This window comes from Phyllostomus hastatus, unplaced genomic scaffold, assembly GCF_019186645.2.
Source record: "Phyllostomus hastatus isolate PE091 unplaced genomic scaffold, TTU_PhHast_1.1 phas_contig_1162, whole genome shotgun sequence".
NCBI classification, from domain to species: Eukaryota; Metazoa; Chordata; class Mammalia; order Chiroptera; family Phyllostomidae; genus Phyllostomus; species Phyllostomus hastatus.
The window spans coordinates 1,711,497-1,835,027 of NW_025333537.1; the positions used below are offsets into that span (position 1 = coordinate 1,711,497).

The 123,531-nt window shown below is 55.0% G+C and overlaps 1 protein-coding gene across 2 annotated transcripts; it reads left to right on the forward strand.

Moving 5' to 3' along the window:
- The first annotated feature begins 7,248 nt into the window (after nucleotides 1–7,248).
- Nucleotides 7,249–102,505, forward strand: WSCD2 (WSC domain containing 2). Of its 2 annotated transcripts, none has more exons than XM_045846256.1 (9): nucleotides 7,249–7,864; nucleotides 58,431–59,364; nucleotides 66,898–67,012; nucleotides 69,546–69,730; nucleotides 78,613–78,734; nucleotides 81,800–81,974; nucleotides 87,383–87,547; nucleotides 93,004–93,204; nucleotides 100,463–102,505. In XM_045846256.1, the coding sequence occupies exons 2-9, from the start codon at nucleotides 58,980–58,982 to the stop codon at nucleotides 100,813–100,815; spliced, it is 1,701 nt and encodes a 566-aa protein (XP_045702212.1). In that variant the 5' UTR covers nucleotides 7,249–7,864; nucleotides 58,431–58,979; the 3' UTR covers nucleotides 100,816–102,505. The 2 variants fall into 2 exon arrangements, with proteins under 2 accessions (XP_045702212.1, XP_045702221.1); XM_045846265.1 differs by lacking the exon at nucleotides 7,249–7,864 and adding an exon at nucleotides 56,427–56,543.
- Nucleotides 102,506–123,531: the final 21,026 nt, after the last annotated feature.

Consider the following 123,531-nt stretch of genomic DNA (forward strand, 5'->3'; position numbering starts at 1 on the left):
CCTAGTCTCTCCCCCACACCCTCACAGCGACGTGTGAGTCAGGGTTTCGTGCCTGGAACCCTGTCGGTGGGCAACCCACGCGTGCTGGAATTCTGGGTGTGCGTAACACACCACACGTGCAGCAGGCACTGCGGTGAACTGTCGCTGTGTGTCTGTCATCTACTCTTCTCTATCTTTCTAAAGATGAGGCCCAGAGAGGTTAAATGATTCACCCAAGGCCACTCAGGTAGGAGGTGGCCGAGCCGGGGCCCCACCCCAGGTCCTGCTGACTCCAGAGTCCGCATCTCAGCCCCCTGACCCCTGCCAGGGTTCGCCCGACACGTCTACAGGCAAGTCCCCAGCTTCCCACCTCGGGCACACGTCATCAGAAGGGAGTTACTTACCACCCCACACGGCCCACTCACTACCCCACCATCGGGTACTCAAGGAAATGAAAGCAAATCCTATTTTTAGACGCTTTGGCTCGAATGGCAGTGATGTATCGGTCAGTGACTTGTGTTATGAATGTGGCTCAGAGGTGTTACTTGATCTTATGCTTGGAAACTCTCTTACATCACCCTGCTTTAATCTCTATGATTTATTTCAAAGATCGCTGTGTCTCTCCTCTCTCCTCTGTGAGTCCTGCAATAGACTTTGGCTAGAAATAACAAAACTCTGAGCTGAAATGGAAGGCGTGGAGAGGAGTTGAGGTTCCTCTCAGACTCCGGAAACACAAATCACGCCTGGGAGTAGCAGAGAGCAGCGCAAACCTTTAGCCAAAGTTACGACTGTATCCAGTGGTTGGGTCCGGGGGAAGGTGACCTCATCCCTTCCTGCCAAAGTTGACTCTGCGTGTGTGTGTGTGTTAGACAAAAATCCCACAACTTCACTACTTAATTTTTTATAGCTAATCACAACCTCTTCTTTGCAAAGGCCAGCCACGGAACTAAACAGTGTTTGTGGGGAGCTCTGGTGACCCCAAGACATAGGCAAGGAAAGAGAAAAGAACAGAAGAGGAGGGAGGGAGACAATGGGAAGTGAAAGGCACAAATACAGAAATGCCCATCTACTTCAACCCGTTTCATTCTCTTGTCAACACTGATTATAGGCAACCAAGGTCAGAGAGGTTGTGCCACTCACCCCAGGACACACAGCTGGCAACTGTGAGGTTAGAGTGGCAAGATTTAACAAATGAAAACACAGGACCCCCACTTACATGTGAATTCCAGATAAACAATGAGAAAACATTTAGTACAAGCAGATCCCATGTAAAATAATAGGCTTCTACTACAAATGTAACAGAGCATCTTCTGTTTGACCCGGCAATGCTTGCTGAGGCTCACACTCAGTTTTTTCCATTATTTCTAAGACACGCCTTTGCCAGGGGATAGGTGTGATGCTGTCGAACATGGTCTGCGATCATCGCCAGCCGGTGTTATTGGCGGGCAGGCCCCACGCTTGTGCGTCTGCTGTTTCTCTCAAAGCCCTTTCATCCTCACTCCACCCCATCAAGTAGGTACTGCTATTGTTCCCATGTTATGGATGGGGAAACCGAGGCTCAGTGAGATGCCGTAACCGGACCATGGTCCCACAGCCAGAGAGTAACCAAGCTCATGTTTGAACCCGGTTCTATTTTGCTCAAGAATTCTCACCGAAAACACAGCTTTTTCGAAAGTTAAGATTTCACGCGTGCACAGAAAAGTGCTCGATAGGTAAACGCACGGATCGACCACTTTTCACAAACACTGGTGCAGTTACCAGGCAAGCCGGGGAAGAAAAGACGCCCGGAGGGGCCAGAAGCCGCACATGCTCCCCCCAGCTACCGCTCACGTCCGCCTCAGGGGTCCCGCCATCCTGGCTTCTGACGCTGAAGTCCAGCTCTGCCTCAGCCTCACGCTGCCTCGAACGTTATATAAGTGAAAACATGCAGCGGAGACGACGTGGCTCGCCTCTTCGCACAACTGCATCAAAACTACAACTAAAATAGAGAACAACCACCACTCAGAACCGTCAGGACTCGAGTCGAATGCGAGTCTGACAACCACGAAACTGAAGGAACCACATCCATCCAGACCGGTGGGAGGGATGGAGACTTGGAACGGGCTGGCCCCACACCCACGTGTGGTGAATAAAGATTCAGGACGGATACCTCGGGGGTGAGGAGTTCCAGCCCCACACCAGGGCCCCCAACCCAAGGTTCCCGTGCCGGGAAGATCAGTCCCCACAACTTCTAGCGGCAAAAACCAGTGGGGATTGAGTCCATGGAAGAAACTGCTGGAGCCCCAAGAAGTTCCTCTTAAAGAACCCACACACGGACTCACCTACTCAGACTCACTCCCTCTGGGCTCCTGCGACGAGGTGGTGACTTGTGGGGTACTGGTGGCACACAGGTGAAACTGAAGTGTCTGGCGTCAAGGCGAGCAGAGGCCATTGTCCCTTTTCTAAACTCTCCCCCGCAGAGCCCGCAGACTGGTGCCAGGTCTGAGACTCCCTCAACCTGGCTAACACTGTTTGACCTGCCTTGGAGATCCCCAGAGACTCCGCCCCTCCCAAATCGCGGGCCCACCCCAGCTGCTTTTCCATATGAATGTCTGGTGTTGGCTTATGCTACACAACTTGCTAAATCCTCTCAAACAAGCTGGCTAGATTCACTGCTTGGCTTCACCTGGGAATCTCCAAGCCCAGCACAAGTAGCAGCCATCTCAGACTGTGTTATAGTGCAGGCAGGCAGGCCCTGGACAAAACACAGGTCGGGGCTGACCTTGACCTGCACCACCCAGGAAACCCCAGAGCCTGTGCACCCAGGGGACAGCTGCAGACCATGTTGGAGCACCAGCACCCTGCCCCTGCACAGCTGACCCTCCACGGAGGGCAGAGTTTGGTGCCCTCCACAACTAATCCTTGCAGCTGACTGGTCTGGGTAAATGCTTCCCATTGACCTGCCGACAGCAACCAAGGCTCAACTACAGGAGGAGGGTGTACTCAGAGCACTCCTTGAGTACCCAGCTTGGGTGAGAGGGGAGGCTGTGCCACTGAACCCTTCAGGACCTCTACTCCATTAGGACACACTACCAAGACACAAAGTCAAAGCAGCTCTACCTAATATATAGAAACAAACACGCGGGTGCTGAGAGTGGATGAAACTGAGAATCAAATCAATGATTTGGAATTTAAGGAAGCAAAAAAACAACTAACCAGAACGACAAGAAGAAAAAAGAATAAAAAAAAAATGAGGATAGTGTAAGTAGCCTCTGGGACAACTTCAAGAGGTCCAACATTTGCATCATATGGGTACCAGAAGAAGAAGAGAAAGAGCAAGAGATGGGAAATAGATCTGAAAAAATAATGAAGAAAAACCTCCCTAATTTGGTGAAAGAAATAGACATGCAAGTCCAGGAAACACAGGTGAAAGCAAGGTGAACACAAAGAGGCCCACTCCAAGACACATCATAATTAAAATGCCAAAGGTTTCCTGGCTGGTGTGGCTCAGTGGACTGAGCACCGGACTGCAAAGCAAAGGGTCACCGATTCAATTCCCAGTCAGGACACGTGCCTGGGTTGCAGGCCAGATCCCCAGTAGGGGGTGCTAAAGAGGCAACCACACATTGAAAAAAGCGGGGGGGGGGTGGATCTTAAAATTCCAAAGGTTAGTGATAAAGAGAGAATCTTAAAAGCAGCAAGAGAAAAACAGTTAGTTACCTATAGGGAAGTTCCCATAAGACTATTAGCTGATTTCTCAAAAACAAAACAAAACAAAAAAACTTTGAGGCTAGAAGGGATTAGCAAGAAATATTCAAAGTCATGAAAAGCAGGAACCTAAAGCCAAGATGGCTCTACCCAGCAAAGCTGTCATTTAAAATAAAAGGGCAGATAAAGAACTTCCCAGACAAGAAAAAAATAAAGCAGTTCATCATCACCAAATCATTATTATACAAAATGTTAAAGGGACTTATTCAAGAAAAAGAAAATCAAAAGTATGAGCAATAAAATGACAAAAAAACACCCTGTATCTATCAACAATTGAATCTACAAAACAAACTAAGCAAACAGGAACAGACAGAATCATGGATATGGAGAGTGTTTTGATGGTGGCCAGATGGGAGGGAGGTGTGGGGGACCGGGTGAGGCAGTGAGGGGATTACGAAGTATAAATAGGTAGTTACAGAATAGACATGGGGACATACAGGAAATGGAGTAGCCAAAGAACTAACATGCATAACCCGTGGACATGAACAATGGTGGGGGTATTGCCTGAGGGAGTGGGGGTGCTAGGTGGAGGGGGCAAAGGGGGAAAAATCAGGTCAACTGTAATAGCAAAATCAATAAAATATAATTTAAAAGAGTAAACATACAGCGAATACTCTTTGGTGTCATTCCTATCACTCAACATTATGCTCGTCAGACTCACCTGTGTAGTTGTGTGTGGCTGGGAGGTGGTCATGTTCATTGCTGTATAGTATTCATCACATGACCACACACACACACACACACACACACACACACACACATACTTAGCCTAGTCTACTGCTGGCACACATTTCAGTTGTTGGGAGCTGGGGAAATTGCTGCTGCGAACAGCCCTGTACTGGTGTTTGGATGGACATAGCACTCGTTTCTGTCAGCTGCATCCTGGGAGTGGAAATGCTGGACGTAGGGACAGTGTCTCTCGTAGGTAACACCACTTGGTTTTTCAGGGCATTTGTTCCAGGTCACACGCCTGCCAGCAGCACACTCCATTTCCAGTTGTCCCACATTCTCACCCGCGCTTGGGGTCGCCCATCTTCGCAGTTTTAATGTAGTTGTGTCTCCTTACCGTTTTAACAGGTGCGCCCTGGATTTGTAGGTAGGTCGAGCACCTTGTAGGGGCTTTATTAGCTCTTTGAACATCCGCTTTGGTGAAATGTCTGTCCTGGCGTCCTGACATTTGGTTGGTTGGGTTTTCTGCCTTTTACTTACCGATTTATAGAAATTATTTTCAAATTCTGGATTGGAGCCCCTGTTGAGTTATGCATGTTGAAATATCTGTTTTTCTGTGGTTTGACCTTTTATGCTCTTTTTAACGGTGTTTTTTCAGAAAGAGAGGGTCTTCTGATTTTAATGGAATGACATATATCAGTGTGTTTCTTTATGGAGAGTGCTTTTTGCTTCATTCGGGAAATCATTTTTTACCCCGAGGGTATAAAGATTGTCCCATGTATAAGGTTCTGGAAGCTTTGTTGTTCTGCCTTTGACATTTAGATGCACATCCCCACCGGGATCGATTTGTGTGTGTGGTGTGAGGTAGGGGATGGGAAAACTCAGTCTTAGTAAGATGGCAAGTTCCTCACCCTGACCCGTGGGCTCCATGCCGTCCCAACCCAAACCTAGCAGGTCCTTTGTTGCCGTCGCCATGGCGTGAAGGATCTGACCCACGGATTCTCAGAGGCATATAGGCAAGTGCAAAAGGCCAGGAGTAACCTTGCAGGCAAAAAAAAAAAAAGAAAGAACATGTTTTATTGATAGCAAGACTCTTATAAAACTGTAGTGATTGAGACCGTGTGATAAAGATGACCAAATAGGGCACAAAGATAACCAGACTGACCAGGGGAACTGGCCTGGCCCCTCCACACACAGGGAGGGACATGGGCTTTATGACAACGCTGGCCTCACGGAGCGGTGACAGAGAGACGGGTCTTGCAGGAAATTGTAGCGGGGCAAGTGGCCATCCATATGGGGGAAAACGACCTGTCTTCAGAGCGCCTACTTCTAACCTCCACCAAATGCCACGGCGTTCTGTTCTTTTATATTTTTATGGTGATGATGGCGATGATTATAATATCACCATTGTACTTTTACAGCTTTTGCCATTCTCAAGGCGTCTTAGAATCTATCGTTTCCCCCAACAATCCCATCAAGCGAGTGGGGAAGATGTTGTTCGTCCTTGCATAGGTGCTGAAGCATAAGCTGGTGATCACGTGGGTCACACGTGACCAGCCCTGGGACACTTGTCCAGCGCTGGAGCCCCACCTGCTCTAGTCCAACCCTGGGGCTCTTTTACTTCATGGGGAGCCCCATTCCCATCCCCAGGGGGCTATCAGGGAGATTCTCTTTGTGTCGACAGATTTTACGTGCAGGTATAAAAAAGACTGAACGGAAATATATCAAGATGTTAATAACCATGATCTCTGGTGGTGAGAATAGACTTGACTAATGTTTCTTCATACTTTTCAGCATTTTTGAATTATCTACATGAAAGAAGAATTCGTTAGAAAAACAATACGCTTTCATAAACTAAGTGCAGGTGCCAATTCTTATCGCTAGTCCCAACAAAGAACAGTCTGCTCATGGCCACTTGAGAGCCTCTCCTTGAGTCCCAAGCTTAGCAGACCCTGGTTTGGAGTCAGTGAGGCCAGGGTTCAAACCCCAGCTCTGCTACTTTCTAGCTCTGCCCACCAAAGGTGAGCCGCTTGATGTCTGTGGGCCTCAGTTCTGCCGTCTGAGAAACAGAGAGGGAACTAGCTGCCTCCTGGGTTGTTTAGAGGATTTAATGAGACAGCGTGCTTAAAACCGCCTAACTAGGTGTCTAGCACCTAGGGAGCGCTGTCAAAGGTGGGCCTTGTCGCGTGCCACATCAGAAGACGGGTTCCTTTCCCAGAGCTTTGCTGTGGGTCCTTTGCAGATCTGAGTATCTATCCTTCTTTATTGTTTCCACTTGACCGATGCAGATACGGAGGTTCAGAGTGGGTGCTGAGACATACCCACAGCCCCAGAGCTCGGAAAGAGTCTTCTGAAACCGGCTCAGAGAGGGTAAGTGATCGGCCTGAGGTCACACAGCCTAAACCTACTGCCTCCGAAAACAACAAACCCAAGACCAAAAGCCAAACTGCCCTCTGTTGGGTGGTTGCCATCTGTGAGGTGCCCTGTTAAGTCTCGTGAACAACAGCAGCGGCAGCGGCAGCAACGAAAACTCTGCCATTTACCGAGCGGTTGCTCAATGCCAGGCAGCTTGGCACTTGGCGTAATAGTCTCAGTTAATTCCCCAGACGCTCCTAGGACGGGGTCTCTCCAGCCCGTTTTTCCAGCCGAGTACACTGAGGCTGGGAGGCAGAGGCCCCGGCCCGAGCTCCGCAGCAGGCCTGGCACCGGGTCTGCCCAGCTCCCCGGGAGGCTGCGGGAGGGCCAGGTGGCATGCAAGGAGTTAAGCGGTAGGCAGTGCTGTGGTTCCGTGTGAGGAGCGCGCCGGGCCGAGGCTCTGCTGGCGGCAGCGGCGGCAGCGGCAGCGGCAGCGGCGCGGGGAGCTGGGGCTGGAGACATTAAGTCCAAGGTAGCGACGATCGCGGCAGGGAGGAGGCAAACGAGCGAGAGGCGAGGCGGCGGGGGCTCGAGTCCAGTCGCAGCCCGCGCCCCGCGCGCCCCGGGCCCGGGCATCCCCGGGACGGGTGTGCGCGCGGGGCCTCGCCGTGGAGCGGGGGCCTCGCGGTGGCGCGGGGTCCCCGCAGTGCCGCCCGCCCGAGCGCCAGGCTCGCAGGAGCCCGGCTTTCACTTCCTCTGCCTCCGCCCGTCTCCCCTGCTCGCCGGCTGGCGTCGCCACCGCCTCCTCGTCCCCGGCCACCGCTGTCGCCGCTGCTGCAATCCAGGACGCACACTTCCACTTTCCCGCTGGAGGCGGAGGATGCCCCTTGCACCAGACCCGGAGAAGTAACGCCCGGGCCCGGCCGGAGGAGCCTCGGTGGCCAGAAAGGAAACCCAGCTCCGCTTCCCTTAATACCACTGCAGCGGCTGCCAGCCGGGAAGGCGCCCGCGGAGTGGCTCGCCGAGCGAGCGGGGCGAGGGAGTCTCAGAGAGGAATCCCGGACGCCCGCGGGGCTCCGCGGGAGGAGTTTGCAAGTGGCTGAGACCCTCTCAGGTAAGGTTGGCGCGGGCTGAGCCGGGTAAGAGGGTTCCCTACGGGAGTGGGGCGCCGAGCTGCTACTGCGAAACGATTCTTCTTGCCCCCCGCCCGGGCTTCCAGTTCTAGCCACTTCTCCGCAGGCTGGGGGTTCAGCGTCCAGAGCCCGGTGAGTAAAGAACCTACAGTGGTGACAGCCGGGCTCTGGGTAAATGACAAACTTTCCTCTGGCAGAGGATGGGACGTTCTGGCTCATCCAGGGCATCCTTCTCCTGGACATCCTGCTGGGTCCCCAAAGGCAGGCGCTCACAGGCTTCTCGGGCTGAGCTGGCCAGGGGCAAGGCGGGGGACCCTTTTAATTTGACTGATGTATCACCCCTTTGTTGGTGAGTTCAGAGTTCTGAGGGAGAAGCGCGTCCTGTTTTCAAGTTGGTTTTGCAAGGGATTTGCTGGGGGTGATCCTTTGCTAGACGAGGTTCCCTGTTGTCTGCAACCAGCACCCAGGGCTGCCCAGGTGATGGGCGTTGTGTCCAGTGCTTTGCAGGCTTGCTTATGCTCATCCCGGAGTGTGTGTGTGTGTGTGTGTGTGTGTGTGTGTGTGTGTGTAAGGAGAGGGAGAGAACTGAGGGGCAGGGGGACCCATTCAGCTGGACCACCTCCATCCAAGCCCTTCCAGCAGCCCCAAGTGCCATAGCAGGAGAGGACTCGCCTCCCTGGCGGTGACCCCAGGAGAGGTGGGGGACCACCTTCCGTTCCTTGCAGCTCCCGAGAGGACCCCAAGATTGGGGGAAGTTTCCTGGGCCACTCAATGAGACCATTCAGGTCGGAGCTCGGGAGGTGCGAAGGTTTTGCAGAGAAGGAGCTGGACTGGACCGTTGGATGGGGGCCTCTGGCGTTCTCGCCCCCAGCTCCGAGGACGTGGGTGGTCCCCCACACCGCAGGCCCCGAGAGGCTCTGAGGAGGCCAGCACACAGCTCATGAGTTTGGCCGGATTATTCTTCCTCCTAATGAAAAGCATGATTCAAAGAGGCCACCTTGTCTCCAAGGCTCATTTTGGAGCTACCCCTGTGGCCACAGCCCTCTGGAAGGCATTGTGCTTCCTCGCTGGGGGTTCGGCCTGGGGCTGGGGTCATCTGAATGGAGGGGCTGGTCTGTGAGGCAGGCAGGGGAGGCACTTCCAGCCACAGCCCGAAGGGGGGACGTATTTCCCTGGCCCTGTAATTGCCTGCTGGGGCTGGAGGCTGCCTCTGGGCAAGAGCATTGCTGTGTGGGTCTCAGACAGCACTTGAGGCATGAGGTGGGGGTCCGAGGTCCTCTTGCTGTTCTTTGGGAGCCTGACCTGAAGCCAGGCTAGGAGTCTCTTCCTTAGGCTGCCGAGACCCACACATTTCTCCAGGGCATCAGAGACCCACTCTTGTTGCCCTGGGGGGACCCCATCTTTGGGGCAGGAGGTTCAGTTTCAAGTCTGCCTTTAGTTTGCTGTGTGACTTTGGGAAAATCATTAGACCTCTCTGGTCCCAGCTTGTATAAAAGGAAGAGATTTCATGTATCCTCAGAGGTCCCAGTTCAGACACTCTATGACCCTGAGCAATGATCACAGAAGAGATTTTTTCTAAATCCCAGGAGTAGGGGTAATTTCGTGTTTCAGGGGCTTGGGACTGAGGCACATCTGAGTTTGACCACCCGTCACCCTCCAAACTGTGTTCCCTCCACCACACAACGGGGAGCTCCTAGTTGCGACTTCAGAAGGCTGTCAGGAGGGCCGAGATGGTGCATGAAAGCACTTAGCAGATCCCGTGGAGACGGGAGTGGAGCTCCGCAGACACAGCAGCAGAGCTGTCTGTTTTCGGGTGTTGTGCGTGGACATCTGGCTGCCGTCTTCCCCAAGGAGGCTGGCCCTGTCCCACGTGAGCACCAGGTGATCCTTGGCTGGGGGGCAGGGCCCCCGTTCTCTGCAATCACCTGGCACCTGCAGTCCCTGCCCCTTCGCCGCTTCTGCCTAAAAGCAGGGCTGGACCAGCAGCTTCTAGTGGGGAGCCCGGGGCCATCTGGGGAGGCATGGAGGCATCCAGCTGTTATGTCACCATGACAACAGGAGGTGGAGGAAGTGGAGGTGAGCTGTGTGCACTGCTTCAACTCTGCAGCTTTCTGGGGACCCAGGGCAGAGAAGTTCCGTGTGTCCGGGTGTCGGCACTCGGACTGCAGAGAGGCTGTCTGAGCCGGCGAGGCTCCTGTGGCCGGCAGGAACGGCCACGCTTGGGAAAGTGCCTTGCGTGTGCACGTGTGTGTGGAGGTGGGGGGCACGGGGTGTTGCTGAGATCGTGGGGGAAGGCAGTAGGTTGGTCAGTCTTATGTGTCTCTGAGTGGTTCCGAGGCTTGGGACAGCGACGTCCCCCTCCACACCGGGGCTGTCCGGGCTCCACGCTGAAACCGCCATGGGGAAGGCAGACCTCACCTCTGCTGACGCGGAGTGAGTTAACGGGTGCTCAGAGGGACGGGGGCAGGGTCGGGGGCGGGGGCTGGGCCGCCGCGGGCTGGCTCGGTCCGAGCAACTGGCTGAGGAAGCGAACAGTTTGCCCTCCTGGTGGAGTAAGATGGGGATGTGTGTGGACGTATGTGTGTGAGTGTATGTATTCTCTCGGAGGCTTGGGCTCGTGTGCGGTGAGAGTGCGTCCGCATGGGTTTATGTGTACGTGTGCGTGTACGTGGCCCACGAGAGAACGTGTGCTGGTGTGAGTCAGTGTGAGTGCGGGGACTGAATGCACTTGTGAGCTCACGCACTTGTTTGCACGTGAGTTGGGTACACCTCTGTGACTGGCCTGTGCACCACCGCACAGGTGCGTGTGTGCACTCTGAGGGGCTGTGCGGCGAGGGGCTGGTGCTCGGCGGGCTGCCCGCACTGTCTGCACACGTCTGTGTGGGCGTCTGTGAGTGTACACGTGAGTGCAGTGATGATGCGAGTGCGAACTTGTGTCTCTGTGTGTACCTATGAGTGTTAGACACGCTTTTGATTGCATCTCTGTGTGTACATGTGCTTCTGTGGGTGTGCACATATGTGTATTCTGGGCAAACTTTTTGTGCACTGGTGTGTACATGTATGCTGCTGAGTGTGTGTGTCTGTGTGCCATGTTACATGCATGGTTGTAACTCTGAGTGTTTGTGTTTCCTAGTGCCGGTATCTGGGTGTATTGGTTACAATGTGCCTTTGAGTGTGTCTCTGTGTGTCTGTGAGTGTCTGTAAATGTGTGTGCTGGGGCATTGCAGTGTGACTTCGGAGCATGTTGCATGTGTACGTGTGAGTGTCAGCGTGTGTGCCTGGGATGTTGCACTGCTCTTCCCCGCACATCTCTAGGTGTGCATTGTGTGTTTCTGAGTGTGTGTGCTCATCTGTGGGGCCAGGTCACTTTTGTGTGAGTTTCCTGCGCTGTGTGTGTTTCCGAGATGTGCATCTCCGAGGGTCTGAGTGTCCGTAGGGGTGTACAGGTGTGTGTGTGAGCATGTAAACACTGCTGAGAGGCTCCAAACAGAAAACACTTCCAAACCTTTAGAACTTCTCTCCTGCCTGCTCTTCAGGTTTGAACGGGCTCTCGCTGTGCACCTGCCGGGGGTTGGTGCCACGATCAGGGCAGCTCTGGGCTGCGTGCTGGGGGGTGTTGCGTGTTTGTTTCCCGTGTGCCTTAGATCAAAGCCCGTGCATTCCCCTCCCCCCAGCTCCCTCAACCCCCAGAACAGCCTAAGTCCCTGTCTCCAGAAGCCTGCGCTTTCGGACGGTTGCTAAACAAACACTCACAGATGTTAGGAGCGCAGGTATCATTCCAGGCAGGAGGTTGCGCACCAGCAGCCTGGGATGAGGCACGGAGCATCTTCGCGGCACTGTTTCTAATTAGGAACAACTTGTTTTCCTTAAATAAACAAACCAAGTGAGGAAAGAAATTGCCCAAGATTAATGGTTCCCTGGAGCAGGTCCGGATGTTGGGAAGATGGGGGTGGAGTCTACACATGTTACTGCTAAGGGTGTCTTCCACATTTTGACCAAGAGCTGAGGAGGAAGCTTGTGAGGCAGGGAAGCCTGGGCAATGTGAGGCCCCTTTGCGGGGTTCGGCTGGTGTTTGGTTATTGGGGTACACGCATCAACGGCTCCAGCTCCTCCTTTCTCCCTGGGCCCACTCCTTCAGCCAGGCAACTTCGCCATTCTTCCCACTGAAGGGACAGGCAGGGTTTATGTCCCTGGCCCTTCACCTTGGGTTTGGCCACGTGGCCAGCTTTGGCCACGAGGGTCAGGTGGAGGTTACAGTGTGCTCATTCTAAGGCTAGGGCTCAGAAAACCTTGCGTGCTTCCGCCATGGCTGGGAGGAGAGCTCCTCCAAGGTGGTCATCGCCCCCCTCAGCCCGGCCCAGAATGACCCTGAGCCCAAACTTCAGCACAGAGCCCAGCTCAGCCACAGTCAGGTTCGCTAAATACGCCCCTCTCACTGCACGTCACCGGGGTGTGGTGGTTGTTTGTTACACACCCTTATCGTGGTTACAGCTGACCGATGCAGTCAAAGGCACTCTGCGTCTTCTCGTCCTCTGAGAGGTGCTCACTCAGAACCGTACAATGACCACCTGTACTGTCCTGCCGTGGCTGTCCCTACCTTGCTTTCTGCTCATCCTGACATTAGCGGTGATAATAATAATAATAATAATAATAATAATAATAATAATAATAATAGATGTTTGTGGAGTGTTTACCAGATACCACCCCCTATGCCTGAGGCTTTATAGATCTCCCATTGCTTACTCATAGCAACCCTTTGAGGTCGTTTCTCTTACAACCTTCTGTTATCACCCGCAAGGCTCAGAGAGGTACACGTGCTTGCACAGGTCACACAGCCCAGAAGACGCATACCTGGGATTTGTACCCAGATCACAGCCCGTCGGAGACCATGTTTTTAACCGCGATGCCACATTGTACACCCCCCGTCCCCGTGCCGGCAGGCATGCCTGACACACTGACACCCTAGCACGCATTCCGCATTTCCCCCTTTACTGGCCTGGAGGTTAGGTCGGCAGGAATGACTCTTCCACAGAAACGGGAAGGGTCTCTTTGGGGAGGCTGCGTGGTGAGGCGTGTGCTCATTCATTCGTGTGTTCACTCACGGAGCATCCGTATTTGCTGACACTTGGTATTTGCTCAGAATCTTCTAAGGGCTCTGAAAATATAGAGATGAGAGACCCCAGTTCTGTGCTGGGCTCTGAAAATACAGAGATGAGAGACCCCAGTTCTCTCTTCAAGGGGCTTACAGTCTGGAGAGGAGGCCGGAGAACCTGGGCTCTGGGGGCAAATGAGACTGGGAGCCATGACCGCCTCTCCTCCGGCCCCCCCCCGCCCGCCCGCCCAGCCACCGCCGGGAACATCTCCTCCACCCACCCCAACCAGGTCGCCGGGAGGATCCAATGAGAGCGTGTTGACCGGGCCCTTCACACAGTGCCCGGCAGGTCAGAAGCAGTAGCCCTCCTTCCTCCTATTCTTTCTCTTCCTTTTCCTTCTTACGGAGGAAACGCTGGAATGTCACAGCCAGAGCAACACTGACGTGGAAGGAACCAGAGGCCGCGGCATCTCTGACGGGGCTTCCGACCGTCCTCTGGCTTTGTCTGAAGCTGAGAGGTTCTCCGGAATGCGCGTTTCCGTGCTGACACCAGCTGGGTCCTGTGCAAACCAGTGAAAGTGGTTGCCCGAGGCCCCGGGGAGGTGTCGGACCCAGCTTGGAATGACTGAATGACAGAGGACAGGGCTCGACAGACTGGGGCTCACAGGCCAAACCCGGCTCCCTTCCTGGGTTTGTAAGTGCAGCTTTATTGGGACACAGCTACACCCGCTTGTTCATAGATTGTCCGCTTCTCAGCTGCAACTGCAGAGTTGGGCAGTTGTGACAGAGACCACGTGGCCAGCCAAGCCTAAAATGGCTACTACCTGGCCCTTTGCAGAAAGCATTTGCTAACCTCTGACCTAAAAAAGCCCAGCCGGGGTCCTGGGCCTTGGCCAAGAGGGACAAGGCCAGCATTCGATGTCCCCGGGTCAATCACTGATGAGGCTCACATCCGTCCCCAGGTGGGGCGTCTAGGGGGTCAGGAAAAGCGCAGCAACTCCAGAGACTTTGTGAGCTGGGAGAATTATTAGACGGGGAGATGTAGACCCAGAGAAGGAAAGAGACATCCCAAGGCTGCCCCTCCAGTGGGGGACAGGTGACGCTGGTCTGAATACCCGGAGCTCTAGGAGGACCGCTGTGGCCCCCTCCCAGCCCCACCTCCAGCAAGTGCATCCTGGAAACCCAGCACACTTCTCGCGTCCTGACGTGCGAGTTTTCTAGCTCAGCTTCCAAATATGGCATTTGCCGGTGCCTTGAAATTCTCCGCGTTGTCCTGAGTGCAGGGTGAAGAGAAGAGCCCCTGGGTGGGATGCGAAGGGTCCTCACTCTGCTACCCATCGACCGACGGAGTGGTCTTGAGCGAGTTTCTGTCCCTCTTGGGTCCTCAGTGTTCCCACCTGTAGAACGGGAGAGGAGTTATGTATAATCGCTAAGGACATTTCCAGTCTGCCCTTTTACGGTCCCATTTCTTTTCTAATTGGAGTCACCCCCAAACCTTCATAATACATGTTGGCCTCTGCAGCAAGGTCCTCCTGATGATGACAATCGCCATCACCCTTGTGGCCTCCGTCTGTGGGTGTTCCAGTGCCAGGCACAGTCACCAGAGCTTCCCTTCCATTCTCTCGCCGAGTCCCTATGAGTTAGGAGACCTCTGTCTCCACTTTACCCATCAGGACACAGAGGCTCATGGAGGTTCAGTCACGTGTCCAGGGTCACACCGTCTGTAAGTGGCAGGGCTAGGCTTTGAACCCAGGTCTGTCTGACCCCAGAGGCTCTGCGCTCAGCCCCTCCTCCCTTCTGCCCCTCTGCCCCCCGTGGTGTCGCCACTGTCTCTCCCAGGTGGAGGCGATGAGCTGTTTTCGGGACCCCTCGGAGAGGAACCCATTCCTCTCTGCCTCATTTGTTAACATGGAAGTGACATGAACCCAGCCAGGGTCCCTTGTCACAGGCCTGGTGACAGCGTTCGTGGGTGTATGGGCGCGGCTGCAGCCTGGGTGGGCACGAGGGACTGCAGGTGGCTGAGGGGTCCCCTCCAGGACAGCAAACAGCCGATGACTCAAGAGGTGAGGGGGGCACCAGGCTCTGGCTTCGCAGTTTCACAGACAATCCCTGGACTTCCAGGAAGCTGGAGCCACACACTGTTTGCCGTGATGAACTGTGTGGAGGTTTCTGGAGAGACCAGATCACTCCTGTTTCCCTGTCTCTTGGGTTGTCCCCAAGGTGTGATGCCCACCTTGTGGGGCGAGGAGAAGATTCAGAGTCGGAAGCAATCATACTGGCTTTCGTTTCCACAAAGTTCTTAGGTATATCGCCGTGCGGCGGACAGTTTGTTTGTCCCAGAGACCCAGCTACACGTAAGGCAGGAACAGTCGTCCCACTGAATCATCCCAGCGCCCGCGTCAGAAAAGGGCCAACGTGCCTTCACGCAGAGGCTGCTTACCCTTACTTCGCGCCCCGTTCCAGTCAGCGCGGTGACCTGATTTCCCAGCCGTGTAGCCCGGAGAAGGACCACATCAGGAGTGTGCGGGATGGAGGGGAAAGCACAGGGAGCAGCCAGAAGCAGCAGCCGGCAGCTTGAGAACAGGAGCAGAGGTGAAGAGATGGTAAAAGTAAGCATGAAAATGAGGAATCACAGTGCGAGGAGGGCAGGGATTTAATGCAGGGGTCAAATGGCCCCCTCATCTCAGTAGCTGGCTTTCATTTCAGGGTTACCCAACAACGTAACCAATCAGAGAACAATGTACAGTAGCCCCCCCCCCCTTCTCCGTGGGGGATGCTTCCCAAGATCTCCGGTGCATGCCTGCAACCAGGAACCCTATATATTCTGTTTTTCCGGTAATACATATCTATGATAAAGTTTAATTTATAAATTAGGCAATTTCACCGATAGAAGATTCATTCTTCACTGTAGATCTTAGCAACCTTGGTGTTCGATTTTCTTTCCTACATTATTAAGTCGAGAACGTTCACCTTTCAACTTAAAGGAAACACTTTACGACTTCTCTTGGGCATATCGGAATGGCCGGCGTCACTACTCTTGTCCTTTCGGGGGCACAGACACGTCAAACAGGGTGCCCTGAGCGCAAGCGCTGCCGATCCGATAAGCCGACAGCTACCACGTGACTCACGGGGCAAGGCGCGGGTAGAGCCTGGAGCCGCTGGACAGAGGGGCGGTTCACGTCCTGGGCTGGGAGGAGCAGGGGGCGTGAGATTTCATCCCGCTACTCAGGTGGTGTGCCACTGAAAACTTCGGAATGGCGTACTTCTGAAACGAGCGGTCTAAATGCACCGCCGTTGACCGCGGGCACCTGAAAGCATGGCAAGTGAAGCCGCGGATGAGGCGGGGCCACTGCCACGCAGTGCGCTGAGTTGCGGAGCAGCTTCCGGGATGGCCCAGCCTGGGAAGACACAGTCACTCCCCATTCAATAGGTGGGGGGAAGGGCAAAGAATAATTCATCGTACGAAACATTTTGATCCCACGGTTAACTGAGTGTTTCTGCGCATGATGCCCTGGGTGCCTGGAAAATCCACTTACACGGAGCCCCTCATTTTGCAGTGTTGTGTAAGCAACATCTTTCTGCACCGAGAAAAGGATCCGGCAGGCGCCCGAGAAGGAAACATTCTTGGCATTCAGACCAGGGGTTCAGACGCGGGCCACTGACCCACAGCCCATGAAGCGACCGCGGGCCTCAGTGTTCCCATCTGTAAAGTGAGGACAGCTTCAGGTGGTGAGCTGGCACTGCTGCTGGGAACCAAACCATCTGTCTGTGCCTGGCCTTGGGTTTCCGGCTCGTGATGTTTGCTTCCATAATTCAGGCGTAGGCGGGTCACTGCAGAAACCAGTCTAGAGGGGACTCTGAGATGCATCATATAATTACATCTCCAAATAACTGCCAGGAGGGAAAGAATCTGCAACTGGGGTGAAGGAGGCACGAATTAGGGCATTGAAAAGGAAGGCTTCCCCAAGAAAGGGAAAAATGAGCTGGAACCTGAAGGATGATGGGACTAACCAGGGGAGAGGAGTGGGGAGATAGACGAAACAGCACGTGCAAAGGTCCTGAGGTGGGAGGAAGCGTGGCAGGAACCAAGAACACAGACACCAGAGCTTTGGGGTGGGGACGAGCTGGTACGTGATGAAACGGGCAACTCTCAGGGCCTTGCGGGCCCCGTAAGTGTTCTGCTCTGTACCCTTCCAGCAGTGGGGAGCCTTATAAAGATTTTAAGTACAAGGAGTGAAACGGTTCCATTAAACCCTGGCCAGAGCAACTAGAAGAAACCTTGCGCTCACATGAGGTGGGAGCCCATTGAAACCCCAACAAAGAGGGAGCAGAGGGGCATCGACAATTTCAGGTTTTTGGCCTCATTATGCAAAACACACAGCCCTCCGAGGGAGAGGTGAGCTTTGGGAAAAGGAGCCGACCAGTGAGTTATTTAATGTGCTTGAGGTTGCTGACACGCCCCTCTCTTACTTCCATTGTCACCTGATGGCCTATGTGCTATTTTTAAGTTTTATTGGAGATTTTTTTTTTAATTAAAGGAGTTTATTTTTTTTTCTGAAAAATGCCAGCTGGGTTCGATAAAACAGAATTTAACAATCATGCTGGGGAAATGCCACAGGAAGCTTCGATCTCTCTCCTTCTGGCATCACCATGCCGCCTCCCCTTCTCCCTTCCTGGCCTCCCCTGACACACCACACCACACCACACCGCACCACACCACAACACACCGGCAGCTCTGAACACGTGCTGTTTCTAAACCCCCCACCCCTCAGCTCCTGGAGAAAGGACAGCCCTATACGACACCAGGATTGCTGACCTAACCGCTTTAGGTTTAGGGCAAATCTTGCTCAAATCCAGGTGCTACCAGCTCACAGCTGTGTGACCTTGGTATTCACTTCAATCTCCTTAGCCTCCAGTTACTCATGTAAAATGGAAATCATGGTAGTCTTTACAGTCACCAGGAGTCTTTTGGTTCTAAGAGACAGAAAATCCAAGGTAGATATCAAGACACTCTTAGTCTGAGACATAAAAGGGAATAGATTGGCTCATGTAACTAGCAAGACCTTCAGGCTTGGCTGGATCCAGGAGCTTGACAATGCTATAGCTGTCTCTCTCTTTTCCCCCTGCCTGCCCTCCCTGCCTCCCTCTGAATTTTTTGGACTCTCCTTTTCTCTGTGGGCTTCCTTCTCAGATTGGCTCTGGCTCTCTTCTTCTGGGCTCAGATGCCCATCAGCAGCTCCATGCCTACACCGTGCCAGCTGCAAGCTCCGTTCCAGCAGGTCCTGGAATTGAGCCCCGGGGCCCCCTGGAACCAATCACCATAGCCAGGGAATGGGCCATGTTGTCGGGCCAGATTGAGGTAATGTGACCAACCCTGGAGCCTCATGGGGGGTGAATGGCCTTTGCTGCTTCCTGAGTCACAAAGACCAATAGTGGGAGAGGGCTGGGCTTGCGAAGGAAAACCAGGACGCAGAGAACAGAAGGAGGGAAGGTGAATGCTGGTCACACTAAAGTGATGAATCAGCAGGCTGTCTAGTCCTCACTCAGAGGGTGGTTACGGAGATGCAATGAGCAGAGGCATGCAAGGTTTTTAGCACCGACCCCAGCATGCAACGTACTCAGTAAGTGCTACCTATTATTACTGCTCCGCTGAGGACTATTATCGGCGTGGTGATCATAGAGGCCAGGCAGGGGCCCTGCGAGTATTCAGGGCAATGGGGGACACTTGCAACCAGAAGTCTTGGCCGAGACGTCACACAGATGGATGCTTGCGAGCCTTGGACCTGTCCCTTCCCCTCCAGCTTTGGCTGCCGAGAGCCACTGTGCCCCTACCTCAAGGGCCACTTCACCAGCTAAAAGCCATGGTGGCTGCAAGGAAGCAGAGAGGGTTGCACATCCAGACGCTTCCAGTGACAAGCAGGTCCCAGAGGAGGGAGGCAGAGCAGAGGGACAGGAGTGAACCAGAGACCAAGTGCCTCGTTTGGGGGAACAGAGGGGGATCCCTGCTCCAGTCCCCGGCCCTCTGTCACTCCATGAAAACGCAAGCCCAGGGCGACCATGTCTCTTGATAGTTTTTTCCAAGAGAATTCCACGTCTTGTTGCAGAGTCCCCTTGATTGTAAGTGTTGACCACCAACCAGGCCCTTATAAAACTGCAGGACAGACCGAACAAGCGTGTCTGTGGGCACAGTGGACCAGCACTGTAAGGGCAGGTCTCACCAGCGTAAGGGGCACAGAGCCTGTCTGTCTGAACCCCGGAGAACTCGCACTGCCCACAACCTCGGAAGACACCCCGGTCCATTGTTCTAGAAGCCTCCGTTGCGTGCTGTATGTTGTCCTATGTTGTCAGCATCCTCTTGGACGGCCCCAGGCAGACCTTTTAACTCTGAGCTGCACCGTGTTTAACAGGCTCCGTGGCCGGAATTCAGCGAGAACGGTTGCTTCAGAGCAGTTCATTTTGCTGCCTGAGACCATTAGTGTTCTCCCTGACTTCCTGCTTCGCACTGTTGGTTTCTGGGATAGAACTTCTGCCAAGGCTGAGAAGGTGACTCAGCTCCCATCCTCCCTGGCGAGGGGGGCTTGACCCCGGCTCTGCCAATCTCTGTTGCACGACCGAGGGCAAGTCACTTCGCCTCTCCGAGCCTCGGTTTTCTTACCTGCACCATGGGATCCTCGTTGCTCTTGTGTCCTGAGGAGCCGTTGGGCACATAGTAGGAACTCGATAAAGCTTTAGCTCCCTTAAAACTCCAGTGCCAGCAGCCTGGGCAGAGGGGGAGTGATGACCATACTCCACGTATGTACTGAGCGCTCACTTGGTGCCAAGCCCTTTCTGAGCACGGCCCCCTCTTCTCCACACGTAGGCCCGGAGGGTAGTGGCTTTACTATCGCTGCCTTCATTTTTGATACACTGAGGCTCTCCTCAGTGAAGGCATCTGCTGAGGTCACACAGCTAGATGAGGCAGAGCTGAGGTTTGCACCCCAGCATGCCTGAACCCGGGGGTCCTGCCTCTCGTGAAGGGCCCCGTCTTCTAAAGGAATCAGTTGCAGCCACACAAACCTATGGTTGCCAAGGGCCCCATAGCAGTGGAGTCTCAGACTCAGCTCTGCTACCGACTTGCTGTGTCGCCTCGGGAGGCTTTCTTGACCTCTCTGGGCCTTCCTCCCCCCTCCCCCCCAGCTCCTTAAACCAACCTTGCTTCCTCCCACCTCAGGGCCTTTGCCCATGCTGTGCCATCTGCCCAGAACACTTTCCTCTCCATCTTCCTTCGGCCAATCACAGCTCCTTTCCGTCCGGGGTGGAGCATTACTTCTGAGATTCCTCTGCAGCTTCCCTGGACCAGGTCAGAGCTCCCTGCTGTGCACTCTCCACACTCCACACCATTCCACAGGGGTTTGTGATTACAGCACTGTCGCGCTGATTTAACTAACCTGTGTCTCTTCTACCAGTCCGTCACGTCGAGGGGATCGAGGAGCCGTTTAGCTCCCTTCCTGTGCTCACACGCTAAGCCTGCCACATGCAAACAACACGAGGAGGTGGTTATTAACTGGAAATTAGAAGGAGGCTTGAGGACGCTCACACACTGCTGGCAGGAGTGGGAGTCAGTGCAGCTGCTCTGGAGAACCACCTTGCAATATTTACTAAAGCAGCACGACACTCTTCCACTTGGAGACGGAGCCTCAAGAGAGAGGCTATATATACAATAGTCACAACAGTGAAAAACTTTGAGGTGGGGCAGCTGAGTGCCGAATACCTGCGGTGGTGTAACACACAAGCGACTCGAGGCTCCTTCATGCCGTGATAGCACAAGGCCAGGAGGACGAGCAACCCGCAGCTCCGTGCTGCGAAAGGATCAGTCGTGCAAAAGCAATGCCAGATGCAAAAGAGCATGCGCTATACAGAATGTTAATGACACGCAGCTCAAAGTAGAAGCTAAACTGGAGTGTTTGGGGATGCATGCATGCTTAGGTGGGGGCGTCACAGAGGGGAACAAGGAGGAAATGACCGTGGCAGTCACGGGGGTGGTTACCTCAGGCGGGAAGGAACAGAGGAGGGGCTTTGGCGAGCTGACCTTATTCCGTTTCTTGCCCTGGAAGGTGGTTGCTTGAGTGTGTGTTACTGAATTCATCAAATTATACACTTTACTTTGTGTTTTCTTTTGTATGTGTGTCATGGGTCCCATGAAATGACCCCTGTGTCCCCCCAGATACTTACCCCTGGGGGGGACCCCCCTGGACCATATCACTCAGCCTTATGCTCAGAGGACATCCCAGGCCATCCTGTCTTAAGCCAAGTTACTGTCTCCTTAGCAGAGAGGGGCCGTGGCCCTCTCTGTCCTGCAAGCCCTCGGGGACCCAGACTCACAGGTGTACAAACAACCCAGGCTACTTTTGTCTCGGCCACCTAGTCAGAGGACACAATTAGCTTCTTTTTCAGAACGTGATAGAGATGGAGGGTTGATTGCCCGAGGAGAAAATAAAGAAGAAAGAGAAAAATAAAACCCGAGAAACATTTTCAAGTTTCTAGTTTTGCATGCTTTTTTTTTTTTGCAAGTTTCCAGAAGCCGGAGAGATAAGATGTCCCGGATGGAGAGTCAGATAGCAGGGCTGGCGCGGGGATCCGCATGGGGACATGGGCTCCAGAGGGGGGCAGCCTAGGGTCCAGGACAATTAGGTCATTGGGCTCAGTGCCACAGTCATTCTCCCGCAGCCCGACCTCCCTTTCTGTGCAGGCAGAAGGGTGGGCCTGGACCCTGCCATGCAAACCACGCCCTCCACCTGGAGCACAAAACCGCCGCGACTTGACTAGGTCCATGGTGCCTAAGTCAGGATGGGCGGGGACTGGGGGCTTCCAGGGGCTTCCAGAAGTGCAGTTAATGGTTTTGGATTATTAACTGCTTCATGAGGAACTTTATTCATCCATCTTTTTAAAAAAAATTGGTAAATCTCCCACCCACCTTCCACGCAACAAATGTGTTAGGCTCAGCTTACACTGGACTCTGCTAGGCATCAGGGATGCAGCAGAGGGACCAGTCGGTTTGGGTTTTCCTGAAATTTTCCCAGCTGTAGCACGGAAAGTCAAGGCAGCCTGGGAGCCCCTCAGTCCCAGGCAAACCTGGACAGTTGGACCTTGGTGCACAAGACTCTTCTGATGCTCACCCAGTGGAAAAGGCAGGAAATACAAACCAGCCCATCAGTGCTTTGATGAAGGAAGGGCAGGGCGCCGTGGAAGCCCAGAGGAGGCCCCTCACCCAGTGGAGGGTATCTAAGAAGGCGTCCTGGAGGAGGCGGTATCTAGAGGACCCAAGCCCTCCTAGAGGAGAAGGGTCAGGCAGGAGTGAAGGGTGGGTGGGAGAGGTGAGAGCCTGCTGGGTTTGAGGACGTGAATGGGGTGCACTGTGATTGGGAAGAGGGTGAGGAGGGGTCAGTCATGGTAGACCTTTCGGCTCAGGGTGGGCACCCACTGGGCTTTTGGTAGCCCTAGGGATTCAAGAAGGGAGGCACCAAATTTCTATATGAAGATGGCTGTGGCTGCTCTATAGAGTCGAGGAGGGATTGGCGGGGGAGGGAGAGTTAAGCGTGGACATGAAGAGACCATTGGGTCAGGCCGCTCATGAATCCTTCTAGCTGCTCTGACCAGAAGCCCCGGAGCCGTCTTTGAATCCCGCCTTCCTCTGCGACCCCCATAAGCTCTTCAGTCACTCCAGCCCCGGATCACACCTCCAGCCCCACCCCGGCCCCATGCAGGTCATTCCCCCTTCTCTGCTCTCGTCCCCAGCACTTATCACTTCTAACCCACACGCAGCTGACCCACTTCGTTCACTCTCTGCTTCCTCCCTCCGAACAGGGCTTCTCAGCCTTGGCACCCTTGGCGTTTCGGACCGGATCGTTCCGTGTGGTGGGGCAGCACTAGGCGTGTAGGACGGCGAGCAGCGTCTGATTCCAGGAGCACTTCCCCCTCCACTGCGACAAGCAGAACCGTCGCCAGACGTGGCCACATGCCCGCTGGGGTCGGGGGAGGGCGGCAAAATTGCCACCTGGACCAGTCATGACTCGTTCCCTGGGAATGAGCAAACTGCCACCCCCTCCCAAAGACACGGGTCCTGTGAGCTAAGCAGAGGGAAGTGGGTACATAGGGTCCGTGACAAACAGTGCATGCCGGACACTGCCACACCAAGTCCTTTCCTGCCTTCTTTCCTTCCCTCCCTCCTCCCTCCCCCCTCCCTCCCTTCCCCTCCTTCCGAGAAAACTTTATTTACGTTGTGTACAAACACGGGCAGCCTGATCTGGGATTTGGCCCTTTGGGTGTAGTTTCAGACTCTTGGGGGAGGAAAAAAAAACAACCAAACAACCAACCTCTTCTTCCTGAGATAAAACGTTTCCTTTAAAGCAGGAGCTGCCCAGTCCGTCCGCCACCTTCTCTGTGTGTTGTTAGCCACATAATAGACAATAACTCCATTCTTTTAAACCTCTCTGCCCTTATTTTTTCTCTTGGTAAAACACACATAAAACTTGCCACCGTAACAGTTTTTAAGTGGACAGTTCAGTAGTATTAAAGACACTCGTATTTTGTGCCACTGTGACCGCCATCCACCCCCAGAAGTCTTTTCGTTAGGGCTTCTTCATCGAAGGTGGGGCAGCTGAGATCGTCCGGACCCACGCTCGCAGTTTCGACCCGGGGAAACTGATGCCCAGAGGGAAAGGGACCCGCTGAGGTCCACAGCCAGTTAGAATCAAAGTCAAGATGAGAATCCTGGCCTCACGCTGCCCAGCTGCCCCCAGCCAAGTGGCCCTCCCAGGCATTTCCCAGAATTCCTCGCACACAAAAGTACCACATAAAGATTGAGTGACTGCTGGGGACTGGGGACTCCACTGAGGTGCTCCTGGGGACCAACCCAGTTCTCTCTCTAATCTCTGGGAGTACTGGAGAGGAAACCCTACTCCACAGGCTAATGGCCAATTAATGGCTCTCTTCGGCCAGATAGCGTTTCTCCTTCTTTTCTTCCAGAAATTGTGTTGGCTTCCCCTGAGATCCAGCCAGCTCTTTCTAGTAGTTCCCTCCGTCCTCTCCACGCCCTCCCCTGCCCACGCCCAGGCCAGACGGGAGCGCTGCTCCGAGATAAGAGGGCTATCGATCCCCTTTCACGGTCATCACCGCCCCGCCGGACCCATCTCTGGCGTCTGAGATGCTTCAGTTACCCTCACAATGAGGGCATTTAGCCCAGCTCTCCTCCCCCGGGGTGCTCAGTGGCAGAAACCGGAGGAAGAGCAGAGAGGAGAGAGAGAGGCCCCAGAGCCCAGCAAAACCACCCATTGCGAAGGCGACGGGGCTGGGAGAAGGAGGCCCAGGCGGCTCTGATTTCAGAGATGCTTTAGAAAGCGCCTCTGCGTGGCTCATTTCCCCCGTTGGTGGGCTGACCGGGGACCGTGCCCGAGGAAGGACAGAGTTAGAGGCTCCATTCAGGCAAAGCGAGGCGAGGGTCCAGCGGGAGCGGGGCGGGGCGGGGGCCGGGAGAACAAGGGCTCTGTGTGCTCGCGGGCACAGAGATGTGAGCCCCGGGCTCCCCGCGGCCCGGCCCGGCGTGCGATCAGAAATCTGCAGCGTGGCCGGGGGACTGGGGATCAGGACTGCACCGACGCCGTGTAACTGAGCCACGAGCTGCAATGGGGAGGATGGCGAATTCCCCTCTCGGAGGCCAAGCCTGCTGCTATGGGGTGAAGACGGCTCTCAGGAATGAGCCGGGCCTGTCTCAGGACCCCAAGGGGAGGGCTTGGGGTTTCTTCCACTGGAGACAGAGAAGAGCTCGGGGGAGGGGCTGCAAACTCCCGTGGCCTTGGGAGCCAGGCAGGTGACTGAAGGCAGGTGTGTCACAGACCGTGGCAAGTGGGGGAGCCCCCGCCATATTCGAGGGCTCCGTTCCCCAACATTAATTGATAAGCTAGGCCAGAGTCCAGCTCCTCCACCCGCTAGCTGAGTCACCTCACACAAGCCGGTGTAGCTCCGTGCCTCGGTTTCCCCATATTGAACATCCAGTTAGTGCTGTTACTTACCCTGTGGGGTTAGTAGGAGGATTCAAGGAGTTAACTCACAAAAGCTCATAGACCAGCGCTGGTTCACTTTTATCTCTGAAGAGAAGCGGGAACTCTGGGTTTGTAATCAGAGGCTCCAAATCATTCACTGTTGGCCATGAACCCAAATAGAAAAGTGAGTAAATGCAAGCTTGGCCTGGGCTCGCTGCAGACCACAGCCCGCGGGCAGGGCTGGCAACCTCTGGCCAAGGGTTTTGGGGAGACACAGGCTTAACATGTGACCTGACCTGTCTGTGTCGTGTTTGCGTCTCGAGGCGTCAGTTGGGGGCCTGGAAGGAGGCGATGACTCACTGAAATCGGGCGGCGGGGGCGGGGGGAGAGTTTAATAATGGTGGGGGCGTGATGTGGGGAAATCGCAAGGGACTGTGCAACACTCAAGCTTCGTTACGGAGGGGAGCTGTTACCGCCCCTCGCCCTGGAAAGACAAAGGGCAGGAGCAGTGACAGGAAGCAGGAGGAGGGACCTGTGTGGAGAGGGCCGCCTGGAGGAATGGTGGTCTTCAGTCGAGGGGCCTTGCCAGCCCTGGTGGCCCCACAGAGAGAGACGGGCTCGGGGGAGGAGGCTCTGACTGTTTCCTACCCACCTTCCCGTCTCCTGCACAATGGGGTGGCCTCCCATTGGCCGAATTCAAGCAGAAGCCAGAGAACCAGAGAGCCTGTTGCTGTGGCCCATGCAGACCACCCCCAGACGGATGGGGTCCATGCAGACCACCCCCAGACGGATGGGGTCCATGCAGACTGCCCCACAACAGGGAACACCATGGAGAAGAGTAGCAGTAGGTGTTCAGGGGCAAGTGGAAGACCCGTGATGCTACCACCTGCCTGGATTCAGAAGGCTACCTCAGTCTGGCTGAAGTGTGATGCTCTTAGCACACAGCCGTGGCGCTGGGTTGAAGGCATTCTCGTTGTTGTTACTGAAGGGAAGGCAGAGGCAGTGCGAGGGAGCCCCCCCCACCCCACATGTCCTCAGAGTGCCTAACTGGCCCCCGAGAGGCGTTGAAGAGTACACCAGTTTCCCACGGCTGCTGCAACAAATTACTGCCAACCTGATGGCTTAAAACAGCACACGTTTATTCTCTTACCGTTCCAATCATCGAAGTCCAAAACCGGCCTCCCTGGGCAAATATCAAGGTGTCCGCCGAGCGGAGGTCCTTCGGGAGACCCTCGAATCATTTCATTGCCTTTTGTGGCTTCTAGAGGCTGCCCGCCTTCCTGGGCTCCGGGCCCCCTTCCAAGTTCAAAGCCAGCATCTAGGGCCCTCTGGCCTGCACTCCTCTTGTCTCACCTGCTTCTCACTCGGACCCTCCTACCTTCCTCTCACCCAGGATGCTTGTGAGACATTGTGCCTGCAGGATAATCTGGGACTACCTCCCTCTCCCCACCCCCCGTCACACCCTAAACTTCGCCCATCTGCAAAGTCTCTTTTGTAGGGAAGAGGACAGATTTGCCGGTTCTGAGGATTAGGACGGAGACATCTCTGGGGCGATGTCCTTGGGCTCGCCACAGAGGAATTCTGGGAAGCTTCTCCAAGGAAAAGTAACCTCCTGCTACCGTGCCCAAGAATCCAGAGTGCCCTCCCCGAGTTTATGCCTCTTTCTTTGAATTAATGATGTTCCCAGACTCCCGCCCGTCTTCGTCTCCCTCCCAGGATTTTCCCAGAGCTGCATTCTTGTCTTTAAATGGATCCTCCATCAACTCACTGTCTTACTCGCTTCACCCTAAGTGGGAACATATGTAACATCAAGATCTGGTGTTCACTTATAATCTTTCTAACTCTTCCCGTCAAAATAATTACGTAACTGTTGACGTTTGAAGACAAGTTGACACAGGAACCCCCTGAAAGTGCCTCGTGGAGCACCATGCCTGCGCATGCGGCCATGTGGCGGGGAGCTCTGTGTCGCCGTGTGGAAAGGCACACAGTTGCCTGGATGTCGCGTAGATGTCCCGGCCTGCTGCCTGCGCAGCGGCCGCACGAGTCAGGGCTCCCCGGAGGATCAGAACCCACAGAAGATACACAGAGAGACAGAGATTTACAACCGGCTCACACAGTTACACAGACAGCAAGCTGGAGACCCAGGCGGAGCTGACGGTCTAAGCTCCGGTTCGAACCCAAGTGCAAAGGCGGAAGAAGACCGAGGTCTTGAATACAGTGAGGCAGACAGCAAGTTCTTCCTCGCTCCACCGTTTTGTTCTGTCCAGGCCCCCTCCAAAGGATTGGACCAGCCCCACCCACACCCTGGGGAGCAGTGTTGGCTTTCCTCAGCCCTCCCATTTAAACGTTCATTCATTTCACCCAGAAACCTCCAGAGAGTAATGTTGGACCAAATGTCCGTGGCCCTGTCGAGTGGACACACAAAATAGGGTATTGCGGAAAGAGCTCTGAGAGGGGAGTGATGAGACCCGGGTTTAGGTTCTGGGCCTGCTCTGGGACACTGGCCAAGTTTCCCTGTCTCCCGGGGCCTCAGTGTCCTCGATAAGGACAGTTCCTCTGGTTCTCCCGAGCGCAGACACGCTGTGCCTCTGCTGCTGGCTCACTGGCGCTTTGGTGACGAGAGGCTGGACCATGGGACAGGCAGGTGCTGACCTGGACAGCTGGAGTGCAGGGTGCTACTAGAGGTATCGGAGGGGTCTGCCTGCCCAGGGACCAGCATGGCCTGATCTGGTTGGGCCTCACCCTGTGCACGCATCGACCATGGCCCTGGAGGGAGACCGGGGGTTCCTGAGCCTTGTAGCCACCACGCCAGGTCTAGAGGAAGGACTGAGTATATTATCTGGTTGTTGAATGACCAGTTGACTGACAGAAGAAAATTGCACTGGCAGTGCAATGTACCTGGTAGGCCCAAGAGATCAGTGCTTACTGAAAGGCCCCTCAAAGGACTGGACACCTCAGAAGACTTAGTAGTGAGCAAGCATGTGAGCCCTGAGTCCAATGTGGGTTCAAATCCCAGAACCGCCACTTAGGAGCTGCCTGACCTTGGGCAAGTTATTTTGCCTGCCTGAGCCTCAGTGGTTTCATCTGTGCAATGGGGATAATAATAGAACCAACTTTGTAAGTCCGTGCTGAGATTTAAATGAGATCATCTATGCAAAGTTCACAGCCCAGTGGGTGACACATAGTTAGTGCTTCATGAGTGTTAACAGCCCCCCATGGCTGTTATTATTGTTATCCTCTTGCCCCCCGGTTGTCTGGCGAAGATGGAAACATCCAATAACACCCCATGCCTCTCCGGGGCCGTGCAGAGGAGCTAGGTGACTGCTGGAGATGCCCCCACATCTGAGGGTGCATTTGGGCTTCTTTGAAATACACCTTGACCTTCCCCTCCACGAGATCGACCCTCCCCCCCACGAGATCAACCCTCCCCCAACAAGCCGTGTGGTGCAGTTCGAAACATTGTTCAAATGGAATATTTTGAAACTGATTTTTAGATAGTTCTGACATGCTTGCCAAAACTATCAAAATCCCACAAAAAATATATAACTGTTCATTGGCTTTGCACTGTGTGGATAGATTGTCGGATGGAGAGAAAATAGAGGCGTTAGAGTCAATGTGTCACGAGCAGCGGGGGAGGGGGCCTGTGGAGGAAGGGCGCACACTCTGCTCTGCCCCTTGCAGCCCAGTGACCTCAGAGACAGCCTTTTAGCATCTCTGGGCTGTTTCGTCCTCTGGGCCACGAACCAGTCACGCACAGGCTAACCAATCGGGTTAACGCAGCACCTGCTAAGCCCCACCGATAGTAGCTGTTAAAACTGTTTCAGACAAAACCTGGGAAGTGGCTGGCACATAGCAGGAGCTTTGTAGATGTTTCCCCGAACCTGGGAAGGGGGATCTGTGGGTGAATTTCGGTTGGGTCTGAGCAGAGCCTTTCTAAGAATGGGGTGACGTTCAGCTCACTCGGCCTATTTTAAGAGCCGGCGCACCTGAGATTCTGGTTTGACAGATCGCCGAGTTCCGCTGAGGCGGACAGGTGTGGGTGCCGGGTGTCAAGGAACCTTACTGAAGCCCACAAATTCTGGTGTGCCCAAAATAGCAACTTTATTGAATACCTTTCAATGAACTCAAATTAGTCTATATTGGGTTGCAAGAAACTTAATGTCTGCCATTGCCGGGGCTCGCTCACGCCAGGATGGATGGACACCCCTCCTGCCCGCCGTCCTGGTCACTGTCAAACCCCGTTCGCTTATGCTGCCTGTTTCTTCCAAGTCTGGAAACGCTGCCACCTCTGGCCAGCTTGGAGCGCAGGAACCTGTGCCCGGGGTGCCGTTTCTGGCACCAGGGACCCCATCGCTCCCCTCGGGCACGGCCAGGACTTGCTTCCAACCTCTAGCCAGGTCCTCACTGCAGAGAAATCACTTCCTCGCCGCCAACGTCCTTCCCAAGACCGCCCAGCAGGCTCATTGATGACCTTTCAGCAGAGTTTGTGAATGAACGGTTGTGAGACTGAAGGAGGCTGCCTCCCCAGCCCCCCACCCCGCCCCCGCACGCCCAATGTTTCCCTTTGCCTGCTGGGTTGGTTTGTTTGATAGACTTCATTGGGGAGGGGCCGGCGTGTCAGGCTTACAGAAACAAGGAGGACAGCCCACGGAGAATTTCCATAACCCCTTTCAAGCTTACTCCCTGCCCCTCCCCCGGCTCTTCTATGATAGATGTTTTCTATTAGCGTGGTTATTCATTACGACTAATAAGCCAATATTGACCTGAAGTCCACAGTTTGCCTGAGAGTCCACTCTGGGATGTACATTCTGTGGGTTGTGACAAATGTGTAGTGACATGTGTCCACCATCACTATACTCCACGGGCATAGTTTTCATTCCCTAAAAGTCCTCTGGGCCCCCTTCCTGCCTCCCCTCCAACCCCTGGCAGCCACGGATCTTTATACTGACTCCATACTTTTCTCTTTCCCATGTTTTTTAAATTCATCAATTTATCTTCCACACTTTAAAAAGTGGGATATTTTCTATAAAAACCCAGTTGTCCAACATCTGTTGAAAAATTGGCGTCTCTCAGGTAAGGCTAGAACCAGGTGCTGCCCTCTCCAAGGGGCGTGGCCTCTGCCCTCCTGTCTTCCTGGTCGAGGTACCTCTGACCCTGCCCCTCCCCTCATAGGCACTGGAGTTTTCAATCCTGCTCTGGTGTCCTACAATGACCAGAGCAGCCTTTGGTGGATTGCTTCTCCTCCCTGCTCTGCAGGAATTATATCCCTGAGGCCGTGTGCCACAGCAAGCCTGGCCACCCGCTACAAATGGGGACGAGAGACGCATATAAGGAAATCACACACACACATTGGTTCCTCTGAAAATTACCCCGCATCCCCTGGGAGGCTCCTCTGAGGCCATGCCAGCCCCCAGCGGCAGGCCCGTCTGAGGCTGGAACAAGATCGGCCGGTACCCCACATTCGCCCATTTCTTCTGGGTTTTCTGCACAGCCCAAACCAACCAGGGGTCCGAGGCTGTGGGCCCAGCATGGGCTGCACACCAAGCCCTTCCATGGCTGCCGCAGCTCCGGGTCAATAATTGATGCTAATGCTGCCATTCACCCTGTTGACCTCCTTCCTGGAACGTGTCAGGCAACTGGACACCCAGAGATTAAATTGCCCCTGGAGTGGCAGGTGTACAGGGACACTGTGGGGAGTTCAAGGCCAGAGCGTCGCCCATCCAGGCACAGCCAGAAATGAAGACAGTCCCTTAATTAGGTGGCAAGGTTTCACTCCGGAGAAAAACCTGAGTCCCTAAGCAGTGAAACGCTACCTGGCATGATGTGAGTATATACCCCCCATCCTTCTGCCTAACAGGCCCCCTGTGGACTCAGGACATCCGGGACAGGCTGGAGGCGGTCAAAATAGCACCAGGCGCAAGTCCAGTATCTTCCTCTTCTGTGCCGTGTGGTCTTGGCAAGTCGCTTGGTCTCTCTGGGTCTCCATGTCCATCTCTGGAATGGAGACCCAGAGAGACAAGAAGGAGAAGGAGAAGAATAAGGGAGGGGGAGGAGGAGAAGGAGAAGAAGGGGGAGGAGAAGAAGGAGAAAGAGAAGGAGAAGGAGAAGGCGGCAATCATGTTTTTCTCACAGGTGAATAAATGGGGTTGTCATTTATTCACCTGAATAAATGGGGACCCCCGGGGGGTCCCTCTGTATCTCCTGTCCCAGTCTGGTGTCCTTCCCCACAGCACCAGCATCCTGCCGACGGCCCCAAGTCATCACCCTCAAGTCCCCCCTCTTCCTCACCATATTCATTCAGTCCATAAATATTCACTGAGCAGCTATGATGTGCTGGGCACGGTTCTGGGCACTGGGGACACAGCAGGGAGCAGGGCAGACCCCGTCTCTGCCCTGGTCTGATCAACATCCCATCAATCACCGTCCCCGTGTCTCTCATGCCTGCAGCCTCGCCTCCCACACCCCCGAGCCAGGCCACCTCTGCCTGCTGCCTAGATTCCAGGAACACCCTCCACTCCACGCTGCAGCCAGCACGCGTCCTGAAACACACATCTGATCATGAGACACCGTCTGTGGCTTCCCGTTGCCCCTAGAATAAAATCGAAACTCACCATGCACCGGCCAGTCTTTTCTGCCCCTGCAGCTGAGGGGGCCCTTTCCTGTCTCCAAATGTCTGCCCTGGCTGTTCCTGCCACCTGGGTTCCTTTTCTTAACACGGCGTCATCTTCTCAGGCATCACTCTCGCTGCCCCATTCTCCGCCAGCCCTCCTTAGCCCTCTCTGTCTCCCAACCAAGCCCTGCTGATAACAGCCGACATGCATACGATGCTTTCTGCATGTCGGGCTCTGTCCTAAGCCTCTCACTCATATTACCACCTTTGGTCCTCACTGCTTTGTGCCCATTTCACAGATGAGAGAACCAAGGCACCAAGAGGACAGTGGCTAGGCTGGAATTCCATAATATACTACAGTTGCCCCTGGCCACTCCAGCCTGAGTCCCATGGAGCAGGGACTCTCTCTTACTTGTCTCTGCATCTGTAACACACAGGCACATAGTAGGTGCTCAACAAACTCACTGACTGATCAATAGCTGTCTTTCTGAAAAAGGATCAATGATAGTGAAAGCCTACTCACGTTGCAAACTGCCTGAACGTAAAGGATTCTCGTTATTCCTCTTGGGCTCTACGTTGGCTCAGCCAAGGGAGGAAGCCGTCCCCTGGCTCCAGAGAGCCCCTGGCGCCCACAGAAGCGTCAGCTGCCAGGGAACGTGGGCGTGGAGGGAAGGTCCTTGCCATCATTTGTTTTTCTCGGTGTGGACCGCCTTCCAACACGAGCTGCCCTGGCAGGCAGGGGAAGCCAGGGAGTCCGTACTATGGAGGCAGTTCTGGCTGTGAGGACTCCTGAGGTTTCCCTCCGCACGGAGACACAGGGCACTCGCTTGGCTGGGGCTCTGTAGCGGGGGACTTACCGGAGGTAGGAGACATGGGCGTGGCCACGTGAGAGCTAAGGCTCCTTACAGCCTGCTAGTTACTACTTCAGGGGCTTGGCCGGGCAGTGGGGAGGGCTGCTGGGCGTTTGGAGGCCCCCAAGTGTTAGCTTCTTTCGAGACTCCAAGTGACGGTGAACCACTCTGGTTCTGCAGGAGGATTACGGGTGGGAAGGGGCGGGCTATTCTAAAGACGAGTTTAGAGCCTGAGGTCTGGGGTGGACAGAGCTTGCCTTACATCCCTTCCTGGTTACTCTGTAGTGAGAGAGGATGATGTGACGTGACATGATATGACATAGGAGTTGAGATGATATGACATACAATGCAACATGCAATATCACACTACCCAATCAGCAGCAGAGTGGTGAAACGCCCAAGAGCACACACTTAAGAGGCAGACGGATGCCTAGATTCGAATCCCAGCTCTGCCACCGATGAGCTGTGCGACCCTTGGCTTCGCTGCCTTACCTCCCCGGGCCTCGGTTTCCTCATCCGTGAAGCGCTGATGGTAACCGAGCCCGCCTCCCTGGGGTGTTACTCGGAAGCCCGAATGCCGGCACAGGGAGGCAGCGGGGCGTGCGGTACAGGGGCAGGGTCTGTGGCGGTGCCCCTCACCACACACCTGCGACTCCGGGTGAGTCTTCACCTGCAAAATGAAATACGGATTCTAATCAACCTTGTAGAGCTGTTATAAGACAATGTCACACATAATGCACTTAGGCACTGTTAGGGGTTGCATCGTGTTCATATGTTGAAGTCCTAACCCCACCCCCCCCCAAGTACCGCAGGATGCGACCTTATTTGGAACTGGGGTCGCTGCGGATGTCATTCATGCAGTGAGAGGAGGTCATGCTGGCGTTGGGTGGGCCTCCCTCTCCTTCCTCCCCTCTAGCTTCTGCTGGGCTGCTGGCAGGTTCCTAGGCTTCTGGAAGCAGCACCTTGATCTCTGCCTTCATCTTCAGATGCCATTCTCCCCATGTGCATGTCGTGTCCAAATTTCCCCTTTTTATAAGGACACCAGTCACAGGGCAGCCCCCACCTCCTGGCCCAGGAGAGCATCATCCGAGCTGGTGGTTTGGGGTGCAGGACAAGAGCCAGGACGGAGAGGAAAGGGGGCGCACTCTTCTTTTTGCTTGGGCCCCGTTCTCTTCACACTGGACCCTCCCATCTGCTGAGTGGACAAGGCAGGAGTTTGGGGTTCAGTTCGGAGCGTGGTGGAGACATCTCCCCAACGGAACTCATCAGCCCTCCACCTCCATGGTTTTTGTTGGGTTGCTTATTTTTCTTAGAATTGACTTTTTTTTTTTTTACTGAAGATCGTTTATTTAAGAAGCTAATTTACCTGCAAATATGAAATCAATATGACTTTTCCTAAAGAGAGGTTAATCACTACAAGCACTACAAAAAACAGAACCGGGTCGATCACTGGTAGCCAATCACTGTGACTGGCCTGGGGCCAGGAGCGGAAGCCTCTCTCTGTCACCAAGGAGGATTGGGAGAAGGTGTTAAAGAGCTATTTGCACCAAAGTGAGACTTTTCATTGATGTCATCAGAGGACTGAAAGACAATCGAAAAGGAATCATCATTTCGTCACTGTGTATTTGAATGCTATTTAATGCTGGAATCTTCTCTGGAGCCAAGGCTGGTCTGACACTTCGGCAAATACTTGGATATTGAAAAGTCTCCAGGTCTGGGGGTGAGATCTCTGAGTCCTGTATTCGCTCTGTAATGTTGGATCCGCGACCTCCCCTCTCTGGGCCTCCGCTGTCTCGCTGGTACAATGGGATCCTCAGAGCACCTGCCTTGAGGACCTGTGAGGTGCCCGTTCAACGACCCTGGTCTTGGTGTTGGTAATGACCGTGATGGGAGCGAACACCCACCTCCGCACTGCGGTTCTGCCAGGGCTCCTACTCCTGAGCGGAGTCATCCGTTAGTTTCAGCACCGTTCTCGGCCATTACCGGGGAATGTTTATGCCCCTGGGATCCTGCCAAGGTTAAGTGGAGAAAATGGTCCTGGTGCAATTCACATACTTTGTCATTCGCTTGCAGGCGCAGACATTAAATCCCAGCCACTGGAGTGTCGGCAGGATCCCCCCAGCGCACCTGCTATCAGGTGGGCGGTGATAGGTTAGGGGTGGTGGTTCCCCAGTCAGACCCACGGGGGCTCCAAGCCCAGGTCCGCTGTCCAGTCCCCGTGTCCTTGGTTGTGTGCCTCTCTCTGTCTCTGTTTACTTGTCTGTCAATGGGAATATTCAGCCCCGCCTCCTCGGGTGGTAAGGAGGAATGGATGACATAACACACAAAGCACTGGCCAGATAGTTAATAGACAAGGACCATTATCATAGTTATCCTTTTCTTGAAGGAGCCAGGGGCTGCATTTTAATTCTATTCAGAGCTGATTCTGCCTCTTGAACTCACAATCATCCCAGGTCTTTGTCTCAGAGAGCCCCCCACATCCAAATTCAACTCCCCTCCAGGCTTCTGCCCCCTGTCCCCCCAGCCCAGACCACGGGTGTTCCCAAACCTGGGTGAGACTCCTCCAGACAGCTCTGAGGCGTGTAAAACTGTTTTTATGTGGAACATGGCACAAACACAATTCAAGTGGACTTTCTAAAAAGAGAATCACTTATTCTGGCTCACAGACACCAAATTCATCAAATCTGTGGCTTGATCCAGGTTCCGACAAAGCCCATCAGGTCTTAGTTGCTCTGCCCTGCTACCTCGCCCCAGTCTTTGGCTGCCCTGATAGAAGCCAGATACTCCCAGGAACTCAGGCCCACTTCTTCTAGTTGCCTCAATCCCTAAGAAACCAGCACCTCTCTCTCTTGGCCAATCTGTTGGTTCTAATAAGATTATCTGTCTGTTCCTGGACCAGTCACCACGTGGGAGAGGGAGATGGGCTATGCTGATTGGCTGAGGCCAGTGAGGACCCTCTTCTGGAGCTGAATGTTGTGTTAACGCTACTCGACCCACATTGGCTGGAGCAGATAGAGATGCCGCAGGGTGCTTGGTGCTGGAGGCAGGGGTGGGGGCGCAGGGCTGCTGGGGCTGCAGTCACCCCACGTGCTGACACCTTTCTCAAGGAAATGACAGGCTTTCCTTTAGAAACCCAGGGATGCTGCAAGATTGAAGGAGCATCTCCCCCGCCCCCTTCCCTTCTTCCCACTGCCCTGTTGCCCGAAAATAACAAGGTTGGAGACAGAGTGATGAATGGGGCAAGATTGACTCGGCACTAATTTTGCCTGGAAGCCGTAGCTATTTTGGGCTCCTGCTGAGTCCTGGTTTGGCTTAGCTGGCTGGAGAGCAAGGCTCATGGGTCAAGGGTATGAAGAAAAGGGAGCAGAAACATGGGCTCGGAGGCAGAAGGCCTGGGCTGATCACGCTCTGCCACCTCGGACCTGGAGCCCTCAAGGGGGACTTACCCTGCCCCAGTGCCCTTACCTCCTCCACTAGGCACCCCCTGCCCATCTCTGGGGTCACAGCCTGACTTCTCACCCCAGGACTGGGTTGGATGCCCCTCCATGTTCCTCTGTAGTTTTAAGTTCCCCAGTTTAATTCTCCCGGTTTCTCAGTGAGTGACTTGGGACAAATTTACCAACCTCACTGTGCCTCAGTTTTCTCATCTGTCAAATGGGGGTAATGTAAGCAGTACCTGTCTCGCAGGGTTGTTGCATTGGATAATTTATGCAATCACACTGGGTAAACTGTGTAAGCACTTAACACAGGGCTGATGGTTCTGAGGTCTGGGTGGAACATCAAGCGAGTGAAATGAGGCTTCTACCCCCCCATTGTAAAAATACATATACCTGGGATTTCCCATCATTCTCTTCTCTCCCTCATTATCTAGAACTGTGCCCGGCACGTAGCAGATGCTAAATGAAATATGTTGATTAAATGTCTCAGTTCAGCGTGTTCTAGGGAATTCCCCTAGCTCTGTTGAGAGCCCAGAATCGCACAATTGGGTTGTCCACAGCTCTCGCCAGAAATGTCAAGCTTGCAAAGCCATTGTGAACTGGGGTGGGAGGCTCCCTAGACTGAACGGCGCTCACATTGCTTCCCTTCTTTGAAATGACATTTTCCAGTTTCTCCAGCCCCCCGCCCCTGCCACAGCCCCACCCCAGAGCCTTGAGGTTCAGGAAAACCCTGCTAACGTGCAAATATCTGCATCCAGATCCACGAGCACCCTCTCACTGGTGGGGGAGGGTTCCTTCGGCTGGTAAGGTTGGCAGGGTCAGGGATGAAGGAATGAAGATGCATAGAGAGAAATCTCCCCGGGTGAGAGGAAAGGTAGCCAGGACGTGTCTTTGGTTCTGCCCAGGGCTTGACCCGCGGCAACTCTCTATAAACATGGTTGGCATTAGTGCTAACAATAAATAAACAGAATGCCCCGAACAAGGTCCCCTCTGTTGGAGCAGCCCAGTCAGACCTGAGGGAGGTTATTTCACTTGGCAACTTCCTCCCGGGCAGCCGAGAAGCCCAGGGTGGACACAACGCTCCCTGAGCCTTCTCGTACCGGGAAGGAGAAAGTCAACTTCGCAGGACCTGTGGCCCATGACTTCTTTTTCTGTCCCTCAAGGCATTCTCCAAGCTGTGTGCTGGCAGTGTTATGTGGCCAAGGAAAATGTCCTCTGTGTGTGTGTGTGTGTGTTCCAAACAAGAACCACTTTTCAGCCTTGCCTTTACATGCTTGTGTCGTTAGCTGAACTGCACACAATTCATTCCTGGGCCTGGCTGAGAAGCCCGCCCAAGGTGAGCTCGGGAACTCTGTGCCCAGCACTGCGCTCGGCATTCACAAAACGCACAGGGGGGCAGCTGATGATGATGATGGTGACGGTGATGAAGATGGTGACGATAGCATCAGTGATGACGATGACAAAAACAATGACGGGGACAACCATGATGAGAATGTCCGTGCTGAGCACGGTGGTGGTGATGGCAACAGTGATGGTGGCAGTGACAACAACGATGATGCAGATGTAAAGGTCGATGACGAAGACCGTGAGGATGATGGTGAGGAGGATGGGAGCAAAAATCCACTGAGCACACGCTATGTGCCCAGCAGTCTTCTAAGTGTTTTTATTTAATTTACTGATTTTTCCTATCCTTACACCCACCCTGAGGGAAAGGGTCTATTGCAGTTAAGTCCATCATTTGCTAGTTGTGTGATACTGGATTCAATTATTTCATGTCTCAGAGCCTCAGTTTACCTATCCATAAAATAGGGGTAAAAATAGCACTTCTCTGTAACATACTTAATAGTTGGATACGTGTTGAAGAGAGAAAAGTGACTCTTACAGTTCCTCATTTGATCCTCTCGCCAGCCCTGTGAAGGAGGAAGTAGTATTTTGACCCTGATTCTACAGAACGGTGGGCAGGTTCTCCCCACTAGCAATGGCTGAGCTGGGGTTGGTTCAAAGCCAGGCATGGCCTCTGTCCCGTTGGCTTGCAGGAACTGTCTGAGCTGTCCCTGCAGGGCTGTTTCTGATCCCTGGGGTCCCCAGGCTAAGGAAGGGCTCAGAGGTCTGCACAAGAACCAACAGGTCCCAAAGCAAGATGGGCTCGGTCGCCCCCAGCAGGACCCTTGGTCAGGGTGGCCTGGGGCTGCCCACAGAGTGGGGGGCGGGGCTAAGGCAGAAGGGGGCTGGAGCTCCTGGGCACAAGGAACAAGCCACCTCAGACCGGATCTAGTCTGGACGCCAAAGATACAAGTGGTTCAGGCCCTTCACCTCCCTCGGAAGGAGGCCATGGAATGGCAGGAATGATGCTTCTTGGGTGAGAGTCAGAAGGAGCTAGATGCTCTTTCCAACTCTGCAAATCCACAGACTCACATCCGGGTCTTCTCAGCCACAACCTCCACTGGCCCCACGTGGCTATGTGTACTTCACATGTCCGTGGATCACGGATAGGTAATCCAAACTGAGGTGCGCTCCAAGTTTCAAATACATGCTAGATTTAAGTCCTGGTGTAAAAAGAGACTACAAAGTATCTCATGAATAACAATGTTTTCTATTTTATGTTGAAACAATATTTTACGTATACCAGGTTAAATTAAATATATTATTAAAGCCAATTTCACCTGTTTTTACTTTTTTAATGTGGCCATTAGTATATTTTAAGTTCTACCTGTGACTCACATTCTAATTCTCAGCTCTAGAACTTATGGTCAACTGAGTCCAGTCAACAACAGCTTGCTTAAGAGTTTCAGGCTTAGTGTCAGATAGACCTGAATTCAAATCCCCACTTACTCACTAACCAGCTGTGTGACCTTGGGCAAGTCACTCCCCCTCTCTGGGCCTCGGCTTCCTCGATTGTAAAATAACGGTAATAAGAGTACCCGGAGGGCTGTTTTGTGGGTAAATGAAAGAAGACGCAGACAGTGGTAAACACCCGTGCTGGGCAGGAGGTTTGCACTCCATGACTGAGAGCTGTGATCATTATTTATTTCAGCTGAGACCAGCTCACCTCAAGATCCCAAGCCTCCCCAGCCCCAAGAACTGTCTTATTATTCATTCTTTCTACGTTCAGAAAGATGTTCGTCTCTCAAACAAATTGCAAAACAAACTGCATGGTTTTAAATAAGAATTCTTTCCCCCTCCCCCTGACTAAATTACAAAGAAAACTCTCATGGACACTGGTGATTGTTAATGAGGAATTCCGCCCGTCTTGAGAAAAGGCGCTCTCTAGCACTGAGCCAACACCATTCCGGCCACAAAGCACAGAGTCGCGCTATTGTTGAGGGTTGATGGCCAACTTCTCGGGTATTGGAAACCCTGAGAGGCCCCATGGGCCCCTATGGTGCCTTCGGGGACCTTTCAGAACCTGGGACCATGGGAAGGGGAGGAGGTCCATGATCTCCTGCTGCCTTCTCTTCTTATGGATGGGAGAACAGATGACCAGAGCAGTTAGGCAGCCTGGTCAAGGTCACACGGCAAGGAGGTGGCAGGTCACCTGGCCGGGGGTCTGTGCCCAGGGCCACTTGCTCTCCTGTATCATCACCGCCAACCATCACCATGACCTTTATTTAAAAACGAGGAAACAGGGTCAGACAGGCTAAATCACTTGCACCATCGCCCAGCTGCCAATAGCAGAAGCTGGATTCAATACCAGGGAGTGTCCCCCCTAAAAAAAATTTGTGTCCACCCTGAACCTCAGATTTGAACCTTATTTGGAAATAAATGTGATGAGTTAAGAGGAGGATGCGCTGGATTCCAGTGGGACCTAATCCGATGACTGGTGCCCTGCAAGAAGAGAAAACGGATACACAGAGGCGAAGAGAGAACAGCATGTGGAGACAGAGGCTGAGATGGGAGGGCAGCATTTACAAGCCGACAAATCACTACCAGCAGTGGCTGCCGCCACCAGGAGCTGGGAGCGAGGCCTGGGGCAGACCCTCCCTCCGAGACTGCAGCAGGAGCCGGCCCCACACACACCTCGATTTGGGGCTTCTGACCTCCGGACTATGAGAGGGTATATTTCTGTTGTTTTGAAATTTGGCAGCTCTGGAAAGCCAATAGGCAGGACACGCTTGCTGTCTGTTCGCTGTAAAAGCCCAGCTGGTGCCAGGGAGCTGCGGAGAGGTGCCCCCCTCCCGTCCCCAGACCCTCCTATCAGCCAGTAGCCGCCACCGAGCCTCCAAGTGGCCCCGTGGGCTCTGGGCTGTGAGAAAGGCCTACTGTGGTTCGACCGTGCCATCCTGCCTGTTCCCAGCATTGTGAGTTCTTGCAAATTACCGTTTTCAGTTGAAAAGAGGCTCCAGAGGGCTCTTCAGCTGCTCAGCAGGAGACGTGGATGCTCTTGAATTAACATGGAGAAGTGGAACCTTCTATGGCTGATGGCCGAGGCCCCCCTCTGTCTTGTCCCTCAGTCAGGCCTGGCAGGGACAGCGGGGGCCCCTCGGCCGTCCTCACAAGGGCAGTTCTCAGCCGAGGCCAGGTCAAAGTCACCTGTGTTCCGCATGGCTGTTGAGAAGGGCTCAAGGGACGCTGAATGGGGCTTTGCAGTTTCGAAGGGGCCAGCAGCCTTCTGACACTACAGCAGAGGGGCCCGAGTGGGTGAGAGACCCAACCCGAAGGCCTGTCATTGGTCAGCATGCACAGTGGGCCTTTACTGGGTCCAATCAGAGAGCAGGAGGCCATTGAGGAAGAACCAGCTCCAGCTCTCGATGTGTGTGTGTAGTGAGGACCCTCTGGGAGTCCAGCAGCCCAGCCTTGCTGGGTAATTTCATGTAAACACACCTCTACCTCTGGCTCCCACCTCAGTGGGGGCCATTCTGCCCAGAGCGTATTGCCTGCACCCATCCAGCCAGCGTCTACTGAGCGGGGCTATTCCCCGCCTGCAGTAACACTGGACAGCATTATCTCATTTCATCTCTACAAAAATCCTCTGCCGTATTATCGGCCAGTGTCCCCACTTCACAGATGGCAAAATAAAGGCCCAGGCTCTTGCCCCAGTTCACAGCGCTGGTAAGTGGCCAAGCAGTATTTCGATGCTGGCCTGTCTTGCCCCAAAGTCCACACCCCTTACCACATTGAACTTGACAGGGTCCCTGCTTGTGGAGCAGAGTCCCTCCCCACGTGTGTGGATACAGGGGTCTGGATCTGTTGTTAAAGACAAATCAAAGCTGGACAGTGGTTACAGTGATAAAAAAAAACACAGATTTTATTCAGGACTGTTGCGATAGGGGAAAGGAGACCTCAGGACAGGACCAGCTCTACTCTGAGTCCAGCAGGGGCATTTGTAGCCATGGAGCAGGGTGCAGCAGGGGAGGGAGTTATGTGAGTAGAAAATCAGGAAGAGAAACATCAAGGACAAGGTAGGGTTCTGGCTAACCTGACCTAACGGGATCCTCGCTGAAGGCAGGCCAGGAGATCCGACGTCACCTGGAGGGCGGTGGAGGACGAGAAACCCAGTTAGGTGCCGAGGGCGATCAAGTAGGGAGTATGGGGATTCTCGCTAAACTGGCCAAGGCAGGGACTCCTCTGTAAAGAAGGGTTCAGAGGCACCTGGGCCGAGTTTCGTTGGGGAGAGAATCTTTGTCGCTATTCATTCCCATCTTGCCCTTAAAAAAGGCGGCCGTCTGAAGTCCAGTGTGATCATCAAGAAACTGAGCTATAGCGTCAGAGGTGTCCAGGCTCAAACCCCACCTCTGCCACGCACGGGTAGGGTGCCTCCGTTTCCTCACCTGTATAACTTGGGGATAATCGTGGACCTTGACCTGGGCCCTGGGTGAGGGGATATGGGGACAGCCCGAAATACGATACAAATCCACACATAACGGTGGCCAGCGCCGGATCACTAGACAGTGTCCCCCAAACCAGGGCAGCTGGCGACCATCGGCGTTCCTTTGCTGCCGATGGTCTGCAAGTCTGTGGAGAAGGGGGCAGGGAACGCTGAACTGGGCTTTGCAGTTTCGAAGGGGCCAGCAGCCTTGTGGTCTGCTCATTGCACACAACGTCTTGGACCTCTGCTCCGTGCGTGTGCCAGGCAGAGAGGTGAGGATGACAGAGTCAGCTGTCTCCTTTGGGGGCTCTGGGATGGCAGAGGGGGGCCACGCTGAGCCTGCGTGAGTGCATGTTTGTGTCCGTGCCAGTGGTTCTTACAAAGGCACACGTTTGCCCCCTGGAGACATTGGTGATCGTTACAGTTGGTGGGCAGGTGCCGGTGGGTGGGTGCTGGAAGGCAGAAGCTAGGGAGGCTTCTAAACTACCTGCAACGCCCTGGACCACCCCCCTCAACAACGAATCCTCCAGCCCAACATGTCGGTGGTGCCGAGGTTGAGAGAGGAGTGCAGTGATGACTTTCAGAGACCCCAGGGTTCCACAGGACTGGGAGGGGCCATGCGCCCACACCACCTTCCTTAGCCTGCCCCCTCCCGCAGCTGCTCCCCACCAGAGAGTCAGGCCTCCTCAGATTTAATGGCATCCAGGCAGCTGAGGCAAATGAGAAAACAAAACGCAGTGCAAACGTGTTTTTATGTAAACACGGCAGGGGATGGCAGCTGCCTGTGGAGCAAGTACCCTGTGGCTGGCGCTTCTCAGAGCAAAAATAACCCCATGTTCCTGCTCCTGGAACAGAGCAGGCAAGGAGACGCAGGTCACGTGGGAACCCAGGTGCTCATGGGAGCTGTCCCTGCCTGGGACAAGCCGCCCCCTCCGTCCAGGTGAGCACCCTAGGGGTCCGGGGCACCAGAAGGGAGCAGGTGCTGATTCTTCTGGAAGCATCCCTGCCTTCGGGGCTCAGCCAGCGCAGCAAGAAAAAACACAGTGGGTTTAAAAAACATTTTTTAGCATTATTTACCCATAGTAAAATTCACCCATTGTCATTTATAGTTCTGCTATCCTTAACAAATGTGTTCAGCCACGTAACCCCCCCCCCCACCAGAATGGAGACACATAACATTTACGCCAGCCCCCAAGGTCCCCCTTTGCAGGGAATCGCTCCCCCACCCCGTCCTAGCCCCTGGGCCCCGGGCGACCACTGGTCTGGTTTCCCTTGGCTTTGTCCTGAAAGCCATAAAAATGGCTTCGACCACAGAAAGTTGTTGTCTCACAGTTCTGGAGGCAGGAAATCCAAAACCAAGGTGTTGGGAGGGCTGGTTCCTTCTGGGGGCTGCGAGGGAAGGATCCGTTTCGGTCTCTCTCCTTGGCTTGCCGCTGGCCACCTTCTCCTTGCGTCTTCACGGCGTCTTCCCTCTGCGCCTGTCTGCATAGGAAGTGCCCCTTCCATCAGGTCACCGGTCCTGTTGGACAACGGCACACCCTCATTACCTTGTTTTAACTGGACCACCTCTGCCGGACACCTCCAAGTCAGATCACATTCCCAGGCCCTGGGGGTTAGGACTTGAACATCAGTTTGGGGGAGACACAGCTCAACCTGTAAGAGCACCCAGAAGTCCACTCTGGGTATTAGTTTATTATTAGTATTATAAGGATCACTCACATAATCCCTACCACAACCTACGAGGGGGTTGCCGTCCACTTAACGGGTGGACACTGAGGCTCAGAAAGGCTCCTGGAGGCACCCAGTGCCCCTTGGGATTTAAATCAAGGTCCGTTCCCTTCGAGGGGATGCTGTCCCACTTCTCCCAGCCTGTGGCAGTCACTTCCCTGTGGGAGTTTCCAAAGTCTGGGTCCCTGTCCCAGGAGCAGCAGCTCACCTGAGAGCTGGTTAGAAATGTGCACAGTCGGGCCCACCCCGGACCTGCAGACTCAGGACTCTGGGGCGGGGCCCAGCCACTTCCGGCGGATTCCACGCAGGCTGCAGTCTGTAAACGCCCGCTGCGCACCCTCCGGAAGATCACAGGGAAGCACTGAGTTGCGTGACAGGATCCAGATCAAAAGGCCACCTCAGATCTCAGCCGGAACCTAAAGCTTCAAACTCAAGTGGCTCATGGCCAGCGGCTTTCTCTGGCCTCGAATGTTTCCTCTGAATGCTTCCTCTCTCTGACTCGGGAGACTCCAGGGACCAGCTTGCTGTGGGAGGAGCACAGGAAAGGCCGCCCCTTTGTCTGATGGGGCTGGCACTTGCACTCGGATTCCTTCAGGAACGGTGTGCTCCAGGCACTACAACGGGACTCGCTCGAAGACCCCAAGTCCAAGCTGTAGGGAGCTACGGAGATGGGGCCAACACTCAGAGTGGAACCTCCCACCCCCTGCCCCGGGAGCACACGCTGCCTTCAGGGAGATACACTTCTGTGCCGAGAGGGAGAGCTGTCACCAGAGGGCCGGTCGGAGCCACACGGCCCTGGGTTGGAATCTTGACCTTGACAGTGAGTCCTTGGCTTGCCTGAGCTTCAGGTTCTCACCTGTATAGTGGGGAGAACAGGACCCACCTTATGAAGGTCATGGCCAACATGAAACAAGATGCATTTCTAGGTCTGGAAGCTCAGCAAGTGGAACTGTTACTGTTCACGCTTAAGACCAACACAGCTCCCGAGATCTTAAGAGTCACAAAATAAGGCTGTCATTTTCCTGCTGCCATAGGTCACATCTCCTGTGTAGCCACAGCACCTGGCATACAGTAGGCACTCAATAAATGTTTGTTGAATGAAGAGATAAAAAACAGGCTGCTGCCCCAGGCTGGGGTTGAGGGGAGAATACTGGGCTCCTGGGGATGGGAGCAGAGGAATTTCACCCAGAGATGACGCACTGGTGAGGTCTGTGCCAGATAAACTCTCCCGTGGATAGATCCCCGGGTTCAGGCCAGGCTCGGTGGGCGGCCGACACCGCGTGAATGTTTGATGAATGAATGAATGAATGAATGAACGAACAAAATGTAGTCTGAATGGTGGGGGCCAGTTCGTGGGAGCCAGGAGACATTTTGAAGTACTTTTTGTGTTTGTATTTTACAAGAGAAACTGGAGATGCATCAAGGGTCATCCGCCCGCCTCGGGCACAGTCATGAAACTCACTTGAAAAGCTGGGCAGGACGAGGAAGGGCGTGAGAGACCCGGCTAGCGTCTCCATAGGGTGCCCCGCCGGGTGCTGGGCCTTTCACAACCAGGAGCCCCCTTCAGCCCTCCCAACCCCGCAGGACCCACGACATAATTTGCAGAGCCCAGTGCAAAATGAAAACACTCCTTGTGCCAAGGTTATTAAGACAGTCAACCTGGGCACAGCAGAGCATTACATTAAGGGCAGCCATGACAGGGGTCCCACAACCTATTTACAGATGAGGGAACCCCCACTCAGAGAGTCTGCAGATTTCACCCAGGACACCAAACCCATCCTTAGGGGCATCGGATTCGAACCTGTGAACCCTAGCTGTCCTTCAGTCCACCCCTCTATGGTACTAGCCTTGCCGGCGAGGCCGCCCCGTCACTCACACCAGCTGAGTATGCAAGGGCTCTGACTCCTGGTCCCGTGCCCTGGGCGTGGAGTGTCCTGCACAGACCCGGAGCAGCGCCCCTGTCCCCAGGCATCTGGCTGCCGCAGCCTGCAGCACCGAGCCAGCTCCCATCTCCCTCTCCCTCCCGCCCACCCTGCCGGGTTTATTCCTGGGCATGTGTGGGTGGACGTGTGTTTGTGAGTGGGGGGTGTTCATCTAAATTTAAAGACACCGTGACAGCAGCAACCTATTAATGTTGGGGCTGGCGAGGCCTCCTTCGAGAAGCATCACAAAGAAGTGGCGAGGTAAAGGCCCGCCTCCGGTTCTAACTTCTGCCCGGTCCCCGCCTGCCAGCCCTCTCGCGTGGGGTAATAATAGTACGGCACGCCCGTGGGTGCCAGACGCCTGTGGGGGACCTTGGGAAGTGGCAGCTCTGGGCCCATTTCACGAGTCAGGGAAACGGAGGCCCAGAGAGGAGGGGACACGTGTCTTCGGCCAGGCCGCGGCTACTCGGGCTGACTCACCCAGGAAGGTACTGACCGTGTCGAGGCCCACAAGGGTGCCGGCCCTGTGCTCAGCACTGCACACACGTTACTTGTGCCCACCTCTCACCAGCCCGCCCGTGCAGTGGGTGCCGTCATTCTCATCTCATTTTCCGGGTGAGGCACCCACAGCTCCAAGAGGGCAAGCGGCTTCCTCGCGTCTCTGTTAGCAAGCGGCGGGGCCAAGGCTCCAACTCGAGCCTGTCTGACGTCAAAACTCAGGCTCTCTGCCTCTCTCTCTCTTTACACACAGACACTGTGGACAAGGAAAATACAGATATGCAAAATGAAAAAAAAACCCACTCCTAACCCTCCCCCACAAGAGGAAACGTGTCGTGTGCCCCGGCCTGTTTCCACCCCACTGTCTTTCCTCCTGAAGGGAGGCTCTTGCTCCCGGCCACTGACCCTTGGTGTTCTGTAATTGCCGAGCAATTTAGAGATGACTTGAAATATATAATTCATGGGCGCATCTTTGATCCTGGTCCCTGGGAGGCAGCGAGGCGTGGCCGTCTCCCGGGGAGAAGTTCAACCTTGACCCGGGAGGAGATGGCGCTCAGGGGCTTGGAACAGAAATTCAGGGTCAGAGAACTCGCCAGTGAGTTGAGGCTAGCCCTCGGGCCCCGCACAGAATGCTGGGAGTCGGGGACCCCCGCGAGGGACCTCACAGTGGAACCTTGTCAGAGGGCACTGGGGTCAAATCTAGAACTGAGCTATGGAATCAGAGGCGAAGATGTAAATCTGGACTCAGATGGGTCCCAGGGTGGTGTTGCGACCCACTCTTCTGCGTATTCACAAAAGCAAGGTCTAGAGCGAAGTCTAGAGACGTTTTTCATTGCCACGACTGGGGAGACCGTAGTGGCATCTGCCGGGCAGAAGCCAGGGATGCTGCTTCGACATCCGGCGATGCTCAGTGTGTCACCCCACCCCTTGGCCGACCCACTGCGGACAGAGGATTACCCAGTTCAGAGTGTCAGGGCTGCCGAGGCTGAGACACCCTGGTCTAGACGATCGAAGACATGTGCTGCTTTATCCTTTTGACGATCGCAACCACGTTTGCTCAGAGCAGAAAGCGCAGCTCTCGTTTTACCGGCCACACTGAACCTGTGTGTGTGTGTGGTCCCCAGCCACCTTCTCCACGGTGTCCAGGTAGTGAGCCAAGAGGCAGTGTTTGCTGTCGTGAGAGGGGACCCCTCTGTCGGATGCCGGCGGAACTCCTTGGGCCACTGAAGGACATGGTGGAGACACTACAGGGCACTGGGGACCCCTGTGCCTTCTAGAAGGGGTTCATTACCCCCCGTCCCAGCTGAGGGGCCTCAAGAGGGGCCCTGGCTTGCTGAACAGTCTCCCTGGGAGATGCTCTTGGGTGTGGAGGACCTCGGAGCACCCTGCTCACCCTGCAGAGGTCAGCACGAGGCGATGTCACAGGTTATAATCAAGGTTCTGGAGGCAGACGGGCCCGGGTTCGAGTTCTACTGTGCCACTCACCACCCCCACCCTCCAGCAAGTTGGCACCCACCCCCACCCCTTCCTGCCTCATCTGTAAAGTGAGAGTAAAGCCAGCCTGCCGGGCAAAGCCACTGGGGAGAGTCACTGACATGGTGTAAGTGGAGGGCCTGGCACACAGTAGGTGTGCAAAAGATAGTAGTGTGTCTGTTTTCCTTCCTTCCCAGGGAGGGCACCAAGGTTTCAGGCTGGAGTTCAGGAGGCCCGGGTCTGGGTAGAATCCCCGCTTGGCCAGGGGGGGTCTCTCCTCCTTCCCTTTGGGCCTCAGTTTCCCCCTCTGGGGAAACCGCCTGAGGACGCTGGCCTGGGGATGGCGAAGGGACCATGGCTGTCTGTCTGAGGACACCGGGTGCCCCATGAGGGAAGAGAACTTGAACTGGTGCAGAGACCACATGTACACACAATAAATAAATAAGGTGCAAACACACACACGGGCACGGACAGGAAGGCGGGGCTTGGGTGAGCTGGAAATGGGGACAGCGGCTCTCGCTGGGGAAACTCCTGGTGGAAAATTCCTCTCTGGGAAGAGCTGCTAACGGGAGCTGTCGCTGTGCCTACGTGAGAGCCCAGTCTGCCAGCGAGAAGCCCGCGGGGGGTAACCTGGTTGTGGCTGGGCCCGGGAGCGATGGGGGCTGCCAGGGACAGGCGTGTGTCCCGGGAAGAAGAAACCTGCAGGGCAGCAGGCTGGTCCCGGACCGAGCTCAGCCCTGGTCTGGCCACGGGACCTGGGGCCACGTGTTCAGCCTCTCTGAGCCCCCGGCACCCCATCTATCTGTAAGGTAACACACTTGTCCTGGCTGGTTTCCGAGGGCTGTGTGGACCCTTCCGTTCTATGGGGTAATAACAGTGAAAACCACAGCAATGGCTAAAACCTGCTGACCCCTTACTGGAATCCTGGGTCATGCAAGGCATTCCACATGGATGGTGGGTGTTACGCTTGAGGGTCCCTGTGCCTCAGTTTCCCCTTTTGTAGAAGGAGGCTGTTTCGCTAGGCAGTGGCTCTCCAGGCTTCCTTCTGGCTCTTTTGCCACATGCAAGGAAGTTGCAGAGGGACCAGGGGGTGGTCTTTGAGGGAAAACATCCCCTGTGACCTCCACCCTCAGCCTCCACTGCTGGTAAAGATCACGGTGGCAAACCCTTCTGTAAAGGGCCAGGTAGTAAATATTTCAGGCTTTGAGGGCCACGTGCAGGCTGCTGCTGGGCTGCTACACCTTATCTTTCTTCTTCTTCTTCATTGCTTTGAAAAAATATAAAAACCACTCTTAGCTCCAGGGCGGCGAACGCAGGCTGCAGGCCGGCTTGGCCGAGCTCACGGCCCACCAGCCTCTGGTAGCGATGAGTGGTCTCGCCTCATGTCAGTGCCCGGCATCCTTTGCAGCATCAGGCTGAGCCCCGAGCCTGTCGTTCCTGCCAGACTGTCCCCCTGGGTCCTGCCCAGAAATGAACTCTGGAGCCACAACTGAGCCCTGCCACGGGCCCCGGCCATGGCCTGTTCTCAGCTCCTTCGATCAGCACACATTTCTCAACAACCCCAGCTCAGCTTCCGAGAGCCACCGAGGTGCGGCCATGGCCCCCTGGGACAGGGAGGGCCCTGCGTGGCCCCCTTCTCCCCCACCTCCTCATTGTACATGGTAGGAAAGAGCCCTGAGCAGAATCCTCAGGCCCCTGCAGGGTGGGGTCCCCCACTCCACAGCCCCGGTTCTTCCAGGCTGACTGTGCCCCCATCCGGGTTTCTGAAATGTCTTCTCAGTGGGCCCTCCCAAGACCCAAAGCAGCTCCCTCCTACTGTACTCTGCTCCCTCACTGGGGCTTTCAGATGGCTGCAGCGGACCCCCAGTGAGAAAGGCGTTAGACGTGGTCACCGGTGCACGCGAGCATCTAAGGCAACAGGCTCACTGAACACTACTTCCCGGTGCACGTGAGTCAGCAGCAGTTCCCTGGGCCCCTTCCCGGCCCTCCCCGTGCTCCGCCGTCCCCTGGAGGTCTGCCCCTGTGGGTAAGCATTCCGCCCAGAACCGGCAGACCGTCCATTATCTCCTCAGACAATTAGTAACGAAGGAGGAAGCCATGCACATGCGCACCCAGTGACCTCGGCCATGCCACAGCAGCTCCCAGAGGACAGGGAGGACTTCGGATGGCTTCGTAACAGGGATTGAGGGCCTTTCTGTCCCAGTCCCTCTTGGGGACAGCGATCTGAGCTCAGGGACGGGCTGCCAGCTGCCCGACGGGGGAGGCCAGCGGGTTGGCTGACCTGCGCCTGGGGCCTGCTCCATCAACGCCCGCGAGCACCCCATCCCTTCCTGCAAATCAGCCCCTCCCCGACCCCCCGACCTGCGTCTGGATGGTTCGGCGACACCTGCTCCTCCAGCAGGGTCCTGCCTTTTCAAGTATATGATTGCCCCTTTCTTAATTTTTTTAAATAGACTTTACTTTCAGGGTAGTTTTAGGTTAACAGAAAAACTGAGCAGGAAGCACAGAGATTTCCCACAGATCCCACGCCCCCAGCTGCACACGGCCTCCCTCGTTATCAGCACCCCCACCAGCGCGGTGCATCTGCTACAGCGGAGGCAGCTCCACTGACACTTGATGTTACCAAATCAAGTGCGTAGTTTCCATTCGGGTTCACTCTTGGTGGTGCATGTCCAGTGCGTTTGGACAAGTGAACAACAGCATGCATCCACCAGCACAGTCTCACACTGACCAGTTTCACTGCCCTAAAATTCCCTGTGCCCCCCACCATTTACCTCCCCCCACCCCCCGCCACACCACCACCACCTGGCCACCACTGATCTTTTCACTGTTTCCATAGTTCTGCCTTTTCTAGAATGTCACACAGTTGGAATCATCCAGTAGGCAGCCTTTTCAGACTGGCTTCTTTCACTTAATAATATGCATTGAAGGTTCCTCCGTGTCTTTTCATGGCTTGAGAGCTCATTTCTTTTCAATAATGAATAGTATTTCATTGTCCGGCTGTCCCGCAGTTCATTTGCCCATTCTCCTACCGAAGGGCTTCCTTCCACGCTTCGGCAGGAAAAGCGCCCGTGTTTTCTCATCCGGTGCTGCCCGCCGCCCCAGCAGGCTGGTCCCGGGCTCTCCCCGACTCGGGCACCCAGGGTTTTCCCAGCCTCTCCGTCACGGTCGCTCTTCTGCTCGCTTGCTTTCTTTTTCTCCTCTGGCAGACTAACGTCTGCTCTTTCTTTGGGCTTGTGATGATGGCCCCTAAGGCTGCAGGTCATTAGTCCAGATGGCCGGCAGAGACTGGACTGTCTCAAACCCCAACTCCATATTCCAGAAGGCAAGCATTGGTTGACTAGTTTTATATCCCAGTTCACCTGTGGTTGTGCGGCAATGCCAGTGGGCAGGGTCATGTGGTACAAACACGGCCACTGGGACCTGCCCCTGTGTGCAGGGGGTGGGGGTCACTCCCTGCACAGACCCCCCCAATTCATCTTCCACCTATACCTTGCGTGGCCTCTAATCACCGCAAGTTACTGAATCTTCATCTTTTATTGAGATGAATTCTGGGCAAGTGGTGTTATTATGAGAAGGAAGGAGATGGTTTGTTTGTTTGTTGACCAAAGCTTGGGCAGAGAACAACAGTTTATTGAGAAACTGTTATGTCAGGCTTAGCAGAGGGAAGGCTTGGGAGCCACGCTGCCTGGGCTCGAACTGTGCTCTACCATTCCTGGCTGTGTGACCTTGCACAAGTGATTCAACCTCTCTGAATCTCAGTTTTCTCATCTGTGAAAGGGGGCTAACAAATGAGACAGTTCATATAGGACTGTTGTCAAGATTAAATAAGATAATATCAAGAATAGTGCCTGACACCTAGTAGGTGCTCAATAAATACTAGAACATATGGCATTTCGGTGTTCCGTATTTTAAACATTCACTCATTTAGCCTGCAAACCTTCCTAACGAGGCAGGGTGGGTTGGCCCTATTTTTCAGGTGAGGAAACTGAATCTCAGACAGGCCACGTGCTGACGGTCACACAGCCGCCACGTGGCCGAGGCAGGTTCGTGCTAGGAATGTCTAGCACAACCCCGGGATCGGGCCACTCTGCCTGTTCCCTCCTGGTGGTCATTTCCACTCACTGTGGCCCCGCCTGCTTCCCTGCAGTAAGTGACAATGGCCATAAAGTTTGAGCAAGAGGCATTGGAGCCATTACCCAGGGAAACAAAATTTTAATATTTATTTATAATGGGCACCATATGCTCCCTCTGATTTTTTTATTTAATTACATCATGGCAGATGGCTGGGTGTTAACGGCCATTTAGCTAATGGCCCTTTGCCTTCCCATTTATTTCCCCGAGTTTCGGAAGGGTGAATGGAAACGGACGTGGACGGTGAGCTCTGAGGGCTGGGCGGTGGCGGGTAAGTCCCCGGCCCAGCAGCAGAGAGAGGGAAGCATGGGGGTCCCGGGGACCCTTCCTCGGCGGCGTGGGGGGTGCCCGAGGGTGCGTGAGGACACACATCCTGTGGCTGGGAGCCTGGCACAGGCTTCCCCTGTGAGCGCACGCAAATATGCAGAACCTGGGACGCAGCGATCCCGCCGCTGGGACCCAGGAGATGAGTCTGTATGTACACAAGTGCCGTCGCGGCTTTGCAAAGACCGACCACAAACCCAGAAAACAACACGGCCGGGGCCCACACACCGCGCGGAGGTGCGACATTCTTCCCCAGGGTTAGCTGAGTCCGTACAATTCCGGATTCCTAAAGACTGTGGGTGACAGCCACAGGGTAGGTTTTGGTAATGGTATTTCTCAGACGACTTTATCCCTTCTTTCACTTGCCAAGGGGCTGGTCCGGGAGCAAGAAGGATGAGAAGGGACTTTGATTAAAGGAGATGAGCCGGGGTGGGGGGGCCCCGCCTACCTAGAGAAGTGTCTGAGGGACGGTGCTCCATGTCTACAGGCTTAAGAAGGGCCCCTGAGTTGAGGCTGGGATTTAACCGAGAGACGCGGCGGGCGAGCGAGGGTGCTAGGTGTCCTGACTGCTGCTTCGTGACATGGAGGCTGAGACAGTTCTGCGCTCTGCTTCTGGCTGGCTGTGCACTTACACAAGCTACATGATCTCCACGGGCCTCAGATTCCTCGTCTGTGGAGTGGGTACCAAAGGGCCTACAGCGTATCGGTGTGGAGAGGTCTCGACTCACCTCCCAGGGATCAGGACCAAGATCTCCCTACAGGGTTCCTTGCACGTCAGGGAGACTAGAGAAACACTTCACACCTCTAGTGACACAAGCAAGGCTAAACAAACCCTGGTGTACTCCCACGTCATCGATAGCATCGATGAGCCACTTATTTAGAAGGTGAAGAGCGCGCCGGCCCCCTCCTCCCCTGCGTGGGGCAGGGAGGCCGGGGAGGAGGAAACCACTAAGGCGCCTGCTGCCAAGTCCGCTCCCACGGAGCGTGCCTGAGGCCCCCCCCCCCCGGGAAGCTCGGGGAGCCCGAGGGTAAACGCAGCCTCGGAGCGAGTCTGGGGGAGGTGTGAGCGGGCTGGGGAGCGTACACAGCAGCGGGCCTCGGCCTTCGTATGGCATCTGGAAGTTAACCCTGGTGGTGGGAGGGGGAGGGGCACACACAGCACCCACTACGGATCCACGGGGCTCGCATCTGCGAGGACGGTCGTAAGCTGCGCACGCAGTGGGGCCCGGCGATTTCACTCCTGGGTACATACACACCCCGCGTTACCCCGTGCGTGTGCTGGAGACGGGCTTACAGTGACGAGTGAGGGATGGATTCCATCCTGCCCAAACCTCCGAGAAGGAAAACGGGGTCCTTCTACCAGAATAAAGGAGCGCTGGGCAGGCAAAGCCACATACATTCTCCACAAATTATTATCAAAAAAGGAAACACCGAGGTGGCATTTCCACATATGAACCCATGTAGTCCTCACACCAACCCTGTAAGCGCTGTTGCTTCCCCATTCTACGGGTGGGGAAACTGAGGCACGGAGAGATTACCAGCCACCTCAAAGGGTTCCAGCGAGGATTAAATGGCTCGGTGGCAATAAGATGCTCAGCACAGTGCCTGGCATATAGTAAATGCTCAGCAACCCCAGTGATTTGTGATATTTGTATCATTAGACCAGACTACACTTTCACCTCTGGCCAGGCCTCCCGTTGCCTCGGAGACCACGCCCCCCAGCTAGAACTGCAAAGCTATCAAACCCTCACAAACCCGTTTTCTCAGGAGCTATTTCTTGGCCCAGCGTGGATGGTCGGGGGGTCGTCTGGTCCCGGAGCCTCTGCCCTCAAGTAGAGTTCAGGGGGCTGTGGAGGGAGGGCTGGCCTCCTGCCCAGCCTTACGGGCTTCCAGCCAGAGCTGCCGGCCCCCGAACTCGAAGGCGGGAGCACTGTGGCTCCTTTCAGCGGAGGGAGGGGGAGGGGGAGGGGGAGGGAGGGAGGGAGGGCGGGGCCTGCAGCACCTACTGTTTTCCCTTCCCGCAGGGCCGCTCTGCCCGCCACTCATTTTCTTGGCAGCGCCACAGCAGAGGTTCATTGCGGCACTAAAAATAGGCCGCGTTCAGACACTCCGAGGCTCCGCCTGGAAACCTGGACTGCAGTAACCAAATGCCACCACTCCCGAGAAGGGGCCCCCCCCCCGGCGAGCCTCGGCCTTGTAGAAACTCCCGCTGGCCCCCAGAGAGAAGCGAGCTGGGCGTCATCGGCTACAGTCACCAGATGGGGAAACTGAGGCTCGGATGACAGCCAGCTCTTAGCAAGCAGCGACTCCATCCAGGCTTAGGGACTCTCCCGCAGACTGCGCCCCAAAGCCCCAGGAGGCATATGCTGTGGTCAGCCCCCACTTTATGGAGAGAAAACCGCAGCTCCGGGAGGCCATGGCCCATGCCAGGGCCTCGTGGCTGCAAGTGACAGGAGAGGACGTGGGTGCGGTCACGGCTTCCCACACCTAACGAGCCCACGGAGACCGGGAGGCGAGGGGCTTGCGGAAGGCTGACCGGAGACCCCACATAGTCTGTGGACTGGGAAGAAACTTCATACCTACCTCCCGGGTGGCCAGGAAGCAGGATTTTGTCGAAATGCGTTTGCAAAACCCTGAAACCATGTCTGGCATATAGTAGGTGTTCAACAAGTGGCAGGGAGCTTTATTTCCCCCTGCTCTCTGGGGAAGAATTTCTGTATGGGGAGAGAAAAGAGAGAGACTTGTGTGGGGAGAGAATGAGGGGTGGACATGAGAGGCAGAGAAGATTTGGGGGTTCCCTTGGGGGGTAAGACTACAGCTCAGCAAGGGCCCCAGACCCCCGCACCACCCAGAGCTGAGGAAGGCAAGATGTCCCCTCCACGGAGTCCCGGATGGACAGTTCTCCCAGGCTGTCCCCAGTGTCCTGGCACATGGCACGGAGTCATGGTTTCAAGGTCACGCCCTGGGGGGGAGGCCGGTCCCCTGATTCTTTGCCTTCATCTCCTCCACGGGTGTTTGCCGGGGACCCACAGCACACCACAGGCTGGGGCTAGTGCAGTGAGGGAGAGGACGCAGTCCCACCCCTGTGGGGCTCAGATTCCAGGGTGCTCTCCCTCCAGATGTACCCCCCTCCCAGCACTGGCAGGATGGTGTGGGAGGCTCACCCAGTGCCCCCTTCCCTGGAGGAGCCCCCGCCTCACAGCCCTTTCCTGGGAGGGCCCCCGTCCCTCCCCACGCCACCAAAGCCTCAATCTCTTTCTGTTCCCTGCCAGCTCCTAATGAGCTCATTATCCTCTTAAAACCCATTTGGCGCCCAGTTAGAGAAAAGATGTGTTGAAATAGAAAAGAATGAGAAGGGAACAACAAAAGGGGACTAGACCCAAAAATATCCTCAGAGAGACAAAAAGACACAGAGAACACAGCAGCCGAAATTGTTGCCGCCTCTACGGCAGCCACATGCTTTACAGGCTGCTCGCATGTGCTTGCAGGGGAGGGGGCTTTCTTGAGCACCTACTATGTGCCAGACACTCTTCCAGCAAATTTTTTTATCCTCACCCAAGGTCATGTTTATTGAGTTGTGTGTTTGTTTGTTTTTTAGAGACGGGAAGGAAGGGAGAGAGGGAGGGGGGAGAAACATCGGTGTGAAAAAGAAACAGTGATCAGCCGCTTCTTGTATGTATCCCGACGACCCAACTGGGGACCAAACCCATGATCTTTTGGTCTACAGGGTGACACTCCAACCAACCGAGCCACACCGGCCAGGCCTCTTTCTGCAATTTTTAATTCAACCCTCCCAGCAATATACGTCTGGGGTATCAAGATGCTTATGTTTACTTTACAGCTGAGGCACCTCAGTCGGTGCAAAGAGGTGTCTTGTCCCGTCACGCAGCTGGAGGGTGGGAGGAGCAGGATTTGAACCCAGGCCGGCCTGCCTCCAGAGTCCACGCTCTTGCCTGAATGCCGCCGGAGGGTTGGTGACCCCCTGCCCATCCTTGTGAGGACTGCTGACCTCCTCTCATCCTGGCCCAGTCGCAAAGAAAGTTGGCATGTTTTTGCACAGGGGATACCATGGGATACCACCTCCTGCCGGAGGCTTTCAAGCTAATTAGAAACTGGTCTTTCCACAGTGACAGTGTGACCAGAAAACTTCCGTGGACCCCCACGTGCGCTGTTAGAGCACAATTCAGACTCCAGAGCTCGGCGTCCGAGGCTCCCCACAGTCCGGCCCTGCCCACCCACCGCCTGCCCAACTGTGTCCCCACCACGCCCTGAGCTCCTCGGTCCTTCCACCGCGGTGACCTGCCTCCCATGTGTGCTGTCCCCCCTCCCTGGGCGACCTTCTGCTCTTCCTTCTCCCCAAAACCGACCCCTGTTGAGAGACCTGCCAGCTCAAAGACCCTTACTTTTCAGACCCGTACCGTCCTGGGCTCCCACATTCTGGGACTTCTCGCCCCCCGGGGCCACAAACCTCCTGACGTTGTAATGCCAAGTCTGGGAGCGTATGGTCTAAGGCTCTTTTCTGTGCATATGTCTTTAATTTTCATCAGATTCTCAAAGGGATACGAGACCAGGCGAGATGCAAGGTCAGGAATACAATCTGTGAAGTCCAGTGACCCTGGGTTCATAGCCCAGCTGCCACTCACCAGCTGTGTGACCCTGGACAAGTTACTTGACCTCTCCTCTCTGAAACTGACACAGATCTCCCTCACAGAATTGTTATGAGGATTAAATCGGAGTACGATGTGTTTAGAGCGATGTCTGGCACATAGTAAGTGCACAATGAACATGAGTTATTACTATTAATTGCTGCTCTGTCTCTTATACATACATCTACTACAGGGTTTATCACTATCTCGTACAATGATTCAGTACAGTGATTATTTACATTGCTGTCTCCCAGAGTACGCTCTGAATTCTCTGAGAGCCAGGGACCCTGAATTATTTACTTCTGCATCCCAGGCAAACACACAGTAGGCAAGAAACACATGTTTGTAAGTGAATGGAAGGATGGGCAGATGAATGGGTGGGTGGAGAGTCAGAGGGATGAATGGGCTGCTACAGTTCAGATGGATGGATGGGTGGGTGGGTTGATTGATGGTGGATGGATGGAGAGTTAGGTAGATTGATGGATGGGTGGACGGCCTGTGGCTTAATGGATGGATGGGTAGGTGGATTGATGGATGGAGTAAAGAGTGATGCCTAGGTGGATGGATCAATGGATAAACAGAGAGTTAGACCCCACAGGAACACAGATTGGGGGCTGTTTTGTTCACTGATCTATTCCCAGTGCCCCGAACAATAGCTAGTGCATTGCAGGTGCTCAGTACTTAGTTCCTGAGTGAATGGGAAGGCATATGGAGGACCGGCGGACGCCACCTTGAACCATAGTTAGACTGTCTACGGTCTGGATTAGGAGGGGCTGTTAATCATTCAGGTGGCCCATTGGCTGACAGTTGAATCCATGTGTTGACCAAGGTTGTCACGAGGCCCCCTGCTGGTGGAAATGTGGAAGAACATCAGCCAGTGGGAGTTTTCTATTTTCTCATTTCCGTTCTGTTTTTCTCCTGCTGGTGATCCTGAACGTTGACTCTTAAAGCAGTGATTCTCAAACCTTGGCACTCAGTACCATCACCCAGGGGAACCTTGTTACACCTCTAGGTTTCCCCTCAACCAGAGATTCTGGTCGGAGAAGTCAGGAATCTTTAACGAGGTGACTCTGAATCCGATGCTTCTCAGACCACACTCTGAGGGACCCCGGCAAAGGGTGAGCCACCACGGGTCACTGGGAGGGACTGCTGCAGGGGCCATCTCTGAATTCCCGAGTGAAGCCCAGACCACGTGGGGGACGGGCAGACTCGAAAAGGCAGTGGTGAAGAGCGACGGTTTTGCATCTGGGCCATCCAGGGTTCAAACCCCAGTGCCACCACTCACCACCTGTGGCCTCAGTTTCTTCATAGGTACAATGGGGCAACAGTTACCTCCCATAGGAAACTGGGGGAGAATACACGAGATAACTCGAGCAGAGGGCTTGTCACAACGTAAGACATGCCGCAATGCATGAATATGTTGTTAAATGATCCTGGCTTCCTTCTTCCTTGGCTAAAGGAGCCAGGCTGGATCTGATCTCCTCCTCTTCCTAATATGTGCGCCCTGTGAGGGAGGGACTTTGTCTCTCTCACTCACAGCTTTCTCTCCAGCACGCAGGACAGTGCCTGCTACAAATAGCAGCTGCTCACTAAAGTTTTGTTAGGAAAAAAATGAATGAATTGGATCGGGTTCAGTATCAGACTGGTCCAACAGACAGTTCAGCAAGGGCCCAGGAAGTGCTTTCTGGACTTCAGGGAACCCACAAACCAGTGTGTGTGCGACAAAGACGTAGGAAGCGTGGGGCACAGGAGCCTGTGGCTGTCCGAGGTAAAGCCTATTGTCCCCAGACCAGCGCCCAGTAGGGTTCAAGCCCCCAAACTCCCCATGCAGTTTAAAGGAAAAGGCAGGTGTTCTGGACTGGGCTTCTGTCCAGCACCGCTGGGTGTTTCGGGCCATCGGTTCACTCCCTCCTCTGCGCTCCACATCGTCCCCTGACAATGTTCCAGAACCTTCGAGCCATGACCTCTGCGAGGAAGCTTCTCACACTTGTGTCTGTGCTGTTCTGCAGGTGGCAGCCCTGAGCCCTAGTGCATGACCGGATGGAAGCCCGCCAGCTTCTGCTTCCAGGAGGTGGACACACGGGGCTCAGCCCCGCCCTGGGGGAGAAGCCAGAGCGGGCCTCGGGGAAGTAATCCCGCCCGACAGGCCCCAGGGCCCGAGGAAGGGCAAGAAGGGTGCTACCGCGGCGGGGCCTGCAGAGTACTCCAGGTTGAATTTTCAAACTCTTTGTGAACTCTCTGAAGCGAGGAACAAGATGTAGGAAAATGGGACCTACTCCTCGGTGTCTGGGGCCTCAGAACTCCTTCTGCAGCCCAAGGAAGCTCACCTTGACCTCCGGACCGCTGGGGAGCTCTGCCCTCGGTTCTCTCTGCCTAGGCCAAGTGCTCCACGTGTCCTCCAGCTCTGGTCCTGGCCATCACCTTCACAGACGGAACACGCCCGCAGACCCCCAGGGGGTCCGTCTCTAAGGGGAGCTTGGGAAAGGAGGCCCCCCTGTCCCCTCCCTGTGTGCCACCTCCAGCCAAGTCCCAGCACGCCAGTCCGGAATGATCCGGCTATGGCCAAGCTCTGGTTCAAGTTCCAGCGGTACTTCCGCAGGAAACCTGTGCGCTTCTTTACCTTTCTGGTGCTCTACCTGACGGCAGGGAGCCTCGTCTTCCTTCACTCAGGCTTCGTGGGCCAGCCCGCCGTGTCCCAGAACCAGGCCAACCCGGCCGCCGCCGGGGCCCCGGCCGAGAGCGCGGAGCTGCCCTTCCTGGGCGACTTGCATCTGGGCAGAGGCTTCCGGGACACGGGCGAGGCCGCGAGCATCGCCCGCCGGTACGGACCCTGGTTCAAGGGCAAAGATGGGAATGAGAGAGCCAAGCTGGGCGACTACGGAGGAGGAGCGTGGAGCCGAGCCCTCAAGGGGCGGGTTGTCCGGGAGAAGGAGGAGGAGCGAGGTAAGTAAGAGGCGTGGCTACGGCGAGGGGAGGGGGATGATAATAAGGATCGTGACAGCCAACGGTTGGTTCTCAGCGCTTTAGAGGAACCAGCCAGCAAATACTTACCGCTGTAGACACACAGTAGGTTTCTTTATCACCCCCATTTCGGAGGAGAAGACTGGCCCTCAGAGATTTAAGTAGCTTGCCCAAGGTCACGGCAGCTTGCAAACCAGTAAGCATGGATTTGAACCTCACATTCGAACCTCTGTCCGAGTGCAAAGTCTGACCCTCCCCTGCAGCCGCTTCCAGCCCGTGTTAAATACACGAGAAAATAACAGCAGCTGGCATCCATTTGGCACTCACTACGTGCCAGGTACCGTTCCAAGCACTTTCTGTGTATTGGATTGTGGCCACCGCTCTCTGTGGAAGGTGCTGTTTTTCCCCTTGTAAAGATGGGGAAACTGAGGCACCAAGAGCCCAAGGTTAATAACTAGCACATGGCAGAGCTTCGGCTCCACCTCCCTGCCTCTGAACCCCCCCCCACCAGCTCCCTTGGGGATGGCACTTGGGGGACAGCATTGTCGTGGGCACATTTCCTTGCATTTTCTTAGCCTTTCACAGTCCGAAAGGGCTTTTCTTTGTGTGTTAGCTTATTTGACTTTCACTACACTTCATGGACTTGAGCAAGGGGTGTCGACCTAGACCCAGTTAACGGATGTGGAAACTGAGGCCTGAAAAAGTGAAGACAGTTGCCCAAGGCCACACGGCTGCTAAGTGGCAGCACTGGAGTTGAGATCAGACCCGTCTGGCCCGAAAACTTGGCCTGAGCACTGTCTCCCAGAGTCCACTGACCTCTGCCTGTGTGACCAGCGTGCGGGGGAGGACCCCAGCCCGACCCCTGCAGTTCGTGAGATTCACACGGATGGACATTTCCAGAGTCTGGGCCAGAGGGCTTGGGAGGACCCACCGCCAATCAGGACAGAAGAGGAACCTCTCGAGCCTCGGGGTTCCCTGCCACACGTCACTCTTCCGCTGCGATGCAACTCCTTTGGTGGCAAACCCCTTCTCCCACCATGGAGAGAAGCGGGGCTAACGGAGGGGACTCCTCCTGGGGAGCACGCTCACCTGCTTCAGTCCGCCTTGCTCCTGGCTCCGGAGCCGCCCACAAGCTCTTGCTTCCGCCCACAGGAATCGCCTAGAATTCGGCCACTCCCAGAACCCAGTGTTCACAGGGAGGCGACGGCAGAGTGGGAAGTGGCAGAACATATTAGGGGACTTCGATTCATACTCTAGCTCCACTGCAGCCAGCCGAGTGGCCCAGGGGCAAGCGGCTTCACCTCATCCAGCCTCAGTTTTGGCATCTGTGAAATGGGAATAATGGCTCTTCTCTTCCAGGAGTCTCCTGCAAGTTCAGGAAGATGATGGTTACGCAAATACCTAGCACGATGCCTGGCACCTAGTAGGTTCTTAGAGGTGATCAGGAAGGTCTCCAGGGTCCACCCTGGGAAACGACCCCATCCTGTAGACACTAGGGAGGTGTGAGGAGCTACATGGGTGGAAAAAGTGTGACGTGGCTTCTCTCTCTCCGCCACCTCCACTCGCCGGGCTCCATCACGCCCGGCCACTCTGAACCTCCTCTGGCACTTTGCAGGCCCCAGGGGTGGTCGCAAGCCTGCCCCTTAGTGTGTGCTCCCATCGTGCTCAGGATAAACCCCAGAGCCCCTGCCTCGGCCCAGCTCTGTAACTCACCTGGTAACGCCCCCACCCCTCTCACTGCACCCTGCCCCACTGGTCTTCCTGCTGTTCACTGAGCGCATCCAGCCCCTCTGCACCTCGGGATCTTTGTGTAGGCAGGCCCTCTCATCCGGGATGCTCTCCCACTGGAGCTCTGCATGGCTCCCTTGCTCCTTCCCTTCAGGTCCCCCGTCAAACCTCAGCTCCCCACGGAGGCCTTCCTGGGCCGTCTGAACTAAAGGAACCCCACCTCAAAGCTCACCACAGCCATGCCCCTGGGTTTGTGTTTGTCCCGGCGCGTCTCCCCGCCTGCGGGCAGCGTCCCCTCCCTCGTTCAGAATCCGCCTCCTGCACCAGACCGTCAGCTCCAGGAAGGCCAGGGAGCCGCCTGTCTAGGTCACCTCTGTTCCACCAGCCCCGGGCACAGCCCTGTCACGAAGGTGGTGCTCAGTGCCTGCTTGTGGGCCAATGAGTGGCCGAGTGGACAGATGAAGGAATGACCACCCCTCAGCCCAGAGCACCTCCAAGGGTCAGCGCCACCCTCACTTAGCTCACCTGCGGGAAATTGCCCCCGACCCCCTCCCCCACCCCGAGACTTGATCAAATGCTCCTCCTCTGGGCTCCTTGTCGGGGCCTTTATGGGAACGGCGATGGCCTGTGGTTTGTCACGGTCCCCTGATACAACACGGATTCCTCCTGGCATGTAGGGTACTTGTCACAGCATATGACACTAATAACAACCCCTCCCCCACTTGTTAGGAGGATGAGATGCCAGTGCCACCACCAGCGTGATTATCACCATTTCGTGAGCACTCATTCACCGGCCACTGTGCCGTTTCAGTGTGACAGTGCGTGCCAAGGGCTCATCACACCTCCGGCTCATAATAACTGGTCACTTCATAGTTGCTGTTTTTATTAGTTGTAGTAATGATAGCTAATATCTACTGAATGACTGTGTTTCATTGCCTTATTCAACGACCATAGCAACTCAAAAAGTCAGACTTGTTGTGATCCTATTTCACAGACGGAAAAAATTAAAACTCAGAGAGAAGTCACTCGCCCCAGGTTGCACAGGCAGCAGCTGGAGGGACTGGGGTTTGAAACGAGGTTCATTTGACTCCAAAGCCTGTGAGCTGCCTTCTATACCGAGATAACCCGCCCGTCCCTGGAAATCTTACATATTTTATCAAATGTAAAGAGAGAGAAGGAAGAGGAAATAAGAAAGGAGCCCGCAGCCCAGAGCTCTCAGCAGGCAGTCTCTGGAATCAGGTGCCGTTATTAAGAAAACGCAAATCCAGCCTGTCCTTGATTAACTTATTCAGAGTTCAGCGCGCAAAGACAACATATTAGATTAACGCTAATAGAAACGAGACGCTTCTCCGACCTGCCGCTAAACACGTTCGGTTTTCCTCTGTGCTGGCTCAGCGCTGCCTGGTGCGGTGACGCTGGTGCAGGACTTCAGCTGCAGAGCATGCAGAGCCCATCCCGGGGCAGGAGGGGGAAGGCAGGGCGGCTCGGGGCTGGGCTGGGGCTGGGCAGGAAGTCTGACTCCCTGGGTGGAGCTGGCCCCTGCAGTGTGTCAGTCCCCTTGCTAGGTCCTTCACCTCCCCCAGCCTTGAAAGAGACCTGTGCTTTGAGCTGTTGAATCAGTGTTCGCCTCCCAGTTCTGAAGCATGCCGGCTGTGCAGCCTTGGGTAGGTCACCTCCCCTCTCTGAGCCTCGGTTTCCTCTTGCGGAAAAGAACGACTTACCATTAGATGGCCGTCTCGACAATTACATAAGGCAAATTGATTGCGTGCTCCCTGACCGTCAGGTACTTTTTTAAAGCACTTTGCATTTTTTGCAGCAGATGATTTTGAGAGCAACCCCACGAGGTAGACAGTGTTATTGACTCCATCTTACAGGGAGGACACGCAGGCACAGAGAGAGCAAGTAAGCTGCCCAAGGTTATCCAGCTGGAGGAGGAGGGTAAACCAGTGTCAGAACCTACGTCACCTTACTTCTCAGGGCACAGAGGGTGCTCAGCGCAGAGTCTGGAGAGAAGTTAAGAACCTAGTAAGTGGCCTGTGGCCTGTGATTGTGCCTGGTTTACCCGCCTGGCCTCCCCTCCTTGCCGGAGGGATGCTGCCACCGGGGCAGGATCTGAGGGCGGGGCTCCAGGAAGGTGGCTGAAGTGGGTTGGTGGTTACCACACTGGCGAGCTCAGCGGGAGGCAGAACTCCAGGGACAGGGACGGTGGTTGTGTTTGTCACAGCCGCACTGGAGGGTCAGCAGGGAGTCACTGGGCCTTGCCCAGGGCACAGAAGAAACTGCCTCAACACCCATCACCCGTTCAGGAGAGGTCAGCACAGGCAGCGGGTCACAGCATGTAACGTGCCCTGTGTCTCCAGAGCGTAATGAAGGGCCACGTATCTTTTTATCCCTCCCACTCTTACGTGAGGAAATGGGGTCATCTGGCCACGCAACACGTCTTCAAGCACCTGTTACATGGGACATGTCACCCCGATGCCTGGCCTAGGGGGAGCGTCAGCAAGGGGGTGGAGCAGCATGGAAAAGCCCCGGCTTCGGGGCACGTGGACCTCCAGTTGAATCCCAGCTGCTGTCCCCAGGGACCTCCCCTCCCCCATTCTGCCCCCAGGAAGGTCTGTCTGGGGAGGACAGAGATGCCCTCCTACCAGGCTGGGACCCAGTGTGGTGGGGGAAACAACGGGCGGTAGGCAGGCCCGGGTGTGGATCTGGTTTAGACCCCCACGGCTGGACAGACCCAGGCAACTCAGCCTGGGAATCAGCACTTCACTCCAGGGACCAAAACGCGTCTCAAACCAGCTTAAGCTAAAGAAGAAGAGGTACAGGGACTTGTCTCCAAACTGTGGGAGGGGCTGGGTTTCTAGATGAATGACTTCTAACTCTCTTCTCCCCTTGCGTCTGCCTTCGCCGGCTGCTGCTTCCACACAGAACTACCCGGTGCCAGGGAGTGCGGCTGTGGGTAGCTCTGGGCTCCCAGCATGCCAGCGTCCTGTCCAAGGAAATCAGATCCCCCCGCCCCCTGCCCTGGCTGTCATTTATAAGAATCCAAAGAATGGGCATGTGTCCTTCCCCAGAGCAATCAATCACTGGCTGGTGGGAGGGACGACAATGATTGGCCCGGCCGAGGTCAGTGGCCTCCCATGGTCAAGGTAAGGTCCATTAATAGAAAAATAGGAAGGGGTGCTTTGCAGGCACGGACAGCACACTGTGGTCCGCCCCCTCACTCCACCGTGAGCACGCCTGTGACATGCACTCCCACTCCTGTTCATCTGATCATTAAAAGTCTCATCTAACACAATCTACTTCCTCCCGCCCCGTAGCCAAACACACCTGCCTCCACTGTAAGGCAAGACCCCCCGCTCCCCAAATCACAGCGCATCCAAGTCCAAGCCCAGCGTGTCCGGGCTGCAAGCGCCCTCCAAGCACCGAGTGTCGGTGTGGCTGTTCTTGATCCCGAAGCCCCTGGGCCACGGGGAGGTGAAGCCTCCCCCGATGTAAGGTGGTGGGAAGGGACACCTGAGCCTCCTGCCTTTCCAGAGAGACTCGAGTGTAGGAACGCGGGCAGACCGCATAGCTTCTGATTCCATTCAGGAAGGAGTCATGTTGAGGGGTTACCCATCGGAACATATACCATAGGCCAAAACTGAGATCGCCGCACGGGAGACAGTTGTAATAGTCACTGGGATCAGTTTCCTCATCCACAAAATGGGTTAATAGGAACGGTGTTAGTGTGGCATTTAAAAAAATTAGGCATGCCCCATAGTAACGTACATAGCACGTACTACTTGCTTGAAACATGATGATTTTATCTCCCTTTCTCTCTCTCTGTCTCTTGTACACACACACACACACACACACACACACACACACCTGTTGATCTATGATAAGGATTCCATGCTGCCAAAATAACCTTTTTCCCCCTCCTCCCTCCCTCCTTCCCGTTCTCCTTTGTCTCCCTCCCTCCTGCTCCCTCTCTCTTTCCTCCCCCGCCATCCGCCAATGCACCCTTGGACACTCTGTCCCCTAGGGCACTGCTGAGCCGAAACCAGTGAGACCCCCCTCCCCAGCACCTCCCGCGGGCATCCTCCCAGCTCGGGTGTGACCTTCACCCATGCCCCCGTCCCAGGGCATGATTCCATCTGTGACGGGAGGGACACACCTTGTGGAACAAGCACAGTGACGAGACGTGGGCTTCTCCAGAGCTGTCACCCTCTGACGTGGCCTCTCCGGGGCAGTGATCTTCCTTTCAAAAACGGACTGTTCTTAGTCGACCAAGTCACCTCTGTCTTTCACAGGAAATCCAAGGTGGTGGAGGTTGAGGCGCATCTCCAGCAGAGCTGACAGACTCTGCACTGAGCGGGGCGGCACTGCGGGGCGCGGGGTCACGGGCCTGCAGCTTTGCTAGACCCTGCTCCGCACCCCGTGTGAGGGGCCAGCAGTCCGCAGTGTGAGCGGGTGGCACTCGGCCAGGGAAAGCGGTCAAGCAACGTGTGGTATCAACCTCATTCCCTGGGAGGGCCGTGGAAGTCCAGGGCCGGCTGGGTCCTCCGTCCAACCCCCAGTTACCTCCAAGAGGATCAGAGGGAAGAGCCCTGGGTGGGGTCCCACGGACCTGGAGTTAAGCCTTCGTGCTGCCACCAGCTGGCTACAGGTCTTAGGCTCCCTGCCTTCACGTGGGTCATTGCAAACATCCCTGGAGTCAAGAAGCAGCAAGCAGGAGCTCAAAACGTAGGCCAGAGCGTGTGGGTCCGACCCTGGCTCCACACGTGCTAGCTGTGTTTCCCCGGGCGAGTGTCTTAACCTCTCTGGGCCTCTGTTTCCTCTTCTGTATAGAATGGGGATGTTAATACTCATCTCGTAGGACCAATGTGGAGGTTCATTGTATAAAGCACTTAGCAAACTCTGTCCAAGTTAATAATAAGAATCGTAAGAACACATGGGAAAGGACTTTATAAATAATAAAGTGCCATTTTCGTGTGTGAGAATTACTATTTGCCACGAGGCCCGGGAACACATTTACTGCTTTAAGGAAATGAAGTGTCTAGTTTAACATCAGATGGTTGTTTTACATAATCTTAAGTTTCCCTCTGGATGGAAGCGTCCACCCGGCCCACGACCGCGGCAAACCATGAAGTCCGCACACAGCACTGCGAATGGCCAGCGTCCTATTCCACTCCCCTCAGCTCCGTGCCTGTCTGATGCGAGACTGTGGGGGAAACATCCACACAAACCCTGCCCCTGTAACCTCGTCAGGCTGGCATGTTCGTCCCCACTACGGAGACGACCAGGCCTCGGGGAGGTGAACCGGCCCCAACTTGCCAGGCCAGTGCCAGCCTGTGACAAAAGTGAGCTGAGACCGAGACCTGGAGCCTAGCGTTCTTCCTAAGGAAAAATATCTGAAGGCGTCTTCTTGTAGAAATGATAACACGTTTCCAATGTCGGACTCTTCAGAGCTGTCCTACTGTGGGTCCCCTCTGCTGGGTGCTTACGGAATGACCGTGGCTTGGAGTCCTGCGTGCCCACTTGTCACCAATAGAGCCCAAGGGCTTTAACCTTCACCCTGGCCACAGAAGGGTGCCCCCCACCATGCTCCGCTGGCCTCCCCTGCCCTTAGGGACCAGGTTCTACCAATGCACGTGACTTGTAGTCTCTCTTGTCTGCTTTTCTGCTCAGAGGAAGAAATCGCTACCCAAAAGTCAAGGAGGCCTCATAGCCCAGGCACACTGCTTCCTCCCGTAACCCTTTCACCCTTGACCCCAGCCATATCTGACTTTTCTCCTCTCCCCAAAGCCAAGTACATCGGCTGCTACCTGGATGACACCCAGAGTCGGGCCCTGCGAGGCGTGTCCTTCTTCGACTACAAAAAGATGACTGTCTTCCGTTGCCAGGACAACTGTGCAGAACGGTAGGGCCCCGACGTCCCAGGCTCCATTCATCCCACAGCCCTTCCTCCTCAGGCCCCTGCCCGTGGTGGTCTTTCCCTTCCCGTGGGGGGGTGTGATGGAGGGGGAGCGGGCGGCCCCAGGAAAGGGCGCTGCCAGGGTGTGTGTGCATAAGTGTGTGTGGGTACACATGCGTGCAAATGAGTGGGATTGTTTGGGAATTGGTCTGTGGGGGGTTTGCAGTTGTGCAGTTGTGTAAGACTGTGCCAAGGAGTGAATTTGCAGGGTCCAGTGTACGTGCTTGGTTGTGTTTGTGAGCTTAATGCCAACACATAGCCATCTTTAAATGCGAATGGCTGTGCGTGCCGGAGTCCTTGTGAATGCATGGGCAGGGCTCCAGAACTGTGCTTGTGCATGGGGAAGCACAAGTGGGGGTTCGTGTGCATGCAGGTGTGAATCTGTGAGCGGGAGACATGTGAGGTGTCCTGGGGAAGGTGAGCAGGAACCTGGGCTTCTGGGGTAATTAATGGTTTCCCTGCAGAGAAACCCCTGGTTTTCCTCCCAGGGAGAGACCCTCACCTGTACGGACCATGTTTTTTAATAGAAGAAGAGAGTGATATTTGGGGTTAGAACATGCGCTGGAGCAGGGAGCTGACTTTCCGAGAGTGGATGAGCCCCCAAAGGGCTGGCGAGCAAGGATGGGACCCTCGCTCCTCAGGGGAACCTCTGCAGCCGAGATGTCCCCCCCGATTTTCCTCCACCACACGTGGGTGTGGGACCAGCTGGTTCCGGCCCCTGCCAGTCCCCATGTGGCTTCTTCTGTATACCCTTAGTTAGAGGGCTGCTCTTCAGCTAGATTTCAGGGGTTCTCAAGGGTGGCGGTCCTGTGGCAGAGCTGTAATTTTGATGCGATTGTGGGAGGATGCGAGTACCACATTTACCTGCACCACCATCTTGACCGGAAGCCTCACCTAGGAAACTTTATTATTTTTTTTTTAAAGATTTTATTTATTTATTTTTAGAGAGGGACGGGAGGGAGATAGAGAGAGAGAGAGAAACATCAATGTGCGGTTGCTGGGGGTTACGGCCTGCAACCCATGCATGTACCCTGGCTGGGAATCGAACCTGGGACACTTTGGTTCCCAGCCCGTGCTCAATCCACTGAGCTACGCCAGCCAGGGCTGGAAACTTTATTATTTAAAAAATAAAATGTTAATCCTTATTGGAGGAAATTTTTAAATTGATTTTTTAAAGAGTAAGGGGGAGAGAGAAAGAGAGAGGAACATCGATCAGTTGCCTCCTCTATACACCCCAACCAGGGATCGAACGCACAACCTAGGTATGTGCCCTGACTGGGAACTGAACCAGCAACATTTTGGTGTATGGGATGATGCTCCAACCAACTGAGCCGCTGGCCAGGATCACATACGAAACTTTAAAAACTCTCGCTGCTCAGGTCCCACCTGGACCAATGAAGTTAGCCCCTCAGGGAAGGGGGCCCAGATGCGGCATCCCATTTCAAGAGTAACCACAGAAGGGTTTCCAGGCCCAGCCAAGTCACCCAGACGTTTCCGAGTGCAGTGGGAGCCACGGGGGGCGGGGCTTTGGGCGGTGGAGAGGTGTGGTCTGTTTTCATTGTTGAGAGGTCCTTCCAGCCGAAGCGACAGCAGTGAAGTCAGGGTCAACAGATCCGGGGTGTGTGGAGGTAGGAGTCTGGGAGGGTCTCTCTCTGCAGCCGGCCCCCCGGAGTTCAGAGGGAGGGTGTGAGCTAGCAGTTCCCACCAGTTCCACCTCGTGTGACCAGTGCTGTGCCCGCTGCTCCCTGAGGAGCCCTCGTGGTTCTGGAGAAAGGCTCGGAGGCCACCATGGGTGGCACAGCGGAACGGGGCTCGTCCTATGCCCCTCCCCCACCCTGCCCCCGGCAGCCAGAGCCAGCGACACCCTGTTCGTCTGTCTACAGAATGGGTGCCCACGAAGAGCCCTTTTTAGGAAAAGATTCCATGATTATGGGGAAAAAAAAGGTGAAACCCCCACGGTGCCTGCATTTTTTTGTTTTAGGGGAAGGAATTTTTCACTTGGCTGGATAAGCAACTTCAGTTTTGCCCTCTTTCAAAGGGATGCACGAGTCCCTGCCTCCTCCCCTCGCTCCAGCTCCTCCCGAGGGACATAGCACATCATTCCTGGGGGTGTTTCCTGGAATCAAGGGGCTGGACTTTGCGGTTTATTTGGCTCATTGCTGCAGACCGGGAGGAGCAAGAGAGTGGGGTGGGGCAGCGGGCCCCAGGATGTGAGGGTGTGTGTGTGTGTGTGGTGTGTGTGTGCCACGTGCTGAAGGTGTATACAGGTGGGTGTCGATATGGGTGTGGTGTGCCTGTGAGCACAGGTGTATGGGAGTGTAAGACATCGGGCGGGGATGAAGGCAGGCTGGGGGTCCCTAGGGGTCATGGGCCCCAGAGCCCTCCTGTCCCCCAGGTGTCCACACTGGGTGAGTATCCTTGTCCCCGAGGTCTCCATGGTGGCAGCTTCCCTGGCCTGCCTGACAGCAGCCTCCCCCAGGGGTTACCTGTATGCTGGCCTGGAGTTCGGCGCCGAGTGCTACTGCGGCCACAAGATCCAGGCGGCGAACGCGAGCGAGGCGGAGTGCGACATGGAGTGCAAGGGCGAGCGCGGCAGCCTGTGCGGCGGCGCCAACCGCCTCTCCGTCTACCGGCTGCAGCTGGCCCAGGAGTCGGCCCGCAGGTGTACGTGAGTCGGCCCCTGCCCCTCGCTGCGGCTCCTTCCTCACCCCTCGCCCACCTACCTGCGTGTCTGCCCCGAGCCTCCCACCCCACCTCGGGCAGAGCCCTTTGCTCCAGTTACGTGGAGTGTCTCCACCTGCCCTCTTCTCTCCCATCCTGAGCTGCCTCCTGGACCAGGCACCCCTGCATCTGCACCCATCTTCCTCCTTAACAAACCGGGCCAGAGCCTGAGCGTGGCCTGTCCCTCCCGATTTTGTGAGAACAGATGGCCTCTAACGATGATAACAATGATGGTAACAGTGCCAACAGCCAACAGTGCATCTTTTCTAAGTGCCTTATATAGAATAGCGTACCTGATTTGCACACTGATGCTGGCAATAGGCACTGTTGGCCACCCACTCCCATTTCACAGATGAGGAAACCAGGGTTCAATGTTGCGTAAACAGCAGAGGATGTAAACCAACCCCAGAGCCTATGTCTTTGATGCTGAGCCCACAGCAGGATCTGCCTCACTTACCTTCCCTGCAGCCTATCCAGGCAGGGTAACATCCCATGTTTGCAACATCCCACTGCAAACTTTGCAGTGAGGGAACTGAGGCTTCGTGAATTTAAGTAAACCTGCCCAAGGCCACAGTCTAATTAAAGGTGACCTTCAGACCTATAAAAAGAGCGCTGGAGGATCCTCCTGGTCACCCTTCTGATGCTGTCAGGAGAGGCACAGGAATCCACGACCCATCGCTAACCCTGGGGCCAGCGCTTCCCAGACTTGAAGGTTGCCGATGAACCCCGCAGGGATCTTGTGAAAATGCAGATTGTGATTCAGTGGGTCCAGGTGGGATTCTGCATGTTTAAGGAGCTCCCGGGCGATGCTAGGCTACTGGTCTGGGGACCACACTTCCATCAATAATAAGGCCTCAGGCCCCAGTGGAGTCGACAAGGCCTGCCCGGAAGGTGGGCTCGGGCTTGGCAGAACTTCACATCTGCATGCACGCAGAGAGAGGTCTCTTCCCTGTGAATGCCATTGTGTATGAAACTCCATCGCTGGTGTGCTCGATAATGTGTTCTGTTTCTCAAGTGCCGTGTTTCTGAAGCCTCGTTCAAGCTTTGCTCTGCAGCAGGGTCAAGCAGGCTGCCAGTTTGCCAAGGGGCCGATTTTTGCAAACAGATGCCCCGCCCACCTCCCCACAAGTCTGAAAGCCCAGCTGGCAGAGGTGGCGTGTACATCCACGCTGGAGAATGTTCACACAGCGAGTTCCTGGTTTGGCCACTCGTGTAACGAGATTTTAATTTGATGGCAGATTTATCATCCTCATCACTGGACTCTATGCCAATATGTATGTTGTTTTGACAGTGACCTTGACCATCTGAAGAGATGGCCTTGGCTTCGTGGGTATTCAGAGGGAAAGCTGCCACCACTGAAACGTCCTAGTGGATGAGGCTGAGCCAGATAACGAAATCGGGGCTGTGTGTGCCACTCGCCAGATATCAGCCAGACGTCCCTCTGGTTAGCATTCAGATTGGCTGAACTACTAAGATCACCTGTAATTATAACATGCTCATTGAGCATCCGAGATTTTTCAATAAGCTGAAATATGTCGACACGCAAAGACCTGGGTGGTTGCTGGCGAGCAGCCCCTAAAGTGTCTAGTGGAGAGACAGGCCCAGGACCACTGGGCTCTGTTCGGGCAGAGAGGGTACACACAGGGGTTTGCAGGGACGCACTCTGCAGGAGGCAAGCCTTACACTAAGGAGATGTCAAGGTGAAAGGGGGGAACCATGCATTCTAGTCGTGAGCAAAAAAGTCTAGGGTCAGCTAAGATCAGGTGTCAAATGCTGTGTTGGAAGCACCTTCCTTGCTGATGTCCCATTTCACCGTTTTGGAAACTGAGGCCCAGAGAGCAGAAGTGGCTAAATTGAGCCTCCTTGGGGAAGGCTCCCAGAGGACGGCTGTTTGATTAGAGCCTTGAAAGACACATAAGATTTTGCCTGGTGGAGAGGAGGAGGCTATCCGGACTCCAGACAAGTTACCAGGAGGTAGGAGAGAGATCTAGGGAAAGAAAATAGAGTGTGCAAAGCCTAGAGGTGATTTCCGGAAGTGACAGGCAGGCGTGACTTTTTGGAGGCCACGGTGCCTCTTAGGGACTGAGTATGGGCTGGAACCCTGGTCTCTGACTTCTGGCTGGGAGCTCACTCACAATGGGGCTGTAGACCCCTGGGCCTCTTGCACTGGATTCTCTTTTGGGAGAATATTTTTTTAAATCTATTTATTTATTTTTTCCCATCACCATTTATCTCCCCCACCCCCTCCTCCACCCCCACCCACCCCTTCCCCCCACCATCACCACACTGTTGTCTGTGTGTGTGTGTGTGTGGGTGAGGGGGGGATTTCTTGCTCCAGTTTAACTCCTTTTTCTCCCTGACCCCTGATTCCTCCTCTGCCTTGTTTCCTGACTCTGAACAATATGGAATCTCCAATGTGTTTGTGCTGACCCAGGGGCACCCCGCCTTCCCGTTCCTAGGGTCTGATCTATACACAAATAAATGAGAAAGGGAGGCTTCCGAGTCACTGGCACGTGACACTGGCTTGTAATCCATCAGTCAAAGGAAGGAGCAGGCACCGCAGGAAGCAAGTAGGAGGGAAACCAGATTCTACTTGTAGGATCATTAGTTGGTTTTAACCCTGGGTTGTAATTGTGCACCCCTGAGCAGTGGCACAGAACCCTCCATGATTGTGAGGATTCAAAGGAATCCTGGGTGTCTCCCAAGCACCGCTCGGGCGGGTGGGGGACAGCCCTCCTCCGTGGGGAGGGGCCGGAGTGCTCCTGCAGCAGCCAGAGAATGAAAAGGCCAGCGGCGCAAATGCCTGCAGACTCCCTGCTGCTCTGCCTCGACACAGCCTCTCGGGCACGTGGACTCTTTGCCCTTGTTACAAAGGAACCGAGAAATGGACTTCCTTCTTGGTTGGATTACATTTTTCACAGCAGTTTGCTAAATGTGTCAGCAAGTGTAGCTCTCCTCCTGGGGGTAGAGGCCTGCTGGTGATTTGAGAACATTATGGCTTTATAGGCTGTTGCAAGAAATATCATTTGCATGAAAGATTATTGCAAGACTTGGGTTGCAAGGTTCGCTAGCACTATGCAGAACGCGGACATGTCAGGCCTGCGGGGTGGCTGTCCATGGTGCTGACCACCCTTTGGGACTGCCTGAGGCCCCCAGGACTGCAGACCAGCCTCTCCCAGGGCTCAGCCCTTTCTCCTCTTGGTTTTATTGTTGTTGTTTGTTTTTTTTTTCTTTTCTATCTTGGTGAAAGTATTATGAAGCTTACACTATCATGGGAAGAAATAGATCCTTGACCTATGGTTCACAATTCACATAGTGGATTTTGTCTACCATTGTTAGTTCTGGCAGGGTTTTATTTTTATTTTATTTTTTTTTGTCCTCCAAAATTAGAAGGGGAATTTTGTTCAGTGCTTGAGATTTATGCTCCCTGATACTCCATGCTAACCACTGCTGCTGAGGAGAGCCTCTGATGACCACGGAAAGTCACAGTTTGATGAATAGACCCAGTCTAGCTCCTCCTCTGCAAGGCCTGGAGGCCTCTCCTCACCCTTGATGTATGTCTGGGACTCCGGAATTTTATAATTCACATGGGCCTTCATGAATTATGCTATTGAGAACCAAGGAGATGACAACGAGGAGTTCTAGAAGTTTTTTTTCTTTTGTTCCCTCATGATGGGGGAGAATTGGTCAGCTGTTCTCCCTCCTCTAAGCAAAACCCAGGAAGGCTGTGGGGGCAATCTGACGTCAGGCATGGCTTCTATGTCAGCTGTCTCACGTACTTGCTGTGTTGGCTTTGGCCAAGCCGTGTATTCTCTTGGAGCCTCAAAGGCCTCATCTGTAAAATGGGGACAGTTCTGACCTTTCAAGACCACTGTGCCCACTCAGTGAGGTGCCATCGAGAAAGCGGCTAGTGCAGTACCTGATGTGGAGTCGTCGTGACCCACCCCGCCGCCGCTGCTTCCTAAAATGAAAACTCAATTCACTCTGAACAGCACCCAATTCAAGCTATCTGAACTCCCCCAAGCCCACAGGAGCCTTCGGCGGTGCCTAAAAATGGCTGGTTTGAATTCTCAGACAGGCTCTTTGTGCAATTCAGTCTCTCTCTGATTATAGGGAGCTGTTAGCAGCTCCCAGCTCGCTGCCTTTCTTCCTCACCTACATCTTTAATCCAGTTGAGCTTGGCCTAATTACCTGGGGGGTGGTGGCCTCTTTCACACCAAGGAGAACTCTTCCACACCCGCCTTTGAGCCAATGCCTGATGACATTTACCTCATTTTTTTTTAAAACCCAGAACAAAGAGATGATAGGACTTCAGAGACACTTGCAGCTGATTCTGGGCCATTCTTTATCTGCCCCCAGCAAAGAGAGTTGATAAACAATTGCTCTGCTCACCTCTTGCTAATAAAAAACCCAAGCTGCTGAGGCCATGCACCATCCCAGCTAGCCTGGCCATGAAGCGGTGACATTGTCAGAATGTGGGGCATGGCCTTTCGTGATCCATGGGCCCCTCCTGTGGGGGTGGGGGGGGCACAGGGTTTCTGGGAACTTCAGGCAGCTGGCATGGGATCTCTGGAGCTCCAGCATGGCAGAATTGGGCTGGCCCCCTGCAGAAGAGCAGAGAGGTGGGAAACGGGGATGTGATGTCCAGCAAGATTGGGGTCAAATCCCAACTCTGTTCCTCATTGGCTGTGTGACCCGGAAAAGTGAATGAGTCCTGTTCCATCCCAGGGTCTCTGCCTGCAAACCAGGGTAGGCTGTGGTGAGGATTAGCTGAGATACGGTGTGTGGAACACACTTAGCATGAATGGCACGTGGTGAACAGCTGCTATTTTAACCATTGCTGTCATTCTTTAGTGAGTGTTGGTCAGTAGGAAGACAATGCTCGGGGTCGCCGTTATTGCCCAAGGGCTGCGTACTGCACAGCCGGACAGACTGGCGGCCGTGGAGAACAGTGGCCCCGACTTCTGTGCAGGATTTCCCTCGTGGGTTAAAAAATGCCCGAAGACCCAAGATGTTGGTTGGGCTGCCCTAGAGACAAGGATGTGGACCTTGGTGTGCTTGAGAGGTGACCCCAGGATGCACCCGTAGGGGAGTGGGGAAGTGAGACAGGGGAGGGAAGAAGCCAATTCAAGGTCACTACTAAAGACAACTGAAGCTTCGTCCCACTGGGAAACCCTGGCAGATGGTGGAGACTGTGCTCCAGAAGTATCCCTCGTGGGGAGCAGAAGCCTGCAGTATTTATCTTCTCTTTGTCATCACCAGCTGAGGGTGGCTGCCAGGGTGATCGACTCCCTACAGGCCCTAAGGCCAGGTCCTGGGTGGGTGCTGAAGGTCACTGTCAGCCTGCACAGGGACAGTGAGTGCCAGGGGCATGCTGCTGGGGCTCTGCTGGCATCTGCTGCGTAGGAGCTGGCCGCCCTCCACACCTCACAAACAAGCCGTGGAGAAAGAAGTAGGAAGAGGTGCTGACTGAGTCCTGGTTGGGTCCGAGCGATGTCCTTCCAGCCCCACTGTGCAGGGTAGATATGATGATCCTTGTTTACAGATGAGGAAAACGAGGCTCAGGAGGTGAAGACACCTGCCAGGGACACAGAGCTGAGTAAGTGGCTCACCCAGGGTCGGTCTGAATTTAAAACCAACGCCCTTTCCACTGGGCAGCAGAGCTGTTGCCAACAGCAAGCAGTCTGCTCACTGCAGTGGAAGTTGTACATTCTATCAGAGACAGTGTTAGCTGGGAAGGTCAAGGGATCCAGGCTGGCCGCTTCTCCTTTGTTTGCCACCATGGGAGATGAGGGGGCCTCTCACACTGGTGGGGAGAACCAGGGGACCCATCTTACAGATGGAGGAAGTGAGGGGAGAAGGAGGATTCGGCGTCCTGACTGCCATGCATATGCTCAGTGTCCTGACCACCAAGCCATAACGGAGGGCGACCTGCAGAGAGAAGTGGCCTTCATCGTGTTGCCCTGATCCCCAGGAGTCCAGCCTTTCTGCTGGACACCCTGAAGCCTCCGCAATCAGGCGGTTTCCTCCCAACGGCAGACACAGGCGGGACTATAGGAAGGTCCCACAGCCAACAGGTTAACCGCTCCTGGAACCAGCTTCCCAAACCTGTTCCCTTCCCCACCCCAGCACACACCTTGACCAAAGAGAGACTCCACAGCCGTAGCTCCTGATCCCCCCCCCTCCCCCCGCCCCGTCTCTGGCCCTTTAAGACTTCTGAAAACCTCACCTTATTTGGCATTCAGAGCACTCCGCTCAGCCCTCTTCTCTGAACTGGGAGGGTCAGGGACTTCTCAGCAGACGCTTAAATGCCGAAGGAGGACCCACCACAGCAGAGCTGGGCCTAAGAGACTTCCTTCCTCCCCACCCTGGCAGCCTGGCCTCTGCCATCTGGGTGGGCAGGAGAGAAATCCCGTGGGGAGAGGCTGGAGCAGGGTCTCACTTCCTCCTCCCCTTCCTTCTCCTTGGAGTCTGAGGGCAGCAGGCCAGGGGACGGAGTCACAGACCTTTGCCTGCCACTCCGCTGTGCTCGCAGCTCCCGAGGCCGGTTCAAGTCCGTCTCCGAGCATACTGTTCAGTGTTCACGGCTCCATTCTAGAGGTGAGAACACCGGAGCTCCAACAGCAGAGAAAACCCGTGCCCAAGGTCCAAATGTGAGGAAGGGAGGGGCTGCCGCGGTGGACACTGGGAGGACGAGAAGCCGGGGAGGCACCAGAGCTCCTGCCTGCCAGGAGGCTGGTCTTCTGAGAGCGAGGCTGGTGTCGCATCACCCGGTGGCCGCTGTTGGCATCCAGCTGAGACTTGGGGCTTCGTGGAGGTTCACCAGCGCTGCTTCGGGCTTCCCACCTCCCCACCCTCGCTCTGCGTGGTGCCTTCTCTGAGCAGCCTTACCTCTTCCTTGGGGGCACTGATCCTCAGGATGACTGATGAATGTATAGGGCCTCCCTCTGAGCATCCTAGGCCGTGAGACAGGAGACTGTCCCGTGTCCCCCCTTCCCGGGTCATGAGTGGCATTCTGGGTGGGATGGCTCCTCATCTGGGGGAGAGTGGAGAGCTGTCCTGTATGGAAGAGAATCACTGTGTAGCCCAACCCCCACGCCCTGCCATTCATATGTGGGAAACTGAGTCAGCCACACCCTGACCACCCCAACCACCACCTCCACCTCTCACCAGCCTGGAGCCGGGCGTGGGGGAAGTGGAGGAGATAGCTTTGGATGTGTGAAGCCTCCAGCATGTTCTGGAAATCAGCCGCTTAGCCCAGTTCCAGATGTCTTTGCTAGATTGGCCTCCACAGTGAACCACTTCAGGCTACTGGGGGCCAGGTGGTAGGAATAATCGCTAGGATGCCTTTGACAGCTGGAGTTTAAAATTATCCTCCCTAAACTCCCTCTCCTCCCCTATCTTTCTGCCCAGGGCAGTAATTTCTTAGAAATCCCTTATCCTTTATTCTGCACACGCGTATGATGGGAATGCACATGCTAAAAACGTGCTTTACACTATACAGGCACCCAGACACAGGATGGAGAGAGGTATATGGTTTTGCAACTCACTGCACTTGTTTCCGAGGGTTAACAGTTTGTCCAGCGGGTTTTTTGCAAGTGGCAGGGACTCAGGTTTGTCACATAACGTCCCCTCTCGAAGCCCCGCCTCTCTCGTCTGTGAAGCGAGAGTGGACTGCAGACCTTGCAGAGTTTTCAGGAAGGTCAGTGATGTTTGGTAAGGTCTCAGCAGAGTGGGTCACGCATAGTAGGTGCTCAATAAACGTGCCTGCTTGGTGCTCCTGGTTTTGACGCACGCTGCGCCAACAGCGCCCGTTGTTTTACGCGAAAGCTGTGCTTCTGGAGAGGTGGGTACGACCCCCCTCTGAGAGCAACGGAGCCCGTTTCAAATGGGCCTCAGGAGCCTTTCCATAAATTCGACAGGAGGGCCACTTTTTTTGCAGTTTGTCTTTATTACCTTAAAAAATACACGTTCACCATAGAAAAAGAAAAGCTTCAGAAAATGATGAGAATGAAAATCGCCTGTAATCCTACTCTTGCCAGTCGGTGGTTTTCCAGAGAAACAGAACCAGAAGGACGTTAGGTAGAAGGACAGGCGGGCAGACAGAGGGAGAGACAGTGGAGAGGTTTACATTTATTTAAAGAGCAGACTCACATGACGGGGAGCTGGCAGGCCCGGAAGCTGTAGGGCCGGTCAGTGGGCTGGCCACACAGGCAAGGGTGGACACTGCAGTCCAGACACAGAAACCCTTTTGCTCTGGGAAACCTCCGCTTTGGCTCCTAGGGCCTTCAACTGATTGGGCGAGACCCACCCACTTCTTTGAAGGAAATCTCCATAAAGTCAACCAATTGGTATATTTCCAGCTTGGGTTATTTCAAAGGGAGTCCCTCCCACACATCAGTCCCTGGGAGCCCGCAGGTGCTCAGCAGACTCCCGAGGCCCAGAGGGTGCCCCCTAAAGCCTAGGATGAGGGGAGCGGAGGGCCACCCTGGGGCTGCGAGCAGGGCAGGGTGTTCCCTCCGTCGTCAGGTGCTCCGCCCTCTCCGCCATCACTGACGTGATGAGATCACGTCAGTCCTCCAGGCACCTCTCGGCTCCCTGAATGGGGGACACTGTGGCCCAGCAGCTCAGGGGCCCGGACTGCCAACAGAAACACCAGGATGGAGGAGAACATTGACTCAGCTCGCTCACTCACCTCCATTTCATTCACTGTGTGATCTTGGGCAAGACTCTTGCCTTCTCTGGGCCTGAGTGTAAAGTGCCGCCGTCGGAAGGTGGTTCCCCCAGCCTCGATCTGACGACGCCCTCTCCCTCTGGCCCTCCAGATGGAAGCGCCGTCTTCCGAGGCTGCTTCCGCAGGCCCGACAACCTCTCCCTGGCCTTGCCCGTGACGGCCGCCATGCCGAACATGTCCGTGGACAAGTGCGTGGACTTCTGCACGGAGAAGGTGAGACGGGGACCCCAGGGGTGCAGCGTGGAGTGGCTGGAGGAGCAGGGTGCCTGGCTGGACAGGGAGGTCACGGCTGAGATCTGTGACATGGGAGAGGGGCGTCTCATGTCCTGTAGGTCCGAGGGGTAGGAGTTCTCGCCCTCTGAGGAAGTGCGTTTGTTCCAATGGTGAGGAACACCCAGGAATGAAGGTGATGTTTGAACTGGGTCTAAAAGCATGAGTAGAAGATGGCCAGGTAAAGGCGAAGACCATCCCACCTTGGGTCAGAGTGAGGTCCCCATCACTGGAGGTGTTCAAGCCGGGAAGGGCAGGCATGGCACCCAGAACTTTGAGCACTGGAGAGCCGTTGGCCCGGATGATCTGTGGGGTCTTTCTCAGCAGAAGATCCCTGATGATCAACTGTGTGCTCTTCCTCTCTCGCCAGACAGTGAACTCCACGGGGAGTGGGGGTGGGGCCTTAAACACCTTGTGCCCCACCCCCTAATTCCCAGCACAGAGCAAGGCACGTCACCGGCCGTGATGTCTGAGGAGCCCCCTTCCTCACTCAAGATGAGCTAAGTACAGGAGGGTCCAAAGGAGAGCAGCCCCTCCCCCACCACACCGTGGCCCATTTCATTCACTCACTCAGCAAGTGTTTAATGAGGACCTACTTTGTCACAGACCCTGTGCTCAGCGCTGGGGATGCAGAGTCATCCAGGTTGCAGCCTCTATCCTCAGGATGCTGGCATTTGCTGGGGGTCTGCCTGTGGCCCCTCCTGGGTGCTGAGCCCACACCCCGACTCCTGAACGCCCCCGCCTGTTCCAAGTTGTCACTGTCCCAGAGGCTCCCACCCCACGAAGCCCCTCTTGAGAAGACGGAGAGGCCATGGTGTCTCGGAGGCGGCTGTGCACTGAGCACCTGCTCAGCCCGCCCTCTGCCCCGCGGGTCACTGTTTTCTCACAACAAGACCAGGGGCTGGGGGTGTTCATCCCCATGTGGCAGATGGCAACACCAAAGCTCAGACAGGTGAAGTCACTCGCCCAAGCTCACAGCACCAGCATGGGGCAGGGCTGGGACCGCCTCCTGGGACCAAATCCATGCTCTTCATTCCTGAGCCACCCCAGAGACCCGCAGAGAGGCTCCAAGAGCCATTCAAGGGCAGCCGGTGACATCAGGCCACCAAGCATCTCCTGAGCCCTTGCTCTGCTCCTAAGAGGCGCCCTGGAAAGTGGGGGCGAAGTTCATGAGATTAAAGGTTTGACCATCATAAGGTCCAGCTCACTGTCTTGGGCAGGAATTCCTCCACCACCCACCACAGCATCCCCCTCCCCAGCCCTCTGCTGGGCATCCCTTGTCCCTGAGGCCCTGAAGGACCCTACAGATCAGCCGGAGGTGGGGGACAAACACACGTGGGACAGTGAGGTCGCAGGGCAGACCAGTGTAACGAAGGGTCAGAAGGCCCTGCCGCGTGCAGGACCGGAGGGGCTGTGGGCGGGCAGGAAGGCCCCTCTGCAGAGCGCCCCCTTCCAGCTTTCTCCGGTCTCCTCAGGGGCCAAGGAGAGACGTGGAGTGGTCAGTCCACCGAATGTGGGCGGGGGAGCAGGGCTGCTGTGCCCAGGGTGGAGGGTCTGAGGATTACAGAGTCACAGGAGACTCCAGTGTGTCGCAGCAGTAAGAAAGCATCCTTGGTCAGGGCCCAAGCTGACCCACCTCCTCTGCTCCTCCCACTCCCCTCCCCTTCCCTCCCCTCCCCTCCCTACCTCCCTCCACCCACCCCCCCCTCTTCGGCTAGGAGCTACAGTTCATATTTAACACCTGCTAAACAAGACACCAAACCTACTCTGGCAAAACTCACGGGGCCCAGCCATATAAGGGCGACCTTGGCTTGTTACCAGATTATTCCAGGAGCAGCTCTGGGGGAAATGCAGGCCTGTGGGTCTTGGCTAGAGGCAGACTGGACCAAGGACAGTCCCCTGCCCTCTGGATCTCAGGTCCCTCCTGCTGCCACTTAGCTGTTCCACAGAACAAATAAAGCAATTAGGAGCCTCTCTCCCAACAGAGACTGCGGTGTGCCAAGGTCCCAGCATCCTCTTTAGCCTAAAAGAATGGTTTCAGACAGCTCTTCCCAAGGCGTGGGTTTCGTCTCGCTGTCAGGCCGGGGGTGTTGACCGTGGGGGTCACACGCCGTGAGAAAGGCATTCGTCTTCCAGTTTCTTTCAAGTCCTCCAGCGGAAAGCTCATCTCAGTGCCAAAGTGTCTTTAACACCTCTCCTCCCGCAACTAATCTCCCTCTCGCAGGAAGAAAGGAGCTGACACGGGGCTTGGTCTTGGCAGGCGGAGTGCCTTAGTTAGAATTTAATTACACTGTTGTGTGTCTATAGTATTTGCATGGATAGTATGGAAATGACCAAGGTGCAATACTTGTCCCCAGGTGCTCCTTGTGGGAGCGACACAAAGTTTCCTCGGAAAGTGAAGTCCCAAAAGGCGAGTGGACCTGGAGGAAACAAGTCAATGAATGTAGCACAGGGGACAGAGAAGGAGACGGTCACTGCGTGAGGCGACATGCATGTTAATTAGCTTAATGGTGCCGGTTAATTTGCCGTGTATACATTTATCAAGATAGCAAGTTGTACACCTTAAACCAGGGGTGTCAAACTCATTGTCACCGGGGGCCACATCAGCCCGACGTTGCCTTCAAAGGGCCGAATGTAATTTCAGGACAGTATGAAAGTGACTGCTCCTTACCTAGGGGTCAGGAGCTCTACATGCGGCCCTTTGAAGGCAACCGCGAGGCTGATGTGGCCCCCGGTGACAATGAGTTTGACACCCCTGTTTTAAATGTACACAGTTTTTGGTTGTCAATTATACCTCGCTGAAACAGGAAGAAAACAATAATGCAGAAGCTACGGCGATGGGGCCAAATGGTGAAAGCTGGGTTCGCGGGTGAAGTCTGGGGACCCTCAGGTTGGGGGGAGCGACAAGGAAGGGAATGATACAACTGCTGCCCTACGGTCACCGTCTGGCTGTCTGGGGACTGAGCGGTGTTCTTCTTCTTCCTCTTGTTCTCCCCGTCCACCCCCAGGAGTACCCGCTGGCGGCGCTGGCGGGCACCGCCTGCCACTGTGGGTTCCCCACCACGCGGTTCCCCCTGCACGAGAGGGAGGATGAGCAGCTCTGTGCCCAGAAGTGCAGCGCGGAGGAGTTCGAGAGCTGCGGGACTGCCAGCTACTTCGTCGTGTACCAGACGCAGGTCCAAGGTAGGCCAGGCCGCCCCCACAGGCCCCCAGGTGCTGTCCTCCCGCCCAGAGGTGCCCTGGTCAGTCCATGTCACACCGCCCAGACCGCGCAGGCTGGAGGGCGGAGGGCAGAGGGCCGAGCCGGCGAACTTGGCCAGACTTAGAGACCCTGGATGGGCGACAGAGGGTCCCAGGCAAGAGGGTGTGGGTTCTAAGGACCCTCAACGGTCCCCCTCATACTGAGCCCCCCCTTGGTGGCTCTTTTCTTGAAACGGAGGCGGTGACACTGCGTGGAAAGACATCTGGGCTGGGAGGGGGGGACCTGGGTCTCCAGCGTAGACCCACCCACTGCACGGTCCCGGGCAAGTTGCTTCCCCTCTCCGGGCCTCAGTGTCTCCCTCTGAATTGTGCCTGTGAATTGTTGACTTCCAAGGGCCCTTCCAATTCCAGGATTCTGTAAATGCACCTGTAAGTTCTTTTTTTCTTTCTCTCGCTCAGTCCCCCTTCCCGCTTCTGTCCTTCCTTTGCTGGTGGAACCCACACTCACTGCCCATCTCCTCCTCTGTCTCTTGGGGCCACCAGACCGCAATAATGATGGCGCTGGCACTGGTGGTGGTGGTGGCATCTAGGGTTTCTCAAGAGCTGCCTCTGAGGGCTCTCTGTCCACACCAAGCATGTGTGGAGCCCTCTGTTTGCTTTTCCCCCTCGGCCCTCCTATTGCGTGGGAGCCACCATTATGCCCACTTTACAGGGAGGGAAACTGAGGCCCAGAACAGTTAAGGGACTTGCCTGAGGTCAGGCTGTTTATAAAGTGTCTAGATGAAACTCTTCTCTCCTGATGGGAACATCACAAAACGTGGGGGGCCCTTTAGAGGTGCCTTGTCAGGACCCTCAGCCCAAAGGGAACCCCGAAGGAGTACCCCAGGATCTGAACACACTGACCGTGGACCGTGCCCCGGGGCCCATGCCCAGCCTCGCCTCACCGGTGCTGCGAAGCCCACAGTCAGCCTAGGACCGGGGCGATGTCGCTCGCGTTCACAGGGGGCAGGAGCACACGGCGGTGGGCACCGGCCACAGTAACACATCCACGAGGGCGATTCGCCTTCAGGTCTCCGGCTCCACTGCCCCTGCTACCGACCCCTGCCCATAGCGCAGAGGACACTCCCCACGCCCTCTGAAGCCCGGAGAGCCAGCAAAACCCCACGGGGCTGGACCGCCTTTTCGCCCCCAGAAACCAGGCGGCCGCGCACACGGCTGGGCAGGCCAAGCACTGCACAGGCACAGCCTGCAGGGAAAGAGGTGCCCAAAGGCCGGCCGTGCTCTGCCCGTCACTCGGGGCACCCTAGACACGGCAGCACATCCACCTGGGAAGGAGGCGGCTCCTTCTGATTCTCACAAACGTGCTGTAAGACCTAGAGACCGCCCCCATAGCCCATCCCCTGTTTGGCCTGAGGGGCATCCCAGTGATGGGCCCTCGTGGCTGCTTCCCAGGTGGTTACAATCCCAAAGAGCGGTGGGGCCTTGTTTAGCAGGCGTGGCCCTGGGCTCTGTTCCCCCTGCGGCAAGGAAGCAGCGGTGTTCCTGGGCTTCCAGAAGTGTCGCTGGGTCTGTGAGGCTGGGAACTGGGTTGTCCCAGCCTGAGGGGAGGGTCCCGCACAGAGTAATTATCCCGTGACCCGTTTGATGCGGATAAAACAGACACTGCAGCCCTGTCAATAGCGGAGAACCAGGCCCTCATCAGTGGGTCTGCTCGGTCCCAGGGCCCTGCCCCCAGGTCATCGCTGACCTTCAGTTTTTCTGTGTCAGGCTTTGCACTGGGGACGTGGAAGGGAGAGAGAGGGAAAGAGGGGGAGAGGGGGAGAGAGAGGGGGAGAAACTTCGATTTGCTCTTTCGCTTATTGGTGCATTCGGTAGTGGTTGATTCTTGCGTGTGCCCTCCTGGCGGGGGATCTAACCTGCACCCTTGGCCTAGTGGGGATAATGCTCTACCCCCTGAGCTACCCGGCCAGGGCCTCGCACTGGGAGGTTTGGGGGTCATGTGACATCATCAGACTGCAAGAACCTGGTGCACTGTGGCTGCCTTTATTGAGCACCTCCTGTGTGCTAAGTCCTGATGTTCTTGGGGGAAACAAAATAATTATGGAGCACCTACTGTGTACCATGTACTGTCTAAACTACTTAGACTGAATTAACTCATCTAATTCTCACGATAGTCCAGTGATAGAGGAGCTGTTATTGTTATCATGTTACAAATGAGGCAGCTCGGCACAGAGAGGTTAAGTAGCTCAGCCAGCGTCACACAGCGAAGGTAGGGCAGAGTTGGGATTCAGATCCAGGCAATCTGGGTCCCAAGATTTCACTCGTAACCACAGCATCTCAACATACATTGCAAATACCTCACATGTGTTACTCACTTAATCCTGTAAAGTTCACTAGCCCCATTGTACAGGCGAGGAAACTGAGGCTCAGAGAGGTGAAGTGCCTTGCCCAATGCCACACAGCTAGGCCGTGACAACCCTGGATTGAAACCCGGGTCTGTCTGATGCCAAAGCTGCACAAAATACTGCCTCTGGCACTGCTTTGGTTTGCGGAGCTTAAGAGCCAACTTAACTTTCTTTTTTTAGCGCTGAGAACAACAGCTCTTACCCTGGAGTTGGCTTTGGCCTCCCGGGCAGTGTTGGAAAGGAGAATCCTGTTTTCCAGGGACATTGAGGGCCTAGCGTCTTCCTCATTCCCAGCATGTGACTATGACAAAACGCGAAACCTCCAGAAAAATCAGAAAGAATTACACAGTGACCACTCGCGTGCTTGTCCCATAGATTTGACATGTGTCAACGTTTTGCTACATCCCCTTTTCTGTCCCTCCGTTTCTCCGTCCTCACTCTTTGGCAGCGCTTCGAAGTAAGTTATGAACATCATCCCTCTTCAGCGCGTGTGCCGTTAATTATCATTCACTGTTTGCTTATGATTTCCTGAAGTCGCATTTACACAGAGCCGGCTGCACGGACTTGAGCTGCATTGTTCAGTGACATCTGAGTAATCCGCAGCCTCATCAAATGCTCACCAGAACCGTCCCGCAGGACTCTGCGCATCTAGGCTCCTTCTCGCGGCGTGTTCCCGTCAACGCCATCCCCAGACGCCCACTTGCCTTCGACAGAGAGGACTTGGTTTACTTCTCTGGAAGCCTGTTCTCCCCGAGCAGACAGGGGGCACAGTGGGAGGGGGCCGGGGCCCTTGGTGGGCAGCCGCCGTCGCTTGGCGCTCCCACTGGGAGCCCCGTGCTAACACTCAATGCGCTTTCTCGCATTTAACCCTCCTAAGAGCCCCAGGACGCTGACCATTCCACAGTCCCATTTCATAGGTGAGGAAACTGAGGCTCAGACCCATCCTGCTTCTGAGGTCTCCCAGCAAGTAGTGGCGGTATTGGAAGTTAAATCTAGAAGTTTTAACTGCTCCCCTGAAAGACTGCTGTGAGAAATCGGCGTAATCAAAGTAGGATTCCAGTAGCGACAGATGACACAGAGCAGGAAGTATCGGGGTACCACCCTGGAGGGAACTGTAAGGAGGGCAGAGTAATGGGTGCTATTGGATGTGCTGAGTGGCCCAGCGAGGGGGGGCCGGACTGAAGGTCCCTGGTGACTATGGCAGGAAACGGAGTGGGGGCGTGGACAGCTCGGCCAGCCGTGTGAGTGGGAAAGGGGCGAGGGGAGGATGGTTGCTGGGGCAGGGTTTTCGGTGATGGAGCCCTTTGCTCATGTCTGCCTGCTCACGCGATGGGGCCCGCTGAGAGGGAGGGAAAGGAGATGAGGGGAACCAATGGAGCAAGGAGACCAGGGAGGGGGTGAAAATGGGGTGGGGATGCTAGAGCAGGGCACAGCCCCCTCTTGCATGTGAGGGGCAGGGGAGGAAGAGAGGGTGGAGGCAGAGCAGCCTTGTGAGGTCAGGGGTGTGGAAGCCGGAGCAGGGGAGGGAGGTTCGCCTGCGCCCACTTCATGCTCAATAACGACGGAGGTCAGTGGCCCAAAGTGAAAAAGCAAGACTGAGACTGAAACTCCAGGATTCTCTCCTGTTCCTTGTCCACCGCAAAGCCCCCTATGCTGGCCGCCCCCTCAGCTGACCGCCACTGTGCCTTCTGGCTCCGGGAGGGGCTGCCCGGGAGATGCCGAGGTGCACCCTTCCCACGGGCTCTGACGGCAGAGGCGGAGAGTCAAGAGGATCAGAATGCAGAATGGTGCTCACCTGTCCCAGCCCATTTTACAGATGTGGAAGTTGAGGGCCAGATAGAAATAACTACCACCCCTTTTGAGCACTGTAGTGTGTGAATACATTACATGCATTATTCCGTTGAATTCTTACAAGATCCGTACAATGTAGATACTATTCTTACCCACCTATCCATCCAATCACTGTTGCATCCAGCTACCCACCCAGCTGTCACCTGCCCATTCATCCACCCACCTATCCATCCATCCATCTAACCACCCATTCACCACCCCATCTATCCATGTACTCATCCATCCGTCCATCTGTCCATCCATCCACCTATCCATCCATCCATCTAACCAACCATTCACCACCCCATCTATCCATGTACCCATCTCTCCATCCATCCATCTGTCCATCCATCCAGCTACCCATCCATCCATCCATCCATCCATCCATCCATCCAGAAAACATTTACTATCTCTGCTATATGCCAGCTACTGTGGAAAGTACTGGGGAATCATCAAAGCACAGTATGGCAGGGTTTCTGACCAAACAAATAATTTTTTAATTACTGCTGTGATAAGTGACATGAAGGGGATGGACACAGTCCACTAGCGATAGCCCAAGGGTCAGGAGAGGAAGGAGCACCAACTCAGCAGAGAGTGGGAGGATGGGAAGCAGTCCCCCTGGCGAGGGCAGGTGAGGGCACAGCTGCCTGAAGGCGCTGAGTGGGGAAGGAGCAGAGCACAGGTGAGGGGACAGCAGGGGGCTGGCAGGTGGGGGCGGGAGGGGGAGCGGGTGAATGGCTGGGATGAGCCTGGGAGGATGCAAGGGCCGGACCACACAGGGCCTGGAGGCCGAAGCAAGAACCTTGGACTGGCTCGCGCGTAGATGGACACCATTTCAGGGGGTTAATCTGGAGGAAAGTTGGGGACAGGAGAAAGTGACTTACAGCGATGGGGGAAACTGAGGCAGTAGAGAGGACTCATTCTCCTAGCTGAGTTCTATTGAATCCCTACTATGTGCTAATCCCATCATCTCACCAACCCTTGTTATCAACTCATAAGGGAGGAACCATTTCCCCCATTTTACAGATGGGGAAACTGAGGCCCAGAAGAGGTTCCATCACGTGCACTGGGTTGAAAGGCCGAGAAGCAGCATGCATGAGACTCACACCCAGGTTTTGTCTGACCCTGACCCTGACCGTGCCCTACCCTTTGCAGACAACCGCTGCATGGACAGAAGGTTCCTCCCAGCCAAGTCCAAGCAGCTCATCGCTCTGGCCAGCTTCCCAGGCGCCGGCAACACGTGGGCTCGCCACCTCATCGAGCTGGCCACCGGCTTCTACACCGGCAGCTACTACTTCGATGGCTCCCTCTACAACAAAGGTGAGGAGGCTGCCTGGGCTCAAAAGAGCACCCTGGGAGGGCATGGGAATACCCTTCCTGAGCACCTACTATGTGCTGCTCCGCTCACCCGACCATGTTTATTGAGACCTACTATGTGCTCGGTACCTTCCTTTTGCTTATATCCCACAAATGTTTCCAGAGCATCATGTCTTGGGTATCACACCTGTCTCTATTCAATAATGGGCATTTATCAAGTACCTACTATGTGCCTGGTACCTTCCCTCCATTTAGATCACTGCAAGCCTTCCTTGAACACTGACTCTGTGCAGGGACCTCACCACAGACCCTCACTGACGAGCAACTCTGCTGTACGCAGAGGTCTGATAACTATGTTCACTCTGAAGACGTTTTTCGAGTATCGACTGCTGTTTGTCAGTGTCTCATCTGCATTTACGTCAATGGCGTCGGTTCCGTGGCTGCTCTGTTTTCACTCTGTTCACAGACGTTGGCTCAACAGTGCCATGTCCTAACGCACTTCCCAAGCTCACTTTCCCAGCAGCCATGTGTGGAGTGCCGGCTGTGGGCCAGGCACTTGGTGGAGGTTCCGGTGGCCACAGACGTTCTCTTGGCCACCCACCCGGTGCCAGGGGGTTTGTCAGGTGCTCTGTGTCTGTTTAACCCTGCACAGCCACCCCGGGAAGATGTTGATACCTTTTCCCAGGTAGGAAAACCAGGGCTCGGAGAGGAGAGACATCACTTGCCCAAGGTCACACAGATCTTTTTCAGTGGGCTGATCGGGGGTCACAGCCCAGGGTTTTCTCACTTCGAAGCCCACATCCATCATCTCACCACACAGGCAAGAAGTCCCTGGGGTTTTGCAAGTCTCAGGTGAGGTGCCCATGGGGTGTGAAGCCCTCTTCCAGGCACGGCAGGGGTATTGGGGAAGCCGTAGCTCTGCCTGGGAAGGGCTTTGAGTTTCCGTGTGAAACAGCCCTTGTCCGTGGGTCTCTGTGTCTGCTAACCAGAGGATGACCACTTCTTGGCTGTGTGACTTTGGGCAAGTTACTACACCTCTCTGGTCCTGTGTCATCATGCACAAAGTAGAGATAACAGCATGTACCTGGTAAGGTGGTTCTGAAGGTTCATGGGTTGATCTCTGCCACACGCTCAGCACATAATAACTGTTCAATAAAGGCTGTGAGTACTTTGGTCTGGGTACTAGGCACTGACCAAGCACAGCCTGGTGTTGACAGAGAGCCACCCCTGAGTCCCGGCTCAGGGAGGGCCAGGGGCAGGTCCATCTAAGTATAAGAAGCAGGAGGGAGGTGGAGAGTGGGGGAGAAAAGGCAGGAAGGGTGAAGAGAGACATGTCAAAGGATGGGGCTGGCGAGGGCTGGTGTAAGGGGCCTGCCTTCGTGGCCTGCCTTTTTGTATACTTATTAATTTCTATTAATTCATTTTTTGGCTTCAGCGGTCATTTGTTGGGCACCTGTTATGTACAAGGCTGCAAACCGAGTGTTTTGCAAACTTATCCCAGAAATTGAGCCCACACCTGGCTGTCACCAGCACCTCTGCTTTTAACCACTAACCTGTGCTACCCTTATGGGAGCTGCTGGGAGGAGCCAAGCACATTCTGGAATCTCTGGGGCAGTGGCTGGGGGAAGCGGGCTCAGAAAGCATCCCGCAACCGGCCCGCATTCTGACCTTCCTGGCTGCAGTGGCAGCCCTGCTCAGGGAGCCCCAGAAGGTCACAGTTAGAAGGGCCCCTGAGCATCATTTCGTTCAGGGATCCGAAGAGGTTTCACCCCAAGTGTCAGTTCCAGCGAATCCCTGCTTTAGGACGTGTGAAGAAGGCCTCTGAGGTTCTGTTCTCCCTGAGAAATGCAGTGCCTTCACCTAGCAGTGATGCCCGTTGAGGGTGTAGGGGCAGAATGGTCCACAGGCCACGTATTTACCGTCTCCCTCCACCCCCGCCTCCTGACTGTGGAGAGAGGGAGGCTGGATCTCCAGGTGCAACCTGGACAGTGAATTGTCCACCTGAACTCTGTTGCTGATCAGCCGTGAGACTTCGGGCAAAGTGGTCCTCTCTGTGAGGCTACTATGTCCTCATCTCTAATCCGGGGATGTCAAAGCTGAACCCACAGGGGTTTCGAACAAAATGTCAGATAATGCGTGTGAAATAGTATATGTGAGGCTGTGGTATAATATGGACGCTATTTTTTAAGTGACGTGTAACCGGTACAGTCCACTCTTCCGTCCAAGTCAGCGGGGGTTGGTTTCTCACGATGCATCAGAATCACCAGGGAGCTTTTAACATCCTGGTGCCTGAGCTGCACCAGGGCCGTTTCCATCGGACTCTCGGGAGTGGCCAGGACATCAGTAATTCTTAAAAGCTCCCAAGTGAGCCCTGGCCGGGTGGCTCAGTCAGTTGGAGCGTCGCCCGCATGTACCGAGAGGCTGCGGGCTGGGTCCCCAGTCGGGGCGCACAGCCAGGTTGCAGGTTCCGCCCCTGGCCGGCCGGAGTGTGTGCAGGAGGCAAATGATCGACATTTCTCTCTCTGTCTGCCTGTCTCTGTCTCTCTCTCTCTCTCTCTCTGAAATATCAAGAAAATCAATAAACATATCCTTGGGTGAGAATTTAAAAAAAAACACAAAAAGCTCCCAAATGATTCCCATGCAAAGTCAGAGTGAGAGACCCCTGGCCCTGGGCTAGGAGCCCGGTATTCTCACGACCAGACCCACAATATTCCCAGAATTGGTCCTGGTTCTATGTTTTTTATACTCGAGTCCTGGGGAATATCAAAGAGTTGAAAATTTCCCTGGCTAGCGTAGCTCAGTGGATTGAGCGCGGGCTGTGAACCACAGTGTCACAGGTTCAATTCCCAGTCAGGGCACATGCCTGGGTTGCAGGCCATGACCCCCAGCAATCACACATTGATGTTTCTCTCTCTCTCTTTCTCCCTCCCTTCCCTCTCTAAAAATAAATAAATAAAATCTTTTAAAAAAAGGGTTGAAAATTAATAGAGAAGCTGTCCCTAAAACCTTAGCTAGAGAGAGGGAGAAAAACGGAAAAAAAGGAAGGGAGGAAGAGAGAGGGAGGGAGGAAAGGCGAGAGGAAGAAACGGAACACAAAAGAGATACAGAGCGAGCGAGCAGCAGCCCTCCCCGGCGGTCCCTGAGCCCCAGCTGTGGGATGTCAGTCCCGCTGAGGAAGGCGGAGGTCTGTGGGCTGGTCACAGGCACCTGGTGCTTTGAGTGCAGCTGCCTTTTCACTAGGGGCTTAAAAATACTTCCCGTGGCCTGAGCTCTCGCAGGTGACAATGAGCTCTCTCCCTGGGAGTTCAGGGCTGGCAGGGGGGTGCAAGCAGAGGGGACCCCACCCCCAGGAGCATCGGTCAATCTGGCAAACCCTCAGCTCGCTCCCGCAACACCTCTGCAGTTGACAGACGCCTCGCTTAATGAAACCACACCCCCGGGGCCCTGGAGCCTGGGGGGCGGGGAGGGGACCCGGAGCCAGAGGTGGAGTAAATTGCTGTGCCTGGGTTGGCTCCCGCGGGGTGGCAGTTCAGCCGCCCCTCTCTCGCATCAGACTCCGGGCAGAAAGAGCGATTTGTAGTTGGAAGACACGGCACACGCTGTCTACTGTCCCTGGGACATCAGCCCTGCCGCCACCCTGTCCTCGCTCATCTGCCTGGACACCTGCTCCCCCAGCCGCAGGGCACAGCCCCCCCGCAAGGTCTCTGGCGGACTTAGGTGTCCTTCTCCTTTATCTTCCTTGTACCCAGGGCACTCCTTCATCACGGCCCTTATTATTATTCATGTATTCATGTCACTGCTAATAATACTAATAATCGTGGGCATTTATTGGATGTCTACCATGGGCCCAGCACTGTGACCGGTGATTTATATGTTTTGGGGGGTGTGTGCAGAAGGTGGGGAAGACTTACCCAAAAGGTGAGGAGGGAGTTCCAGGCAGAGGGCACGGAGTGGGCGGAGCCTAGGCAAGGAGAGTGCCGCAGCGTGACCTGCGAATGGAAACAGTTTGAAGGCTGCCTGACCGTGAAGGGGGTGGGGGGTGAGGGCTGGGGGCGTGCGGCAGGAGGGGCAGCCAGGGCTGGACACTGCAAAGCCCTTGAAACGCCCTTCTGAGAGTCGTGCACGTCATCCAGGGGGCACTGGGCGGGCAGGGTGGGGGAGTGGGGTGTAGAGGACTCCAGGCCAAGAAGTGGTGTGCAAACGGGTGATACACCTCTCTGGCCACAGAGGTTGGGTGGGGGTCATTTAGCCTGCAGGATCATCGCGGGGGGGGGCAGCAATGGTGGGGAGAAGGGGGCAGCGGGGAGGGACATTGAGGGGTCAGTAGTTAGAAAGGGGCCTCAGGCATGGGCCAGGAGGGGCTGGTTTCTATATGAGCTGATCTGCCGTGACTCTCGGTGCTTTATTTAAGCCCTTCAGTGGAGTTCCTCCCTCATCCCTTCGACTAACTGGGGGCACGTCCCTGCCTCCACCAGAGACCCGATTCCTCCTCTGTGACAAGCACAGGCCGTGCAGGGACCCCCCAGCACGCTCCTGAGTCTGCAGAGCTGCCTGACTTTTCTCCCTTCTGCCTCCGCTTGCTCTGCAACCTGTTCTTCCCTTGTCCTGGCGACAGGCGCACCCCCCACAAAGGGCTGTCCCGTCCAGGATGGAGGGACTCGGTGAACGAGCGAACGAGCTTCCCTCCCAGAATCCAAGTGTCTGTCCCACTTGAGCATGGTTTTCTCTGTGATGCTGTCCATCTGCCCGTCGGTGTCTTTTTCTTGACTTTTTTTTTTTTCTCTGCTCCTTTCTTTCTCCGTGTCTCTCTGCCTGGTTGTATCTCTCTGTCCCTCTCCTTGTGTCTTTGTTCTCTCTTTTGTTTCTAGGTCTGTTTTCCCGCCCCCTTTTCTCCCTCCCTCGGTCACAATCACCTTTCTGTCAGACACCTGTCTGTTTCTGTCCTTCTCTTCCCTCTCCCTGGTCTTCGTCTTTCCCTTGCTGTCCCCCTGCCCCTCTCTGATCTCCGCAGCCCCAAGTGCAGGCTCAAGCTCGGTGGGCTGCTGGGACCCAGAGCCCAGGCCTCTGAGGGAGGCCAGACAGAGGAAGGAGGGGCTGAGCCAACAGCCCAGATTGGGCAGGGCCCTTCTCAGCCTCTGGGGAGCCCACAGATCAGGTATTTGGATAGCCCAGGTTAAGAACTGGGCGGATGGTGTGGGGGAAATAAATATTATCTAAAGAAAAAAAAGTAACAGTAAGACTCATGGATCTTTTTGCAAATCACTTTATCCCTAGTTCCCATCACTGTGCCTAGCACATAGTAGTTGCTCAATAAACACGTGAGTAAATGTGGGAGTTAATGTATGAGGACTCCCGGAGAGGCTCCGCAGGGGAGAGGCTCAGCAGGGGGTGGGGGTGGTGGGGATGGCTTGTCTCCTCCAGCTCACCTGTCCTGTCTCCTGCCCCCGGGCTGTGGGAAGGGTTTAAAGGTGAGCGGGACCACTGGCGCAGCGGGAGGACCATCTGCATCAAGACACACGAGAGCGGCCAGAAGGAGATCCAGGCCTTCGACGCCGCCATCCTGCTCATCCGTAACCCCTACAAGGCCCTCATGGCCGAGTTCAACCGCAAGTACGGCGGCCACATTGGCTTTGCTGCGCATGCCCACTGGAAGGGCAAAGGTACAGCTGGGGCGGGAAGGGGGAAGGAGAGAAGGGAAGGGAACAGAAGGGTTCTGGGTTGCAGGGCACAGTGCGCTGGGCCCGTGCTGTCTCCTGCAAGGAATCCAGGAGCGCATCCTCCATGGCACATGCGCTTCCTACACCCCATTGCTCACTGGCATCACGTGATCCTCTGTGAGGCAGCTCAGTGGTTAAGGACATGGGTTGTGGAGCAAGACCTGCCTGGGTTCAAGTCCCAGCTCCATCACTTCCTGGGTAAACCTTCTTAACCTCCCCGAATGTAGGTCATCCCATCTGTAAATGCAGCTCTGTAGAATTTAACCCTTTAAGCCACTCAGTAGCTGTGACCCATGATGCACGATGGAAACGGGGGTCCTCAAGTTGAAATGCATTGATTGGAGCAGGTTCAAGAGCTCTTTCCTGGGAGTTAGGGGACCTGCATCCAGACCAAGGCCAGCAGCTGAGTGGCCCTGAGTGGCTAGGAGGCCCCAAGAGATCCCTTTAATGGACAATCCCAACAACTCTGGGTCAGAGGCTCAGAGACCGTACACGCCTTGTCCCCAGTCCCTGCTGGAAAGTGACGGCATTGGCCCCTAACCACTGAACTGCATTAAGACGATCTGGGTTTGAGACTCGACCATGACACTTACGAATAGGTGGCAGCTCGAGGTAGTGGCGAGAACTTTGAAGTCTGGCCCAAGTTCTGGCATCCTGAGTGCCTTTGACCCTACTGGGTCTCAAAAGCCCGTTATCAACGACCACCTGTACCTCCATCACAGTAAAGGAATCACATCGGCGAGCACTTTAACACCCCACAATGAACTCGTTTTATAAATGGGACGAGCTAAGATCAGAGTTGGGGGGGTGAAGCAGCTTTCTCAGGAAGTTGGGAGAGCTGGGGTTTGATCCCAGCCAGCCTTCAGCCAGAGTGCACGCTCTTAACCACGGTGCTATCCTATGGCAACGGGTTAGGTGGACCCGTTAAACTGGGTGAACAAGAATCACCCAGTTTAGAGTGTCTGTTAACACGAGCTCCTCCCCACTCCACCTGGGAGCCAGGCTGCTCCAGCCCCAAGCCAGGTGGGGGAGTGGGGGGTAGTGCTTCCCACTCCTCCCCCACCCTCCCCCTGGCTCCCAGCTGCTCCGAAGCTCTGGTCCCCGCCCAGAGAGGCCCGGAGCGCAGGCGGGATCGGTAACTCAGCGGTCCACCAATCACAGCCTCGACCACGTTGATGTCCTTGATTGAAAACCCTCGGGCCTGCCTCAGCAACTGTGCACCGGGCTCCTGTTCACCCATCTGTGCCTCCCTCTGCCTCGCTTCCCCTCTCAGGGAGGGGGCAAGCCCTTGGACAGGTGGCGACATTTGTTCTCTTGTTCCCGGGAGGAACGAGGCCTCTGAATTATTTATTTGTAGAACAACTGAAAGTGAGGCCCGGTCAGGGCCAGGCTGAGGAGCCCCTCCCGGGAACAGACCCTCCGCTTGCCGGGCTGGAAAGGACCCGAGAGGTCACTGAATGCCGTGGGCCTGCCTCAGCCCCGGCTGCCCATCAGGATCCCCAGAGGAGTGTGGGAAGACCCCGGCGCTCAGGCCACACCCCGGGCCGTTCCTGGAGCGGAGCCTGGGCGTCAGCACGTTTAAAGCTCCCAGAGGCTTCCAGGGCACAGGCCGCACTGAGAGCGGCTGATTGGCCCTCTCTTTCTTTCTGGGGAAACCGAGGCCCAGAACGGCAGGGACCTGCCACAGTCACTCAGGCACACGGTGGCAGGACTAGAACCCAGTGCTCTATGCCCCAGGCATCCGGTGCCCCGAGTGAAAATGGAGGAACTCGCTTGGGGAGCTCAGGGGGAGCAGACACCTAGCCTTCGTTACCTCATTTAATCCATCCAGTTTCGGAGGAGGTAAGAAAGGCGGCTGTGATCGTTGTTAAATTCCATTTCGCGGTGAGAACTGCAGCCCCGGAAGGGAGTGGGTCCTGTGGTGGGGGCCCCAGCTGTGGACCCAGCTGGGTTCTAGCCCAGGCGTTAGCCACCGGGCTCTCTCTTACCCGGCAGCGTTGCTGACCTTCCGGTGCCTCCGGAGGTTCTCCTCTGCTGGCACAGCCCCTTGTCTCAGGTTCAGGTTCAGGTTCAGACCACGTTAATGCCCGGGGGCCTCTCTTCTCTTATTCAGGACAGCTGGGAGCTTTAAACACAGAGAGAAGGGAGAGTCAGGACCGGCTGAGCCAAGAGGCTTCGGTGGGGGAGAGTGGGGTTTCCCGCACACACATCTCACGGTGGGGGTCTGGGGGGCCCCACATGAATCTGGAACTGGGTAGGGAAGCTTCTCCCAGTGTCCCCTCCCCAGCCTGGCCCAGGTCTTCAAGAGCTCTAGCTGAGCACCTTCCCCGAAGAACCCGAGCCTCCCGTCCCCACCCAGCCCTTCCTGCTCATTTGCGTTAACCTCTGGCACCTGCGTTTGAGACCCCTCCTTGCGGGCCTCGACACCAGCCACGTCCGTTTCACTTGGGAACTGGTTGGAAACACAAATCTAAGCCCCCCCCCCCACAGACCTGCAGAATAATCGGAAACCCTGGGGAGAGCCTAGCCATCTGTCCATCTGTCCATCTGTCCATCCGTCCTTCCGCGTGGCAGCAATCCCCCAGCTGTTTCTGACACGCCCTCCACTTGCAGAAACGCTGCTACAGATCCGTGCTGCTCCAGGGGCAGCCTAGGGACCAACCACCGCATCGATTCCCCCGGGAGATTTTTAGAAAAGCAAACCTCCCCCACCCTTCCCGGGCTCACTGGGTCAGCATCTGCATTTGAACAATCTTCATGTGCACTTGAACATTTGAGAATCTCGGCTTTCAGACGTCCTCAGCCTAGAATATGAGGTCACGCCCCTCAGAGCAGAGGTCACCCAGCTGTGGAGCATGTCTACCCCACCCTGCCCGTGCACCCCTCTCAGCGATAGCTGGGTGGAGGCTCCTCTAATGCCCACCCCCCGACACACGCACGTGCACACGCGCGTGCGCACACACACACACACACACACATATACTTGGTTCCGTAACGCTGATTTTACAATGTCCCTGGAGTGGGTCCAAAGCAAAGTTTTATGTGATATGATTACACAAGGTGAATTGTCCTGGATCTGTTTAATGAAACAGAGGCTGTGTTTAATGATTCCGTGGGGAATTAAGAACAGTTAAGCTATTAATCAGACCCCAGTTCCTGCCGGCGACGAGAAGAGGGAGTGCGGTGGCCGGCCCAGGCCCACGAGCGCTCCCGTCTGGGGGAACCAGCCCTGTGCCCGTGGCCCGCGGCTCATTGTGCCTCCGTTACCCACTTTGACGGCAGCGATCACATATCGGAAATGCTGAGCTAATCAAGGGCTTTTGTTTTTAAGTTTTATTCTTCTTCCCAACAAAGCGATTGAGGAGCTTCAGGCAAGGGATCTGTGCCGTGCGGCGGCGGTGGGGGGGGAGGGGGCGCTGCTGGAACAGCCTGGGTGTCCCACGTGGTGTGGCGGGGGTGGGGGGAGCCCTGAGCAAAGTGATGGCGCCTCGGAGATGCTGGGGGCAGGGGCGGGGTGGGGCGCGCACAGCCTAAGAAGAATTGTGACAGGAGCCACACTTCTCAGGCCTCTCCCGTATCCCACGCCCCCTGCCGGGACCTTGGCGAATCTCCTCCCATTTCATCTGCACAGCAGCTGGGATGCAGGTCTAGCACGGTCACCATTTTGCAGATGGGTAAACTGAGGCTCGAGGAGATCGACCCATGTCCCTAACATCACACCACTAATGTGGAGAGGAGCTGGGTTTTGAACGCAGGTCGTCCAACTCCCAAGTCGTCTGTGAACAGACCATGTGTCTTAGTGTCTGGAGAGGAGAATGTCTGAGCGGACCAGATCAGGAGCCCTCCCAGGCTTTGCCAGGGGAACAGGAGCCAGGCTCAGTCCAGCGTAGTTGTGGGTTCGAATCCTGCCTTGGATATGTAGCAGTGGGGCCTTGTCACCCACCCACCATTCTTTTGACACTGTTTCTGTAAGTGCGGACTCTGACCGATATGTCGCTTGTAGATAAACAGCATGTTTGTGTAAGAATCTTAGGAACCGCCTTCAAAAGATACAGGCTCCGACCTTCAGTCATCCCAGCAGCTCCAGGAGATTCGCTGACTTTCAGCTGTAAAACCAGGATGACACACCCCAGACCATCCGTGGGCCCATTCCAGGTCCTTAGCAGAATGCATGGGGCTGATCTGCACACAGAGAACTTTCCAACCCCCTCCCCTTGATCTCTGTGTCCTGTTTTCCGCAACTGGAAACTGGCTTTTCGGGTCCTGTCGGGGAAAAATCAGATTCCTCTCGGATCCACGCAAACAAATATATTGCCATGGAAACAACACTCACTCGTGAAGTGTTTTTGCATTCCGGAGGGATCCAGCAGGCTTCTCCTGTCTGTTTGAAACGAACCTTTGATTACAGCTGTTCTTTGCTCGCTTTCTTATTTTCTGGGGCCTGGGTCTGGTCGTTGCCGTCTTATGCGCACTGGAAACTCCTGTCTCTGCCATCTGGACCTCGACAGGATTATCTGTGGGGCCATTGGGTGTGAGATACAATCCTAAGGCTGGTGTCCCTGTCCTTCCTTTCAGAGGATTTAGTTTGAGATTGCTCACGTGTTTGAACTTTGTCTTTGCTTTAGATTCTGTTTTTGTTTCTGTTTTGAAAGGAGTGGCTGGGTCTCAATCCCTTCAGGGGCCTTGGGTGAGCAGCCTCCTGCCCCTGCCCCTGTGTGTCAAATGGGGCCGGTCATTCCTGCCCTCGAGGCTTCTTGTGGGCCCTGTGGGGGATAACGCATGCAAATCGCCCACACGGCCGGGACACATACTTGGTGCTTAGGAAATGCACGCTCCCATCCCAGGGAGCTTTGCAATCAGCAGGGATGCCCTGTCATCTCCATCCCACCTGCGTCCAAGGCTAGGGGTACCAGCAGGGGACCCTGACCACCCTGCAGAATGGCCCCTTCCCTTTCTTTGGGGACCACCCTGCAGCCCCCTTCCAGCAACCACTTGAGGTGACCAGAGGTGGCCAAGCCTGGAAGTTCAGATCTGTGTGTCTCCAGGTAACAGAGCATCACCTCCATCCATTGGAGGTCACCTCCACCCATCAGGGCTTCTGCCACAGAAACAGCAGTTGCCCTGAGTCACCAGAGATGCTGGGAGATGACTCAGGAATGGGGAAATCCTTTTAAAAAAAAGTGAAACAGACTATACACACGCTAAATTTTTTCTAATCACCCAGATACATCTGGTCTTAACACATTATAACAGTATGGGCCCAATTAGCCAGATACATTGTAAATAATCTATCTTAAGGATCAAAAATGCCCTTATCCCCAGCATAAATATTTCCCCAGCAGTCCTGCTGTTCCAGCGGGGGGTCTCTGGGGGAGCAGGAGCCCCACCACCGATTCCGATGTCTTCTGCACAGAAGAAGGAATCCTTTATCACTTGGCCACGTGGTGGCTGGGGATTTCAATTTCATTCAACAACTATTTATGGAGCCCCTGTGGGGTGGGAGGCAGTGGGAGACAGTGCAGGCGAGGCTGCTGGCACCTGGGGTAGACTGGAACCTGGAACCCGGTAAGCCTGGCCTGGACGGTGCTTCCCGGCTGTGAGGCCTTGGGCCAGTCCCCTCGCCTCCCTGAGCCTCAGTTTCCTCCGTGGTGATAAGTGAATAGTGGTCCTTTCTTTTCAGGGTGGTCGTTAGCATTAAGTGAGATCATGGGTATCCATCACCCAGCCAGGGAGGAAGATTTAGCTCTTAAGAACCAGCTGGGCTCCCCAGACTGGCCTGGGAGACGCACCGACACTGGTGCAGTAACACGGCCTTCGGGAGGGCGCCCAGGGCCCTGCCCCGGGGCAGCGCAGCAGGTCTGGCTTCAGGGTGTCGGACAGCCCGTGCAGTGACTCTGCAGCCGGGCTCAGAGCTGGAGCTCAGGCTGGAGTCCCTCCCCCTGTCCCCAGCCTCCTCCCCGGCTCCCCTCGGGAGCCCTGGGGGCTGGCGGGCTGGCTCTGCGAGGTCCTCTCCAGGGCTCCCCGAGGAATTCCCTGCACTGTGTTGGGGCCTGACTTTCAAGGCAGCCAGCCCCGAACATACCCTCCCACGTTGGTGGCACTCCGTCCTGTCATTTACCACAGCAAGGTAACAGGCGAATAGCCAAAACAAATGGCACACAATTCTGTAATGCAAAGTGAAGAAAGGAAGGTGGGACAGACAGGAGAAAAGATAACAATAATCTGACGGGCCACAGCGCCGGGGAGACAGAGGGTACATGTACATGGACGGTGTGAGGGGCCGTGAGGCCCAGCAGGACACCTGCCTGAGCCTGGGGAGTCAGAAAAGAGAACATCACGCCTGAGACCAGAACAACAACAGTGACAGTGACAGTAATAGTAACAGGAACAGCAATCGTAACAGTGACAGGATAGTAATCATAACAGTAATAGTAACAGTAATTGTGACAGTAATAGTGACAGTGATAGTAATAGTGACAATAACAGTAACAGTGACAGTGACTATAATGGTGACAGTGACAGTGACAGTAACAGCGTTTACTGGGTACAGGGCCCCATGCTGACAACTTCACATGTGTTTCCACTTACTTCGTACAACAGCCCTATTATTATCCTGTGAGCGAATACTCTTACCACACAGGGTAACGGTTACTACCCAGAACAACTATTACTGCCCAGGACACTCTGGTAGTCAAAAACCTAGACTTTGAAACCAGAATGTGTGGGTTCAAGTCCAGGCTCTGCCAGTTATTAGCTATGTGTCCTTGAGCAAGCTCCTTACCCTCTCTGTGCCTCAGTTTCCTCTTCTGTTCAATGAGGAAAAAAATGGTGATACCTGCCTCCTAGAGTTGTGCAGAATAAGTGAATTAGTAACTATAATCATATACTTTTATATATTAACATAAATATATGCTAAAATATAAAGGGACAGTAGCTGACATTATATGTGCATCTGTGCCTGGTGTGTCGCAGGCACCCAACAAATGTTGTCCCCGAAGGGAAGGGAGGACTGAGACTGTCCCAGGCAGAAGCAGAAGCAGCACTGCGGGGGAGGGGGGGGGGGATCAGTGGCGCATGCAGAGGAAAGGAGTCCGTGGTGTTATTATTGCCGTGAATCCTGGTGACCTCGGCCAGCGCCACCTGGCCTGCATCCTGTACGCCCCGCCCCCCTCAGACTCAGCCCGCCCTCCTCTCTCCGCAGAGTGGCCGGAGTTCGTGAGGAACTACGCGCCGTGGTGGGCCACTCACACGCTGGACTGGCTCAAGTTCGGCAAGAAGGTGCTGGTGGTGCACTTCGAGGACCTGAAGCAGGACCTGTTCGTCCAGCTGGGCCGGATGGTGGGCCTGCTGGGTGTGGCCGTCCGGGAGGACCGGCTGCTCTGCGTGGAGAGCCAGAAGGACGGCAACTTCAAGCGCTCGGGGCTCCGGAAGCTGGAGTACGACCCCTACACGGCGGACATGCAGAAGGCCATCTCCGCCTACATCAAGATGGTAGACGCGGCCCTGAAAGGCAGGAACCTCACGGGCGTTCCCGATGACTACTACCCCAGATGATGGGTCGGCTGGGGAAGGGGGTCCCGACCGAGCCCCCGGGGACCCCTGCCCCTCTGTCCTCTCTTTGGCACGGGGACATCCCCTTGGCTGCTGTTGGCCTTCGATGAGTTTCCTGCATGACCAAGGAGCCTCCAGGGAGGAGGTTCCAGGCACGACCCTCACCTGCTCACAGTCCCCTTTACAGAAGCAGGAGGCCACCGGTGGGGGCGTTCCAGCCACGCAGACCCTCTTCCGTCTCTCCCTGCCCCCCCACTCTGGGTTCCGCTGTGGGAGGGAGGGCTCGTGGGGGTCCCGGAGACGTGGGCGCCTCTCCCAGGTGCTGAGACGCAGGAGCCGAAGGGGCAGGAGGAGGGAGGTAACCCCGGCTGCTCTGCCCTTCGGGGCTGGGCTTCCGGAGCCTCCCCGTCTCCCCACCCAAGGGGCACCCAGGTTCCCCAGGCTGCTCGTGTGTGCAGGCCACGGATTGCAGGGAAGTTCCTCTGTAGCCTTAGGTTTCTGACATCGGGTGGGGAGGGGGGCCCTGGTGCTCACAGCAGGTTAAAGGTCACCATCATGGGGGCCTACTGCCCGCCCCTAGGTCACACTGCTCCGGAGAAAAGATCAGTTGCCTGTTCACCTCTAAGGTCAGAATTCTGCCCTTTTCCTCCCCCACGGGGCCCGGGCGGTGGCCGTGGGTGCATCAGGCACCAACAGCGACTCCACTAGGATGGCCGCGCGCCGCCTGCAGAATCCGAGTAGGAACGAGGGCCCTAGGAACGCATCGTTTCACAGGGTGGGGGCCGACACATCGATCCTTCACTGCCTTCTGCCCCCACCGGTGGGCCCTTCGCTGGCCAGGTGAGAGGGCAGAGCCAGGGTGCTCCCGGTCAGGCGGATCCAAACCCAAAGGAGACCCCGCGCTGCCTTCACAGACCATCACCCTCCTGTGGTCCCAGTTCAGAAGTGGCAGCTTCTCTTGGGAGTCCTTTAAGGGACAGTGAGACGGATGGGGTGGCCCTCCGTTGCCACACAAACGCTGCTCCCCCGAGGCTGAGACGGCGAACCAAAGGATTCCCGAGGGCCTGGGTCCCCGGTCCTCGGCGGCAGACAGCATCGGTGCAGAATCCCTCCGCTTCCCCCCGCCGCCGCCGCCGGAGACCCGAGGCTGCGCACTGGCCGCCTGCACGCCTGCTCCGCCCCCACCGTGTAGATGCAAAGCCATAGGCCTCCGCTCTTTACTCTTCGGTCTGGAGCCACCCCCGCCCCCAGGCAGCCCCTCTGAAGCCTTGGGTTGCAAGCAAAGGCTCCTTCCCAAACAGCCAAGACACTATGGAGAAGGCGAGTGTGAAGAGATCTATTTTTTTAAGAGGACGATGACTCATACGTTTCGCCCCTGGGAACCTGGCCATGCAAGAGGAGGGGCCGGGGAGTGGGACCCGCCGTGGTCTCCCGGACCCCCTCATCTGTGGGAGGTGGGCTCCCCCAGGGCCCAGCCAGGGGGCTCTGAATGTATTTTGTACCATGTTCCCCCGGCCCTAGGCTAGTTTCTAGTCTCCTTTCGCGAAGAGGAGAGGGCCTAGGCCCCCGCCCCTCCGAGGCCAGCTCTCTCTGGGAGCCTCTTGGGCCGAGACCCGGGCCGGTTCTTTGCCAGCGGCCGACTCAGGCCCCAAGCCCCTGTCTGAAGATTCCTCAGGTCAACGCCATCATTAAAAGTGAGTTTTGTTGGTAATTCTCTCCCGTGGTGGAGTGCTGTGTTGGGCGCGTTCACAAATGGGGTGGTTTTCGGGTTCATCCGCGTGTGTGAGGGACAGAACGTCCTGCGATGCGCAACCGTGTTTGCGCCCGGGTGCCGCGGGGGCTGCCCGTGAGGAACGGCGTGCCTCTGGGTGTGAAACAGTCTCTGAGGCCACCTGCCCCCCGTGTCCCGAGTCTGTGTCCTGAGTCTGTGTCCCCCATGCTGGTGTGGCACCGTCCTGTCTCTGATGTGACTGTGTAGGTTTCCGCGTGTGGAATCTCACACGTGCAGAGGAGGAGACGGCTGGTGAGCGTGAGCTCCCGGCGTGAGAAGGGGCCTGCGTCCTGTGGAGGGATGTCTTGTCTTCTGCACGTGCCTTTTGTCCTTGGCATGTGCGTGTGTGTGTGTGTGTGTGAGTGTGTGTGTGAGGAGCGGGTGCCAGTGGGGAGGGATTACTACAGTGAGGTGTAAGCGTCCCTGTTTGGAAACCACCAAGAGTACAAAGGGACAGAGAAAGCCCCCCGTTCCCTGGTGGGTGGAGTGAGTCTCAAACCCCCAAATACCCCTGAAGGAGGACCCTGTGTCCTCTCTCCGCACAAGATGGAGGGGCTTTCTGTGGAAGGGTGCTGGTACTCAGGGACTGTCCCTGCCCAAGGGAGGGACATGAGTGCATGTCCTGCCAAGCGATTGGTAAGGAGGAGAGGGGCTCGGAACAGCTGGGACAGGCAGGGGATGAGGGTAAGGGGAGGGAGGGGCTTCTCCTTACCCAGCAGAGCGCTCAGGAGGCCTGGGGGCGGGGGGAGGTCTCTTCCCCAGTCCTGGGCTGCTAAAGACCCCAGAAAGAGGAGTGTAAGGTTGCCGAGACGGAGCGTACATCCCCGCAGAGTTTATGCTCACCGAGCACTGAGCAGATACTGGACAGTGGTCGGGAAGCTCGGGGGGAGATGGCGCAAAGGAGGAGGAGGACCTGGGTGGCTCCTGACCGACCCCAGGGGGAAATCAGCCCCATTACTCAGCAGGACGCTGGCCCAAGTCCCACAGAGGCCCACCACAGAACTGGGGCTGGGACCCCGGCCAGGACCACCTCCCAAACACCCAGCCCACACACTCACAAGGGTGCTGTGAAGCACCCTTGCACCTGAGGAGAAAGGAAAGCTTTGCCTTCCAGTGCAGGGACGAGCCTGGGACGCCTGGGCGCCCTCCTGCCGAGGCTGTAGCATGCAAGGCGGGCAGGCAAGGCCCAGCATCTGCTAACAGCTGGGATTTCCCCCTGATTTCTCCCTCCAGTAACCCTGGAGGCTGCTGCTGATGTGTTTCCAGTGGGCAACGTGGGAGGTGGGGAGGATGGGGAGGCAGGTGGGGGCTGGCAGGTCCTTTGGGGGCCCGTCTCCTCCCAGAGGCCCCAGCGCTCCTGCACTGGTCTGTCCTCTCCCCACCCGCCCCCTTTCTCCCTGTTCCTTGACACTGCCTCCGTCTCTCGACTTCCCTTTCTGTGGTCTCGGTTCTTTCCTCCAGCTACTCATAAACCTTCTTCTTGTCCTTCGCTCTCTCTCCCTCATTCTGTCATTATTTCTTTCTTGATTTCCGCTTCGGTTTGCACCAGCATCTCTCTCTCTCTTGATGTCTGAGCTCTCTGTCTCTCTGCCTGTTTCTGGCTCCCCCTCTTCTTTCCTTCCTCACCACTCCTATTGTCCTCTCCCCAATCCTCCTCCTCCTCCTCCTCCTCCTCCTCCTCTTCCTGGAGAGTGGGAGCAACTCAGTGGGATGCAGACACAGAGAAACAAATGCTACCCAGGCCAGTAACCAAGGAAGTGGTTTCCTTAGCAACAGAATCTGCAGGCACGTGCTTCACTGCCCCAACCCTTAGCTATTACAGTATGTCCTGGGCGGGTGGGGCGGGCATGCCTGCAGACGGGGAAGTCAGTCATGACACTGTGTAGTGATCCCTTCACAGGGGACAGTGGTCAGAGACCAGCTCCATACCTGGCATTGTGGACACAAAATCCGGAGAAGCTGGCGGGTCAGGGAGAGTCAGACAGCATGGAGACAGCTGAGGGAAGAATCCACAGGACTTGATGACAGACTGGATGTGGGCAGGAGGAGGTGACGAGGCAAAGAGGCCACCGAGGTTCTGCCTGTGCAGCTCCTGGGAGGAGGCCCTTTGACAGACGGAGAGTGGGGGTGGGGGAGAAAAGGCGGTGAGCCAGCCTAGCTCCCGGTCCCTAGGAGTTCACCATCTAGGAGGGGAGGCGCGGGGGGCGGGGGGGTGGAAGGTGGGGACAGATGGAAATATCTCATTCAGTTCTCCCTGTGAACTGGTCAGGAGGGCCCTGGCCAGTGTGGCTCAGTTGGTTGGAGAGTCATCCATAACCAAAGGGTTGCAGGTTCAATTCCCAGTCAGGGTGTGTAGCCAGATTGCAGGTTCGATCCCCAGTCCAGGTGTGTCTGGAAGGCAACCCATCAGTGTTTCTCCCTCACATCGATGTTCCCCCTTCTCCCTTCCTCTCTCCCATCCTCTCCCTAAAAGTAACGAAAAAATGTCCCCAGGTGAGGATAAAAAAATAAAATAAGATAAAATACAAAATAAACTGGTAAGGAGGAACACGAGAGATCGAGCCCAGCTCTGAGAGTGCTGGGGGGCTCGGAGAAGGGGATGCATCCACTCAGGTGGCACAGGAGTTGGTGGCAACCCTTGGACTCAGACGAGGGGACAATCCAGGGGTGTCCCAGAGACGGAAAACGGAAGAGGGTGGGAAACGTGGAGAGGCAGAGGCAGAGAGAGAGAGAGAGAGGGAGGGGGAGAGAGATCTACTTTACATCACTGACTTGGTACTCTTTCCTACTGGGAAAACACAAATAAATTCCGTGTTAGAGAAATGAGAAGGGGGAGGGAGGAGACAAAAGCACCCCACGGTACGGTAGCTTTCGCAGCTATACATAACTGTCCCCAAAGAAAACACCTGTTACGACGCATTTGCCGCTTCCAGGGAGGCAAACCGCGCCCCCATTTCGGGTGGACGTTTAAATGACTCAGAGGGGGTGAAGGGGGGGTTGGGGGGGCAAAGGGTAGAAAGTTGGTGGATGTGACACGTGAAAACCTCACTCGGTTTTTCCCAAAATGCAACAAAACGTGCAGGCGAGGCGAGCTGTAAATCTGGGTGATAATAACATCCATCCTCGCAAGAGCAACATGTTTATTTATCGTGTTTGCACGTTTACAATTTCCCCTCAAATTTACAGTCTGCAATCTGCCCGTGCGCAGGGGGAGAGCCATGGAAACGAGAGCAAACCAGCAGAACGTCGGGGAGGAGGGAATGATAAAATATTCACCCCCTCCGTCCACCCCCAGCAGGCACCCCGCTGCCTCAAGTCCAATTTCAAACTGAGGCGGTGACTTACCCAAGCGGGGCCCCGAGTCTCCGTGTCGGGCCGCGGAGAGCTAATTGAAGTGAACGGTCATTATGGAAGGGAATGTGCTACAACAAAATGATTTTTGTGTGTTCAGAGTCATTTACCAAACAATTACGGGGCACGAACCGTCATCCAGAAGTGAGAGAAACGGTGGGTCTCGGTGGAGAGGAGACGGCTGTGTCCTGAAGTGAGGGACGGGAGGGAGGGGGAGGCACCTCGGGGGCCAAAATTTCTTCTGAGAGCTGAGTTAGCCGCCCTACCCGTAATCAGAGTTACCTGGGCTTCCAAAACAGGCCCTGGCTGGTGTAGCTCCATGGATTGAGTACAGGCCTGCAAACCAAAGGGTCACTGGTTCAATTCCCAGTCAGGGTACACGCCTGGGTTGCAGGCCAGGTCCCCAGTAGGGGCGCAAGAGAAGCAACCACAACTGCACATTAATGTTTCTCTCCCTCCCTTCTCTCTCTAAAAATTAATAAGTAAAATCTTTTTAAAAAGAAACAAAACAGCCCTGGCTGGCGTAGCTCAGTGGATTGAGCGCGGGCTGGGAACCAAAGTGTCCCAGGTTCGATTCCCAGCCAGGGTACATGCCTGGGTTGCAGGCCATAACCCCCAGCAACCGCACATTGATGTTTCTCTCTCTCTCTCTCTCTCTCTCTCTCTCTCTCTCTGTCTCCCTCCCTTCCTTCTCTAAAAATAAATAAATAAAATCTTTAAAAAAAAAAAAAGAAACAAAACAGAGAATGGCCAATGCTTATCCCAGACCTTCTAAAGCAGATTAAAAAAAAAAATAACTGAAGGCCAGCAGTCGGTGGGAGGGGCCCCGGGAGGCCCACCAATGGCCTTGTTGGTGACCACCAGCCTACAAAGTTGTCAATATCCTGAGCATGTCCATGGCTCTCCATGCACTGTGATCAGCGCGTCCCTAGCACTGTGCCTGGCACGTAGTAGGTGCTGGGAGATGCTTGCTGATTTCCTGAATAAGCGAGTCAGGAATATGAAAGGATGCTCAGGGAAAAATGACGAGTCATCAGCTGAAGCCAGCCTAAGTGACGCCCTGGCTGCCCTGGGTCTTCCCCTCAGTAGCCCTGGACTGGTTCCCACCCCCCCACCCGCTGCGTGAAGCCCCGAGGCCAAGGCGCGGTGTGGTGCAGCCCACTCACACTGGCGCGGGAGCCAGGTACACACCTAGATGCTCAAATTCACATTCAGTTACGTCACTTTGGCAGCTCGAAATCGGCCGTGGTGAGAATATTTACACCACGGAAATTGGCAAATGCTACACATCAGGCAGGGTTTTTGTTCTGGTTTGGTGGTGGCTGCTGAGACAGGCTGTTAAGTGTTCGCCAGTGCACAACTGCCCAGAGCCCACAGACGCACACACCGTGCCGTATCCTGTCTTCTCTGTGTCTTCATTCGCAGCGTCCCCTCCACCTGGAAAGTTCTATTCCGGCTGATGGCTCTGCCCCCTCAAGACTCGGCTCAGTCTCTTCCTCTTCCAGGCAGCCCCGCCCCCAGCCCCAGGACCAAATTCAACAACTTCTCTAACCACCTGCATCGCAGCTCTGGACATGGCTGTTGCTGTGGCCACTTCAGTAATCCGCTGTGTGTATGCGTGTATGCGTGTGTGTGTGTGTGTGTGTGTGTGTCTAAGGCACCAGCTCTGTGAGGACAGAAACTGTGTCTTCACCTTCGGATTGCCACGTGCCAACAAATGTTCAGCCAATCAAAGAATGAATATATCGATTACAGTTAACACCACCCACCCCCCTCCCAGCGCTTGCAAATGCTGGGGTAGATGGACAGAAGGACCCACCTGCCCAGACAGTGGCCAAGAAGACAGGGGAGCGTGAAACTACCCACAGTGATGACTGCAGCTGATATTTCTTGAGTACTAATTGCATGCTGGGTACTGTGCAAATAGCTTCCTGTGTCTAACATCACGGAATCATCACCCTGGGAAATAGGGACCCTGAGTCTCCCTTGTGACAGACAGGGAAACCAAGGCTCAGAGAGGTTAAGTAACCCACCCAATGTCACACAGCTGGGAAATGACACAGCTGGGGTTTGAACTCGGGCAGTCTAGCATCAGAGTCCACCTCTCTCACCACCACGCCATCTCCCAGGAGGAGAAATGAGCCCAGAGCCAAGAAGGAAGGGGCAGGTCCGGCTAGGCAGCACGGAGAAGGCTGCCGCAGTGCAGGGTGAGGGAAGGAACCCAATCGCGCACACAGGGGGCCTTTCTGGGGCCGAGGCCTCATGGGAGGAAGTGAAAATGGAGACACAAGGCCATCGCTCCTGAAGCAGGCTGGGAGCAGGTGCTCCAGATGACTTTGGGTTCTGAGCCGCAAGGGGGGAGGTTCCCATGGCAACTGCCCAGCCATAATCTCATACTCCACGCAGCTCGCTGAGTCTCTAGAAATTCCTTCCTTTTTGCTTGCACTGCCACTCCTCCCAGCTGATGGAGGCAAGGTGACAGCTTCTTCCCCAGGAAAGACTGTACCGGAGGAGAAAAGATGACCTCAGACCCTTTTATGATAACAACGGGGGAGGGAAATTTGAGGGGGGGTGGACGGAAGAGAAGAGAACAAGGGGCTTCAAACCTCAAAGGTCCAATTGTCAGACCGGGAGGGTCCGCAGAAAGGGATTCCCAGACCCGCTGACACATCTCATGAGACCATGAATTGTCTCCCCAGGAAAATGTGTGCACACGCATATCCCCCCACACACACACAGAGTTTTGCATATAGTTACAAGCCGCATTTAGACCTCTTGGGACCAAGAGTAGGAAATGAAAAACCACCCGGTCCAGCGTTTTCCAAATGAAGGCAGCAGAACCCTGTCTTCCATCAAAACCGAATGTGAAACCCAAATCTCTGAAACAGCGGTTTTCGATCCGGGTGGGGGAGGGGGATTCTGTCCCAGGGATATTGAACAGCGTCTGGAGATACGTTTGGTTCTTTAAATGGAGAGAAGGGGAAGTGCTATCGCAGCTAGTGGGGAGAGACCCAGGATGCTGCTCAACATCCCACAGAGAGTACATATGGACCTGCCACAGCAAGGGATGGTCTGACCCCAAATATCCGCAGTGCCAACGCTGACAAACCCAGGGGCAATGCAGTAAAGGGGGGCTGTTTGTTTATTTGTTTGTTCATTCGTTCACTCATCCGTTCAGTGAAACGGGCAGGGAGCGGCCACGGAGCCCCTCCAGCAGCAGACGAACCTGACTCACTCAGCTGTGCGGTCCGGGGCCAGTGGCCAGACACATCTGGGCTTCACGTTCCTCGTCTCTAGAGTAGAGATCACCTCGGAGGACAACGACGAGGGGGGTCGTACGAGGCACGGTCACTGTGTACACACGGAGGGAAAAAGAGCATGGGTATTATTTTCATTATCATCACTATTATGATGAATGGTGTCTTGGAGGATTTCACAAAGGAGAAACTCAGTTTGTAATAACTTAGAACAGTGCCTGCCATTGGCTGGCCAGAGGGATCAGGGACGGTTGTGGACTAAAGGCTTGTCCTGCCAAATTCCTACGTTGAAGCCCCAGTCCCCGACATGCTGATACGAGGGGTGGGCCTTGGGAGGTGACGAGGATTAGACTAGATCATGAGGGTGGGCCCTTATAAAAAAAGGAAGAGACACCAGATCTGTCTTGGCACCCTGTGCTCATGGGTAAGAAGAGTTAACATCATTAAAATGTCCGTACCGCCCAAAGCGATCTATAGATTCAATGCAATTCCTAGCAAAATACCAATGCTATATATTTCATAGAACTAGAACGAATATTCCAAAAATTTATATGGAACCACAAAAGACCCCAAATAGCCACAGCAATCTTGACAAAGAAGAACAAGGTTGGAGGTATCACACGACCTTATATCAAACTATACTACAAGACTATAGCAGTCAAAACAGCATGGTACTCACATGAAAATAGACACATAGATCAGTAGAAGAGAATAGAAAGCCCAGAAGCAAACCCATGTCTACGTGGTCAATTACTATTTGACAAAGGAGGCAAGAACAAACAATGGGGGAAAGACAGTCTATTTAATAAATGGTGTTGGGAAAATTGAACAGATACATACATGCAAAGAAAAAAAAACTAGACCACTTTTCTACAACATATATGGGAATAAGCTCGAAATGAATTAAAAATTTAAATATAAGACTCAAAACCATAGAACTCCTAGAAGAAAACATAGGCAGTAAAATCCCTGACATTTCTCATAGCAGTATATTTGTGGATCTATCTCCTCAGGCAAGGGAAACAAAAGAAAAAATAAACACATGGGACTTTATCAAAACGAAGTTTTTGCACATCAGAGAAAACCATCAGCACAATGAAAAGACAACCTACTGAAAGGATGAAGATATTCACCAATGATACATCTGATAAGGGGTTAATCTCCAAAACATACAAAGAACTCATACAACTCAACACCAAAAAACAAACAAACAACCCAATTAATAAACGGGCTGAGGACCTGAATAGACACCTCTCCAAAGAGGACATTCAGATGGCCAATAGACATAATGAGAAGATGCTCAACATGACTACCATCCAATTAAATTAAATATAAATTAAAACCACAGCGAGATATCACCTCACACCTGTCAGAATGGCTATCATCAATAAATCAACAAACAAGTGTTGGTAAGGATGTGGAGAAAAGGGAACCCCTGTGCTCTGTCGGTGGGAGTGCAGATTGATGCGGCTACTGAGAAAAATAGTATGAAGTTTCCTCAAAAAATTAAAAAAGGGACTGCCTTGTGACCCAGCAAATCCACTTCTGTGCATATATCTAAAGAAACGCAGAACATTCATTTGAAAGAATGCAGGCACCCCTGTGTTCACTGCGGCGCTCCTTACGGTCGCTGTGATTTGGAAACCTTCCGTGTCCATCAGTAAGCGCAGCACAGGAAATACGGTCAGTGATGTCGTGGTCACTCTGTATGGGGCCAGGTGGGCACTGGAAACATCCAAGGGCCTCTCTGTAAAGTACACGGGTGTCTAACCACTATGCTGCACACCTGAAACTAATACCAAAAAACATTGAGAGTCGACTGTAATTGAAAATACAATTTAAAAAATAGTAAACACAACTTTACTATAGTTCAACTAATGGTAAATAGTGGTGTCTCGTGCTAGCGCTTGTTACCACAGGCCACTTTCTGCCTCAGTGGGGGCATAGACTCAAGGAGTTGTAGCCCCATTCTCAAGCAGAAACCAGGGGCTCCTCAGACGGTAGGGCTGCATCTTCCCCCAGCAATGGGCCTGGTTCCCGAGCCACAGGATGGCAGGCTGGTGGGTCTCGAAGCCTGGATGAGGGGTCCTGGGGAAAGTGCAAAGGCCGTGACTTCACCTTCCCAGGTTCAAGTTCAGGTTCACTTCCCAGACATGTGGCCCTCGGAAAATGTTGCCTCGTGTCTCTGAGCATCAGTTCCCTCGCCTGGGAAAGGAGAGAACTCACGGAGTGCCTGGCCCACTGGAGGGATTCAGCTGTTGTGGTCCGTGTGAGCACTTCCTCCACCGTACGCTTAGGGTTTTCTCTTGGATCAGCTTCATTAAAGCACGTTTTACGCACCACAAAACGTGCGAACGCCGGGTGTACAATTGGATGAGATGTAACTGCCGTAACCTCGCCACACCACCCCCCTCACTGTCACGCTGAAGAACATTACTGCTTCCCCACAAAGGTGGTTTCGGCTCTTGACGGCCGGTGTCCTCCCTCCACCCCCATGGCCCCGCAGGCTAGAAACGCATTATCTCAGGCTGCAGGTTGCACCGGAGAATCGGGACCCACATCCTAACAAGACCCCAGGGACCTGCATGCACAGCCCAGTGTGAGATGCACAGCCCTGGCCAACTCAGTCTTCCAGCCCTGCCTCCCCTGGGAAGCTGCCCCAGGGCCCCTGGGTTGGGTGAGGTGACCCTCTGGCTGCTGCCTCTTTGCTTGGCTGGGAGCCCCCGAGAGAGGGCAGCCCCCAGAGGGAGCAGACGCTGTGACTCCTCATCCTGACTGCTGTTATTCGTGGCCGCTGTTTTGGTGGCTGTATTAAACAGCAGGTGATTTACCAGCAAGTAATTCTCACACTAACCCTACAGGATAGAAACCCCTACAGTCTTTTCTCCCAGCTGAGGAAACGGAGGCTTCAAGGAAGAAATGGGTTGCTCAACACCAGCATGAAAGAGGCAGAGCCAGAACTTGAACTTCCGGGGCAGGGGAGTGGGGGAAGGACATGCTACCATCTCCTGCACAAAACGAAACGTGGACACCATTACTCCAGCGCACAGTTTGTTAGAAGGCAGCCAGCGCCTGGTGCCAAGGGCTCTGGGGGCCCAAGGAAGCAGAAAATCTGAAATCTCTGAACCATTTTTTTCTCCAGCTCCTCTGTGATTTCCCGTCCCCAAGTCAAGCCTCCCCTTAATCCAATTAAAACGGACTTGTTTATGGTTATCAGCTCTTTATTTGGTTTGTTAAAAATGTGTAAATTACCCAGAGGCCTCTTCATCCCCTGAACCAAAGGCATCGATAAAGCTATTAAGTTAAATCCAATTAAACGCAGCTGCTGGAACCGGAGTGTGGCGGCGCAGAGCGGCGGCGAGGTGGGAGGGCAGGGTTTTGCTGGGGAGAGATCCGATCTTGCCCTGCCGGCTCCTCTGAAAGCATTCGGAGTGTGGGCAGGAAAAGGGCAAGAAGAGGCACCACTCCCCCTGGGCCAGACCAGGGTAAATGTAGCATATCGCTTACCTGTCTCAGCAACTCCAGAAGGTGGGCATGGTTGGACCCATTTTGTAGATGAAGAAACTGAGACTCAGAGAGGTCAAGCGCCTTGTCCAGAAGGGCCCACGACTGGGAAGTGGCAGAGGCAGGATTGGAGCCCCGATCTGTCTAATCCCTGGGCCGGGAATCTTGGAATGTCAGAGCCCGAGGGATCATCTGGCCGAGAGGGAGACTCTGGAAACACACACACACCTGAGTTTCCCCATCCTTAAAGTGACACCGCGCCAGCCCCACAGGCCTGGGGGAGGAGTCAGGGAATGGCGTGGGCCTAAGGCCCTGGGCCTGTTGTAGGTACTTGTCAGGTGCCGAGGTCTGTTAATGGCACTCTTGTCAAAAACCGTCTCCTTCCCCTCCCCGTTTTTCAGAAGGGCAGGTTGAGACCCAGAAGAAAAACATGGCCTCCTCGAGGTTACAGAAATCCCGTGACAGAGCTGGGACTCAAAGACAAGTCCCCGGCCTCCTGGGCTGGCATCCCGAGTCAGGCCCTGCTCTGCCTCTCCATTTTATGGATGAGAAAACTGAGGCACAATGTGTAGACGGCACTTGGTCGCCAGGGTCCCCCAGCTCGGCAGCCACTGTGTCCTGGACTCAGGTCTTGGCACCGCTGATCCTTAGCTATGTGGCTTGGGCCCGTGTCTGGACCTCCCTAAGCACCTGGGTCTGCCTCTTTAAACGGGGTGCTCATCACCGCTATCTCAATGAGCATTTGGGGTGGAGTGAGGTCAGGCCGGTGAGAGCCCCCTGTGACCCAGGACTGCCTGTGCCGGCACTGCTCAGGGGACGTTTGGGGAGGGGCCTGAGCATCTGTCCTTGACATCTCCAAAGACCCAGGGTAGGTTCCTAGTTCCTGGCAGCCCTGAGCCCCGGGGGACACAGCTCAGGAAGGGAGAGAAGATTCAGGCAATGCTAATCCTATTACAGATACATTAGCAACCTTATAGGATCGCAGAAAGCAGCACCCACTCCACGGAGCTTCTCCATCCCCACCGTGCCAGCGGTCCCCAGGGTCTCAGACATCTGGGAAGCAACTCCACGTAGGTGAGCGGGAAAATCCCAGGCAACTGCGCACAGGAGCTGGACCACAGCAGCGCCAAGACCCCGGGCTCCAGAGGCGGGGATAACGCAGCCCGAAGTCAGGCAAGGGTGGGTTCGGCTCCCACCAACACTATCGGCTCCCCAGCCCGGCCCCCTTGGGCAAGCAGACTCTCCTCCCCGAGTCTGCCTTCCTCCTCTCTGAGATGTGCAAAAATGGCCAGTAATTGTGGCAGGTAGTTAGTAATGACCTTAAGGGAGATCACTGGGACACATGCCAACTTTTAAGCCCCAACGCCTGTCTCGAGCGGCAGAAACAGTCAGGAAGGAAGTACTGGCACGGGGTGTCTCTCCTGGAAACGAGCGCGGGGTCTGTTAGGGAAGGGGAGGAAGGAGGGACGTTCTGCTCTCGCGTGTGCGGTGGGACTGTGCAGCGAGGCTGTGGGCTGAAGTCAGTCTCGGTCTCAAGGGCAGGTTTTCCAACTTCTCTTATTCTGTTCCTTTAACGTACGAACGCCGTGCCCAGAAGCGGGCTCGTGGATTCTGCCAGGGTGAGGGGCAGACCTCTCCCTGCTGCAACGCCAGTGCCTCCCACCAGGTGACTGCAGAATATAGCCTGGTGGGAGGGTTGGGGCGGGGGGGGGGGGATGCGGGAGAAAGGCCTCTTTTGCAGGAGGAGAAGAGGGGAAGGGTTCTGGAGAGTGGACTGGCCAGGTGTTTACTCGTTCTTCCCTCTCCCAGCTTTGCTCCAGGTACACGGGTGACCTTCAGACCAGCTGGGTTGCCCCATCTCCATTCTAGCGTGGAAGAGGGCAACTGAGGTGTAGCGGGGGCAGGTTATATTTGGGGGAGCTGAGGGAAGCTTATCAGTCAAGCCCAGAGCAAAGGCCTCTCTCCACGGTTGTCTGCTCACTCACACAGGACCAGGGAGAAGGGAGACATCTTTCCACACTGGGGAGGGCACAGGGCTCTCAGTGCTGCAGACACCTCCCCCACCTCCCCCATTACCCAGGCCCCACCCTCCACACGCCCAAGACCACCCCAGGAAAAGAGCAGGGAAGGGCAGCTTCGTGGAGGCAGTGGAGTATATGTATCTGGGGGAACCTTAGCTCAGGAACCAAGTTAAAACTGACATTGGGACTACAGTGATGAACCTGTTTAGATCAGCTAGGGCTGCTGCAGTGAAATGCCGCAGCCTGGGGGGCGTAAATGATAGAAAAGTACTGTCTCAGTTCTGGAGGCTGGAAGTTCAAGTTCAAGGTGTCAGCAGGCTCTGAGGGAGGGATCAGCCCCAGGCCTCTCTTCTTGGCATGTAGACAGCCATCTTCCCCCTGTGTCTCCTCCTAACCTTTTTCCTCTGTCCAAGTCTATATACAAACTTCTGTGTATGAGGACACCGGTTGTATCAGAGGACCCAGCCCAGCGACCTGATCTCAGCCTGATTATGCTGTAACACGTAGGTCCGGATCTGAGGAACTGGGGGCCAGGATGTCAAAATAGGAATTTGGGGAGACGCCATTCAGCCTGTAACATGGATAAAGCTTAAGTTTTCTGTTTTTTAGGTTGGGTTTTTTGGGGTATTTTTTTGCCCATGCAGGGTGGAGTTGGGAGGGGTTGACAGGGATGTCACCAAAAACACTGGATCTGCTCCAGACAGAGAAAGTGCATTTTCTTCACACACCCAAATTGTAGCCCACACGCACCCAACGTGCAGCCCCCGTGCCCCACTGGGGCAGGGCGGCGCTGCCTCCTGAATCACCGGCTTGCCTTAGGCACCGCCCCAGAGATAACAAAGCCAACGCAGGCTCTCCAGTCAATGAAAACACAAAACACAATTGAACATGACAACAAGGAGAGAGAGAGAGAGCAACCCTTTAAGCACACCGCGTTTTCCAGGTGCCGTGTAAGCTCTGTACGTGGATTATTTCACGGACTCCATGTGCGACCCTCGGAAGCGTTCCTCTTCTATCCCCGGTCTCACAGACGGGGACACTGAGGCTCCGAGAGGAAACGTCGTTTGCCCGATGAAACTGGCCCAATACCAGACCCCGTGTGTGTGTGAGCACCGCCCACCCCACCAGCCCCTTTCCTGAGCTGGCTGACCTTTTCTGGAAAACTCCAAATCTCTTCCCTCTGCTCCAAGGGCCACGGGGGTGTGGGGCCCTAGAGGCTGGGCTGGTGGGCAGAACGCTCAGGACAAGCAGGTCTGCCAGCTTCCTGGGGCTTGTGTGTCAGGCTTCAGAAGCTCACAACAAAAACAACAATAATACTTCTGGGAAAAAAAACAACAACAGCAACCTAGCTGTCCACCGATGGGCAAGCTAAATAAATTCTGCTACTTGTGCTACATCTCTGAGGCAATCACTTGAATAATCAATGTGATAGAGGGTGACATTTGGTGACCTGATTAAAAAGAGAATAGAAATGTCACAAACAGCATAGACAGGGTCCGGCAGAAGTAACACCTGCTTGAGTGTGGGGGGTAGGGTAATAATATGGGTGTAGTCATTTAAGATTTTAATTTGAACACTTCGCCTAAAATGTCATATGGTGAGCTTGAGTGTGATACTGTTATGTTACAGAATTGCATGCGTATGATTTTGCAATAAGAGTTTGTAATAAGAAGAGGTGTTATTTGTGCCAGACACTGTATATGCAAATCTTTTTGCTAGATAGATATTGAAGGGTCTAGATATCCAGACTAGACTGTAGATGATAAACTAAAATGAGAATAATGCTTATCTTGCAAGATCCCTCGGGTTTGAGGTGACTTGCCTTTTCTTTTTGCTGGTTCATATATTCTAATGTTTTGCCAAAGATGGTGCATTATTTAATATAAAGAAAAAGAGGAAGTCATTACTCTCGGGGGTGAATCATTCTGATTTTCTAAGAAATAAGTTCTTTATTCCTAAAAACTGTTTCCTTCAGCACCCCCCCCCCCACACACACACACACATTCAACACTTTTGCTCAGATCTGAGAATTTACTTTTTCTGGTAACAAGAAGGCGAAGCTACGCCCCCATCAGTCTGCTCATTATTTTTTAGAGCAGCACCTGTTTTCTCTGGGAGACACACCCAGATGCCTGTCCCTAATCCACTCCCCTTCCCACTGGCATCAAAACCTGGTTGTGTTTGAACAGTGATTCCTCTCCCAGGTGACTCCTGGGTGAATCCCGATTGGTTGAAGCCATCTCTTTTCTCCATCACTGATTGGTTTAGCAGTAGCCATGTGACCCAGTTCTAGCCAAAGAGATGTGAGGGGACCTCTGCGGGAGGCCCTGGGAGAGATGCCCTCACAATGTGAAACAGCCTTGTCTCTGCTGCTCGATGCCACCGGAGGCTGGACATCTGACGCTCCGGAGTCCATCTTATGACCAGGAGAGATGCCATCCTCAGGACAAAGCCTCACCTGTGAATGTGACAGAGCAGAGAGAAGAACGCTCTGGGTCCTTGATGTCATCGTTCAGCTGCTTAATTCCCAAACGCGAGGTGTTTTTATTACAGGAAGGAAGGTACTTTCCTCTGGGCTTCAGCCATTTGGAGTTGAGGTTTCTGTTACTCGAAGCCAAAGGCATCCTAACTGATGTCGTCTTATTTCTTGTGGCGTTTGCTTGGTTCATTGCAAGTGGTCAGTCCACAGAGCAACGCCAGCTAGTGTGGATGATGACTTTTATTCGTTTCATTTACATGCCCAGCCTTTGAAGGTACACTGATTTTCTTCTCTGCTTCTCGGGGCTGTGTGGATGGACGTGCCTGCACCCACACGTGAGAAAAAGGCTGAGCTGTTGGTGGGAGTGGACCGTCACCCTGTGGACAGAACAGGGAACAAAGGAACTGGGCACACAGGGACGGCTGGGTGCGTGCCCTGGCTCACCTCGGATGGGACTAGTTTCCCATCAGGGGTCCTCACCTCAACTGACCATAATCTGACCTTGGATTATGTCAGATGACATAATCCAAGGACCTTGTCATCTGACATGTTAAGAACAAGCAAGTAGCCGCTGGCTGGTGTGGCTCAGTGAGTTGGGCATCATCCTGTAAACCCAAAGGTTGCAGGTTTGATCCCTGGTCAGGGCTCACGCCTTGGTTGCAGGTTCGTCCCCACTTGGGGCGTAAATGAGAGGCAACCGATCCGTGTTTCTCTCCCTCTCTCTCTCCCTCCCTTCTTGTCTCTCTGAACATCAACAAGCATGTCCTCGAGGGAGCAGTTGTTTCCACTGAGCTATCTGCGTCCTTGAAGATGCTGTGGTCAGGGACCAGAACAAGGCTTCCAATCCCGGAACCAGAAAGGGGTGACATTTCGGATCCCAACAAGCTGAAAGTGTCCCTATGCTGAACCTGGAAGGGGACCCGGGAGCCCCGACTCCATTCCCAGTTTCATGGTCCTTCAACCCACCTCGGTTTCTGCAGCTCCACCTTTGGGGTGCCGTCCCGTTGGGGGGAGCAGGGGGGAGAGAGCTCCCGGATCCGACCCCTCTCTTCTTGTCTTTTGAGGAACCGGGGGGCTGAGGAGCGGTCGCAGACAATGACATCCCGGCGCCCAGAATCCGTCTCAGTCCATCAGTCCCAGCCGGGATGTGAGGCTTCTCCCTCCAGCTCCCGAGAAATCCAAGCCATTATAACAGGAAGCCTGCCTGCGTTCTGTTCTAATTTCTCTGCGCCTGATTTATTTAACTCGGGAGGCAGAATATCGAGCGAAAGAGGGCAAACCGCAATGCTGTGCAGACGTGGGTTCAAAATGCCAGCTCTCCTACATACTAACATGTCGTAAGATTTATAAAAGTAAGAGCAGCGACAGCTGTCGTATCCCCAGCGCCTAGCACAGTGACGGGCACACAGTAGGTGCTCAATAAAAATCAACAGCTGGCTCTCTGCGTGGTTCTGGGAAACTCACTTGACCCCTTTGAGCTTCAACTTCTTCGTCTTTAAAATTAAGATAGGTTTACCCTCCAGGTTTCCAACAAGGATGAAGGGGAACGAAGGATGAGCAATGCCCGTGGCTGCCTGTCTCCATGCCTGAAATTCTTTCACCAGTCACTCCTTCCCAGTAAAGCACTGGAGCCTGGGTGGTAGCCTGGGCATGGCAAGCTGCTGCCATCAACCAGGGGCTCATGGGCTATCACCAGCCCCCTGCCCAGACGGGGACCCCCTCGCCCATCCTCCTGTGTGCACCCCAGCTCCATGGCTCCAGCATCTGGGGGACACCACTGGGTGCCAGAAACGCATTCCATCACCCAGATGTTCGCTCTGTGGGTGCCAAACATCTGCAGGAGGGCAAACGGGAAAGGTGGTCCTGGGTCCCGCCTCTCCCAGAGCGAGGCCGCTGGGCTCCAGGGACATCTGGGGGTCAGGTGTCTGGCTGTGTCGCCGCAGCATTGCCCAGTGGATGGCTCCATCCAGGATTTCAAAGTGGAAGCATCAACACAGGAAGTTTGTGGTCGTCACAGTGGTACCAGCCAAATCCTTCATGGAGGCCTGGGCCGGAAGAGGACCACAAAACAATAGGAAGAGGGGGAGGGAGGCATCTGGCTTCTTTATTTTCAGGCTGCAATTAATCAGACAACGGGAAGAAAAGAGGCCAAGGGAGGAGAAACCTCCTTGATGTGTGATTAATGGAAACCTCCTTCGCGTGTGCCTGCCCCTGATGGGCCAAGGGAAAGAACTGCGGCTTCTCCGACTCCGACTAAGTGACCTGGGGCCTCAGTTTCCATGTCTGTGAGATGGGGATTATCCTACCATTCTTCCCAAGCTCCATCCCTGTGGAAAAAACGCAACAATACTCTACAAATGGGCATCAGATTGTCATGAAACTCGTTGGTGATGGTGCTAAAAATAACTTCAACCTATGGTTATTTCTTCATCCATTCAACAAAAGAAGTCTGGGCACCTTTTCTGTGCTAAGCTCTGGGCACTGGGGACCCAGCGGTGAACAAGGCAGACAGAGTCCCTGCCCTTGACAGAGCTCAGCCCTGACTAGGGGGACAGACTTAAGGCAGCCACACACATAAATAAATAAAACTCTTCCCAGTGGCATGAAGCACTGTCAAGAAAATAAAATACGGACTCTAACCGGCAGTGCATAGGGGTGGAGACTCCTTGAAGTGCGGACAGGTCAAGAAGGACCCCTCCGAGGAGGCGACACTGGAGCTGAGACCTGGAGGAGGAGGAGGAGGAGGAAGCAGTCACATGAACACCGGCCCAGGAACAGGAGGAAGGGCGTGTGCAGAGGCCTGAGGCGGGAACGGTCTCGGATGTACTAGTGTCGTTGCTGTGGTTGGTCTGTTTTTTCCCCTTAACCCCCACCTGAGGGTATGCTCACTGATGAAAGAGGGAGAAAAAACATTGATGAGAGCGAGAAGCATTGAGGGGTTGCCTCCTGCAACACGCTCCGACCAGGGATCGAACCCGCAACCTTCTGGTTTGCAGGAAGACGCCCCATCCACTGAGCCACCCGGTCAGAGGGATGTGTTTGTTTTCGAGAGGCAGACAGGCTGGCCTGGCTGGAGAGTAGCATGAGGTGAGGGTGGAGACTGCGGTCCTGGCCCTCCAGGGCGCTGCCGGTCATGGCCCAGAGTGCTCTGCAATGGGCTGCTTCCTGGACAGTGGGTTGTAGGGGGCAAGCCTGGGGGAGGGGAGGCCAGTGAGAGGCTGAGCCCCATCTAGATGAAAGGGGGTGGTGCGTGGGAGCCCGGCACCTGCTGAGTGCTTACACGTGGCATCTCATTAAATCCTCACTGTGAGTGCCCAATTCTCATCATACCCATTTTATAGATGAGAAAACGAAGGCTTTGAAGGGGTTGCATAGCTTACCAAGGTCACAGAGCCTAATCTAGCCCTAACGCCCGCTGATGTAAATGGTGCAGCTGGGACGCGAGCCCAGGTGGCCTGACTTCTGAGTGCATGTGATCCCCGAGTACATGTGCCAAAGCCACCGAAGGCCCTTTGAGTCAGGGGACAGGGCTGGGGTGGCCCCTGGGAGGACTGAGTACTTCCTGAGACTCTTTGGATGGACCCCGCAAGTACCCCATCCCTCTGTGATGCTCGTTTGGTTCAGAGAGAAGTCCCCAGACCTGCTTCTGCCCAGAGCACCATTGGAAGTGAGAAGTCCTTCCTCAGACATCGCTTTACTCTTAAACATCCTTTTATTGATGCAGAGCTTGCTCTGCAAGTGCGTTCATCTTATACATACAGACAAGTGGGTTTTTACATATGAAGACAGCCATGGCCCTGGCCGGTGTGGCTCAGTTGGTTGAGCATCATCCCATAAACCGAAAGGTCACAGGTTCAATTCCCCGTCAGGGCACATGTCTAGGTTACAGGTTTGATCTCGGTCCAGGCACCTATGAGAGGCAGGCCACTGATGTTCCTCGGGGGACAGTCTCTGTTGGCAAGTTGCTTTACAGCCAAACACACTGGGGTCTGTTGCTTATTAGCTGTGTGCCACCGGGCAAGTTGCTTCGCCTCTCTGAGCCCCCATGTCCTCACCTGTGTGTGGACACAGCAGTGGTCCCCACCGCAAAGGCTGCTGCAGGATCCAAAGAGATGATGAAAGGGGAGAGGCTGGAGGCTGCCTCAGCCTTGGACGCACTTCCTGAAGATGACCTACTGCTACTGTTGTCGCAGTCGTTGGAGCTTTGAGACAAGGTGAGCTGTCCCTCGGACCCGTGCTTCCTCCCCCTTCCCCGGCACTGTCCTCGCACCCACGGCCCGCTGGCCAGGTCTCTAGGGCAGGAGCTGTGGGACATGCCCAGGCGTATCCCCATCTCCTGTGGGGGAGAGACTTCTGGAAGATCCCCCAGGACAGAACCCGGTGACCTCCAAGGTGAAGCCCCAAGTCCAAGCGCTTGCAGTCTTGTCTGCATAAATCCCCACAGGCGTCACCGGTGATTGCAGCATTAACTTGCCCGCGTTCCTCGTAGGTTAATATATGTATTATTTATAGGGCTTTATTATGTGCTCAGAGGGCTCCCCTGAGACATATAATTGTGCTTTGGGAGGTAAATTTGAATAATATTTACAATTAAGCTCCGTCAATAAAGCCACGCACCGGGGCCTCTGTAGAGCTGAAATGGCCCCTGGGTTGGTTTCCCACTAACCACTCCCCCGAGAAGGGCTTGGGGAGCTTTTAAATCTTTCTCCAACCATCCACTTCCCCCTCGGTCTTCTACCTTTGCTTCCAGAATCCAGGCAGCACCAGAGTCATTTGGAGGCTGCGGCAGCCCCCAAGCCCCCAACTTTCTTCAACCCGTCCTCCCCAGAATGCCCCGGGGCACCGGGCGTCATTTCCATATGTGGTCTCCGCACTCTGCTGCAGGCCCCTCCCCTCTCAGGCCCTCAGATCCTCTCTGCTCCCTCCCCCCTCAACACTGCTCCCCCCAGTGCTCCCCCCCCGCCCCCCAGCTGCAGCACCCCCTCCTGCACCTCCCACCAAATCAGCGCCTGCCTCTCCTTCTCATCTCAAGTGTCCATTCCCCGAGAAAGTGTCCTTGGCCTTTGGACAAGGTCAAGTCCCTCTGCAATATGTGTGTTGCACTTACTGAGGCTGCCTTCCACTCAGAGGGTGTTTTCGCAAGTTACTGGCCGTCTCTCCCACTAGCCAATGCACACGCGCCGATAAGGACAGAGAGTGAATGCCTGTCGCAGGGACTGGCAAAGAGTAGGCACTCAATAGGTTTTTATGGAACGGATGAACGGGTGGATATATAGAGGGGGTTATGTAAGTGCACGGGTGGGTGGGGGTGTGGGTGTGTGGATAGAGGAGAGGATGGATGAGTGCACAGGTGGGTAGATAGGCAGGTAAGGGATGGCTGATGAAAGTGCAGATATTCATCTGTCCCTGGGTGGCCTGAGGTGGTGCCAAAGAGCACACAGGAGGGAGTGCTCCATCCCGGGTTCCAGTCTCGAATCTGCCGTGGCTCGCTGTGTTATCCTGGGTAAGTCGCTACCTGTCTCATATCCTTGGTTGCCAGGAAAATTAAGCGAGTGAGGGAAATCTTTCCAAGATGCCTACATTTTGAAATCCAAAATTTGGGGGATGGTAAGCTGGGAATTTCAGGGTTTCACCTGCTGTCTTATAACACAACTGTGTGACTTTGGGTAGGTCGCTTGGCCTCTCTGAGCCTCCGCTGCTATTCAGCGAGGTGGCTGGGGAAGGCGGCGGGGAGTTCGCGGCAGGAACCTCTGGCACTAGCTCCACTCGAGCCTCGGTCTCTTTCTTCAAGAGAAACTTTGTCCCCAAAGGGAGGAAGCAAGCAGGACACAGTGGCTCCCTGGTTCTTCCTGGTCCTGTGTACCAGTCCCAGCCACAAATTTCCAAATCCGGGGTTTGGCAACCACAGGCCCAGGGCACCCCTGCTCCGACCAGAGCATCGCACGTTAGGGAGGTGCAGGAGAGAGGGGAGGCAGTGGAGGGGGCTGGGGAATCGCCGACCACCTCCATTCAAGCCAAGTACCATGTCCTGAGGCAGATTTCTCAGAGGGAGGCTCTCAAAACCTCAGCTCCCTGGTCAGTAACATGGGAAAGCCTGAGCGACAGGAGTCGGAGGGGCCCTCATGGCTCTCACTGTTGGATTCTATCCTCTCCCACCCATCTAGGCCCCTGAGCCCTACCACCCCGCCCCAGAGCTGACTCTGGGCTCAGGCTTAAGCCAAACTTCTCCCTTGGCCAGCGCCCAGTCCATGCCCCCTCCCAGCCCCCCACCCTCCAGCTCCTCCCTCTAAAGGGCTGAAGAAGCAGGGAGCTCAGGCAGCAGACCAGGTTCAAAGC

Coding starts and splice junctions, on each gene's coding strand:
- WSCD2 (XM_045846256.1), top strand. CDS start 58,980: ATGGCCAAGCTCTGGTTCAAGTTCCAGCGGTACTTCCGCAGGAAACCT. Junction 67,013..69,545: donor CAGGACAACTGTGCAGAACG/GTAGGGCCCCGA, acceptor AGCCTCCCCCAG/GGGTTACCTGTATGCTGGCC. Junction 78,735..81,799: donor TGGACTTCTGCACGGAGAAG/GTGAGACGGGGA, acceptor GTCCACCCCCAG/GAGTACCCGCTGGCGGCGCT.